At 42.1% G+C, this 144179-nt stretch overlaps 3 protein-coding genes across 6 annotated transcripts in view; 2 read left to right on the top strand and 1 right to left on the bottom strand.

Annotated features, from left to right (window-relative positions):
• map9 (microtubule-associated protein 9) overlaps nt 1–21267 on the bottom strand; it is a 24357-nt gene extending 3090 nt beyond the window's left edge. Inside the window, exons 1-11 of one of the 4 annotated variants that reach the window (XM_082974357.1) lie at nt 20829–21267; nt 20619–20695; nt 10027–10111; nt 9283–9840; nt 8852–9078; nt 7404–7515; nt 5706–5773; nt 5215–5285; nt 2682–2844; nt 739–828; nt 246–407 (exon numbers count right to left, since the gene is read on the bottom strand). In XM_082974357.1, the coding sequence (XP_082830483.1) occupies nt 246–407; nt 739–828; nt 2682–2844; nt 5215–5285; nt 5706–5773; nt 7404–7515; nt 8852–9078; nt 9283–9840; nt 10027–10111; nt 20619–20693 (1611 nt within the window). In that variant the 5' untranslated portion in view covers nt 20694–20695; nt 20829–21267. Of the gene's footprint in view, nt 1–245; nt 408–738; nt 829–2681; nt 2845–5214; nt 5286–5705; nt 5774–7403; nt 7516–8851; nt 9079–9282; nt 9841–10026; nt 10112–20618; nt 20696–20828 lie in introns of those variants that run through there. The other 3 variants (XM_082974358.1, XM_045716784.2, XM_082974359.1) reach the window with 3 other exon arrangements.
• Nucleotides 21268–71745: 50478 nt separating this feature from the next.
• On the top strand, nt 71746–85504 carry LOC106602731 (guanylate cyclase soluble subunit alpha-1). The gene is made up of 8 exons (XM_014195552.3): nt 71746–72309; nt 72578–72639; nt 73021–73115; nt 73383–74167; nt 77883–78368; nt 80273–80416; nt 83177–83331; nt 84554–85504. The coding sequence occupies exons 1-8, from the start codon at nt 72067–72069 to the stop codon at nt 84747–84749; spliced, it is 2166 nt and encodes a 721-aa protein (XP_014051027.1). The 5' UTR covers nt 71746–72066; the 3' UTR covers nt 84750–85504.
• Nucleotides 85505–92003: 6499 nt separating this feature from the next.
• gucy1b1 (guanylate cyclase 1 soluble subunit beta 1) lies at nt 92004–134371 on the top strand. Its single transcript, XM_014195554.3, has 13 exons — nt 92004–92186; nt 92546–92619; nt 94373–94473; nt 94668–94786; nt 97375–97572; nt 98792–99022; nt 99261–99377; nt 99609–99742; nt 101750–101947; nt 112988–113225; nt 125534–125674; nt 132387–132541; nt 132786–134371. Exons 1-13 carry the CDS (start codon nt 92184–92186, stop codon nt 132916–132918), a joined length of 1842 nt encoding a protein of 613 aa, XP_014051029.1. The 5' UTR covers nt 92004–92183; the 3' UTR covers nt 132919–134371.
• The last annotated feature ends 9808 nt before the right edge of the window (nt 134372–144179 follow it).

Below are 144179 nucleotides of genomic sequence, written 5' to 3'. Positions count from 1 at the left end.
CAATAAGAAAGAGTTCCAAACCTCTATGCCAATAACACCTAGTTTTCAGCTTTCCTCTCCCCACTCAGAATGTTGCTCTTTGCTAAGAAGCTTTCTGACCTGGGTACTTAATTGTCACCCAGAAATGATTTTATATTGAGATAAAAAGGGCTGCATTGGACCTTGGACCACAAACTGGTGCATCAGCCACCTACTAGCACACCCTACTAGCGTTCTTAAATGTTCTGTACACTCAGTGTATATACCTTTTTAGCAGATTCCTTTTTCTCTTCTTGTTCATAAATTTCTCTTTGCTTCTTTTTGATCACATCTTGCTTTTCTTTGACTTTTGCTTTGATGACTTCGGTTTTCTTTTCTTTCCAAGCCTCATAAGAGGCCTTGGCGTCGTCTATCTTAGCTTGCTCATCCTGTGGACAGAGGTAATAATGTGTTATTTGATGATTAGCTGTTTTCTTCTTGTATCGTTTACTATTAATACATGAGGTGCTCTTAAGACCTACAGGACCTAAAACAGCTGCATTTGTAGTTTAAGTTATTTATAATACATACTTTGGGCGGAAAGGTCATTCTTAAAATAAAGAATCTCAATAGTGTCCATTCAACTATCTGAATCATTTTTTACAAATCTATAAATTGATTATAGAAATATTATTCTGTAAATAAATGTACACAATTGTTAATTTTAAAATAGAGAATCTTTAAACTTTTAATATGCAGTGCCACCATTTTCACCTTTACCTTTCTCCTCTTCTCTTCCTTTAATGTTTGTTCCTCTTTCTTTGTTTGCGTTGTCTCTTGCAACTTCTTCCTTTTTTTTTTCAGCCATTCCTGTTATTTTCAGAAAATGGTTATGGTACACCTCAAACTAAGACAAACAGTCACATTTAACAAGTTTTTAGATGTAGATATATATATATATATAATTATCTAAATGTTTGTTTGTATATATATATATATATATATATATATATATATATATAGTGATGAGGTAAGGTAGATACAGTGCATTTGGAAAGTATTCCGACACCTTTACTTTTTAAAGATTTTGTTATGTTACAGCCTTATTCTAAAATGGATTTAATAAAGAATGTTCCTCATCAATCTATAGACAATTACCCCATAAAGAAAGCGAACACAGGTTGTTGTTTTTTTGCAAATGTATTGAAAATAAAAGACAGGTACCTTATTTACATAAGTATTCAGACCCTTTGATATGAGACTCGAAATTGAGCTCAGGTGCATCTAGTTTCCATTGATCATCCTTGAGTTGGATGTTTTCACAACTTGGAGTCACCGGTGGTAAATTTAATTGATTGAACATTATTTGGAAAGGCACACACCTGTCTATAGAAGATCCCACAGTTGACAATGCATGTCAGAGCAAAAACCAAGCCATGAGGTCGAAGGAATTGTCCGTAAAGCTCTGAGACAGGATTGTGTCGAGGCACAGATCTGGGGAAGGGTACCAAAAAAATGTCTGCAGCATTGAAGGTCCCCAAGAACACAGTGGCCTCCATCATTCTTAAATGGAAGAAGTTTGGGACCACCAAGACTCTTCCTAGAGCTGGCCACCCGGCCAAACTGAGCAATCACGGGAGAAGGGCCTTTGTCAGGGAGGTGACCAAGAACCCGATGGTCACTCTGACAGAGCTTCAGAGTTCCTCTGTGGAGATGGGAGAACTTTCCAGAAGGACAACCATCTCTGCAGCACTCCACCAATCAAGCCTTTATGATAGAGTGGCCAGACAGAAACCACTTTGCTTGGAGTTTGCCAAAAGGCACCTAAAGGACTCTAACCATGAGAAACAAGATTCTCTGGTCTGATGAAACCAAGATTGAACTCTTTGGCCTGAATGCCAAGCGCCACGTCTGGAAAAAACCTGTCACCATCCCTACGGTGAAGCATAGTGGTGGCAGCATCATGCTGTGGGGATGTTTTTCAGCGGCAGGGACTGGGAGACTAGTCAGGATCAAGGGAAAGATGAACAGAGCAAAGTACTGAGAGATACTTGATGAAAACCTGCTCAAAAGCACTCAGGACTTCAGACTGGGGCAACGGTTCACCTTCCAACAGGAAAATGCAGGAGTGGCTTCAGGACAAGTCTCCCAAGGACATCTCTGGAGAGACCTGAAAATAGCTGTGCAACCTGACAGAGCTTGAGAGGATCTGCAGAGAAGAATGGGAGAAACTCCCCAAATACAGGTGTGCCAAGCTTGTAGCGTCATACCCATGAAGACTCCAGGCTGCAATCGCTGCCAAAGGTGCTTCAACAAAGTACTGAGTAAAAGGTCTGAATACTTATGTAAATGTTATATTTCCGTTTGTATTTCATTTTTATACATTTGCAAAAACATTTTTTTCTGCTTTGTCATTATGGGGTATTGTGTGTAGAATGATGAGGGGGTAAAACTATTTAATCCATTTTAGAATAAGGTTGTAATGTAACAAAATGTGGAAAAAGTCAAGGGATCTGAATACTTTCCGAATGGACTGTATCGTAAATTAATAATCACAACGGAGACACAAAAGATAGCATTTCATCTTTCTCATATATTCTGCATAGGGCCCAAAGGTTTTCTGCTCAGGACACATGGTCAGGGAAAACTCCTGCCCCTTATCACAATTATGCATATCTACAAAGTCATCCAATCAAAGTCATCCAACCAAATCCTGCCCATACCTGGTATATGGCCGCTCTGAGAGAATCTGCAGATCCGGGCTCTGCTTCCTTTAGCTGCACTTTACGATCCAGAACTTTCAGCGACCCCAAGTATTTGGACTCTGCTGTGTACGAACACACACTCTGCGACTTTCGGGAGCTTTTTGTCAGAGAACTTGAGGGCCTAAGGAAATAAAAAGAAAATAGGAATGACCAAGGTTTACCAGAAATGAAAATGATCCCCATGCATTTCTTGTAGTTATCAAATCTAATTGTATTGGTCACATACACATGGTTACCAGATGTTAATGCGAGTGTAGCGAAATGCTTGTGCTTCTAGTTCCAACCATGCAGTAATATCTAACAAGTAATCTAACAAGTAATCTAACAATTTCACAACAACTACCTTATACACAGTGTAAAGGAATGAATAAGAATATATATAAATATATGGATGAGTGATGGCCGAACAGCATAGGCAAGATGCAGTAGATGGTATAGAGTACAGTATATACATATGAGATGAGTAATGTAGGGTATGTAAACATTATATGAAGTGGCGTTGTTTAAAGTGACTAGTGATACATTTATTACATCCAATTTGTAATTATTAAAGTGGCTAGAGATTTGAGTCTGTATGTTGACAGCAGCCACTCAATGTTAGTGACGGTTGTTTAACAGTCTGATGGCCTTGAGATAGAAGCTGTTTTTCAGTCTCTCGGCCCCAGCTTTGATGCACCTGTACTGACCTCGCCTTCTGGATGATAGCGGGGTGAACAGGCAGTGGCTCGGGTGGTTGTTGTGCTTGATGATCTTTTTGGCCTTCCTGTGACATCGGGTGGTGTAGGTGTCCTGGAGGACAGGTAGTTTGCCCCCGGTGATGCGTTGTGCAGACCTCACTACCCTCCGGAGAGCCTTGCGGTTGTGGGTGGAGCAGTTTCCCTACCAGGCGGTGATACAGCCCGACAGGATGCTCTCGATTGTGCATCTGTAGAAGTTTGTGAGTGTTTTACGTGACAAATTTCTTCAGCCTCCTGAGGTTGAAGAGGCGCTGCTGCGCCTTCTTCACCACGCTGTCTGTGTGGGTGGACCATTTCAGTTTGTCTGTGATGTGTACGCCGAGGAACTTAAAACTTTCCACCTTCTCCACTACTGTCCCGTCGATGTGGATAGGGGGGTGCTCCCTCTGCTGTTTCCTGAAGTCCACAATCATCTCCTTTGTTTTGACGTTGAGTGTGACGTTATTTCCCTGACACCACACTCCGAGGGCCCTCACCTCCTCCCTGTAGGCCATCTCGTCGTTGTTGATAATCAAGCCTACCACTGTAGTGTCGTCTGCAAACTTGATTGAGTTGGAGGCGTGCATGGCCACGCAGTCATGGGTGAACAGGGAGTACAGGAGAGGGCTGAGAATGCACCCTTGTGGGGCCACAGTGTTGAGGATCAGCGGGGTGGAGATGTTGTTTCCTACCCTCACCACCTGGGGGCGGCCCATCAGAAAGTCCAGGACCCAGTTGCACAGGGCGGGGTCGAGACCCAGGGTCTCGAGCTTAATGACGAGTTTGGAGGGTACTATGGTGTTAAAGGCTGAGCTGTAGTCGATGAACAGCATTCTTACATAGCTATTCCTCTTGTCCAGATGGGTTAGGGCAGTGTGTAGTGTGATTGCGTCGTCTGTGGACCTATTGGGGCGGTAAGCAAATTGGAGTGGGTCTAGGGTGTTAGGTAGGGTGGAGGTGATATGATCCTTGACTAGTCTCAAAGCACTTCATGATGACGGAAGTGAGTGCTACTGATAGTCATTTAGCTCAGTTACCTTAGCTTTCTTGGGAACAGGAACAATGGTGGCCCTCTTGAAGCATGTGGGAACAGCAGACTGGGATAGATTGAATATGTCCGTAAACACACCAGCCAGCTGGTCTGTGCATGCTCTGAGGATGCGGCTAGGGATGCCGTCTGGGCCGGCAGCCTTGCGAGGGTTAACACATTTAAATGTTTTACTCACGTTGGCTGCGGTGAAGGAGAGTCCGCAGGTTTTGGTAGCGAGCCGTGTCGGTGGCACTGCATTGTCCTCAGAGCGAGCAAAGAAGTTGTTTAATTTGTCTGGGAGCAAGACATTGTGGTCCGCAACGGGGCTGGTTTTCTTTTTGTAGTGCGTGATTGACTGTAGACCCTGCCACATACCTCTTGCGTCTGAGGCGTTGAATTGCGACTCTACTTTGTCTCTATACTGACGCTTAAGCTTGTTTGATTGCCTTGCGGAGGGAATAGCTACACTGTTTGTATTCGGTCATGTTTCCAGTCGCCTTGCCCTGATTAAAAGCAGTAGTTACGTTTCAAACAATGTCATAGTATTTGAAAATAGAATAGAATATCATGTTGCAGTACTAGAGAGTAGTTATTAACCTACCAATAATGGAAGATTTTTTTGCATGAAGCATGCTACTATCCTATAGTTTGCAAAGTATAATATAGTTTGAGGCCATGGGTAAATAGAAAAGGAAGGATTTCCCTGCAAGATTTAGATAAATGTAGAGAGAAATATGGTGTTTACCTGGTGTCGATAGAGTTCTCAGTCACATGGCTGAGTCTGCTTATATGATCTGGGTGATCCTCTGAATCGTCCTGAGAAGAAGCAGCATGAATCACCTACATGAAAACTCCTGGACCTTATCACAATCATGCACTCTCAATAAGTTTTCTAATCTTTACATTTTCTGTAAATCCCACTCGCTAAAACAGTGTGGTGAGAAGTTTTAGGAAAGAGAAAGTTATAGCTCAGTTTAGTTTTAGGTCAAAATGTCCCTCAATGCAGTCTATAAAAATAACATGATTTTTACTGGATGGAGCCTTTAATGAAACCTGCAACTCTGTTTGGATGTAATTTTATACTGGTGAGTATGGTTTAGTTTCCAAAATTATTAGAAAGTGGGGTGAAGCTAATACTTTAGGTATACGATAGGCAATACAAAAATATCAGATTTCTTAGTCAAATCAGATGGCATCTCAATAACAAAGCAAATTAAAAAACTGTAGATTACTTACTTGATATTCTTCAAATGATGTGGAGTATTTTCCATCCTTTGCCTTGCTGTCTTCTGAAGTATGTCCATCTGTAAAAAGAGATGGAGTTTTTAGAATGTGTTGGATGTTGTCCTTCTTGAAACAACTTACACAACTAAACCCACTATAGCAATGTTTACGCAGTGTCTTTGTTAATAACCTTCTGCCTGGGCACACACATTACCTATCTGAAAAATGTATACCTATGAGATGGGTAGTAGTACTGGACCAAGTAGTACTGTTGTTAGGTTTTTACAGGGAAAGAACTGCTGTGTGAATATCGCAATGCAGGTTCTATTGAATCAAGTCCAAATTCATATTTTCAAATTCGTTTTTGAATACTGCAGCTCACAAATGCATAGCGTGCATCAGGTAAACACGAGTCATATACAGTAGAAAACAGACTGACCAGGTGAATCCAGGTGAAAGCTATGAGCCCTTATTGATATCACTTGTTAAATTCACTTCAAATCAGTGTAGATGAAGGGGAGGAGGCAGGTTAAAGAAGGATTTTTAAGCCTTGAGACAATTGAGACATGGATTGTGTATGTGTGCCATGGGCAAGACAAAATATTGAAATGCATTTTGAACGGGGTGTGCTAGTAGGTGGCTGATGCACCAGTTTGTAGTCCAAGGTCCAATGCAGAAAAAAAAAGTACCTTTGAATGGGGTATGGTACTAGGTGCCATGCGCACCGGTTAGTGTGACATGAACTGTAATGTTGCTGGGTTTTTCACACTCAACAGTATCATGTGTGTATCAAGAATGGTCCACCACCCAAAGGACATCCAGCCAACTTGACACAACTGTGGGAAATATTGGGAGTCAACATGGGCCAGCATCCCTGTGGAAGCTTTTGACACCTTGTAGAGTCCATGCCCTGACAAATTTAGGCTGTTCTGAGGCCAAAAGGGGTTGCAACTCAATATTAGGAAAGTGTTCCTAATGTTTTGTACACTCAATGTAAATAGAGTGTTAGGCCAATGTGGCTGAACGTGTCAAGTGCCACATTTCCTCCATAGCCCTTGCTAAGTGATAATTAATGCTTCTGCGCTGTGCTGTTTATTTCTAATAGTTTTCAAAACCTATGAAGATGTCCAGTGAAAGCAGATATGCTTTCACTGTTGACACTACAACACAGTACAGACTTGGATACACATTATGCTGAATGCTAATCAATAAAAATGAAAAAATCTTAAACTCGTTGCTCTGTTTTCCTTGTTTACAGCGGGTCATTTCATAGAGAACTGTCGGAGGCGCTCTTGTATTGCATCACCAATATTACAAGAATAAAGTTCTCAAGGTTATATGGGCGCTAGCATGGCGGCCGTTCTAAAACCTGGCCTAACGCTCTCTATATATGGCTCTGAGGTAAACACTAAGGGGAAGTTTCCAACCAGACCCAGAATAAATCTATGCCTGGACTAAAAAGCATGCTTATGAAAGAATCTCCCTTGATCGTGCTTTTTAGTACAGTGGACTAGGTTTGGGCCTGGGAAACCAACCTAAACTTGCTTTTAAGTCTAGGACTAGGATTAATCTGTGCCCGGGAAACCGCCCCAAATGTTTATTTCTGCTTAAATTACAGATAGCTAACAATACTTGCAGCTGGATGTAGGCCTATCGGTTGTTTTACTTTGCACACTTAAGTGCAGAAAATGTCACCCATGCTCTTCTTACCTCTACTCCAGGTGCCGTCAGTAGATTTGTACAGCGAGTTTGACTGCCGACCTACAGTTGAAGAGGACGATTTGCGGAGTTTAGATGAGATGTTGTGGTCTCCTACGGGGCCCTGTGGTGAAATACAAAAATACAATGACTTTATTGTCCAATGTGAATCCGAAATGTGCATTTTTTGTCGTATCGTCATTATCCAAAGGTTGTGATAAGGGCCAGCTAATCGATGGTGCCATTGTTTTTGACTACCATTACAACATTGTCTGCATTATCTAACTGATCTATATGCCGCAGATTATTATGACCTCTCCTCAAATGTGTTACAATAGCGACAGATGTGATAAGTAGAAATCGGAGTTGAAAAAAGAACGGCCATTCCTCGCACCCCGACCCTTAGGAACTTCTGACAATCTGAAAGGACTGAGACAGGTATAAGCAACATGGTGAAAATCCCACTGTACATCTGCAGCAAAGGTAGAGCTACTTTCAAAATCCATATTGTTTATACCTATCCCAAGGCACTAGAAGCTGGGTCATAGAAATTGACCACTAGTATAGATAGTCTACATCTTTATTATCCCTACTCTTGGATAATCTACAGGTAAATGCCAAATTAAAGGAAACAAACAGTGTCTTAATTAGGTCGTTGGGCCACCATAAGCCGCCATAACAGCTTCAATGCGCCTTGGCATAGATTCTACAAGTGTCTGGAACCATTCTTCCACAAGAAATTTCATCACTTGGTGTTTTGTTGACGGTGATGCATAAGTGTTCGATTGGGTTGATCTCTGGTGACTGAGACGGCCATGGCATATCATGAAACAGTCTGTCACTGTAGCTCCTGCCAAACGTGCCCAAACAATCACCCCTCTTTCAAAGTCACTGAGATCTCTCCTTCCCACCATGGTAGAAAAGATAGTGGACAATTTTTATACATTCATTGTATTCATTTTTTATTTTACCTTTATTTAAATAGGCAAGTCAGTTAAGAACATTCTTATTTTCAATGACGGCCTAGGAACAGTGGGTTAACTGCCCTGTTCAGGGAACAGATTTTTACCTTGTCAGCTCGGGGATTCTATCTTGCAACCTTTCGGTTACTAGTCCAACTCTCTAACCACTAGGCTACCTGCCGCCCCATACATGACCCTAAGCATGATGGAATGTCAATTCCACACCTGTGTTGAAGCACCTGCTTTCAATATACTTTGTATCCCTCATTTAATAAAATTGTTTCTTTAATTTTGACAGTTACCTGTATATCTCTTTACAATTCTATGTCTTAGCCTGGCCCCAGGTCTGCTGTCTTGCCAACTCCTACTGTATGGTCATAGTCAAGCCAAGCAACAATGCCCATCTGACAAAAACAATAGGAGTTGGCAAGATGGCACAAACAAAACTGGCACCAAGTTACCCGTTTCTGGTCCAGGTCAAAGTATCACGTTACTCACTTGTCGACTATGACTCCTGGCAGATGTTTTGCTAGAGGATGAAGTAGTGGGGGTGCTTGCCATTTCACCCTGGTCAATAGAGGAAAGGGAGATAGACACAGAGGAGGTGGGGGGTCTGCTAGGAGTTTCCTTGTCCACGGCGACAGGCTCCGCCTCGGTTTGACTGCTCACCCTCACGGTCCTCTGCCTGGGTTTGGGTCTGGGCGGCTCATTCTCGACAACGCTGTCTGAATGGGGAAGGGATTAGGCAATAATACCTAATAATTCCTAAGACTATAGCTACAAACAGATATGATAGCTGACACGAATAAGATAACAATGAATCAATGTCGCCCACAAATTGTGTCATGACCATATCAAATACATCATACATAACATTGTGCATATTAATGACAGGAACAAGCAATGAATTGAAGGGGATTTAGAGAAACCTGTCAAGGATGCACATCTGATGAGTGGCAGTGGAGTAGCTAGTTTTCCTTTTCCTCCAGTCCCCGATTCTTTGCTCTCCACACTATTTTCAGACGGCAAGGGCAATGGGGTTTCCAACAGACCACCATTAGATGTCAGGGGCAAGGGAGAATCCCAATGGCTGTTGTTCTCCGAAGTTGATTGCAATGGGGATTCTTTTTGACTTGGTTGCGAGGGTAGGGAAAGAGATTTCAACTGACTGTTCTGTGATGCCGAGGATTCTGTGTAGTCTTGGTGAGGGTTTTTAAAGTGCAGTGAGTGTAAGGAGTCCGAATCCTTCTGGTCGCTGCTACCTCCAATAAAGCCGTCTGTTTGTTCATTTTTATGTGGGTCAGGTGTCGCCAAATCTTGTAAGGGGGAAGTGGCCTTTCGCGTCTTCATGAACGACACTCTCGTCGGCCTTTCGCTTTCCTCCTCGTCATCCGACAGGTTGAAGTCGTTGATCTTGGCTTTCTTCTTTCCCGCCTTGAAGGTATCGATTCTCTTTTTTCTTGAATTGAGAAGTTCTTTCAACACATCTAGGAAAATATTACAAACACATCCGTCAGTAATTTGGTGGTCAACTTATAACAGTGTTGCCTAATGTAAAATGTAGCTGGCCAATATGAACTGATATTGTGTATTAGGGGGGATTTAAGATCACTGAAGTTCAGATTTCGAGTGATCGATGTATGTGCCACTCATTAGTATGACTAACGTCTTACCATCTTCGTCAAAGTCATCTGAGTAGGAGTATTGGTCAGTCTTTTTTTTACTTGCTCTAGCAGAAACAGCTGCCTCCAGCTCATCCTAAGAAAGGGGGGGGGGGGGTGCAACTCAATATTAGGAAGGTGTCCTTAATGTTTTGTACACTCAGTGTATTTCAAAGCACTCTCAGTAGACCATTTTAAAACCCTTTTGTTCATAGGCTACTTCTGTCTAATGGCCAGGATAAAAAAGGCGCACCTATGCGATACTGCTAAATCAGCCTTGATTAAGGGGAGGATAGGCTATGCTTGGTTTTTAATCAAATTAAAGAAAAATGGGGGGAAACCAATTGTTTTGTTATGTTTCTAAATACGAGATTCACCGGCACAAAAGGCACATCTCTCCATCCATGGGCACTGTGCGCCATGGCTGGATAGGCTGCGCTTCCGCTCTCAAAATCCATGCCATTATCAACTGCGCTACGTTAAGACCTGCTTTTTGTGGGTCTTAACTTCTCATTAGCGCTGCTTGAAATTGTCCCTTTTGCTTCATTGTAAGGACACCTCAAATATTACCACCCCTCCCACCTCAGCGCAAGCGTGCTGATGTTAGACAGGTAAATTACCATACTTGGCGTTGGGGCTGGAAAATGACAAAATTGCAAAACCAACGTGCATTTGACACTTGCGTCTACTTAGCGCCAGCTGAAAATAGAGGCCTAGATATACAGCACACTACCTCTTTGTTTTCCTTTTTGTATATATATGATTTTGTCACCAACCATTTGAACTCTAACCTTTTTGGGCTGGCCAACTAGAGAGTCGAGACTGAGCTGGCCCTTGAAGAGCGCCAAGACACTGGGATTTTGAGTCCGAGAATTTTGGATGGAGACAACGCTTTTTAAGTAGGAGTCATCTGTTGCCATATGATTGACAACGGATCATGACTGACCGACCCAAAAATATAAAAAATAAAAATATACACAAACGGTCCCTCTTTCAACTCGTCCGATAATAGTTGATTTGAATTGTACTTTTGATGGACAAAAGCGGACAATGATGTACGTCATACAATTTTATCCATGTTAATGTGTCTCAGTGGGGCCGAAACCTAACCCAGTAAGTTTGCTGTCTCCAAGGTACACATAAAAGTATCAAGTTAATGCAAACATTCTGACAGATTACAGATAATTTAGCCAGGCCTTGCCTTTGTCATGACTCTTTTGGAGTCATTTCATGTTCAGTTTAAATAACCGAAGCTCTTTCTAAACCCAAATACTCCTCGCATTTGATACAGTTTGGAAACATATGGAACTTAACTTTCAAATCAGCGATAAATAATTTAAAAACAAACTACTATACACCTTTATAGGGTTATGGTTTGTGTTCCCACATGGCCATATCTCCATGTTACAGCCTGTGTTTATGGAAGACAGGCGGAAGACAGAGGAACCACTAGTGCTAATTAGCTATCTAGCATGCTCCGAACACCTTTGTGTAATGGAAGAAGGCCGCCAGAAACGTGTTGTACCACTCAATACTTCTATAAATATCATTTTTTTTAATGCTTACTGTGTACCTGTGCTTATCCTGATTGTTTCAGAGTTGTCAGAATTCATAGTTTTTGTGTAAAATGCAACTTTTATTTCAGCACCCCAAGAAAAGCTTAAAGTTACACAGGACAAACATAGGTACAACGTAAGCATTAAATAATGGACATTTTTTGAAGTATTGACTGATAGCAGTACACTCCACAGACACTCATTGCAACTCCATTGAGATGTGGGCCTATAATGGAGTTGCGTTTACTAAGCTAAGCCTATACCTAGACCTATACCTTCAAGCCATAGACGAAAGGTAGGCTCTCTTTGTTCTAGCCTATGACTTAACCTCATGAAAAAAATACTACAGTTTACCATAGAATACTACAGTACTTACTACAATTCTGTAGTAAAGTGGAGTATACTGTAGAATACTACAGTAAATACTACAGTATTATCCACTCAAAAAACACTGTAGTAAAACTACAGTAATGTCCGCAAAAACACTACAGTCCGGTCAAAAACACTACACTTGTATTGTAAATACTATGGTATCCAATTTGCATAAAGGCCTACCCTGTCCATTCCCCTCCCGCATATCCCAATTTGTGCCACCCATAAGTGAGAAATTTACATACATGCCAAGTGTAGACCATATATTGTGTTCCCTACAGGTCATCGAAAAGAGCAGAAGCTCTTAACTATCTGTTTAGATCCCAGTCCTTCCCACCTACAACAATAAATAATACACATACAAACGACAACATCATACAAACATCAACTACATCACCCCTGCCCAGACCCACGAGCACCCCCCCCCCCCCCCCCCCCATCTCCAGCGCACACATCACTTTCTGCCACATGGCCTGAAACTGCACCATTTTGTTTCTCTCCATAGCACAAGTACTTTCAATATTTAAATAATAATTAATTTGATTTTTCCATTGTGTTAATGATGGCGGATTGTTTTCCATGTTTTGAGTATACATTTTTTTCAAGATGAGTTATGAGAAGAGAATCGTCCAACCCATCGTGTATCTCACTACACCCCCATATGGCATTTCTTGAAATGTGCAGACAAATGGATGAAAAGTAAATTTACATAGTGATATTTATATATACCAGGAGGTGTAAAAGGTAAGATCCACGTTTCATTACTTCATCAATTGTAGTTTCCCCGACCACTATGGCGTTTTGGATTCATGACTGCTTCAAAGGCCGCTGTGGTACAGTTCACAACCATTTAGTTCACAACCATTTAGTTCGCAACCATTCAGTTCACAACCATTCAGTTCGCAACCATTCAGTTTGCAACCATTCAGTTTGCAACCATTCAGTTCACAACCATTTAGTTCACAACCATTTAGTTCACAACCGCTGTGGTACAGTTCACAACCATATAGTTCGCAACCATTTAGTTCGCAACCATTCAGTTCACAACCATTCAGTTCACAACCATTTAGTTCACAACCATTTAGTTCACAACCATTCAGTTCACAACCATTCAGTTCACAACCATTTAGTTCACAACCATTTAGTTCACAACCGCTGTGGTACAGTTCACAACCATTTAGTTCACAACCATTTAGTTCACAACCATTTAGTCCACAACAGCTGAGATTCAGTTCACAACCATTTAGTTCACAACAGCTGAGATTCAGTTCACAACCATTTAGTTCACAACAGCTGAGATTCAGTTCACAACCATTTAGTTCACAACAGCTGAGATTCAGTTCACAACCATTTAGTTCACAACAGCTGAGATTCAGTTCACAACCATTTAGTTCACAACAGCTGAGATTCAGTTCACAACCATTTAGTTCACAACAGCTGAGATTCAGTTCACAACTCCACAATAATTTACAACACCACATATTGACAGTTGATGTCGTGGATATCGCCTTAAACCTTTACCGTTACACCAATCACATCTTCAAAACAACACTATAGATACAGCTGACGGTAAGACCTCATCAAGGTTCGACCTAAATCAAAGTTTAATGGTCAAATTTAAACATCAAACAGTGAAATGCGTGCTTTGCTAACTCTCGTCTCAACGATGTGTGCGGTCGGACGTTATATACAGGACGTCTGTAGTTTCACGCAGAAGTTCAAAGTTCTGGATGATTAGAATAACTTGATCAAATCAGCCTGAATAAGTTAGTCCCCGTTTAACGTAGCAGAAGAACATGATAGAACAGGTGAAGACTGACAGAACAACACGTGTCAGGGTGGTGTGTGTGTGTGTGTGTGTGTGTGTGTGTGTGTGTGTGTGTGTGTGTGTGTGTGTGTGTGTGTGTTCGTGTGTGTTAATACACTCCTATCTCCTTCTATCTGAAACACCAGTCAGCTCTGAACCCGTGTGATCCATTGTCCTACTTAACATTTGTCTGGCTGAATAAAATACCCATCTTGATATTTTCCTTTTGTGTCTCCCTGGGTATATAGCGACTGCATTGAACAGCGTATAATCTGTCAGTTGTTTTGTCCTGGGAAACGCTCGACAAGGCTGACGCCTGAGTAGATCAATGCAGTGTCAGTCAAATGAAAAACTAGTCTTGTCATAAGGAAGCATACTATATACAGGAAATATTAAGTCACTTCCAATATATATACAGGAAATAACAAGTCACTTCCAATATCACATTTACATGTGCAGGGATACTAGAGTGATGGAGGTAGATACAGTTTGTATACGGGTAAAGGGAACTAGGCTGCAGGATATGAGATAAACTGTCTCTGTGTGTGATCAGATTATCATATTACACATCTCTTCTAGATCAGATTATTTTACTACACATCTCTTCTAGATCGGATTATTTTACTACACATCTCTTCTAGATCGGATTATTTTACTACACATCTCTTCTACATCAGGTTATTTTACTACACATCTCTTCTAGATCGGATTATTTTACTACACATCTCTTCTAGATCGGATTATTTTACTACACATCTCTTCTAGATCGGATTATTTTACTACACATCTCTTCTAGATCAGATTATTTTACTACACATCTCTTCTACATCGGATTATTTTACTACACATCTCTTCTAGATCAGATTATTTTACTACACATCTCTTCTAGATCAGATTATTTTACTACACATCTCTTCTAGATCGGATTATTTTACTACACATCTCTTCTAGATCAGATTATTTTACTACACATCTCTTCTAGATCAGATTATTTTACTACACATCTCTTCTAGATCAGAATATCGTACTCTCTTATTATTTTAGGGTGTCTGGCTCTTCTCTCCACCCCCCCACCTCTACCCCCTGGTGCTTGTCCTGAGTGACAGGGTAGTGATCATGGAGGTTAGGATGTCTGGCTCTTCTCTCCACCCCCCCCCCCCCACCACCTCTACCCCCTGGTGCTTGTCCTGAGTGACAGGGTAGTAATCATGGAGGTTAGGGTGTCTGGCTCTTCTCTCCACCCCCCACCTCACCTCTACCCCCTGGTGCTTGTCCTGAGTGACAGGGTAGTAATCATGGAGGTTAGGGTGTCTGGCTCTTCTCTCCACCCCCCACCTCTACCCCCTGGTGCTTGTCCTGAGTGACAGGGTAGTAATCATGGAGGTTAGGGTCTCTGGCTCTTCTCCTCTATGATAATTACACAGTGGTTAATCTGACAGGGTCTTGTTCTCATGTCTGACGTCAGATGAAGGGAGGGGAAATTAGAAAGGCTGTCTCCTCTCACATCCATTTGCGTTTGGTAATTAATTGGTCCGAGGGGCTGAATTCTCCTCCAAGCTTGTGTTCTTTACCAACCCTTGACAGTCATTGTTGGATAACTCTGGGTGCTGCCGTGTTACTGCCTGGTTTCCTGCCTAATGAATTTCACCAGGGACCTCTAGGGCAGGTCTTTAAAAAAATGCAATTAGAGGCGCCAAAGGGCCCCGACGCAACCTCACGTTCAACCTCGCGTTGAGATGTTTACAGTTAATTACTACTGCTTTTAAACCAACGGCTTGTGTCAACCGGATTGTCTTGTACAATTCTACTGTCTTGTACAATTCTGTCAGACACATTTTATCTCTAATTTAACATAACACACCTGAAACCCCACCTCTTTAAGGAATACCTGGGATAGGATAAAGTAATCCTTCTAACCCCCCCCCCCCCCAAAAAAGATATAGATGTACTATTGTAAAGTGGTTGTTCCACTGGATATCATAAGGTGAATGCACCAATTTGTAAGTCGCTTTGGATAAGAGCGTCTGCTAAATGCCGTAAATGTAAATGTAATATTTCTGACAGACAACTTTCTAGCTCCGCCCACACAACTTCTGGAATATATACCATTCCCAGAAAGCATGGATTATTAATTTACACTTAAGACGTGACTGCCAATGTGCTGTAGAATTTGTGAATTTCAAATCAAATTTTATTTGTCACATGCGCCGAATACAACAGTTGCAGACCTTACAGTGAAATGCTTACTTACAAGCTCTTAACCAACAATGCAGTTAAGAAAAATACCTAAAAAAATGTAACAAATAGAAGTAACAAATAATTAAAGAGCAGCAGTAAAATAACAATAGCGAGGCTATATACAGGGGGTACCGATACAGAGTCAATCTACAGGGGCATCGGTTAGTCGAGGTAATTGGGGTATATGTACATGTAGGTAGAGTTAGTGACTATGCATAGATAATAACAGAGAATAGCAGCAGCGTAAAAAAAAGAGGGGGCGGAGGGGCAATGCAAATAGTCTGGGTAGCCATTTGATTAGCTGTTCAGGAGTCTTAAGGCTTGGGGGTAGAAGCTGTTTTGAAGCCTCTTGGACCGAGACTTGGTGCTCCGGTACCGATTGCCGTGCGGTAGCAGAGAGAACAGTCTATGACTAGGGTGGCTGGAGTCTTTGACAATTTATAGGGCCTTCCTCTGACAACGCCTGGTATAGAGGTCCTGCATGGCAGGAAGCTTGGCCGCAGTGATGTACTGGGCCGTACGCACAACCCTCTGTAGTGCCTTGCAGTCGAGGGCCGAGCAGTTGCCATACCAGGCAGTGATGCAACCCATCAGGATGCTCTCAATGGTGCAGCTGTTGAATCTTTTCAGTCTCCTGAGGGGGAATAGGTTTTGTCGTGCCCTCTTCACAACTGTCTTGGTGTGCTTGGACCATGTTAGTTTGTCGGTGATGTGGACACCAAGGAACTTGAAGCTCTCAACCTGCTCCACTACAGCCCGTCGATGAGAATATGGGCGTGCTCGGTCTTTCTTTTACTGTAGTCCACAATATTCTCCTTTGTCCAGATGGGAAAGGGCAATGTTGAGTGCAATAGAGATTGCATCTGTGGATCTGTTGGGGCGGTATGCAAATTGGAGTGGGTCTAGGGTTTCTGGGATAATGGCGTGAGCCATGACCAGCCTTTCAAAGTACTTCATGGCTACAGACGTGAGTGCTACAGGTCGGTAGTCATTTAGGCAGGTTACCTTAGTGTTCTTGGGAAAAGGGACAATGGTACTCTGTTGAAACATGTTGGTATTACAGACTCAGTCAGGGACAGGTGAAGAAACTTGTCAGTTGGTCAGTGCATGCTCGGAGTACACATCTTGGTAATCTGTCTGGCCTTGTGAATGTTGACCTGTTTTAAGGTCTTACTCACATCGGCTACAGAGAGCGTGATCACACAGTCGTCCAGAAGAGCTGGTGCTCTCATGCATGTTTCAGTGTTACTTGCCTCGAAGCGAGCATAGAAGCAATTTAGCTTGTCTGGTAGGTTTGTGTTACTGGGCAGCTCGTGGTTGTGCTTCCCTTTGTAGTCTGTAATTGTTTGCAAGCCCTGCCACATCCGACGAGTGACAGAGCCGGTGTAGTACGGTTCAATCTTAGTCCTGTATTGACGCTTTGCCTGTTTGATGGTTTGTCAGAGGGCATAGCGGGATTTCTTATAAGCTTCCGGGTTAGAGTCCCACTCCTTGAAAGCGGCAACTCTACCCTTTAGCTCAGTGTGGATGTTGCCTGTAATCCATGGCTTTTGGTTGGGGTATGTACATAAAGTCACTGTGGGGAATACGTCATTGATGCACTTATTGGGGCGGCAGATAGCCTAGTGGTTAGAGCATTGAACTTGTAACCGAAAGGTTGCAAGATCGAATCCCCGAACTGACAAGGTAAAAATCTGTCGTGCCGCCCCTGAACAAGGCAGTTAACCCACTGTTCCTAGGCGGTCATTGAAAATAAGAATGTGTTCTTAACTGACTTGCCTAGTTAAATAAAGGTAAAATAAAATAAAAACAAATTGGGGGGGGATGAAGCCAGTGATTGATATGGTGTACTCCTCAATGCCATCGGAAGAATCCCGGAACATATTCCAGTCTGTGCTAGCAAAACAGTCCTGTAGCTTAGCATTTGCTTCATCTGACCACTTTCTTATTGACCGAGTGCTTCCTGCTTTAGTTTTTGCTTGTAAGCAGGAATCAGGAGGATAAAAATGGTCAGATTTGCCAAATGGAGGGTGAGTGAGAGCTTTGTACGTTTCTCTGAGTGTGGAGTAAAGGTGGTCTAGAGTTTTTTTCCCCTCTGGTTGCACATTTAACTTGCTGATAGAAATGAGGTAAAACTGATTTGAGTTTCCCTGCAGCATTAAAGTCCCCGGCCACTAGGAGCGCCACCTCTGGATGAGCGTTTTCCTCTTTGCTTATGGCCGTATACAGCTCAATGAGTGTGGTCTTAGTACCAGCATCGGTCTATGGTGGTATGTAGACATACGAAAAATACAGATGAAAACTCTAGTTAGATAGTGTGGTCTACAGCTTATCATGAGATACTCTACCTCAGGCGAGCAAAACCTCGAGACTTCCTTAGAGTTTGTGCACCAGCTGTTGTTGACAAGTATGCATAGGCTGCCCCTTGTCTTACCAGAGGCCGCTGTTCTATCCTGCCGAAAAAGCTTACAACCCGCCAGCTGTATGTTAATCATGTTGTCATTCAGCCACGACTCGGTGAAACATAAGATATTACAGTTAATAATGTCCCGTTGTTAGGATATACATGCTCGTAGTTTGTCTATTTTATTATCGATTAATGGTACGTTGGCTAATAGGACCGATGGTAAAGGTAGATTACCCTCTTGGCGACCTTACAAAGCACCCGGACCGTCGTCCACGATATCTCCTTCTTTTCCTCCTGCGAATGACGGGGATGAGGGCCTTGTCGGGTGTCTCGAGTAAATCCACCTCATCCGACTCATTAAAGAAAAATTATTTGTCCAGTTCAAGGTGAGTAATCGCTGTTCTGATGTCCAGAAGCTCTTTTCAGTCATAAGAGACGGTAGCAGCAACATTATGTACATGCAAAAAAACAAACAAGGTTCACTAATGTGAGTGGGCCATTGCCAGAGGAGAGAGAGTGCGACATTTCAGCAGCAGGTATGAAATAATGACAGACAACAGACAAACTAGATAGCCAATTCAAAACATAACTTGTAGCAATTTTTTGTATTGGTGTCGTTGTCGCCTTTCCACCGGCACTGTAGATAGCCTAAATAATATAAACGCAACAATTTCAAAGATTTTTCTGAGTTACAGTTCATGTAAGTAGATCAGTCAATTGAAATAGATTCATTAGGCCCTAATCTATGGATTTCACATGACTGGGCAGGGGCACAGCCATGGGAGGGCGTAGGCCCACCCACTAGGGAGCCAGGCCCAGCCAATCAGAATGACTTATTCCCCACAAAAGGGCTTTATTTAAGACAGAAATACTTCTCATCGGATGGGATCAGGCACAACAGCCTTCCAGTGTCAATAATGCTTACTTGTTCATTAGACTATAATAATAGTCATTAAAATTTGGTTAAAAGTCATGGAAAATGTGTATAAATCCTTAACAGTGAATAATCAGAAGTCTCTATTGCATAATGTCATTTGTGAATTTTGGTGAACATTTTCTAATGGATCGACATGGAAAAAGACAGCTTCTGGACATATTTCATCCCAAGTCAAGCACTGTCTCTTTTGTATAATACATTTGCTTATACTGGATTAACTGTACATTTTCGTTAACTGTAATTTTGTTATGTTCCAACATTCTTGTGCCAACATCAGTTCTTGGTTACAAAAGTTTATATTTTTTTCAAGGAGACTGTCAGTTGGATATCTTCCCTATCATATAAAAAAAATCATTTTCTGACTCAAATAAGATTCCCTTAAGATAGTTCTGATGTCCAAAAGATTTCAAATCGAAATTTTAAGATATGTAACTTTTAAGTTGCATGTATTTGAAACTATCGACATTGGTTAGTCCATAATTACTTTTTAATTGTGTCATGGAAATACATGTATTTCCTGTTAACAACTCATTTAGGGTTTCTATGCCTTTAGTTTTCCATGTGGACAAATTTATCGGTGAATTCTGAAAAGCTATCCAAGGATTGTTCCTTAAGGTTGTGTTTTTAGGAACTGAAATTGCTTGTTTTTTTATTTTTATAATGATGGCCTACCCCGGCCAAACCCTAACGACGCTGGGCCAATTGTGTGCCGCCTTATGGGACTCCCAATCACGGCCGGTTGTGAAACAGCCTGGAATCGAACCAGGGTCTGTAGTGACGCATCTAGCACTGAGATGCAGTGCCTTAGACCGCTGCACCACTCGGGAGCCCGTATTCTTGTAGAATACGTTTCATTTTCTGCCATATTGTTATAGTGTTCTTATCTATGAAGTTGTTAATATTTAAAAACTTAACAACTCCAGTAGGTTTCCTCAAGGAGAATGCCACCACTTCTATGTCAAAGATAATAAAACAAAAACACTATAGTAAATACTACAGTAACATCAGCAAAAACACTACAGTAAACTACAATCTGCAAAAACATTACATTATTTACTATACTAGTTATTTTACTACAGTCTTTATACTATAGTTAACTGTAAATACTACAGTATACAGTAAATACAGCAAAAATACTACAGTGAATACTGTAGTATTTATATCATAGTATACTATAGTATTTTTTCATGTGGGTATAGGCAGTTAGGCATATAACGACTACGTTAGGCATGGGTGCTGAGCAGAGACAGTAAAAAAACAGGTGTTGAATAAGCAGTTTATAGCTACCTGAAAAGTTGTTCTCCTCGACGTCTTCGGGCTCTTGGTGTAAGCCAGTGTTGTGCTGAAGTCTTTATCTGCCATTCCTGGAAATGAAAAAGTTATTTTGAGATGCCAGCCATGTGAATAGCTTAGTTAGATAGCCAAGCTAGTTTAATTTGCAAGCTACTGTAGCTATTTGTCTTAGACAAAACGCCTTGCCATACAAATCAATGTTACCTTGGTTATCTCTGGTTTTGAATAAGCTAACGTCAGCTAGCTCACCCAGCCCACTTGATCTTTCTGGGGAAAACGTGATTTAGCTAAAGCTGCAAGAAATATCCTGCTATCTCATGAAAAACAACTAGCTAGCTGTATGCTAACGTTAGCTATTTAATCTTTATACCTCAGTTGGTTTGATCTTGTTTGTCAAGAAGGTAGTTTGTTGCTAAACAACATGTTTCACTGAATGAGGGGATTCTCTTAAACTGGCCTGGGCGCCCGGGTTTTCGTAGTTTGCAGCGGGTAAAAAACGATAGCATTCGTTTTGGAACCAGACTGCCCCACACCCCCCGTGTCACGATAGGCCGGTTCAACGCTGGCCAGGGTATTTAACAGAACTGCAATTGTTGGGTCGTCACTAGTTACCACAAACACAAAGTCATACACAGTAACTAAGGAACTGTTTCTGGATCACTTCCGTGTCACGTTTTTCCTCAAGGTGGGAATTTCACAATAAAGGTTCCCTATACATAAGTGTAAAACAAAAAAAAAAAAACAATTTAAAGGAATACACGTACACTTAATGAAGCCCTTTGATCTATTTTACCTCCCCAGAGTCCGATGAACTTGTGGATACCATTGCATGTCTCTGCGTCCAGAATAAAGGAAGTTAGAGGTAGTTTCGTGAGCCAATGACTAGAAGTCTACACGAACAGCTAGCATGCTATCTGTCCCCATTGATTCCAGTCATTGCGCTGGTTACTTAATTAATTAATTCGTTAGTTAATTGCTAGTTAGAAATTGCTCTAACGCTACTTAGCAACTTCCTAAAAATGGTATGCGAGTTCATCCAACTCTGGGGAAGTTTCATGAAAAAATTCCGAAGTATATCCCAAGCACAACACATGGACTTTATGATAAATCTGAAATCAGTATAAAATGCATGATATTGAATGAAAAAAATAATAATCTAGAAGTATTGACAACAATAGCGAAGTCCCCTTAAACCGCAGGTTTAATGTACAGTAGATTGTTATTGTTGTGATTGTCTCTTATCACTTTCAAAAAGTACTTTCAGGGAAAATGTGTGGGACATCACTGATCTATACAAAATACTACATAATGTCAAGTGGTGGCCACTTTTCTGCCAATCAATCAATATAATTTGGGATAAACAGGGAAGTGTTATTATTATTCCATTTGGGATACTCAGAATATTGCAAGCGTACTGTCATTGTTACATGTATCTGCCTTGATTTTAAGACTTGACTGTTCATCATGTAACTTTACTGCTTATTCCAAGTCAGGGAATTTGTATTTGTTTTTATTAGGGATCACCATTAGCTGTTGCCACTCTTCCTGGGGTCCAAACACACCATGGCCCTACCATTACATATAAAACAAAAGATAAAACAGTACATCATATAACATTACCACACCACTACATATCCACAATACAAAATGTATAATACCAGTACACAACAATATTACAATGTGCGTGTGCTAGCACCTATGTGCGTATGCGTGTGTCTGCACCTTTGTGTGTTTCTCTTCACAGTCCCCGCTTGCATCAATTACCTGATGTGGAATAGAGTTCCATGTAGTCATGGATCTATGTAGTACTGTGCACCTCCCATAGTCTGTTCTAGACATGGGGATTGTGAAGAGACCTCTGGTGGCATGTCTTGTGGGATATGCATGGGTGTACAAGCTGTGTGCTAGCAGATTAAATAGACAGGTCAGTACACTTAGTCTGTCAACTCGTCTTACAAAAACAAGTAGTGATGAAGTCAAGCTCTTTCCACTTTGAGCCATAAGAGATTGACATAAAAATCATATATATTTTGGGACACTGCAAAGTCCATGGAGAATAAGAGCACCTCCCCCATCGATAATTTCAATAAGCATTTTTCTACGGCTGGCCATGTTTTCCACCTGGCTACCCCTACCCCGGTCAACAGCTCTGCACCCCCTGCAGCAACTTGCCCAAGCCCCAGCCCCCCCGCTTCTCCTTCACCCAAATCCAAATCCAGACAGCTGATGTTCTGAAAGAGCTGCAAAATCTGGATCCCTACAAATCAGCTGGGCTAGACAATCTGGAACCTCTCTAAAATTATCCACCGATATTGTTGCAACCCCTATTACTAGCCTGTTCAACCTCTCTTTCGTATCATCTGAGATCCCCAAAGATTGGAAAGCTGCCACGGTCATCCCCCTCTTCAAAGGGGGAGACACTCTAGACCCAAACTGTTAATGACCTATATCCATCCTGCCCTGCCTTTCTAAAATCTTCGAAAGCCAAGTTAACAAACAGATAACCAACCATTTCGAATCCCACCGTAACTTCTCCACTATGCAATCTGGTTTCCGAGCTGGTCATGTGTGCACCTCAGTCACACTCAAGGTTCTAAACGATATCTTAACTGCCATCGATAAAAGACAATATTGTGCAGCCGTCTTCATCAATCCTGGCCAAGGCTTTCGACTCTGTCAATCACCACATTCTTATTGGCAGACTCAATAGCCTGGGTCTCTCAAATGACTGCCTCACCTGGTTCACCAACTACTTCTCTGATAGAGTTCAGTGTGTCAAATCGGAGGGCCTGTTGTCCGGACCTCTGGCAGTCTCTATGGAGGTGCTACAGGGATCAATTCTCGGGCCAACTCTTTTCTCTGTATATATCAATGATGTCGCTCTTGCTGCTGGTGATTCTCTGATCGGTCTCTACGCAGACGACACCATTCTGTATACATCTGGCCCTTCTTTGGACACTGTGTTAACAAACCTCAAACGAGCTTCAATGCCATACAGCACTCCTTCCGTGGCCTCCAACTGATTTTAAATGCTAGTAAAACTAAATGCATGCACTTCAACCGATTGCTATCCGCACCTGCCCGCCCGACTAGCATCACTACTCTGGACGGTTCTGACTTAGAATATGTGGACAACTACAAATACCTAGGTGTCTGGTTAGACTGTAAACTCTCCTTCCAGACTCACATTAAGCATCTCCAATCCAAAATTAAATCTAGAATCGGCTTCCTATTTCACAACAAAACCTCCTTCACTCATGCTGTCAAACATACCCTCGTAAAACTGACTATCCTACCGATCCTTGACTTCGGCGATGTAATTTACAAAATAGCCTCCAACACTCTACTCAACAAACTGGATTAAATACACTGCTCAAAAAAATAAAGGGAACACTAAAATAACACATCCTAGATCTGAATGAATGAAATAATCTTATTAAATACTTTTTTCTTTACATAGTTGAATGTGCTGACAACAAAATCACACAAAAATAATCAATGGAAATCCAATTTATCAACCCATGGCGGTCTGGATTTGGAGTCACACTCAAAATTAAAGTGGAAAAACACACTAGAGGCTGATCCAACTTTGATGTAATGTCCTTAAAACAAGTCAAAATGAGGCTCAGTAGTGTGTGTGGCCTCCACGTGCCTGTATGACCTCCCTACAACGCCTGGGCATGCTCCCGATGAGGTGGCGGATGGTCTCCTGAGGGATCTCCTCCCAGACCTGGACTAAAGCATCCGCCAACTCCTGGACAGTCTGTGGTGCAACGTGGCGTTGGTGGATGGAGCGAGACATGATGTCCCAGATGTGCTCAATTGGATTCAGGTGTGGGGAACGGGCGGGCCAGTCCATAGCATCAATGCCTTCCTCTTGCAGGAACTGCTGACACACTCCAGCCACATGAGGTCTAGCATTGTCTTGCATTAGGAGGAACCCAGGGCCAACCGCACCAGCATATGGTCTCACAAGGGGTCTGAGGATCTCATCTCGGTACCTAATGGCAGTCAGGCTACCTCTGGCGAGCACATGGAGGGCTGTGTGGCCCCCCAAAGAAATGCCACCCCACACCATGACTGACCCACCGCCAAACCGGTCATGCTGGAGGATGTTGCAGGCAGCAGAACATTCTCCACGGCGTCTCCAGACTCTGTCACGTCTGTCACGTGCTCAGTGTGAACCTGCTTTCATCTGTGAAGAGCACTGGGCGCCAGTGGCGAATTTGCCAATCTTGGTGTTCTCTGGCAAATGCCAAACGTCCTGCACAGTGTTGGGCTGTAAGCACAACCCCCACCTGTGGACGTCGGGCCCTCATACCACCCTCATGGAGTCTGTTTCTGACCGTTTGAGCAGACACATGCACATTTGTGGCCTGCTGGAGGTCATTTTGCAGGGCTCTGGCAGTGCTCCTCCTGCTCCTCCTTGCACAAAGGTGGAGGTAGCGGTCCAGCTGCTGGGTTGTTGCCCTCCTACGGCCTCCTCCACGTCTCCTGATGTACTGGCCTGTCTCCTGGTAGCGCCTCCATGCTCTGGACACTACGCTGACAGACACAGCAAACCTTCTTGCCACAGCTCACATTGATGTGCCATCCTGGATGAGCTGCACTTCCTGAGCCACTTGTGTGGGTTGTAGACTCCGTCTCATGCTACCACTAGAGTGAAAGCACCGCCAGCATTCAAAAGTGACCAAAACATCAGCCAGGAAGCATAGGAACTGAGAAGTGGTCTGTGGTCACCACCTGCAGAACCACTCCTTTATTGGGGGTGTCTTGCTAATTGCCTATCATTTCCACCTGTTGTCTATTCCATTTGCACAACAGCATGTGAAATTTATTGTCAATCAGTGTTGCTTCCTAAGTGGACAGTTTGATTTCACAGAAGTGTGATTGACTTGGAGTTACATTGTGTTGTTTAAGTGTTCCCTTTATTTTTTTGAGCAGTGTACATTTTATTTTATTTTTATATTTTTTATACATCAGCTGATATCTCAAAGTGCTGTACAGAAACCCAGCCTAAAACCCCAAACAGCAAGCAATGCAGGTGTAGAAGCACGGTGGCTAGGAAAAACTCCCTAGAAAGGATGTACTCTATCACAGTGCCATCCGTTTTTGTCACCAAAACCCCATATACTACCCACCACTGCGACCTGTATGCTCTCGTTGGCTGGCCCTCACTACATATTCGTCGCCAAACCCACTGGCTCCAGGTCATCTGTAAGTCTTTGATAGGTAATGCTCCGCCTTATCTCAGCTCACTGGTCACCATAGCAACACCCACCCATAGCACGCGCTCCAGCAGGTATATTTCACTGGTCATCCCCAATGCCAACACTTTCTTTGGCCGCCTTTCCTTCCAGTTCTCTGCTGCCAATGACTGGAACGAATTGCAAAACTCACTGAAGCTGGAGACTTATATCTCCCTCTCTAACTTTAAGCATTAGCTGTCAGAGCAGCTTACCGATCACTGTACCTGTACACAGCCAATCTGTAAATAGCACACCCAACGACCTCATCCCCATATTGTTATTTATCTTCTTGCTCTTTTGCACCACAGTATCTCTACTTGCACATCATCATCTGTACGTCTATCACTCCAGTGTTAATGCTAAATTGTAATTATTTTGCCTCTATGGCCTATTTATTGCCTTACCTACCTAATCTTCTACATTTGCACACACTGTACATAGATTTTTGTAGATTGTGTCAATAGACTGTATGTTTGTTTATGTGTAACTCTGTTGTTGTTTTTGTCGTCACAGCTTTGCTTTATCTTGGCCAGGTCGCAGTTATAAATGAGAACTTGTTCTCAACTGGCCTACCTGGTTAAATAAAGGTCAAATAAATAAATAAAATATATCACAGTTCTGTGATATATGTAGCGCACACTATGAGTAATTAGATAGTTATTATAGAATTAAAGTTATTATTAGAGACATGAGTTCCATGTTGTTAAGTGGGAGATTTAGATTTTATATAAAGTGTGTTTTAAAGTTGTTAATAAGAAACTTGGGTTTATAGTATAAAATCATACAATTTCAAGTGCCATCACACAGGAAATTCAAGTTACAATTGTTTTACTTGAAAGGGTTGTACCTGAGAAGAGAGCACTGTGAAGTGTTCATTGATTGATTTTATTTGCCAGTAAAACAAATTCACATATAAGCCTATTATACGCAGTAGATACATTTTAAAAGTGTGACAGGGATATCACAAAAAAGTTAGAGATTATTTCCATTGTGGTCTCTAAAGTGCATGGTAAAAAAACATGACAACATTACATACTGTAGATAAGTTATATTACATAGATACAGACACATTACATACAGTACCAGTCAAAAGTTTAGACACACCTACTCATTCCAGTGTTTTTATTTATTTTTTACTATTTTCTATATTGTAGAATAACAGTGAGGACATCAAAACTATGAAATAACATATGGAATCATGTATTGTAGTAACCAAAAAAGTGTTAAACAAATCAGAGAGACCATATGCTGGTGCGGTTGGCCCTGGGTTCCTCCTAATGCAAGACAATGCTAGACCTCATGTGGCTGGAGTGTGTCAGCAGTTCCTGCAAGAGGAAGGCATTGATGCTATGGACTGGCCCACCTGTTCCCCAGACCTGAATCTAATTGAGCACATCTGGGACATCATGTCTCGCTCCATCCACCAACGCCACGTTGCACCACAGACTGTCCAGGAGTTGGCGGATGCTTTAGTCCAGGTCTGGGAGGAGATCCCTCAGGAGACCATCCGCCACCTCATCAGGAGCATGCCCAGGCATTGTAGGGATGTCATACAGGCATGTGGAGGCCACACACACTACTGAGCCTCATTTTGACTTGTTTTAAGGACATTACATCAAAGTTGGATCAGCATGTCGTGTGGTTTTCCACTTTAATTTTGAGTGTGACTCCAAATCCAGACCTCCATGGGTTGATAAATTGGATTTCCATTGATTATTTTTGTGTGATTTTGTTGTCAGCACATTTAACTATGTAAAGAAAAAAGTATTTAATAAGATTATTTCATTCATTCAGATCTAGGATGTGTTATTTTAGTGTTCACTTTATTTTTTTGAGCAGTATATTTTATATTTGAGATTCTTCAAAGTAGCCACCCTTTGCCTTGATGACAGCTTTGCACACGCTTGGCATTCTCTCAACCAGCTTCATAAGGTTGGAAATACCTGGAATGTATTTAAATTAACAGGTGTGCCTTGTTAAAAGTTAATTTGCGGAATTTCTTTCCTTCTTAATGCGTATGAGCCAATCAGTTGTGTTGTAACAAGATAGGTTTGGTATACAGAAAATAGCCCTATTTGGTAAAATACCAAGTCCACATTATTTCAAGAACAGCTCAAATAAGCAAAGAGAAATGAAAGTCCATCATTACTTTAAGACATGAAGGTCAGTCAATCCGGAAAATTTCAAGAACTTTGAAAGTTTCTTCAAGTGCAGTCGCAAAAACCACCAAGCGCTATGATGAAACTGGCTCTCATGAGGACTTCCACAGGAAAGGAAGACCCAGAGTTACATCTGCTGCAGAGGATAAGTTCATTAGCGTTAACTGCACCTCAGATTGGAGCCCAAATAAATGTAGATTTATTTAGAATTCAAAGCACACTTAACCAGCATGGCTACCACAGCGTTCTGTAGTGATACGCCATCCCATCTGGTTTGCGCTTAGTGGGACTATCATTTGTTTTTCAACAGGACAATGACCAAACACACCTCCAGGCTGTGTAAGGGCTATTTGACCAAGAAGATGTCACGTTCGTCATGAAAATGATCGGACCAAGGCGCAGCGTGAGTAGCGTTCCACATAATTTATTATAAAGTGAAACGTAATGCAAGTACAAAACAAATAAAAAATAGACTAACCGTGACTAACAATGCAACAATACATAAACAATATCCCATAACCCCCCAGTGAACAACAAGCTACTTAAGTATGGTCCCCAATTAGAGACAACGATTACCAGCTCCCTCTAATTGGGAATCACACCAATCACCTAAACATAGAAAAACTAAACTAGAACCCCACATAGAAAACAACAACTAGAAAAAAAACCTGTCACGCCCTGACCTACTCTACCATAGAAAATAAAAGCTTTCTATGGTCAGGACGTGACAGAAGAACAGTGCTGGTGTGACATTCATTGTTAAAGGTAGACCAAGGCACAGCATGATTTGGGTTCATCATATTTTATTTTAAAGGTGAACCAGCAAAAAAACAATAAACCACACAACAAACGAAAAGCATCGTAGTGCAAAAATACATGCAACCAAACAAAGACAAGATCCCACAACTGACTGTGGGAAAAAGGGCTGCCTAATTATGATTCCCAATCAGAGACAACGATAGACAGCTGCCTCTGATTGGAAACGATACTAGGCCAATCAAAGGAAAAACCAACATAGAATTACAACACATAGAATGCCGACCCAATGTCACACCCTGACCTAACCAAACAGAGAAAAACGTCTCTCTCAGGTCAGGGTGTGACAGATGGAGTGCTGCATCAGATGACCTGGCCTCCACAATCACCTGACCTCAACCCAATTGAGATGGTTTGGGATGAGTTGGACCGCAGAGTGAAGGAAAAGCAGCCAACAAGTGCTCAGCATATGTGGGAACTCCTTCAAGACAGTTGGAAAAGCATTCCAGGTGAAGCTGGTTGAGTGAATGCCAAGAGTGTGCAAAGTTGTCTTCATGGCAAAGGGTGGCTACTTTGAATAATCTTGGTTACTATATGATTCTATATGTATTATTTTACAGTTTTGATGTCTTCAGTATTATTCTATAATGTAGAAAATAGTAAAAATATAGAAAAACACTTGAGTAGGTGTGTCCAAACTTTTGACTAGATACAGTCATACATTTTTTATATTGTTTGATCATTAGACATCATTTGACATTCTTTTAAAATTAAGTTATGGTCAGCATGGTAGTTTGTTCCGCTCAACAGCGCTGGTATACTGTATAAAAAGGTGTTCTTACCAGATAGACTATTACATTTAACACAGGCAATATCAGAATCTCTGGCTCTGGTGTTATATTGGTGGACATCTCCAATAAAAGTAAAATAATTTGATTGGTTAGGTACCTGGGGGCTGAGTCAGTCACAGGAGGTGGGTGGAACCTTAATTGAGGAGGATGGGCTTATGGCAATGGCCGGAGCGGAATAAGTGGAATTGTATCAAATATTTCGCTCCATTCCAGCCATTATTATGAGCCGTCCTCCCCTCAGGAGCCTCCACAGGAGTCAGTAATAATAAAGAACAAGTGTAACTTATATTAGCCTTTACTCTACAGAAAGCCAGCTCAGCTGATTAAAATGCTCGACCTCCAGATAAACTACCTAGGTTATACTAAATATACTAACTTTACATAGGGAACCACTGAGAGACAGTGGACAGAACAAGCAAGGAGGTGTGCAAACTATGGTGAGCACGAGTTAATGAGATCCTATTGGTATATTTTAGCATGTATTTGCATATTTCCATCAAGGAACTTGAACAATGCAATTTTTTTAACTTTAGCAAAGGGGCAAGTGTATTAACTTACTGCACTCTATTCACAACTGATTTTAGTTCTGGGAACAGAAAACTGTATTGAGATTGGATGTTTCATCTAAGAGAAAATGTGCAGAATGTCGGCCCAGTTTCATCTTGCCTCATCTTCTCCCTTTGCCTGCCACTGGACTTTCTCTGTGGAAGCCTCCACCGGATGCTTCAGGTTTTTACCTCATGTGACACATCTGGATTTCCCCCTTCATCTGTGGTTATACCCTGTCACCTTCGTAGAGGGTTCTTCATGAAAGGATTCTGAATGGCTGTAAGGTCTGTCGTCAGGACTGGACCAAGGCGCAGCGGGAATGTGGATACTCATATTTTTAATAAACACGAGTAAAGCATCCACAGGAAAAAAAACAATAAACACGACAGGAACAGTTTTGCAGGCACACAATACGCAGTGCAAAAACAACTACCCACAACCACAAGGAAAAACACACACTACTATATAGGACTCCCAATCAAAGGCAACTCAACACACCTGCCTTCAATTGGGAGTCCAACAACCAACTCACACGTAACACAAAATCTCTGCCACGTCCTGACCAAAACTAATACAATTGCTCCCTCTGCTGGTCAGGAGGTGACAGTACCCCCCCCCCCCCCTAAAGGTGCAGACCCCGGAATGCACCTTAATAAAGAAAACACAAAAAATCCCCAATACCCCAACAAAACCAATAAACAATACCCCCTAAACAATAAGGGAGGGAAGGGAAGGTGGCTGCCGTCAATTACGGCACTGTGCTACACCCTCCCTCCCCAACCCACCTATCCTGGAGGTGGCTCAGGTGCGGGACGTGAACCTCGCTCCACCTTCGGCGTCGCCCACTTCGGTGGCGCCGATAGCTGCGCCGGACAGACGGGCCACTCGGGCTGACCCTGCCAGACGGACCACTCGGGCTGGGCCGGAGGACAGGCGGACCACTCGGGCTGGTCCGGAGGACAGGTGGGCCACTCGGGCTGGGCCGGAGGACAGGCGGGCCACTCGGGCTGGGCCGGAGGACAGGCGCGCCACTCGGGCTGGGCCAGAGGACAGGCGGGACACTCGGGCTGGGCCGGAGGACAGGCGGGCCACTCGGGCTGGACCGGAGGACAGGCGGGCCACTCGGGCTGGGCCGGAGTACAGGCGGGCCACTCGGGCTGGGCCGGAGGGCAGTCGGGCCGCTCTGGCAGCTCTGGGCAGTCGGGCCGTTCTGGCAGCTCCGGGCAGTCGGGCCGCTCTGGCAGCTCCGGGCAGTCGGGCCGCTCTGGCTGATCCGGGCAGACGGGCCGCTCTGGCATCTCCTGACTGGCGGGCAGGTCTGGCGACTCCTGACTGGCGGGCAGCTCTGGCGACTCCTGACTGGCGGGCAGCTCTGGCGACTCCTGACTGGCGGGCAGCTCTGGCGACTCTTGACTGGCGGGCAGCTCTGGCGACTCTTGACTGGCGGGCAGCTCTGGCGACTCTTGACTGGCGGGCAGCTCTGGCGACTCTTGACTGGCGGGCAGCTCTGGCGACTCTTGACTGGCGGGCAGCTCTGGCAGCTCCTGACTGGCGAGGCTGGGCTGACGCACTAGACGCCTGATGCGTGGGGCTGGTACTGGACGTGCCAGCCTGGAGACACGCACCTCCATGCTAGTGCGTATAGCGGGAAACACCGGACCGTAGAGGCGCACTGGTGGTCTTGAGCGCAGGGTTGTCATCACCCCTTCAGGCTCGATGCTCACTTCGCCCTGGCACATGCGGGGCGCTGGTACTGTGCCTACCGGCCTGAAAATCCCAGGCCTCACCACAGCCCCTACCCCAAAGCACGGGACCTGTCCAGTCTGTCTCTGCCCTACAAGGGTACGGGGAGCTGGCCTGGGGCTCCAATCTCGCCCCGCCAAACAGCCCTTGTGCCCCCCCCAAAAAAAATCTTGGGGCTGCCTCTCGGGTTCCCTTAGCTCCCTTAGTTTGTCCTCCCAGAATCGTTGTTCATTCTGCCAAGTCCATTCATCAACCCGATGCTCCTTCCTCCTCCGCTGCTTGGTCCCTTTGTGGTGGGTAATTCTGTAAGGTCTGTCGTCAGGAATGGACCAAGGCGCAGCGGGAATGTGGATACTCATATTTTTAATAAACACGAGTAAAGCATCCACAGGAAAAAAAACAATAAACACGACAGGAACAGTTTTGCAGGCACACAAAATGCAGTGCAAAAACAACTACCCACAACCACAAGGAAAAACACACACTACTATATAGGACTCCCAATCAAAGGCAACTCAACACACCTGCCTTCAATTGGGAGTCCAACAACCAACTCACACGTAACACAAAATCTCTGCCGCGTCCTGACCAAAACTAATACAATTGCTCCCTCTGCTGGTCAGGACGTGACAATGGCCTAAAAGAATTCTGCAGTTCTGACATCACAAACTGTCAATATAATGTGTCACTCAATGCCTATAATATACTGTACATAAGGAAAACCACACAACATATTATATCAAGAGAGATGGCAATACAGTCTACTACTAATATACTAACCCTAAGTGCCTTTGGAAAGAATTCACACCCCTTCACTTTTTCTACATTTTGTTGTGTTACAACCTGAATCAATAAGTATTCAACCCCTTTGTTATGGCAAGCCCAATTATGTTCAGGAGTAAAAATGTGCTTAACAAGTCACATACTAAGTTGAATGGTCTCACTGTGTGCAATATTAGTGTTTAACATGATTTTTGAATGACTACCTAATCTCTGTACTCCACACATACAATTATCTGCAAGGTCCCTTAGTTGAGCAATGAATTTCAAACACAGACTCAACCACAAAGACCAGAGGTTTTCCAATGCCTCGCAAAGAAGGGCAGACATTGAATATCCATTTGAGCATGGTGAAGTTATTAATTACACTTTGGATGGCGTATCAATACACCCTGTCACTACAAAGATACAGGTGTCCTTCCTAGCTCAGTTGCTGGAGAGGAGGGAAACCGCTCAAGGATTTCAACTGGAGGCCAATGGTGACTTTAAAACAGTTTAATGGCTGTGATAGGAGAAAACTGAGGATGGATCAACAACATTTTAGTTACTCCACAATACTAACCTAAATGAAAAGAAGGAAGGCTGTACAGAATAAAAATATTCCAAAACATGCATCCTGTTTGCAATAAGGCACTAAAGTAAAACTGCAAAAAAATTGGAAAGAAATTACAAATCCAACAGAACACATCACAGTGTACCACTCATCATATTTTCAAGCATGGTGGTAGCTGCATTATGTTATGGTTGTGCTTGCCACTGACAAGGACTAAGGAGTTTTTTAGGATAAAAAGAAATGGAATAGAGCTAAGCACAGACAAAATCCTAGAGGAAAACCTGGTTCTGTCTGCTTTCCAACAGAGACAAATTCACCTTTCAGCAGGATAATAACCTTCAACACAAGGCCAAATATACAAATATACATTGCTTACCAAGATGATATTGAATGTTCCTGAGTGGCCTAATTACAGTTTTGACTTAAATCCACTTGAAAATCTATGGCAAGACTTGAAAATGGCTGTCTAGCAATGATCAAAAAACAACTTGACAGAGCTTGAAGAATTTTAAAAAGAATAATGTTCAATCCAGATGTGCAAAACTCTTCAAGACTTACCCAGAAAGACTCACTGTAAACGCTGCCAAAGGTGATTCTAAAATGTATTGACTCAGGGGGTTGAAGACATAATATATTTTTTATAAATGTTAGAAATGTTCTTCCACTTTGACATTACAGAGTATTTTGAATAGATTATAGACAAAAAATGACACTTTAAATCCATATTAACCCCACTTTGTCACACAACAAAATGTGGAAAAGTCAACGGGTGTGAATACTTTCTGAAGGCACTTGTATGATGTCATGTATTGGCATTGTTAATTACACACACAAATCTCAAATTAGGATTTGGCCTATATTGCACACACATTGTATAATATGGTCCATGAAACTTATGTGAGTTGTTAAGCAAATGTTTACTCTTTAACTTTTTGAATACTTATTGACGCAAGACATTTCAGCTTTTCATTTTTAATTAATCTAAAAACATATCTAAAAACATAATTCCACTTTGATGTTATGGCGTTATGGGGTATTATGTGTAGGCCAGTGACACTAAATTACAATTTAATACATTTTAAATTCAGGCTGTAACACATAAAAATGTGGAAAAAGTCCAGGGGTGTGTATACTTTCTGAAGGCACTGTACATCACTGTACTGAGAGAGTGTCAGATTCTAAAATAACGTATCTTTGTGTTTATTTTACATTTCGTTCATGTCCTTTGCGTGCCCTTATAATGCACAACAAGCAATGAGGAAGTGAATCCCAGCTGGGGTAAGTTTTTAAAAACAAGCCAAATCACAAAAAACATATCTGGATCCTTCTATAACATGCCATTTACATCAAACATATATACACTGCTCAAAAAAATAAAGGGAACACTTAAACAACACAATGTAATTCCAAGTCAATCACACTTCTGTGAAATCAAACTGTCCACTTAGGAAGCAACACTGATTGACAATAAATTTCACATGCTGTTGTGCAAATGGAATAGACAACGGGTGGAAATGATAGGCAATTAGCAAGACACCCCCAATAAAGGAGTGGTTCTGCAGGTGGGGACCACAGACCACTTCTCAGTTCCTATGCTTCCTGGCTGATGTTTTGGTCACTTTTGAATGCTGGCGGTGCTTTCACTCTAGTGAGACAGAGTCTACAACCCACACAAGTGGCTCAGGTAGTGCAGCTCATCCAGGATGGCACATCAATGCGAGCTGTGGCAAGAAGGTTTGCTGTGTCTGTCAGCGTAGTGTCCAGAGCATGGAGGCGCTACCAGGAGACAGGCCAGTACATCAGGAGACGTGGAGGAGGCCGTAGGAGGGCAACAACCCAGCAGCAGGACCGCTACCTCCGCCTTTGTGCAAGGAGGAGCAGGAGGAACACTGCCAGAGCCCTGCAAAATGACCTCCAGCAGGCCACAAATGTGCATGTGTCTGCTCAAACGGTCAGAAACAGACTCCATGAGGGTGGTATGAGGGCCCGACGTCCACAGGTGGGGGTTGTGCTTACAGCCCAACACCGTGCAGGACGTTTGGCATTTGCCAGAGAACACCAAGATTGGCAAATTCGCCACTGGCGCCCTGTGTTCTTCACAGATGAAAGCAGGTTCACACTGAGCACGTGACAGACGTGACAGAGTCTGGAGACGCCGTGGAGAATGTTCTGCTGCCTGCAACATCCTCCAGCATGACCGGTTTGGCGGTGGGTCAGTCATGGTGTGGGGTGGCATTTCTTTGGGGGGGCCGCACAGCCCTCCATGTGCTCGCCAGAGGTAGCCTGACTGCCATTAGGTACCGAGATGAGATCCTCAGACCCCTTGTGAGACCATATGCTGGTGCGGTTGGCCCTGGGTTCCTCCTAATGCAAGACAATGCTAGACCTCATGTGGCTGGAGTGTGTCAGCAGTTCCTGCAAGAGGAAGGCATTGATGCTATGGACTGGCCCGCCCGTTCCCCAGACATGAATCCAATTGAGCACATCTGGGACATCATGTCTCGCTCCATCCACCAACGCCACGTTGCACCACAGACTGTCCAGGAGTTGGCGGATGCTTTAGTCCAGGTCTGGGAGGAGATCCCTCAGGAGACCATCCACCACCTCATCAGGAGCATGCCCAGGCATTGTAGGGAGGTCGTACAGGCACGTGGAGGCCACACACACTACTGAGCCTCATTTTGACTTGTTTTAAGGGCATTACATCAAAGTTGGATCAGCCTGTAGTGTGGTTTTCCACTTTCATTTTGAGTGTGACTCCAAATCCAGACCTCCATGGTTGATAAATTGGATTTCCATTGATTATTTTTGTGTGATTTTGTTGTCAGCACATTCAACTATGTAAAGAAAAAAGTATTTAATAAGATTTTTTCATTCATTCAGATCTAGGATGTGTTATTTTAGTGTTCCCTTAATTTTTTTGAGCAGTGTATTTAATTCAGAAATAGGAAAATTGTCCTTTAATATGATAACACGTTTTAGGTAAGTTCTGTTTGACATTAAGGGAATGGTCTCTTGTAAACAGTCCTTTCACATCACTGGAACATTCCTATGAAAATGAATGAGCCTCGTAAGGGAACATTCTCTAAAGTTGTTGGAACATTTGTTGTTAGCTGGGGAGCAGCTTATTAGTTGAATCATGCATGTTAGAGTAAGACTGGTACAAAATCATGTAGTTTCTAGGAAAGATGGTGGCCATACCTGAGGCCACCTTCTGTGATAAGATGATTTGTAAAAGGAGATACCTAGTCAGTTGTACAACTGAATGCATCTTCCACATTTAACCCAACCACTCTAAATCAGAGAGGTGCAGGGGGCTGCCATAATCAACATTCATGTCTTCTGTGAACAGTGGGTTAAACTGCCTTGCTCAGGGGAAGAACGACAGATTTTTACCTTGTCAGCTCAGGGATTCAATCCAGCAACCTTTCGGTTACTGGCCCAACGCTCTAACCACTAGGCTACCTGCCTGTGATGGTGTATGATGATATGCATACCTCCTATACAGTGTCCTTTCACAACCTTGTTGACCAAGTGCGACCTGTTTTTTGTCAGTGCACCATGTAGACGAAAGATCAGAATGTATGTAGATCATGAAAGTATGTACGTGGACTTTACCATAACCATTCTTTAGCTTTCATTAGAGTTATATGATAATTTTTGTGTCAACCAGGGAAGTACAAAAGGTAAGATTTAAGCTCATTTTGAAATTGCAACCCTAAAATATGCATACAGTATAGTATGTTCAAGTTTTGGTCTGATCTCACTCTTACAGTATACAGTATAAGGATTAATAGCCTTACGAACAAGATTTTTTCTTTGTGAATATCAGTGAATTTTCAGCGTATGTCAAATAAAGTACTATACTTTTCCAGTTGTTCAATTATCATTTTGATTAATGATATACTATTGAAAAAGTATAGTATACTCCTTGTTCTAGGTGAAAAGAACTCTAGTACACTGGTGAGCATCCAAGAGGCATCCAAGATCGCCCATGTGGTGGAATTAATAATATACACACATTGAATCTTTACGGTAAGAATATAAATACCTCATGAGCTTAGTAAAACTGTTTACCCATCATAAACCAAGATATAAGGTTGAGTCTTTGAACGCATGTTTAAACTAACATTTCGATCTCAGACTCAGACCCTGCATCCATTGCTCCCTCTTTGAATTTGAGAGTACATTGCCCCAGTCTCATCTATAAAAAAAAGTTTGCCCATTTTGAACTGCACTGATTAAAGATGCACTCCGGGATCTTAAGCTCAAGAAATGTGCAACATATTGCACGAATTGGATTCGTAACATATCACACGAATTTCAAAATTCATATGATATCATACGAATCGCAAAATTTGTAACATATCACATGAAATGGATGACATAGTACACAATTGTATGACATAGTACACCAAAAATGAGGATGCGTTTTGGCTCATGAGCACCATTTTCAAAACTACTGACAATTGTGGCTGCTTTGCGTGATGTATTGTTGTCTCTACCTTCTTGCCCCTTGTGCTGCTATCTGTGCCCAATAATGTTTGTACCCTGTTTTGTGCTGCTACCATGTTGTGCTGCTGCCATGTTGTGTTGCTACCATGTTGTTGTCATGTTGTGTTGCTACCATGCTGTGTTGTCATGTGTTGCTGCCATGCTATGTTGTTGTCTTAGGTCTCTCTTTATGTAGTATTGTGTTGTCTCTCTTGTCGTGATGTGTGTTTTGTCCTATATTTTTATTAATTTTATTTTTAATCCCAGCCCCTGTCCCCGCAGGACGCCTTTTGCCTTTTGGTAGGCCGTTATTGTAAATAAGAATTTGTTCTTAACTGACTTGCCTAGTTAAATACAGAATCTTTCCAGATCCTTGATTACCTTCGCCTGCTCTAATGTAATGCCCTCTTCAATTCAAACGTCTAGGTTACTCTCGTTTCCCTGGCTCTCTGAAGGAGAGAATGAGACGTCACCCTAGTATGGGATGCGCCTTCTTGGGGCGTCATTTTATAAGCCATTGTAAACCACACCAGAATGGCTGCTTCCGCTGTCAATTACTCCCTAGTGATTACTTCATACCAGCCTATATTTGGTGTGATTGGTATGATGATTTCCTCCTTTTAATGGAGTAATTGTAGTCTAATTGGGTGATAAAAGATGGGACACACTCTTTTCATGCCATTTCGCCCTGTGGGCGGTGCTATACGTCATGATAGGCGTGGGTTTCGAAGTGTAAGGACTGTCCGATGCGCGTCCACGTCCTCCTCATTCATACTTTTTTCACCGACATCACTATGGTGGGTTTATACTTTTAGATTACGAATCACCTAAGTTACCACAGAAGGGGTCCATTTTCAGAGCTCTCTGCCCCATTCCCAGCTAAGTTACAAGGGGTTTTGTCGCCATAACCTATGACTGGCCGATAGGGTAGTCCTATTTTTTCCCCCCCTGGTTCTAATTTTAATGCGTGGGGTTCAATGTCACATTACTATTTTTACTGGAGCTGTTCGATAAAGGCTGATCGTCATCCACTATTAAGGTAGATCTTGCGGCCATATCGGAAAGTCATGTTGTTATTGATGGGTTATCCCCCAGTAGCCATGCACCGGCATAGGTTCTGTCACTCAACACTACTCTGTTACTGGCTTTGGCATTGGACATGTGCATAGGGAATCTAATGGCTTTATTCATGAATCGATCATGCCTGCTTTGGAATCTAAGGTAATATTGAGGCCTAACCCTATCAGCCTATGATTATTACATCCCATTATAGGACTAGAGTTATAGAGGTTGTGGTGTTTTACCCTCCTCCTTTTTCATCGGTAAGAGAGCATGAGAGAGAGGGCACAGACTTCACACACTGTGCCTAGCTAGAGCATTACTATAAGGTCCATATATCCAGCTTTCAAGTGAGACATCACCCCAGTTAAGGTTTTATCATAGTCCAAAACGTGTACGCTTACGCACAGCAGTGTTCTAGAATTGGACTGTTGGCTTTCATACTTTTCAAATTCTCAGCACAGCTCAAGCTATTTGTCCAACTGTCAGCACAAATAAATAAAGGACATGTTCGTTAGGAATTTTGGGGAGGTGCGCATTCGGGCTGGGCATCCCCCTCAGATGGTGGTCTCAGATCTGTGTAGCTATGTCATAAAGGGACACAGGACAATCATGTCCTAGTGTCTGTGGACTATGATTTGCGCTTTAGCCTCACCCAGTCCGGTTGCACTGTAATGTTTCAGCAAAAGAAAGGTGAATGAGGTTATTTCCACTGTCACTGTCTATATGGAACACACTCTTTTTACACCATTTCGCTGGATGGTTGGTGCTATACCTCATGGTGGGCGTAGCTTTCAGCACCCATACAGGTGCACACAGCATCGAGCCGAGCATTTGCTCAAGTCAGGATCGTGGAATATATTTTCAACTCACTGCCTAACTACTGTAGGTCTAATGGATGTTACTGTTTCATCAGGTAGCCACAAAGATGAAGTAATTTTGTAATTTTGTTTGCTATTTCATGCAGCCACAGAATAGAAATAAGCTAAACAATTATTTTGTATAAGAATATTGCATTGTTTAAAGTTCAGATATATCATTCATGCATAGTAATGAGACTGGGTGTGTAAGTATGGCTCCAGGATAATACGGTAAAGTTGTATGTAAAGGCCATCGAACAAATTAATAAAGCCAAGGTCAAGGACATCCGAGGAAAGGTAAGGCTAGGCTCAGTCTAAACTGGAGAAAGACAGATCATTTTGGGGTTCATATAAACCACAGAGACTGTGTGTGGGATAATAGCATGGTCATGTCCAACCCTGCTTGTTCCCTCGACCTTGCTACCAACCACCAATCGCCTAAAGAGCCCATAAAATGTATCACTAGACAACCCACAGGCAGGAATCAGCAATGCATCCCAGTAATGAGCCATCTATGGCGGAGGGGTGCCCCCTTGTGGACAATGAGTGAATCGCCCAATTTATTACTCCCACCCTGGATACACAGGGTACCAGAAGGGCACATAACATGGACAAACTTCCAACACATGTTGTGTTTCCGTGAGACTGTATAGCCTGCATGAAGCCCGGCCCCCTTATGGGCACATAGGGCACTGTCGTCACAACAATCTTTTTGTGGAGTGGCGCAGCTACTCAGTGTCTATTTCCTCATCAGCGGAGCACGCAAGCCCTGCTTTCTCTACTCCCTCCAACTACAGGAATTTAAAATAGGAATGGGGTTGCGATAGTGGAGGGGGAACGCTAGTAAGCTTCATTCACCGGAAGTTATGCATGCTAGCCGGCGTTAGCCAGGAGGCTCTTTAGTCTAAGCTAGACTAGCTAGCCTCATAGACTGTAGCACTGTCCGTTTTAGAATAACCAAGCGACTTAACGCCATGTGTACTAAATAAGAGAGCTACTCAAGAAACTAAATTGTGGGGAGGCAGGAATAGCTACTAGTATCTATCTCACCCCGGCGTGTTAGCTAACCTGGCTAGCACACTATGATGTGTTTGTTAGCAAGTCAGGTCTTGAAAGTCTACGTAGGACCGGAGCACCAAGGTAGGACCCAGACACGTCTGGGAAGAGAGGCAAGCTGTGCTTAACCAAGGCAGACACAGGCGGGGGGGATACCCACATAACCTGTTCACCCTCTCTCTTTGAGTAGCCCCCCGTAACCAGTGACAGAGAGCACAGGAGACATTTGACCATACCAACAACCCAAACCATCTCCTCGTCCTGCAACTCAGACTCAGCCGAGGTACGGCTGAAGTCACTATCGGAAACACCAAGCCCCCTAAAGAATGCTACATGATTGTCAAGAGAACCTGCACCGTGGACTAGTAGGAGAACAATGCAATCAGTCCCCTAGTCTCACACATGAACTGATTCGAGCGAGGGCAGCCTGCGCCTGAACCGAGACTTACAAGACAACCAACATGTGTATCTTTTAATTCATTGGAACATGGTCATGAACCAAAACCGGGCTTGTTAGCCTTTATCGTTTTGGTCGCATTAGCCATCTTACTTATTGCTATAGCCAGGCCAAGCAATTAAAAAAATAACTAATTGTCTGTGATTAGGAAACTTATGAGTACCATACAAACTTCAGCACACAACGTCCTGTGGGTGAGCACGCTCTACCACTAAAGGACAGTTTAGTTGGTGCAACGTAAGACAGTTTCAACTGAAGTCACGAGAATGCGACTTCCCATAGTATGTTGTACCGAAGTTGACTGACTGAAAGAGAACAGCCTTGAGTTCCAGCACATGTATGAGAAGATGTGCCTGTGTACCCTTCCACATGCAAATTGCCATCCGGCCCTCGCACAATGCACCCCGTCCATTGTTATCACATGACGACACAGAATGGGACCTAACAGCACCCCCTCTGCTAGGTGTGCCATCCATGGAGAGACAGCTGACCAGCTTTTGGCAAAATGTTACCTTATCTTTGAAAACAAACCTTAAAATGTTCTGTGTCACGTTGCTATTGGAATATGGAAGTATGCGTTTGCAGATCTACTGACACATCAATTGCCCTGACGTATACTCTGGACTAACTGTTTGTAGTATGTAAGCATGCGAAAGGGTAGCTTCTTTAGGCATCCGTTTAGGCGGTGGAGGTCTAGGATCTGTCTGAGACCCCCACCCTTCTTTGGAATCAGGAAATATTGACCGTAATGTCCTTCACCTGTTTTTGAGGGAGGGATCATATGAATAGCTCAATTGGCCAATAGGGAATCTACTTCCTGTTGCAATATCTTTGCGGTCTGCTGTGTTACCGTGGAGACCATGACACCACTGAACCCTGCTGGCCTTTTTGCGAATTGGAGCATGTAGCCCTCTGTAATCATACATAGCACCCAGAGTGCTCTGCACGTGCTCTGCACGTGCTATGCTACTCTCCCCACCAGAGTAGGAGGAGACGACAGAGTTATTTGATCTACCATTCTCCCAGGCTCAACAATGGGTTGTGTAGGGCTCATTATAATTTTCTTCTGCGTGCATTTGCGAGGCAGAGAAGGAATATTTGTGTGAATGTGCGTGCTTGTGATAAACGGGAGAACTTTGCTTATGGTCATATCTTCTAATATACACTTTTCTGCCTGTCTAGTGGGGCCAACCAACTGTACAGGGTGCCCTAATTCACATTTAACACTTGGGGTATGGTACATACTGAACTCACTACCTGTGGTAAGGGAGAAGGAATTACTGATTCTAGAGAGTGAGGGGATACTGACTGGCTGCCTAACCATGCTTTCTTTAGCTGTGGAGAAAACTATTTTATTGGCCCAGTTGCCCTTTCCCTTGAAGTTCTCAAAGTGGGATGGCACTGCAGAGAAACCTTCCCTGGATACACTCTCTTCTTGGCTGCACAGCCCTCAGGCTCTTGGCCTCTTACTCGGCTGGTAGGCGCATCCCCTCTGGTTCTTGGGTCTGAACCTCTCTCGGGACCATCTTCACCCTGTCACCTGCTGGGGTGCGGCCAGCTCCTTGCTTTCCGGGCAGCGGTACTTGTGTGCTGAGCTGGATCTCTAGCGGGAACAATGGTGGCTGCAAAGCTGGGAGAAACTCTGTTGTTGTGAGGGAGGACGCTGCCACTCAAGGCAACCCAGGTGTTCTTTTAAAAAAAATCTATTTTCATGTCATCTGACCATAGCACCGGTTCCAATCTGTGCCAATGCCGTTTATCAAACTCCAGGCGGTGCTATGGTCAGATGACATGAAAATATAACTATTTGGCCACGCACATCAATGGTGGGTTTGGCGTAAAAAACACAGAAGCATATGCAGAAAAGTAGCTCATACCTACGGTAAAATATGGTGGTGCATCTTTATGTTAGGCAGCTATTTTGCTTCCACTGGTCCTGTTTCAGTACAATTTTATAAATGCCGACAGATCAATTGTTCGTTTGACATGGTGGGATCTTTTCGCGTCAGTAAAATTCATTATGCGAGAAATGGTGGTGGAAAAGCCTTTATGCAAATATTGATATAAGCTTGTGGAAGGCTACCTGAAACGTTTGACCCAAGTTAAACAATTTAAAGGCAATTCTACCAAATAATAATTGAGTGTTTGTAAACTTCTGACCCACTGGGAATGTGATGAAAGAAATAAAAGCTGAAATAAATCATGCAGTCTACTATTATTCTGACATTTCATATTCTTAAAATAAAGTGGTGATTCTAATTGACCAAAGACAGGGGAATGTTTACTAGGATTAAATGTCAGGAATTGTGAAAAACTGAGTTTAAATGTATTTGGCTAAGGTGTATGTAAACTTCCGACTTCAGCTGTATGTCAATTTGTCAATCCATGTTACTGAACTGAAACTTGTGGTTTATAATCTTTACATCCAACACCACCGCTGACCCCACAACAGGACTGACCACAGGAACCAGTAAGTGTCATCAAATGAGTATTATGTTGTTTTTCTAGGTAATCCATATTCATGTAAATTAGAAACAAAGCGTTACTGCAATATACCTATTAGCAACCACTGTAAATTACAGTTTTAGAAAAAAAGGTGCGATCTGGAACCTAAGGGTTCTTCGGCTGTCCCAATGGGAGATCCCTTTGAAGAAACCTTTTTGGTTCCACGTAGAGCTCTTTGGGATTCCATGTAGAACCCTTTCCACAGAGGGTTCTACTTGGAACCCAAAAGGGTTCTTCTATGGGGACAGCTGAAGAACCCTTTTGGAATCCTTTTTTCTAAGAGTGTACCACCTTAACAATAGAATAGTGAACAATACTTGTTTTGAGTTTATTCTGTGTGAAAGTGAATCTATTTATGTTTACTGTCTAGTACTCCAAAGACCTAACAATCTTTCACTACTGTTTATTACCTCTCTCCCTGCTGTAGATTCTTCAATACCTTCACCTACAACACAATTCACCACTGGTATGAACATCCTGTTTTCCTTCCCAATCACATTAAAAAGAAAATGACTTGCTTAAAGAAGAATTGTTCCCATTTTGAAAAAAATGGGTGCGATTACTTGACTGACATTTGCCATGCTTCAACTGGAAAATAAGTGGCTATCGCTTTTTTTTGCGTTTAATAAGTGTCCCCGCTTGATATTGTCCTTATACACACATTTTTTATGGATTCAACGACACCTGTGCCATCACCTAATTTTCTGCCAACAGTTACTCTTTTGACAAATATCACATTTGTACCAACTATGGAACAAACCACAATAGGAAGTGAGTTCAGTTGTTTTTTCCTGCATCGTGGGGGACACGTTTAAAGTCACTTATGTTTGTAACAATGTGTCAAGATGCAATTAAGATGTTGGCTACAGCATTTAGGAGTAACAAAACATGTTCAGAGCCATTTAATATAAGTAAGACAAGAAAATACCTCTTTGGCTGCATTTAGACAGGCAACCCAATTCTGACATTATTTTCACTAATTGGTATTTTGACCAATCAGATCTGAAAATGATGTGATTGGTTAAAAGACCAATTAGTGAAAAATATCAGAATTGGACTGACTGTCTAAACATAGCCTTAGTTACACACATGAAGCATCTATGCAAAATAATGTAGCCTACAATTACCAATATATGTACATATTAAAGGGACGTTTACATTTTCATACCAGTGAGGGGATTCTATTAACCTGTCCAGGGCACCCAGGTAGCCGAAGTTTGCACCGGGTGAAAAGGGATTGCATTTGTTTTGGAACTGGACTGCCTCCCGGGCATGAGCCGGCAGCCCCATTCTAGCCGATGGCGAAGTCGGCTCAAAAGAAAAGTGTCTTAGGTTAGCACGTGGACTAATGAGTAGGATTCTGTGTTTTCACATGCAAAAGTGATTGCTTTTTAATAAAAAACGCTTAATCTGCCTTCCCAATGACAATTAAACCATATATTTTATGGAAAAGAAATGCATGTTTCTGAACGATGGATCATGCTGCTTTGTTGACAACACAACCAAGTGGCGCAGATTGCTGTTTGATTTGAGCAAGCCGCTTCGCCCGGTCACATGACAGGCCACTCAACCCAGGCTAGTTTATTAGAACTCTGCCATTGTCTACATACAGTACCAGTCAAAAGTTTGGACACACCTACTCATTCCAGGGTTTTTCTTTGTTTGGACTATTTTCTACATTGTGGAATAATAGTGAAGACATCAAAAAAGTAACCAAAAAAGTGTTAAACAATATTTGAGATTCTTCAAAGTAGCCACCCTTTGCCTTTACAACTTTGCACACTTTTGGCATTCTCTCAACCAGCTTCATGAGGTAGTCACCTGGATTGCATTTCAATTAGCAGGTGTGCCTTGTTAAGTCAATTTATGGAATTTATTTCCTTCTTAATGCGTTTGAGTCCATCAGTTGTGTTGTAGGGTTGGTATACACAAGATATCCCTATTTGGTAAAAGACCAAGTCCATATTATGTCAAGACCAGCTCAAAAAAGTAAAGAGAAATGACAGTCCGTCATTACTTTAAGACATGAAGGTCAGTCAATCCGGATAATGTCAAGAACTTGGAAGTTTCTTCAAGTGCAGTCGCAAAAACCATCAAGCACTATGATGAAACTGGCTCTCATGAGGACCGCCACAGGAAAGGAAGACCCAGAATTACCTCTGCTGCAGAGGATAAGTTCATTAGAGTTAACAGCCTCAGAAATTGGCAATTCACTGTACCTCAGATTGCAGCCCAAAATAAATGCTTCACAGAGTTCAAGTAACCGACACATCTCGACATCAACTATTCAGAGGAGTCTGCGTGAATCAGGCCTTCATGGTCGAATTGCTGCAAAGAAACTGCTACTAAAGGACACCAATAAGAAGAAGAGACTTGCTTGGGCCAAGAAACATGAGCAATTAGACCAGTGGAAATCTGTCCTTTTGCTCCGAGTCCAAATTTGAGATTTTTGGTTCCAACTGCCGTGTTTTTGTGAGACGCAGAGTAGGTGAATGGATGATATCCGCATGTGTGGTTCCCACCGTGAAGCATGGAGGAGGAGGTGTGATGGTGTGGGGGTGCTTTGCTGGTGACACTGACGGTTATTTATTTAGAATTCAATGCACACTTAACCAGCATGGCTACCACAGCATTCTGCAGCGATACGCCATCCCATCTGGATTACGCTTATTGAGAGTGCATCAGATGACCTGGCCTCCACAATCACCCGACCTCAACCCAATTGAGATGGTTTGGGATGAGTTGGACCAGACTGAAGGAAAAGCAGCCAACAAGTGCTCAGCATATGCAGGAAGCTGGTTGACAGAATGCCAAGAGTGTGCAAAGCTGTCATCAAGGCAAAGGGTGGCTACTTTGAAGAATCAAAAATATATTTCGATTTGTTCAACACTTTTTATGGTTACTACATGATTCCGTGTGTTATTTCATAGTTTTGATGTTTTCACGATTAATATACAATGTATAATATAGTCAGAATAAAGAAAAACCCTTGAATGAGTAGGTACTGTATGTGCGTGCCTTTGTTTGTGTGCCTATGTGTGTGTGCACGGGCCTGTGTTTGTGTCATTACCCATGCATGAAGATTACATCTCCCCCCTCCATATGCAGACTGCTGCCATGTATACTCAGTGTGCTTGTGGCTCCGGGCACTGAGAGAAACACTGATGGATTGAGGCATAGATTATCTAATTATTCCAGCATCAGTGCCCATCCTCTGTCACCCAGATAAAATGCCAAAGCTTTATGCAGTACCTGAAACCATGCTTCAGTTGTCTCCCCCACTTTCTGTGTTCCTACGCTCAGCTAATACATTGTCAATCTTCACTCATGTTCTATCTTTTAATCATTTTTGGGGGGCACAAAATGAAAGGGTTGGTGGAGTAACAGATGGAGAGAGGGGAAATAGAAAATATATACAGTGAGCTCCAAAAGTATTGGGTGAGTGACACATTTTTGTTGTTTTGGCTCTGTACTCCAGCACTTTGGATATTAAATGATACAATGATGTTAAAATGAAGACTGTCAGCTGTAATTGAGGGTATTATCATCTATATCGGGTGAACAGTTTAAAAATTACAGACACACAAATATCTTACCCCCTTAAAAATGCTTACCTTTCCTGTTATTGTAATGGTGAGAGGTTAGCATGTCCTGGGGGTATGATATTTGTGCGTCTAACTTTCTCACTCATCATTATTCACGATTCATTTAGGACTATACGTACTGTAATCATGGTGGCATTCACTTTAATGTAGAAGTGTTTGGAAACCTATTATATTCTTATTACAATAAAAGTTAAACCAAAGTGACACAATACATTATTTACCATCCATTTCCAAAGCAAATGCATCAAACAAGTTTGTAGAGTCACAAGCTTGATGTAGTCATTGCGTGCTAGGAATATAGGACCAAATACTAAACGTTTGACTACTTTAACACACATATAACTGAATTTGTCCCAATCAATTTGGTCCCCTAAAATGCAGGGTCTATGTACAAAAAATGCTGTAACTTATTTTGGGCCAGAACTGTTGCAAAGTAATATCCAAACATTCTGTTGTGCTGTCCTCACAGTTTTGCTTCAGGCCTATCCATGGCAGCCATGCAGACTAAATGGACCCAGGGTTTCAGATATGTTCTGCTACAGTAAAGCAGCTAAGGAGCTTTCTAGTGATGAAGATATGGCCAGCCGATAACAATATTAGATTTACTCTACATATCTACGGTATTTGTAGTTATGCTGCAGATGTGAAAAAAACATGACACTATCTAAGATTTGATATTTCAGCATCATCTTTCATTGTAGTTTACAGTGACAATAATATTTTCTGTATTTGATAGACCGATACAATACAAACATTGCTGATCTCAACATTCTAAATTCTTTCGATTTTTATACATCACATTTTATGACTCCTGATATTTTAATCTTCAAGTCAACACTATCAAGCACGTAGAGACAACATTTAATGATATGTTTTACCATTATTTCCAATGGGAATTCAATGTTTTAATAATTCCTAATGAAATGTATAGGTTATTACACATATATAATTACCATTTTATCATGTCATTGTGTTAATTAATATCTGGTCATTTATGTACAGTAAAATAAAGTGCTACCGGTTTTCCTGGCAAGTCAGGCAGGCTCAAGAAAATACTATTTCAACACAGGTCTGATCAGCAGAGGGCAGCTTTGTTGTGCTAATAGAACACAAGTCCATTTATGGCTGGGACAAACTCGAGACAGTGTTTCATAGTATGGTGCAGCACATTCAACCCAATTAATGATTTATGCTTGGTGAAATAAATGGAAAACTGAAAGCCCTGGATGTCCTTAAAATGCTTTGATACGAACTAGCTTTAGTGTTTAGGTGACCAATGCTGATGGTTTGCAGGGCTTAGAAACTATGCAGGAGCCTGCAGTGTAACAATTTTAGACTCTCACACAGAGAGGAAATGGATCATTTTAAATACTGTGTTTTTTTTTAGTTGTGTGGCTCTGCTAGCATTGTCACTGGTTTATATCATAGCCAGAGCTGACTTTCCAGCTGTTAGACTTGTGCTAGTAACAGAGCCTCAATGGTCTTCGTCATCACAATATTAGACGATGGTCCAAATTCTATCATAGCAGTGAGTGGATTTTCTGCTCTGTGTTTTATGAAAGTACCATTTGCACAGCAGTGTGTGCAGAGTAAAGGAAGTTGATACTTGATTTAGAAATTGGCTAACTTGTGGCTTGACCCGTTCAGTGCTGAGGGTTAACCTGGCCGAGAAGTCGTTTGGTGCACAGAAGAGGGCTGTCGATTCCTAAATGTGAGTGTGAACTTCCTCCGTCTGGAAAATGCTGCAGTGCAAATCAAAGGCAGTTATGAAAGCACAGTGCAGGAGAGTCAGTACTGTGCATAGTGTTAGTAATGCACACTGACAAAAAACTCTAATAGAGCAATAAGAGAACCGTTTTCATCTCTCAGATGGTTAACAATAAAATAAAAGTTGCTTAACCATACCAAAATTACTTTTTGTCATTTAACATTGTGCCACCCCTCCCACCAAGCATCTACCCAGCCTAACTCACAATGAGAGAGATGGAGGCAGAATGGAGTGGATTGACCAGAATAGCAATATTCATCTCCTCTCCATGAGCCAGCTGGCTTGTGCCAATAACATCCTCACACATCATCACATCATTTCCCCAAACAATCCAGCTTGATTGCCACGTCACTGACTATAGTCTCTGTAGTGCATCACAAACAGGCGCTCAAGTGGCCCATGAGACCGGAGTTGGACCGCGATTGAACGTTTGACCCTGAAATGCTGTTGTGATTCAGTCAAGCACTTTCCCTCATTGAAAGCCAATTATAGGACGAATTGCATGAGAGCTAAGATCATTTTCTGGCACCACTACAATCATGTCTGTTTTGTGTATGTATACAATGATCAGTAGCTCGTGAACTGGTTGGTTGTCAAAAAGGTGCATAACCGATGTCGGGGCTTTCTCACTTATATTTGTTTCATAGTGTCCTGTGGTGTAAAGTACTTGAGTAAAAATACTTGAAAGTACTACTTATGTTGTTTTTTGGGGTATCTGTACTTGACTTTGCTATTTATATTTCTGACAACTTTTACTTTTACTTCACTACATTCCTAAAGAAAATTATGTACTTTTTACTCCATACATTTTCCCTGACACCCAAAAGTACTTGTTACATTTTGAATGCTCAGCAGGACAGGAAAACTGCCTAATTAACACACTTATCAAGAGAACATCCCTGGTCATCCCTACAGCCCCTGATCTGGCAGACTCACTAAACACATGCTTTGTTCGTAAATTATGTTTTGATGTGTTGGAGCATGCCCCTGGCTATCCGTAAATAAAAAAAAACAAGAAAATGATGCCGTCTGGTTTGCTTTACATAAGGAATTTGACATTTTTATACTTTTACTTTTGATACTTAAGTATATTTTAGCAATTACATTTACTTTTGATACTTAAGTATATTTTAAACCAAATACTTGTAGACTTTTACTTAAGTAGTATTTTACTGTGTGACTTTTACTTGAGTAATTTTTGATTAAGGTATATTTACTTTTACTCATGTGTGACAATTGGGTACTTTTCCCACCACTGATAGCGTCTTTCTCAAGACGCATTGGAGGAGAAGATTCTAGGTTCCACCCCTTGGATCTTTTCCTCAAATGTGTTTTGAGGAAGAAGCAATTAATCAAGGATGCAAGGAATCATGGAACGTTTGAGATTCATCCCATTTTAGTTTCCTCTCGATCGACTTATCCTCCCCTATTGTACTAAGAAAACATGAAAACCGTATGTCAATTCATAACATGGAACTTGATGTACTATAAAAACGTGCTATACATTCCCATACAGAGGCCGGGTGAATTGGAATTCTCCTGAGATAGGACTTCCCTCAGGGGTAATGAAAGATTATGTCTGTGAACAGTGCACATCTCAACAAACATTCCTTGTACTTGTGTGGCTGTGGACAGCTGTGTCCACACATGAATGTAGCCTTTTTTTCCCTTCAAATTTCTTTCAGTATTGGATCCCAGTTGCTATTTAAGGAGTCTTCGTAGTCCTGTGTTTGTGCCATCTTAGGGTTCAGTATAAACAAAGGATAGGTGGACTACTTGAAGCTGTCTGGGCATGTGGCACACACCGTGGGAACCGCCTTGTTTATCAGACCTACCTTTAAAGACCACATGCTGAGTTTTGCAACCCTGTCAATGTAAACAAGGTAGGGTTTTACATGATGACAAATGGAAGACAGACATTTTTGTACCCGAATTACATTACAAGGCATGGTGGCAAAATGGTTCTCTCTTCACGTGTTAAGAAAATAAAAGAGATTACAGTTATAAGGTCGATGTAATTGTTCACTTATGATCATAATTTAAGCCATTGAAGTGAAGTCCATTTGTTGTGCCTTCACATTACATCACATGAATAGTCTACTGTAGCCAATGACATTAACACCACAGAAGCCACAAAAAAGCCTTTTGAGAACAGTCAGGAATTTGCTCTAATCTTCCCACTAGGTGGCTAACATTAGCAAGATGGCTAATGTTAGCTAGACTAGGGGTTAGGGTTAGGAGTTAGGGCTAAGGTTAGGGTTAAGTTTACGAGTTAGGTTAAAGGGTTAAGGTTAGGGGAAGGGTTAGCTAACATCCTAAATAGTTGCAACTTAGCTAAAAAGTAGCTAGTTAAAGTTGCTAATTAGCTACAATGCTAAAGTTGTCAATTATGAGATTTGAACTCACAACCTTTGGGTTCTAAACGTTCGTGTTATACACCTACCCAACCACCCTACATTCATTGTTGCTTTAAGTAAGCATCTGTCTTATGTAACCATACAAAATGTTACATATCATGCTACCCAACCACCCTAGATTCATTTTTGCTTTAAGTAACCATCTGTCTTATGTAACCATACAAAATGTAACATATCATGCAAATTTTGTATCCTGGATTTACATTTACTATGTTACGTCTAGTCTACGAGACCAGGCTGCCTAAACAACAGCCAAACTATGACCCACAGTTTCCATTTGACACCATATGAAAACTTTTTAACCTACTGATAACCTCCTCAAAACATTATAGTGACTTATCCTTTTTCCTTTATCGTCTAGATCTTGTTTCATCTGGGAACGAATCCTCAAGGCGAAAGAAAACAGATGGCGATGAATTGCTTTCCAAAAGTTTTGTTGACAATTAATTAGGCATACAGATGATGCTTTTAGTCCACAGACTCTCTTAATAAAAATATTGCCTTGCATTTGATTAGGACAAGAAAGATAAGAGCATAGGATAGTGTTTCACAATGTAATTTAGGCTCTTTTATTATCTTAATTAGTTGTGCTTTGAAGTCGTGGACTTGTTCTGTTTATGTACTTCAGGAAAGCTATCTGGTTTATAAGTGCAGATAGTTAGCCTGCGCCACCAGATTGTGTTAGGCCCCTGAGCTAAAGCCTATAGGGTATTAGCTCGGGGAGCTGATGCGAGTCTTTAGATCTCAGACAAGGTTTCTCATCATCATTTACCTAACCACCTCCGCTACACATACATGAGCACACCTAACAGGCTGATTTCTTAAGTGCTCTACATATTAGGATTTGGAAACGAAGAAAAGCAAAAGTGGTTTAATGAAATAGATGTCAGTCTTTGTTTATCACCACGTTAGCCAAAATACCCAGGTGGCCTTCTTTAATCTAAAGTCCCATTGTTTCCAAAATAGAGTGCACACCGTCAGTCAACGGATGCTTCAATAATTAAAATGGATAGGCTGGCTTATTTGGAGGGTTTGCGAGTGAAATTGAAGTTGAAATAGAAAAAAAGAGAACTCCCAAAACAGTTTCCCTGGCTTCTGTATCTGTTATGAGGAGTAACAAAGGATGCCGTCCAAATGCTTCCTTTCCCAAGGATGGGAAAGCTTTCAAGTGCTGGCCCAACCTTCCCTGCTTGTTTATTATTTAAACTCTGAAATGTGTTTTATGTCAAATTTTAAAATGGCTGCTCCAATGGAATTGTTTCTAGGCCATTTCACGCCAAGCTTCCACAGTGACTCATGAGCAAACTGATGACAAGTATTTGCTAGAATTGTGAAGATTTGACACATACTGTATAAGAAGAGCAGGTCATTTTCATTTTAAAGAAAGAAGTCATCCTCCTTGTGTCACCAAATGACATATTGACCACACATTGACCTCACTGTGATTCTCTGGTCCAAATCATCGATGGACCCTAAGGTTCTGCAAAACGAAAGCATGACTACATTTAGTAATGTCTATTCACCGCTTAGCATTATCAATTAGTGCAAAATAATGACAGCTGTATAGGACCCCTGTCATCAAAATATTGTGGGCTGTAACTTGTTGCTTTCTTCGATAGAATTCAGTTCAATTCTATTCTTATATATTTTTTGCCAAGATAGTCAACCCAGCAAAAAATGTCACAGTTATTCTGGGAGTCCTAGGATCCATTGGTGACTTCTTGCAAACTGAATGGTTTGCATTCATCAACATAATTTCAATAACACATTTCAATATTACTACTGAGGCCTGAGGTATATCTGGAAAAGATGTGGTAAAGATCCACATTGTAGGATTCTAGTGCCATGCACAAGAGCCCCCACACACACACAAAAAAACACACACCTGTCTGATAAAAATGAATCTTTCTGGGGAAGTAAGATTAACTGTGAAAGACTGGAGCAGTTAATCACAGATTCTAACCACATCTCCAATCATTGTTTTTATGCGAGAAAAGTCATAATGTATAAAAAGTAATGACAGTTGTGGTGATGGAAACAGGAAGTTTCGGGAACAGTTTTTATAAATGCCGACAGATCATTTGTTCATTTGACATGGTGGGATCTTTTAGCGTTTGTCAAATGTATTATGCAATAAATCGCAGCGTAAACACATTCATGCACAAATATTGATATAAAAACCATATCAAAGTAAACTTGGAGTCACACGATGACATGATGTGTGGTCCTCCCACTACGACTCCGGAAACGATGCAATTTATTAATCTACGGATAATGACATAAATTATGATGAACTTCACGGGTGGTGGGAGTGCACGGTGATCTTGATGCTCCTTTCCAATAAATATCATAGAGGGTCTTATTCTGTTGACATGATGATCGATGCTTGACTGCCATTTTGACAAATACAATTATTCTCGCTCTTCTCTATAATAATCCCATTATGTAGACTAGCCTACCCGCATCAATCTCAGATAAAGCATCCGAGCGAGTGAAACAGCGCCCCTCTGTCTCCGTATATAGACCATGAATCTGATACTGTCTGGACAAAAGGAGTATTGCATGTCATACTTTTTCGGGCCAAACAGCATCAGATACATAGGCTTTCGCCTTATGCCCTTGGGGGAATCCCCGTCACCATCTTGGAGGGTGGTCCAAATGATTAGCCAAGCAAGGGAAGTTTGCAACGTAAGCCCCTCAAACCTTGTTTTTTGTTGAGTTTGCGAGTGTACAATTATGTTCACTTCGGGGCCTGAAACTCCCCATAATTCAATTTGCGACGATTGTACATCCACTAAGAAAAGTCAGCCAAAAATTAAAACCTCAAAGTCAATATGGAGTCAACATACAAGTTTAAGTAAAAACGAATATAAATAAGTTAGAAATTGTGCTACTATCGCACATGACGGCACAAACACGTCGCGCAAAAGTAATTGTTTTGTTTGGTTATCTTTTGGAAATGGTAGAAATAAAACATTTTCCTTCTTCAGAAGTTCCAGCTAGGCAGGCTAACGTTATTTAGATAATTGATTTTCTAGCTATTGTACAGTAGACGTATATTAATAATTAGATATTTAATGTAAGTAAACATAGCATCATAATTGACTTAGCGCACATAAAGCACCCACATGGTCTCTCCTATCATTGCTACGTAGACGACACACAATTAATCTTCTCCTTTCCCCCTTCTGATAACCAGGTGGCAAATCGCATCTCTGCATGTCTGGCAGACATATCAGTGTGGATGACGGATCACCACCTCAAGCTGAACCTCGGCAAGACGGAGCTGCTCTTCCTCCCGGGGAAGGACTGCCCTTTCCATGATCTCACCATCACGGTGGACAACTCCATTGTGTCCTCCTCCCAGAGTGCTAAGAGCCTCGGCGTGACCCTGGACAACACCCTGTCGTTCTCCGCTAACATCAAGGCGGTGACCCGATCCTGTAGGTTCATGCTATACAACATTCGCAGAGTACGACCCTGCCTTACACAGGAAGCGGCGCAGGTCCTAATCCAGGCATTTGTCATCTCCCGTCTGGATTACTGCAACTCCCTGTTGGCAGGGCTCCCTGCCTGTGCCATTAAACCCCTACAACTCATCCAGAACGCCGCAGCCCGCCTGGTGTTCTACCTTCCCAAGTTCTCTCACGTCACCCCGCTCCTCCGCACACTCCACTGGCTTCCAGTTGAAGCTCGCATCTGCTACAAGACCATGGTGCTTGCCTACGGAGCTGTGAGGGGAGCGGCACCTCCGTACCTTCAGGCTCTGATCAGGCCCTACACCCAAACAAGGGCACTGTGTTCATCCACCTCTGGCCTGCTGGCCCCCCTACCTCTGCGGAAGCACAGTTCCCGCTCAGCCCAGTCAAAACTGTTCGCTGCTCTGGCACCCCAATGGTGGAACAAGCTCCCTCACGACGCCAGGACAGCGGAGTCAATCACCACCTTCCGGAGACACCTGAAACCCCAACTCTTTAAGGAATACCTGGGATAGGATATAGTAATCCTTCTAACCCCCCCCCCCCCAAAAAAGATATAGATGTACTCTTGTAAAGTGGTTGTTCCACTGGATATCATAAGGTGAATGCACCAATTTGTAAGTTGCTCTGGATAAGAGCGTCTGCTAAATGACGTAAATGTAAATGTAAAGCTACCGGTTGCTGAAAACATAATAATCTCGGGATGAACAAGCGATGAATTTCCGGGCAAGGGTATGCAAGAACTCCTCGGACGTCATGACACGTCATCAGAAGTGTCCACTTAATTTGAGGGCTAAGGGTGTGTCTTTTAAGTGTTTGGACTGCGTCCATAGTCTAGTAAAATAGAGCAGCTCTTTTTCGCTCGCTAGTTTCCGCAGAGAGGAAGAAGCGAAGCGAGAGGGCTCACTCTCACCAAAATCTGTCCTGAATGAACTCAATGCATTTCTATGGGCATAATACGCAGACCATTCCTGGCTTTGGGATAACGACTCGCGTTGTTAGGGCGGAAACATGGGCATCTCGTCATTATATAGACATCGCTGGTTTCAACCACTTTCGAACTAGAAAGGAAAGGTGACGCCTGCAGTGTTCGGATGCAGGCTTCCCCTAAAGTAAATTTATGTTTTGTCAAAATTTTATAATTACTCCTGTGTAAATGAAATCATTCAAACTACTTTACCAAAGATCTTGACTTACCCAAAGAGTATCGTTAGCTTCTTTAAAAAAAACGGTGGATTGTTTCAAATCACAAGTGCATAGGCCTATGCCAATTTGAAAAGCCAGCAATTTGGCAGCGCGTGTGTCAATAGGCCTAGCTGATTATTGAGTTGCGGCTGTCAGTGAAAAGCATCTAAAATGTGTGGAAGTAATGTGTCTTGAGTATAAACTAAAATGTTGTTAAAAGAAGGGGAGGGGTGTGTGGCGAAGATTTAGGTGTCTCTCCAGAATGCATGTCTCCCACCAATTCTTGCACATTCATTATTTCATTGTGTGATTTGTTTTCCTTTTTTTTGTAAATTAAAAAAAAAAAATCAATTCCCCATCACATATGTAACTGGTAGGCCTAGTAATTGTACCGTTAATCCCTGTCATTTGGTTACATTAATTTCTGCATGTATTAGTAATTTACCGTTCTCATTCTCGGAGTGGAAACGTTGTTTCAATCAATCAATATATAACATTTATTTATAAAGCCCTTTTTACATCAGCCGATGTCACAAAGTGCAATACAGAAACCCAGCCTAAAACATTTACAACAGATTTCACAACACATTAAGTCTGTGCCCTCAGGCCACTACTCTGCTACCACAAATCTTCAACACAAAATCAATTTGTACGAGTGTATATAGTGCGTATGTTATCATGTGTGTATGCACGTCTTTGTGCCTGTGTTGTGTCTCTTCACAGTCCCCGCTGTTCCATAAGATGTATTTTTATCTGTTTTTTTTATATCGAATTTTACTGCTTGCATGAGTTACATTGATGTGGAATAGAGTTCCATGTTGTCATGGCTCCATGTAGTACTGTGCGCCTTCCAAAGTCTGTTCTGGACTTGGGGACTGTGAAGAGACCTCTGGCGGCATGTCTTGTGGGGTATGCATTGGTGTCCGAGCTGTGTGCCAGTAGTTCAAACAGACAGCTCGGTGCATTCAACATGTCAATCTCTCCTCCACTTTGAGCCAGGATATATTGACATGCATATTATTAATGTTAGCTCTCTGTGTACATCCAAGGGCCAGTCGTGCTGCCCTGTTCTGAGCCAATTGCAATTGTCCTAAGTCCCTCCTTGTGGCACCTGACCACACGACTGACCAGTAGTCCATGTGAAACAAAACTAGGGCCTGTAGAACCTGCCCTGTTGATAGTGTTGCTAAGAAGGCAGAGAAGCGCTTTATTATGGACAGACTTCTCCCCATCTTAGCTACTGTTGTATCAATACGTTTTAACCATGATAGTTTACAATCCAGGGTTACTCCAAGCAGTTTAGTCACCTCAACCTGCTAAATTTCCACATTATTCATTTCAAGATTTAGAGTTTAGGGTTTAGTGAATGATTTGTTTAGGGTTTAGTGAATGATTTGTTTCTGAAATATTTAGGAGTCACTTATTCCTTGACACCCATTCTGAAACTAACTGCAGCTCTTCAAATCCAATTTTATTTGTCACATACACATGGCTAGCAGATATTAATCCGAGTGTAGCGAATTGCTTGTGCTTCTAGTTCCGACCATGCAGTAATATCTAACAAGTAATCTAACCTAACAATTTCACAACAACTACCTTATACACACGAGTGTAAAGGAATTAATAAGAATATGTACATACAAATATATGAATGAGCGATGGCCAAACGGCATAGGCAAGATGCAGTAGATGGTATAGAGTACAGTATATACATATGAGATGAGTAATGTAGGGTATGTAAACATTATATAAAGTGGCATTGTTTAAAGTGACTAGTGATACATTTATTACATCCAATTTTTCATTATTAAAGTGGCTAGAGATGAGTCAGTATGTTGGCAGCAGCCACTCAATGTTAGTGATGGTTGTCTCTCGGTCCCCGCTTTGATGCACCTGTACTGACCTTGCCTTCTGGATGATAGCGGGTTGAACAGGCAGTGGCTCGGGTGGTTGTTGTCCTTGATGATATTTTTGGCCTTCCTGTGACGTCGGGTGGTGTAGGTGTCCTGGAGGGCAGGTAGTTTGCCCCCGGTGATGCATTGTGCAGACCTCACTACCCTCTGGAGAGCCTTACGGTTGTGGGCGGAGCAGTTGCCGTACCAGGCGGTGATACAGCCCGACAGGATGCTCTCGATTGTGCATCTGTAAAAGTTTGTGAGTGTTTTCGGTGACAAGCCAAATTTCTTCAGCCTCCTGAGGTTGTTGTGCCTGTTGCGCCTTCTTCACCACACTGTCTGTGTGGGTGGACCATTCCAGTTTGTCCGTGATGTGTACGCAGAGGAACTTAAAACTTTCCACCTTTTCCACTACTGTCCCGTCGACGTGGATAGGGGGGTGCTCCCTTTGCTGTTTCATCTCCTTTGTTTTGTTGACATTGAGTGTGAGGTTATTTTTCTGACACCACACTCCGAGGGCCCTCACCTCCTCCCTGTAGGCCGTCTTGTCGTTGTTGGTAATCAAGCCTACCACTTTAGTGTCGTCTGCAAACTTGATGATTGAGTTGAAGGCGTGCATGGCCACGCAGTCATGGGTGAACAGGGAGTACAGGAGAGGGCTGAGAACGCACCCTTGTGGGGCCCCAGTGTTGAGGATCAGCGGGGTGGAGATGTTGTTACCTACCCTCCCCACCCCACCTGGGGGTGGCCCATCAGGAAGTCCAGAACCCAGTTGCACAGGGTGGGGTCGAGACCCAGGGTCTCGAGCTTAATGACGAGTTTGGAGGGTACTATGGTGTTAAAGGCTGAGCTGTAGTCGATGAACAGCATTCTTACATAGCTATTCCTCTTGTCCAGATGGGTTAGGGCAGTGTGCAGTGTGATTGCGATTGCATCGTCTGTGGACCTATTGGGGCGGTAAGCAAATTGGAGTGGGTCTAGGGTGTCAGGTAGGGTGGAAGTGATATGGTCCTTGACTAGTCTCTCAAAGCACTTCATGATGACGGAAGTGAGTGCTACGGGGCGATAGTCATTTAGCTCAGTTACCTTAGCTTTCTTTGGAACAGGAACAATGGTGGCCCTCTTGAAGCATGTGGGAACAGCAGACTGGGATAAGGATTGATTGAATATGTCCGTAACCACATCAGCCAGCTGGTCTATGCATGCTCCGAGGACGCGGCTGGGGAGGCCGTCTGGGCCGGCAGCCTTGCGAGGGTTAACATGTTTAAATGTTTTACTCACGTTGGCTGCAGTGAAGGAGAGCCCACAGGTTTTGGTAGCGGACCGTGTCAGTGGCACTGTGTTGTCCTCAGAGCGAGCAAAGAAGCTGTTTAGTTTGTCTGGGAGCAAGACATCGTGGTCCGCGACGGGGCTGGTTTTCCTTTTGTTGTCCGTGATTGACTGTAGAACCTGCCACATACCTCTCGTGTCTGAGCCGTTGAATTGCGACTCTACTTTGTCTCTATACTGACGCTTAGCTTGTTTGATTGCCTTGCGGAGGGAATAGCTACACTGTTTGTATTCGGTCATGTTTCCGGTCGCCTTGCCCTGATTAAAAGCAGTGGTTCGCGCTTTCAGTTTGCGCGAATGCTGCCATCAATCCACGGTTTCTGGTTGGGGAATGTTTTAATAGACGCTGTGGGTACAACATCAACGATGCACTTGCTAATAAATTTGCTCACCGAATCAGCGTATTCATCAATGTTATTGTCCGACGCTATGCGGAACATATCCCACTCCGCGTGATCGAAGCAATCTTGAAGCGTGGAATCTGATTGGTCGGACCAGCGTTGAACAGACCTGAGCACGGGCGCTTCCTGTTTTAGTTTCTGTCTATAGGCTGGGAGCAACAAAATGGAGTCGTGATCAGATTTTCCGAAAGGAGTGCAGGGGAGGGCTTTATATGCGTCGCGTAAGTTAGAATAACAATGATCCAGGGTTTTGCCAACTCGGGTCGCGCCTTCGATATGCTAATAAAATTTAGGGAGCCTTGTTTTCAGATTAGCCTTGTTAAAATCCCCAGCCACAATAAATGCAGCCTCAGGATATGTAGTTTCCAGTTTGCATAGAGTCAAATGAAGTTCTTTCAGGGCCGTCGATGTGTCTGATTGGGGCGGGATATACACGACTGTGATTATGATTGAAGAGAATTCTCTTGGTAGATAATGCGGTCGGCATTTGATTGTAAGGAATTCTAGGTCAGGTGAACAAAAGGACTTGAGTTCCTGTATGTTGTTATGATCACACCATGTCTCGTTAATTATAAGGCATACACCCCCGCCCTTCTTCTTACCAGAGAGATGTTTGTTTCTGTCGGCGCGATGCGTAAAGAAGCCAGGTGGCTGTACTGATGACGTATCCCGAGTGAGCCATGTTTCCGTGAAACAAAGAACGTTACAATCTTTGATGTCTCTCTGGAAGGCAACCCTTGCTCGTATTTCGTCTTCCTTGTTGTCAAGAGACTGGACATTGGCGAGTAGTATCCTCGGGAGCGATGCGTGATGTGCCCGTCTACGGAGCCTGACGAGAAGACCGCTCTGTCTGCCCCTTCTGCGGCGCCGTTGTTTTGGGTCGCGGGCTGGGATCCGATCCATTGTCCTGGGTGGTGGACCAAACAGAGGATCCGCTTCGGGAAAGTCGTATTCCTGGTCGTAATGTTGGTGAGTTGACGTTGCTCTTATATCCAATAGTTCCTCCCGACTGTAAGTAATAAAATCTAATATTTCCTGGGGTAACAATGTAAGAAATAACACATAAAAAAACTAAATACTGCATAGTTTCCTAGGAACGCGAAGCGAGGCGGCCATCTCTGTCGGCGCCGGAAGTAGTGTTGCAGTCATTTCAGTCACTGTAGCAGATGACGTGTATAGTGTTGAGTCATCTGCATACATACAGTGGACATACTGGCTTTACTCAAATCAAATCTTATTTCACATGCGCAAAATACAACAGGTACAACCTTACAGTGAAATGCTTACTTACAAGCCCTTAACCAACAATGCAGTTTTAAGAAAACTACGTTAAGTAAAAAATAGATAAATAAAAAAATACGAAATAAAAGTAACAAATAATTAAAGAGCAGCAGTAAAATAACAATAGCGAGGCTATATACAGGGGGTACTGGTACAGAGTCAATGTGCGGGGGCACCGGTTAGTCAACGTAATTGAGGTAATATGTACATGTAGGTAGAGTTAAAGTGACTACGCATAGATAATAAACAGAAAATAGCAGCAGCGTCAAAGAGGGGGGCAGGGGGGCAATGCAAATAGTCTGGGTAGCCATTTGATTAGCTGTTCAGGAGTCTTATGGCTTGGGGTAGAAGCTGTTGAGATGCCTCATGGACCTAGACTTGGAGATCCGGTACCGCTTGCCGTGCGGTAGTAGAGAGAACAGTCTATGACTATGGTGGCGGGAATCTTTGACATTCTTTAGGGCCTTCCTCTGACACCGCCCGGTATAGAGGTCCCGGATGGCAGGAAGCTAGGCCCCAGCAATGTACTGGGCCGTATGCACTACCCTCTGTAGTGCCTTGCGTTCGGAGGCCGAGCAGTTGCCATACCAGGCAGTGATGCAACCAGTTAAGATGCTCTCGATGGTGCAGTTTTAGAACTTTTTGAGGGTCTGAGGTCCCATGCCAAATCTTTTCAGTCTCCTGAGGGGGAATAGGTTTTGTCGTGCCCTCTTCACGACTGTCTTGGTGTACTTGGACCATGCTAGTTTGTTGGTGATGTGGACACCAAGGAACTTGAAGCTCTCAACCTGCTCCACTACAGCCCCGTCGATTTGAATGGGGGTGTGCTCGGTCCTCCTGTCCTGTAGTCCACAATCATCTCTTTTGTCTTGATAACATTGAGGGAGAGGTTGTTATCCTGGCACCACACGGCCAGGTCTGTGACCTCCTCCCTATAGGCTGTCTCATCGTTGTTGGTGATCAGGCCTACCACTGTTGTATCATCAGCAAACTTAATGATGGTGTTGGAGTCGTGCCTGCAGTCATGAGTGAACAGGGAGTACAGGAGGGGACTGAGCACGCACCCCTGAGGGGCCCCGTGTTGAAGATCAGCGTGGCGGATGTGTTGTTACCTACCCTTACCACCTGGGAGCGGCCGTCAGGAAGTCCAGGATCCAGTTGCAGAGGGAGGTGTTTAGTCCCAGGGTCCTTAGCTTAGTGATGAGCTTTGAGGGCACTATAGTGTTGAACGCTGAGCTGTAGGCAATTAATAGCATGCTCACATAGGTGTTCCTTATGTCCAGTTGGGAAAGGGAAGTTTGGAGTGCAACAGAGATTGCATCATCTGTGGATCTTTGGGGGCGGTATGCAAATTGGAGTCGGTCTAGGGTTTCTGGGATAAAGGTGCTGTGGTCCATGACCAGCCTTTCAAAGCACTTCATAGCTACAGACGTGAGTGCTACATGTTGGTAGTCATTTAGGGAGGTTACCTTAGTGTTCTAGGGCACAGGGACTATAGCGGTCTGCTTGAAACATGTTGGTATTACAGAGTCAGACAGGGAGAGGTTGAAAATGACAATGAAGACTCTTTCCAGTTGGTCAGCGCATGCTCGGAGTACACGTCCTGGTAATTTGTCTGGCCCTGCGGCCTTGTGAATGTTGACCTGTTTAAAGGTCAGCTAGAGAGAGCGTGATCACACAGTTGTCCGGAACAGCTGATGCTCTCATACATGTTTCAGTGTTACTTGTCTCGAAGCGAGCATAGAAGTAATTTAGCTTGCATGGTAGGCTCGTGTCACTGGGCAGCTCGCGGCTGTGCTTCCAGCTTAGAGTCCCGCTCCTTGAAAGCGGCAGCTCTACCCTTTAGCTCAGTGTGGATGTTTCCTGGAATCCATGGCTTCTGGTTGGGGCATGTACGTACAGTCACTGTGGGGACTACGTCATCGATGCAGTTATTGATGAAGCCAGTGACTGATGTGGGGTACTCCTCAATGCCATCGGAAGAGTCCCGGAACATATTCCAATCTGTGCTAGCAAAACAGTTCGGTAGTTTACGATCTGCTTCATCTGCCCACTTCTTTATTGACCAGGTGTCACTGGTGCTTCCTGCTTTAGTTTTTTCTTGTGAGCAGGAATCAGGAGGATAGAATTATGGTCAGGTTTGCCAAATGGAGGGCGAGTGAGAGCTTTGTATGCATTTCTGTGTGTGGAGTAAAGGAGTTTTTTCCCTCTGGTTGCACATTTAACATGCTGGTAGAAATTAGGTAAAACCAGTGGCATGTCATTAGTAAGATTGAAAAAAGTAATGGGTCGAGACAGCTCCCCTGGGAATTCTTGATTCTACCTGGATTATGTTGGAGTGGCTTCCATTAAATAACATCCTCTCCACAATATAGCAGGGGGTGTAAAGCCATAACACATACATTTTTCCAGCAGCAGACTATGATTGATAATGTCAAAAGCCGCACTGAAGTCTAACAAAACAGCCCCACAGTCTTTTTATCATCAATTTCTCTCAGCCAATCATCAGTCATTTGTGTAAGTGCTGTGCTTGTTGTATGTCCTTCCCTATAAGCGTGCTGAAAGTCTTGTCAATTTGTTTACTGTAAAATAACGTTGTATCTGGACAAACACAATTTTTTCCTAAGGTTTACTAAGGGTTGGTAACAGGCTGATTGGTCTGCTATTTGAGCCAGTAAAGAGGGCTTTACTATTCTTAGGTAGCGGAATGATTTTTGCTTCCCTCCAGGGCTGAGGACGCACACTTCCTAGTAGGCTTAGATTAAAGATATGACAAATAGGAGTGTCAATATCGTGCACTATGGAGTGGAGTGCTCCATGTGAGCAATGAGCATGTGCGTGGTTTCTCTGTCCTGATAATGTTGAGGGAGCATGCATGCCTGAACATTCCAACCTGCTGAGTTGATACAATGTTGCACTTCACTAGTGATAAATCAAGTCAAGACAGATATAAAGTGAGGCAGACAGGCGGAGTAGAGAGATGATTGAAAGAAATTGCATTTTCATCAGGATATATTCTACTGATTTTATTTGTCAGCTGTAGGCCTATGTATTTTATTTACTTGACGATGGAAGTTATAGGCTGCTGCATTAGACTATAGGCTATTTCTGAGTTCCATGCACTAATTTCTTTAGCCACCAATGGATCACAGTGTAGGCTATCAAATTATTATTCTTTTTTTTTTTTATAAATGTAACCTTTATTTAAATTAGGCAAGTCAGTTAAGAACAAATTCTTATTTTAAATGACGGCCTACCCTGGCCAAACCCTCCCCTAACCCAGACCAATTGTGCGCCGCCGTATGGAATCCCGATCATGGCCGGTTGCGATTTTTTTTCTCACCTTTATTTAACCAGGTAGGCCAGTTGAGAACAAGTTCTCATTTGCAACTGCGACCTGGCCAAGATAAAGCAAAGCAGTTCGACATATACAACAACATAGAGTTATACAGCATGTGCAAATGAGGTAGGATAAGAGAGGTAAGGCAATAAATAGGCCATGGTGGCGAAGTAATTACAATATAGCAATTAAACACTGGAATGGTAGAATGTGCAGAAGATGAATGTGCAAGTAGAGATACTGAGGTGCAAAGGAGCAAGATAAAGGACGACGGGGTACAGCCCAGGATTGAACCAGGGTCTGCAGTGATACCTCTAGCACTGAGATGCAGGGGCTTAGACCGCTGCACCACTCAGGAGCCTTTAAATGTTTCCATATGGCAAAGGCTGGTGCTCTTGCATTAGTTGAATTTTAACTTTCAGATTTTTTATAATTTTAATTCATATTTTTATGCCACGTGACAATCATTTTGAGAAACCAAAAACATTATTATTGAAGTGAAGCTGTTCCACAAAAATGCACATATGAAAATAGTCATAACTGGCACATAGGTCATAATGGTAGGATAAGTTGTGAGCTTATGTCACGTGTGCTCCCTCTCCGGCCTCTAGGTCACCAGGCTGCTCGTTTAAGGCGCACACCTGTCACTAGCGTTACGCGCATTTGCACATAATGACACTCACCTGGACTCCTTCACCTCCTTGATTACCTGCCCTTTATATGTCACTCCCTTTGGTTTCTTCCCCCGTTGTCATTGTTTCTGTTTCATGTCGGTGCGCTGTTTGTTTCTTGTTTAGTTCATTTATTTATTAAATGTATTCACTCCCTGAACTTGCTTCCTGACTCTCAGTGTACATCGTTACAGCTTCCCCAAATGTTAAACCCCCTAGCTGCCTATGGTCTATATTATAACACCAATTGACACCCACGGGAGGACCCGTGAAAAAACAGGCCCGCCTATAGATCAAATCAAATGCCCATCCAAGTGATTCGTTCTGGCGCCAGCCCTGGTTTCACCATTGATTTTATATCATGAAAATTGTATAAAAACATTCAGAAGCATAGTACAGTATACTGAAAAAATTATATTAACCTAGTACTTTCCACTATACTGACCCTGATCTTTTTTCAGTTTTAGCATTAAATATGTTAGCCTAAAGGAATAGACTGGCACATCACAACAAAAAAATAAGGTTTTCGTCATTTCAAAATTGAGATGCAGAGCCAAAGCTGGACGGACATCCGTAAATGGCATTCCCTATGGATGGTTTGTAGCTATGGTGTTCAGCTGTGAATAATTATGGACACACACACACCAAATACCTAGCTGCAGTGCACAGAATCATATCCCTAAAATGTAGGGCCTAAATGAAGCAGGAAAAAAGGCTGGAGATACAGGGGAATGAGATTCTGCCTTGGTGGTGTTCAGCACAAAATCTCCTACTTAGGGAGTTGGCTGGCTCTTTCAGTCTAGGTCAAGGACTCTGAGAAATTGGACCCCACACCGCATGCATTTTCTCTGACATCATCATCCATATACTAAGTGGGTCCATTCACCTGGAAGCGAAAGCAATTAACTTCTGTCACCTCCTTCTTAAATCTGGGCAATAAGAAGGTATTCTTCGATTGTTTCCGCTTGGGCTTAATCTTTCAAGTTCAATTTGGAAGCTGGAACGAGGCGTGACAGTGGCACATAGAGTGCAGGGGCCTCGGTACAGAACGGAAAAGGTTACGGTCCTTTGTTTGATCACAGGCCCAGTACACAACTTTGATATGCTCAGAATAAACCCTGGCGTAGACAAGCACAGAATGGCAGAACACCGGCCATCTTGGCCAGCTGCTTTGATGAAATGTAAAGGTCAAGATAGCTGTGTGGTTTTCAGAGTGACTAGGTTATTGTGTCACAAGTTTAGAGCTAATGGGTTTCCATAGTTTTCTAATGGTTGTTCACCATTGATACCACTGAATGACCTTCACTGTAAAATCAAAGTCATTATGCACATAGGGAAAGTCATTATGCACACAGATTATTTGCTGAGGGAAACAGACATGCAAACTCTTATTCAAGCACAGACAGACAGACAGACAGACAGTCAGAATACTCTCTCACACTCTCCCTCATATTGCTGGAGTGTTAGGGGAAAAACTATTTCCGAGTAAGTGAGAGTGCTTTTTAAACGACAACGCCAGGCTATTTCATTTTCCATTACATATAGCAATACCTCTGTGTTTTCTCAACACCAGCTTACTTCAGGGAGTCACCAGCAAAATCTAATCAGAGTTGGAAAGCACAATTTTGAGGCCATATACTTTCCTCAATCAATTCCATCTTTTTCTTGTAAAGGAGAGGAGAGATTTGACCCTACTCAACTCAAAAATCGATTCCAACTAATTGTGAATTATATACACCTTCATGTGGCAGACTGAGTGCAGCAGCACACATACATTTTCAAATTAAAGCTGGGATTGGTGAATTTCAACGAATATGTGCCACACAAACTTTGAGAACTTTTCACACTGGCTTTATGTAAACACAAGTTTGTGAGTCAAGTAGCTGCTGTTTGGTTTTATTTGGACTATTGAACACTGCGGATATGTTTGTTTATCATCTTGACCATGTGCTAGCGTGGTAAGCTAGTCAACACATTGCTTGTTTTTGAGTGACTGATGATTTTGACTTTGTAATAGAGAAAGATGGTTATGGGATCCCACAACATCCCACTGGTCAGTGTCCATTTTAGGAAGATATGATGTAAATACAGATTTAAGTTATGAAATACATGAAAAGGTGGTCCGACAGTAAAGCAGAGATGTAGTTTGACATTTTAAACTGTGAGAACTCATTTAGGATTAATATTAGGCAGAGGCTGCAGTTCCGAAGATAACCCCACTTTTGCCCTTGTCCCACCCCCATGAAAGCCTCTTCCCCAAAGCAAAACATCTGTATCACATTCTGTGCATGCATTTCTTTACGCCTTGATCACACCGACAGCGTCATTGCATTTTAGTGGCGTTACCTCTACTTTACTTACATATTTTTGTGGCCACCTTCCCTTCATATTTCTCAGTCTGTAAAGTAGGGAATACCATACATTTTTAGCTATAGAGAAGAGGCTTCCAGAGAATTCAGAACCGCAGCCCCTCCGTTATTATCATTCAACCTTTATTTGACCAGTTTGGACTCTCAAATGTTACACAGGATAAGCATAATGTCAAGAAGATAAACATTTAGTTTGACATCAGGTATTTTAAAAGTATGAGCTTGTGACAGCATTGGTAAGGTAACCGTGTTATACAGTATATCTGCCAAAAGTAAAATTGCAACAAAATTATTTAAGTTAAACTCTATTTTCGGGACCCCACAGCCACTTATGTCTGCTGGAGTGTTTGAGTCTGGTAACGGTTGAAACAGATGGACATTGCCTACTGTGTAAACACACTGGACTGTGGTGTGGGCTACATTACATTTCGGATTCCTTAGCAACCTTCACATGCAGTACTATGATATAAAAAGTATAATGACCAGTCCAGTTGTGAATAGGCCCAAGCATGGGCAAGACGTATCAGTATTATCTCTGGAAACAGATAAAGCCTAGTCCTGGATTAGAAAACACTTTCAATGGAGATTCTCTATTGAACATACTTCTTAGTCCAAGAGTAATCTGGTCCAGGAAATCAGCCTATAGTGTGTGGGAGTGTGTCGGCTATACCTGTGGGATTCTCAGACAGATTTTGGGCATGGAAGTGGGCATGCAAGAAGGGCAGATGATGAGGGGGAGAGGGCAGGCTTGGCTAGGGAGTCGACGTTTGTGCGCGTGTGACTTGGCAGTCTTGGCAGTGAAGATAAGAAGTGTGATTAAGAGAGGGGGAGATGGTGGGAGGGGCTTTCCATTAGCTAATGGGGGTTGTTACTGCGGTGCCAATACAAGTTGGCGGCATACACATGCAGAACGCTAATGGTGATGCTCACAGTAACACTTCATTATAGCCTACATAGCTAGGCATTAACCCAGGGGAGATACATTATTATTTATGTAATTATGTAAATAAATTTGAACGTGTAATATGTGGCTCAGTTGGCAAAGCATGGCGCTTGCAGTGTCAGGATTGTGGGTTCGAATCTGGCTGGGCCACCTGTATGAAAATGTATGCACACACTACTGTAAATCGCATAAGATTAATGCGTCTGCCCTAATTTGTCTCCAGGTGTGTCTTGTTATGAGAGTTGGGATGCACTTTGAAACAATAATTAAGACATGATGCACTATGTCACTGTACTGTTAGTGCAGACAGGTACATTGCATTCAGAAAGTATTCAGACCCATTTACTTTTTCCACATTTTGTTACGTTACAGCCTTATTCGAAAATGTATTAAGTCTTTTTTCCCCTCATCAATCTACACACAATACCCCGTAATGACAAAGTGAAAACAGTTTTATAGAAATTTTTGCAAATTTATTAAAAACAAAAAATAGAAATACCTGTAAGTATTCAGACCTTTTGCTGTGAGACTCGAAAATTTAGCTCAGGTGCATCCTATTTCCATTGATCATCCTTGACATGTTTCTACAACTTGATTGGAGTCCACCCATGGTAAATTCAATTGATTGGACATGATTTGGAAAGGCACACACCTGTCTAGATAAGGTCTCATAGCTGACAGTGCATGTCAGAGCAAACACCAAGCCATGAGGTTGAAGGAATTGTCCGTAGAGGTCCGAGACAGGATTGTGTCTAGGCACAGATCTCGTGGAAGGGTACCAAAAAATGTCTGCAGCATTGAAGGTCCCCAAGAACACAGTGGCCTCCATCACTATCTTAATGGAAGACGTTTGGAACCACCAAGACTCTTCCTAGAGCTGACCGCCCGGCCAAACTGAGCAACCGGGGGAGAAGGGCCTTGGTCAGGGAGGTGACCAAGAACCTGATAGTCACTGTGACAGAGCTCTAGTGTTCCTCTGTGGAGAGGACTCCACCAATCAGGCCTTTATGGTAGTGGCCAGAAGAAAGCCACTCAGAAAAAGGCACATGACAGCCTGCTTGGAGTTCGCCAAAGGCACCTAAAGACTCTCAAACAAGATTCTCTGGCCTGATAAAACCAATATTGAACTCTTTGGCCAGAATGCCAAGCGTCACGTCTGGAGGAAACCTGGAACCATCCCTATCGTGAAGCATGGTGGTGGCAGAATAATGCTGTGGGGATGTTTTTCACCGGCAGGGACTGGGAGACTAATCAGGATTGAGGCGAAGATGAACAGAGCAACGTACCGAGAGATCCTTAATTAAAACCTGCTCCAGAGGTTCACCTTCCAACAGGACGACCCTAAGAACACAGCCAAGACAATGCAGGAGTGGCTTCGAAACAAGTCTCTGGATGTGCTTGAGTGGTCCAGCCAGAGCTCGGACTTGAACCCAATCTAACATCTCTGGAGAGACCTGAAAATAGCTGTGCAGAGACACTCTCCATCCAACCTAACAGAGCTTGAGAGGATCTGCAGAGAAGAATGGGAGAAACTCTCCAAATACTGGTCTGCCAAAGCTTGTGGCGTCATACCCAAGAAGACGAGAGGCTGTAATCACTGCCAAATGTGCTTCAACAAGTACTGAGTAATAGGTCTGAATACTTATGTAAATGTCATACTTCATTTATTTATTTTTGCAAACATTTCTAAAAACCTGTTTTTGCTTTGTCATTATGAATCCTGTGAAGATTGATGAGGGGAAAAAAACAATTAAATCAATTTCAGAATAAGGCTGTAACGTAACAATGTGGAAAAAGTCAAGGGTTCTGAATACTTTCCGAATGCATATAGCGTACTTCTTATCCTTGGTAATTCTGTTTTCCAAGAGAAGACCTAAGGAAAGCCTGTGGTGTAATAGACATGGATAAAAATAAGGGATGTTGAATGGGGCTTGTAAAAAGAAAGAGTAAGCATCTTGTGCCCAATTTGGAAGACTCACTTCTCTCTAGTCCTGCCTCATCTTCTCTCATTCCGTCTAAACCCCATAAAATGTACTCTGGGTTTTGCTGGCGTTTCCACAGCAACCAGGGTCACTGATGTAATTCAAAGCTGACATAGCAAAGAGTTACGGGGAAATAAGTAAAACAGTCCAAATGGTTTGCCATTGCTACAGCTTACATGTTGGTGATTCATTGATAGATATGGGTTATTGTGTGTTATATATTACCATATTATTTACAATAGGAATGTTATTTTGTAAACTGTAATAAATTCCAATTTAAATAGACCTTAAAAGGAATCTTGAAAGAGATTAAAGAGTCTTAATTTGATTACTGTCTGTCTACTGTCTTGAGTCCCCATACAGTTCTCCTTGAATCACAAGATGCCTACACCATTGGATAACTGTCATTGCTGAATGTGAACATTTTAGAACCAAAATCTTATGAGGCAATTTACTGATAAGGCTCTCCCCTGTAGGCTTCTAGATGTAGTGATATTTGTTGGGTACAACAGATTCCCTGTTGCTAAACGTTAGTGAGGGTGATATAATAGCAAAATAAATATTATTTTTGTAAACGTTAGTGAGGGTGATATAATAGCAAAATAAATATTATTTTTGTGAGATATAAATATAGGCCTATAGGCTACTTCAAATTGTGTTCAACTCTTGCAATGTAATTGTATGTTATTGTTCTATAAGATCAAGTCTGACCACACAATATATATTTAGGCCTACCAGCAAATAGCAATTCAATTAAAGTAGCCTATGTATTATTACAGGTACAATATTATAAGCACATTAAATGAGAATTAGAGTTAAGTAAACCATGGCTGGGCAGTATTAGTGAATTTGGTTATTACACTTTGGCAGTAATGGGAAATCTTATGCAACATGCTTCTGTCATGTCTAACCTACTATACGCAGTTTTGGGATGGATGTTTAGCCTGCTATGGGAAATAGGAATTCTGTTAAAAATGGTGTAAAATGAATAGTATATAGGACTACCATCATTTGTAAAATGGATTTACAAATATGTGCTGGAAGAACAAAACGTTAATCGTATCTCCAACCCGATTTTCCCCTTGACATCAACATGGAATTTCGCCGTGTAGGCCTAGAATATGCGTTTAAACGCACGCCTGTAAAAACAAAAAACATAATACCGTCCGTCATGATAAATACCTTTACTAAAATAATTAAAAGCCTGAATTAAAAGCCTGTATTTCGGGGTGTCACAACAAAATACCATTGACAAGTCACAGTTAGTCATTCGTGCCTAACGGTATTGCGCACAAATCATCAACCAACTCTAACCGTCCACTGCACGGGCGGAGTAGTCTACAAGGCATTTCATACTGATATATATTTTAAGAGCCCAACCTACTCGCGCATCGATTGGCCAGGTCGACTCTTCTGTCGGTTTTCATTGGTTTGTGATAATGGTATTTCACTCATCTTTTGCCCATGTAATTTACTATTAATATTGTATGTGGTTGCTGGCGTAGGTGCGGATCATTTATAACATACGAAAGGGAGAAAGACAGGTGTCCACAAGAGAGGATGCGCATAAAATAATACATTTTTTTTTCTCCTCGCTCCCTTGCGAATGCCATGACGTGGGAATGGAGTTTCCAACTGAGACAGGAGTTGCGTGTCCAAAATGTAGACATTTGCATGTAACCAAGAGATGAGGATAAGCACTAAGAATGTTTTGCGCAAAATTGAAAGACCTGAAAATCTCTGGAGAATGCCCGTTCTCCGGTATCGGTCGTATGGACGAACCCGGAGACTTTGAGGAATGTACAAGTGACCATACCGGGGATGTACTGGCAATTTCCAAGGATGTGCATGGAAATGTATCGGAGGTGCTACCTCAAAGGAAGACAAGCAAGACTAGAGTCAATCTTCATTCATTAGGGGAGAGCATCCGCAAATTGGCATGTCCGGAGGTAAATTGAGATTGTACTACAATAAAGCAATTTCTCAAAACATTCATCAGAATTGATTTGTGCACTGTTGTTGAGTGTAGTCTCAGAAGAGAGCAGTTTACACCGTGGAACATGTACAGTTCGGAACAAAAAAAACGTCTGTTTTGCTGGTTTTATCTCGAACCAAATGATTGGTTTGCTGTTGTGTTGATGTGATTGCAATGGGCCAAACTATAAGATTTCTTATACAAATATCTTGTCAATAAACTTCTCGACTTGTTGTTTACAGTTTCAAAGACTGCATACTGCCTTTCTGCAAATGATGAAACAGCATACGTTAGACAAGAAATGGTAAGAAATAAGTCCAATAAATGTTGGCGAAATTAATGATTTTTTACTATGCTGCCCTGATATTTAATTATTGTCAAAGGTCATGATTATAATAAATGACAATGTTCAGTTCAATTGAATGCGTTCCGATATTATTCTTGTTGAAGACCTATTGACTATATTCCATGCATGGATGCACCATGTATCACGACCTGTATATGGTCAATCAGCAAGATGGCTTTGAAGGCAACACAAGGAATAGGAAAAATAGCCAAACCGTAGGTTAGAAACTTTTTTTCATAACATGCATGGGATTTCAAGGAATACGATATCTAGACCCATTTATTAATATGGGGAGTGCAGTGCTTACTAATATAATACTAATATAATTTCTGTCCACAGCCCTTCCGTGTGTTACGCAGACATCTGTCAAGATAGGAGCTTTGATCGACCAGAGAATTTAATGGAGATCATGAAGAATTATTCTCTAAAAACAGGTATTGTAAAGCTGATTGAATTCAAACAACACTGAACATGAGTTGCTTTTATTCCATTTTGGATGTTTTTAACATCTGTTATATTCATGCCTCTGTGAAACAAAAAGCAATTTTTTTTTACCTTGTGTGGAAAATAAAAATGTTATATTCTATTCGTTTGTATTATTTTCTATTCTAATATACAGTATTGTATTTCATTTTTTATTTACATAGTGTAATTCTATTCTATTACATTGAATAAGTGTTTTGCCCTCCTTTTACGACCAGGTATTCACATGGACGCTTTGAAAGTCTCCCTTGGCGAGGAGCTGTTCCAAACGTGCTTCGACGAGGACGGCCATATTCTGCGGGTAGTGGGGGGAGCCCTCAGCGACTTCCTGAACAGCTTCAACGTCCTGTTGAAACAGAGCTGCAGCCCAAACCCGCTAGCACCAGCCGCTCTGCAAGCCGAACCAGACAGGAGAACAGATTATGTAAACAATGAAGAAGCGTCGGTGCTGTGCCTGGACAAGGATCTGGGTCTGCTCACCGTTTACTACTTCAACCCCAGGCAGACCACGGAGCTCTTCTTCCCTGGGGTCATCAAGGCGGCCGCCCGCCTGCTCTACGACACCACCGTGGAGGTGTTGATGGACATGGAGATGGACCTTCAAGGAGGCACCAAGGAGAGCATAGGCCCCTTGCAGTTTCAGGCTGGGCCCCGGCAGCCCAGCCTGCTCTACTCGGTGGTGGTGAAGAACGCCAAGAGCCTGAGCCCCAGTCCCATGAGGGCCACGTCAGTTGGGACCATGCCCACCTCGCTCTTCTCCTCCACATTCCCCTTCCACCTCTTTCTGGATCAGGACCTGGGTCTGTTGCAAATCGGGGATGGCCTCCGGAAGAGACTTAGCCGGAAGGACGGCCTGAGGCGGCCCACTGCCTTCCTGGAGCACTTTGCCATCGTCACGCCCCAGATCAGGTGCACCTTCCGAGGCATCTTGACTATGCTGAACACACAGTTCATCATTCGGATAAAGCACCAAGGTGGCTCCATGGCCGATGACACAGGGAGGGTATGACCCTATTTCGACTGAATATCAGACCTGTGTTCAAATAGTATTTGAAGTCTTGAGTGATGCTTCATTGAGCTCGCCTGGTTCAATGGAACCAATGGAATAGTCCCAAAGATGCAAACCCGCCCATTCGGCAGTCCAGTCAGGTTTAAGCTAACCTAACGTAGCAGTCGTAGAAAGACGCCTGAGCGGAGTTCCCACTATCGTTTTTCAGTGGAAAGTTAGGTGGAAAATACTATATCCCTTGAAACATCCACTTTCTGTTGATTCCGCAGGAAGTGGGCTCAAGCAAAGACTCAGTCTTTGATTTCCAAAACCATTTGAACTCAGGTCTGCTAGATATGACCCTTTGGAGTTGAGACGAATGACTCACAAGGAATCGAAGGTTGTCTAAATGCAGATTTGATGTTAGAAATAGCCCTTCAGAAAGGCAAAATGCTGCATTGTTAATTATTATGTGCTAATTAGCGGAATGCTCCCCCTGAGGTAGAGAACAACATAAGCCCAGGATGGAATTGGACAGCCGGGTCTCATAGACTAGATGTAATATAGTAAATGTAAATCCGGGACACTCAAATTAGTATGATATGGTTACATAAGACAGATGGTTACTTAAGGCAAAAAACAAAAGTAGGGTGCTTGTCAGGGTGGATGGGCAGGCATATAAAGCGAACGTCTAGCAACCCAAAGGTTGCAAGTTCGTATTTCATTACAGACAACGTTAGCTAATTAGCAACTTTTCAACTAGTTACTACTTTGCAACTACTTAGAATGTTAGATAACACCTCCCTTAACCCTAACCTTAACCCTTTTCGCTAACCATAGTCCTTTTAGCTAACCTTAATCTTAACCATTTAACCTAACTTCTAAACTTAACTTAACTCTAACCTTAACCCCTAACCCCTAGCCTAGTTAATGTTAGCCAGCTAGCAAATGTTAGCCAGCTCGCTGGAATTCGAAAAATATCATACGTTTTGAAAATTTGTAACATATCGTACATTTTGCAAATTTGTAACATATTGTACATTTACAAATTCGTAACATAACATGAATTGTAATTCGTAACATATCATACAAAATGGGTGATGGACATCCAGAAATGAATACATACCATACAAAACGTAATATATCATATTAAATCATCTTGAATTTACATACAGAATAATACAAAATGCTCTGAGACCAGGTTTAATTGAAGGCAATATGTCAAATCAGTTCACCCATCAAAGTCTCTCATGAGGATGCTGATATAATCATGTTACAACCTCTATTTATGGCCAACTATTTAGAGCAGTAAAAAGAAAGTCAGGTCAGGTCAAAACATATACAAAGTTAACTATTCACCGGGTGAGTTTCCCTGAAAGCTTCATAGTTATTGTGACACTTTATTTCTCTCAGTGAGTCAGACCATTCATAGAACTACGAAGTACTTCAATTGGAGAATTTTGTTCACTTCGCGCTATCTAGCTACATTAGCTACAATGCTTTTGGCAAACTCACCCTTGATTAGTAATTTGGGCAATTATATGCCATTCAATGACAGATGATTTAATCAGATCTGTTCCTTTGTGTACCTTGAAGTAGTGTCCAGAGCCTGAACAACTAAAGACAATACTTACAGTCATGTCCAAAATGACTGGCACCCTGGACAAAGATGAGCAAAATTGTATCAAGTAAATACACTGAACAAAATAATTATTGCAACATGCAACAATTTCAAAGATTTTACTGAGTTTATCATTTTTTTTTTACCATTATTGTACCAGGTAAGTTGACTGAGAACACATTCTCATTTACAGCAATGACCTGGGGAATAGTTACGGGGATGAATGAGCCAATTGTAAGCTAGGGATGATTAGGTGACCGTGATGGTATGAGGGACAGCTTGGGAAGTTAGAGTTCATATAAGAAAATCAGTCAATTGAAATAAATTCATTAGGTGTGACCATTTGCCTCATGCAGCGCAAAACATCTCCTTCACATAGAGTTGATCAGGCTGTTGATTGTGGCCTGTGGAATGTTGTCCCACTCCTCTTCAATGGCTGTGCGAAGCTGCAGGGTATTACCGGGAACTAACACCCTGTTGTACATGTCGACCCAGAGCATCCCAAATATGCTCAATGGGTGACATGTCTGAGTATGCAGGCTATGGAAGAACTGGGACATTTTCAGCTTCCAGGAATTGTGTACAGATTCTTGCGACATGGGGCTGTGCATTATCATGCTGAAACATGAGGTGATGGTGGTGGATGAATGGCAGGACAATGGGCCTCAGGATCTCATCACGGCTCAACGTTGTTTGGGTTAGGGAGGGTTTGGCTGGCCGGATGTAGCGCATGGGCGCATGCACACTGACACGGTCGCCAGTACAGTGTTTTCTCCGACACATTGGTGTGGCTGGCTTCTGGGTTACGTGTGCATTGGGTCAAGAAGCAGTGTGGCTTGGCGGGGTTGTGTTTGGGAGGACACATGGCTCTTGACCTTCGCCTCTCCTGAGTCCGTACGGGAGTTGCAGCGATGTAACTACCAAATGGATATGATGAAATTGGGGATAAAAAAAGATGAGCATGCAAATCAGTATCCCTGCCACTGTTTCTTAAAGTTTGTGCAGAAATTCTTCGGTTGTGCAAACCCACAGTTTCATCAGCTGTCTGGGTGGCTAGTCTCAGACGATCACGCAGGTGAAGAAGCCGGTTGTGGAGGTCCTGGGCTGGTGTGGTTACACGAGGTCTGTGGTTGTGAGGCCGGTTGGACGTACTGCCAAATTCTCTAAAACGACGTTGGAGGTGGCTTATGGTAGAAAAATTAACATTAAATGATCTGGCAACAGCTCTGGTGGATATTCCTGCAGTCAGCATGCCAATTGCACACTCCCTCAAAACTTGAGAAACTTGAGACATTGTTGTGTGATAAAACTGCATATTTTAGAGTGGCCTTTTATTGTCCCCCAGCACAAGGTGATGATCATGCAGTTTAATCAGCTTCTTCCCACCCCTGTCAAGTGGATGGATTATGTTGGCAAAGAGAAATGCTCACTAACAGGGATGGAAATATATTTCTACACAAAACCTGAGAAATAATACTTAGCTATATTGTATGCACATTTTTTTGTGCAAATTATATTATTTTATACTAATACAATTGCTCAGAGAAATACATTTTGTTTAACAAGTAATACAAACAAATCATAAAAAGATAGGGGTCCAAATTATTGGCACCACTGTTTTCCATACTCCGCCACCCTCCCCTTGCGAGGATAACGGCTACTGAGACTTTTTCTTACATGTTTTATGAGATTGAACACATTGGGAGGGACCTCAGACCATTCCTCCATATAGAATATTTCTAGACCCTTGATATCCTTTGTCTGCGCTTATGGACTGCCCTCTTCCATTCATGCCACAGGTTTTCAATGGGGTTAATGTCCTGAGATGGCCATTGCAAAAGACTGAGATGGCTATTGCAACATTTTAATTTTGTGGCCAATCAACCTTTTTTTTGTGGATTTTGATGTGTGCTAGGGGTTATTGTCTTGCTGGAAGATCCACTTGAGGCCAAGTTTCAGCCTCCTGGCAGAGGCAACCAGGTTTTTGGCTAAAATGTCCTGGTACTTGGTAGTTCATGATGCCGTTGACCTTGACAATGGCCCCAGGACCAGTGGAAGCAAAATATCCAGACAGACATTTATCTCATGTCTTATTTTCCTCTCTTCTAGCTCATGGACCTGAAAGGCCAGATGATCTACATCTCAGAGTCCAATGTCATCCTCTTCCTGGGATCGCCATGCGTAGACAAGCTGGAGGAGCTGACTGGCCGGGGCCTCTACCTGTCTGACATCCCTATTCACAATGCCCTGCGCGACGTAGTCCTGGTGGGCGAGCAGGCCAAGGCCCAGGACGGCTTGAAGAAGCGCCTAGGCAAGGCCAAGGCGGCCCTGGAGCATGCTCACCTCGCCCTGGAGGAAGAGAAAAAGAGGACGGTGGATCTGCTTTTCACCATTTTCCCAGGGACGGTGGCCCAGGAACTTTGGCAAGGCCACACAGTGGATGCCAGGGAGTTTGAGCATGTCACCATGCTGTTCTCTGACATCGTGGGCTTCACGGCCGTGTGCTCACGCTGCACACCTATGCAGGTGGTCACCATGCTCAACGAGCTGTACACACGCTTTGACCACCACTGTGGGGAGCTGGATGTATACAAGGTGTGTGTTACAGCAAGGCCCAAGGAAACTCAGGGAACTTCTCAATCAAAACTGGATTTACCAGATAAAACTAAACATTGTATAGTGGTTTATTTTACAAAGTGCCTGGTAATTACTTGGACTGATAAAGGTGAAACTAAATTCAGAATAATAACCACAGAATATATTTGTTTATGGGGATCGCTTGAATTAATTGAAATACTACGCAACATTTGGTACAATGCAGTTATCAATTGTGTGGAATTAAGTACCAGAAAATACCAGGATATAATATAATTTCTCAGTAAAACAGCAGTTAAACAGCAGTTGAAATGGAACAGCAAAAAGTGCCTTACAGTGTAACAGCTAAAATGAACATTATTGGGAAAATGGACTCCAAATGTGCCCAAAATGTTTCTTTAGTCTTATTCCACAACCCGTTACGGGATTGGATTGAATAGGTAAGGCCCTCTATATAATATTATGTTTATATCAACAGATTATTTTTAGAACAACAATTTATGTTGTTGATTGCAGACCCTTGCTGGCATTTCCATATTATGTTCATCCCATCATGAATACGGCTTCATTTGAATTAATTTAGCCATGGAGGTAATAAGGTTAGATATGCCTTATGTTGCTCTTCGATAGCGTTTTATAAGAATGTGTTAACTGATATGAATCATTTGAGAGTGGAGGCTTGTTTACTTCTTTCTTTTGCATAATTTAGCAATAATTTGTTAATGTATTAATATAGACAATACTTAACAGTTATGTCTTGACCAAAGCAATTTAGAGAGAATAATAGTTGTGTATTCTTAACAGTCCATCAATAATAAAAATGTCTACTCCAAAATAAGAGTCTGCAATATAAAAGAGATGCACAGGCTCCAAAAAGGGGAAAGACCATGGTTGTTTTTGACCTTGTCAGGATGAGACTGTTATGTGATTTAGGGACAAAAGTACTTTAAGTTCATGGTAGAAAAGTTATTTTCGTTGCGTTCTCTCATAGATTACACAAGTCTTGGATAAAAAATGACACAATTCCACCATTTTATCTAGGTTTAATATTTCTTAAAGAACAGACTGTACTTGTCTCATGGCCAAACTTGCTTGCTCTCAGCCAACTGTCCTGTAATCTGCGGGGAGTTTGGCTAATGTAATCAGTGTGTCACTGAAGTATAACAGAGGAGAGCAGCATGTCTGACGGATCATTCGTAAAGTACTGGGAAGTCAGAGGTTTCTTTAGGACCTGTTTCCATTCCCGGTCCAAAAATAGATTTTGTCTGCTTTCCAAATGGCACTCTATTCCCTTAATTGTGCACTACAATTCACTATATGGAGTGCCATTTGGAACATCAACTTTTACCGCACATTGCTAACCACCACCACACTGTCGAGTGCTCTCCTGCTCCGGAGTAAAACATAAACACCTCTCAGAATAACTATTTTGATTCTAATTCACACTGATTAAATTGGCCCTGATGATTGTTTTAATGTGTTTGTGTTCGAATGTGTCAACATCTACCCGTGGGGGAAGACTGTGTGACAAATTAAAATAGGTACAGTAGTTTTTGCTCACTTGACGTGTTTTTCATTACTTGTGCTTTTCATTAGGAGTATATGAATTGGAAAGGTCTAACACACAAATCAAGGAATTAAGAGGGCTAGAAAAACAATCATTCAACTTAAAGTCCTATGCATACATCATACAACTATACAACTATTCTCTCTCTGTACAGTCAATGTAGAAATTAAGATCAGAGGGTCTGTAGACAATGGGGGCACATCTTAAAAAAAAAAAAAGTTGAACGGTTCCCTCTGATCTATGCTATCTGATATTATACAAGTCTTGTGAGGAAGTTAACTGTATGCCATGTAGTTTGTCTATGGGATATTAAACTATTCTATTCGACTGTATCTAGGTGGAGACTATTGGTGATGCGTACTGTGTGGCCGGTGGCTTGCACAAGGAGAGCGAGACTCATGCAGTGCAGATTGCCCTCATGGCGCTGAAGATGATGGAGCTGTCCGATGAGGTCAGGACGCCCACTGGTGAGCCAATCAAGGTGAGTGTTACGGCTTACCTTCTTCACAGTGTGAAACCATCATTGGAAAGCCCTTTTCAGAATGGCACTGAGTTGCACAAGAAGTTGCCTGGACAAGAGAGTTTTGTACACAAAACTGATTTTCAGGCTTTTCTACTGTTACACCATTTACTCAAGATGTAGACAAAGTTGTTCCCTGGTAGCTGTTTTTTGTTTATATCTAGAATGACAATATTGTTCATCTGAAAGAGAGTGACTCTCCGTTTGTGCTGATCTATGACACGCTAGCACCTCCCCCGTTAAGAGGGGGGATGAGGCAACCTCAGAGTTACACACAAGGAATTTTATTCACACACACACAGACGGAGATGTACATGGGGATGAAGAATGGTAATGGTTCTGAAACAGGAGAAACAGAGGTAATGAATACACTGTACACAATGCAATAAGGGTTCCCAACATTTTTCCCCAGGGCCCCCCTTTTCACATTTGATTAATTCATGTTTATTGAGATAGCCTATATTAAATACAGCTTTTATAATTGATTTTGTTTAACTTGACGGACCTAGGACAATGTTGTTGTTTTGAAGCTCATTCCCTGCAATTCTACGTAGTTTAACAAAACTCATTACATCTTTTAGGTAGGCTAAATAATAATAATAATAATACTAATACTACTAATAATAATAATGGATATGGAACTCTAGACCCGATTTACCCAAATGTTCTTCCGCTACCAAATGTTTTATTATGATCATTTATATAAACCCTCAATTTAATTGTACATGTTCTCTTTTTCAGAAAGTGAATAGATTAATTGATAGCGACAGTCACACATCGTATAAGATTACTTCCCAAGCAAAGTCCAATTTCTTTGACTCCTCGACTTTAGAAGGTTGTAGCTCAACTTCTGAATATCATAGAGACAAACAAAATATATTCCCATTGGCATCAAAGTTGTGTCTTCCTCTGGCATTTTACCGCTTGTTTCTTGCCAAAAGCATCGCAGATTTACGCATAATTTTAGATCAGTATAAACAATCGTGAATTGTAAATGATTAGCTATTTTATTATTATTACTAATTGTAGTAATTTTTTACCCCCAGTGAAACGTTGGTGCCCCACCAGGTTGGGAACCCCTGCGATAAGTGATAGCACAAGTAGAGTAACAAGGTTATTAACAAGGGAAGGACTGTATGAATGTATATGATACCTGCACATATTACAATACAGCTATACACAAAGGCAGCATATAACAACTATAAGAACAACAAGCAGGAATTACAGTATATACACAGTCACACTATATACAGTATATACAGTATATACATGTCACACTCACTTTGGTCATGCACACCAACCCACAAGTCCAGAGATATAGCATGAATGAGTCCAGTTGTTGATGGGCAGAGACAGAGATGTTGTGGGAGACTGTGTATTGTGTGACCTGCAGAGTCAAGAGGATGGGCAGATGTCAGACCGGCTAGTAACCTCCCTAACAACCTGACAGTGGCTCATCAACATCTCCAATTTGGAGATTATAATGAGAAAACTGCAGCTGTTCCTGTCTTTTGATATATTATTTGACATTTTACATTATATTGAAAGCTTAGAGGTAGTTGACCCCATCTTATGAATACCTAGAACACAGATTATTGACCCAAACCATGATTTGGATTCGTTCACTTTGCCACAGTTTAGCATTAGCATCATTGAACACAAAACAAGGGGTATACTACAAAGCAGGATCAAGGAGTTAGCCAGCTCTTTAGGAAGATAAGCTTTAAATGTGCATTGTCTTATATACTAAACAACCAAAAACACATCTAAGTTTAGCTTTCCTCTAATGAACTAGAAAATCTATAGTTATTTCTGGGTGATTTTCCAAAGTAGCTGGCTAACGCATAGATCCTGCTTTGTATACCCCTCTGGTTAACATGCTCCAAAAAGTAGGCCTAAATCACATTCAAGTAACTTCTAAAGTACAACTTTGTGGTCTGGGTGGTCAAGCGGTCTAAGCTGCTACCTCTAGAATACACAGAGAACACACATAACTGCTGTCAGTTATGGGACTGCCCTACTCCTTCGGATAGGACGTTAAACGGATATCTTGACTCTGTGGTCATTACAATTTCATGGCACTTATCATAAGAGTAGGGGTGTCCTGGCCTCATTTCCATCATGGCCACCTAATCATCCCTATCATTCCTAATTGGCATATATCACTCCTCACCTCTACACCATGCTACCTGATGGTTGCCTTGCATGACCAAAGTGGGTGCCACACATTGATGGTGGTGGATGAGGTGAGTTTCCTCCCTACTATGAAAGCGCTTTGAGCATCTGGAAATTGCTATATAAATTCAATCAATAAATCAAAGTAATAATTTGGCAAAATAATCCATTCAGAAGTAGAACGTGGATAAGGTTATATCACATAAAGCATCACAGCCGATAGCATGGGAAATGTTCTTGAATTATTATCATCAAATTACATTTAAATTATATTTACTAGTCAAAATGTGATTTCCCCAAAAGATAGGAGTTGCAATGACTTGATTGTGATTTCCAAGACAGTCTTTGAAGAACAATCACAATTTGTTGTTCCTTGAAATCACCTTGGTGAACTTTACTTTTCGAATACAGAAACATTTATATTGGATTTTAGTTGATTTCACTTTATAGCTGTCACTTCAAAGGAAAACTTAATATAATCAACGAAGCTTTGATTTAATGTTGCAGTTTTTTCCCTCAACACAAGTTATCTTTTTTTATTTACAGATGAGAATTGGCCTGCACACTGGCTCAGTTCTGGCCGGTGTTGTTGGCGTGATGATGCCGCGCTATTGTCTGTTTGGCAACAACGTCACATTGGCAAATAAGTTTGAGTCCTGTAGCGTACCTAGAAGAATCAACGTTAGCCCCACAACCCACAGGTGACTTAACACTTCTGCACTAGCAAAATATTTTATAGTTAATTTCACTGCCAGATCTCCCTATGCTCAGCCACTAGCTAATGTTTTATATAAAAAAATATGTTTTGAAGAGTCTTGTGTTTACACTTTGCATTGATGATCACATGTATCATTATGATGTGGTTATAATGTATCGTTGGTCATTAGCATGTATGTATTTATAATGTCTTAATTTTAATGTCTCATTAATTTGGATCACACTGTTTATCACAAAAGTCACACAGTAAATGATATTTTGTGTGGTGTTCTTCAAATGACACGCTACCTATAACTCACCGTGATAATGAAAGATGCACTGGCATTCATCAGAAGATAGACCATTAAACCCTATGGTGTCAACAGGTCTTGCCTGGATCTGTACTATTTACTCTTCGTACTTACACTACGTCCACTGTTGGGCATAGAATTAGAACCCTGATTTGGCTACCCAACATTTGTCATAGTCAATAAAGCTAAGGTCTTTACTACACACATTCTAGGATGTTCAGTGTGGTCTCTTTAGGGGCACAGTTGAAAACAGTTTCACAAAACACTTGATTGGCCATAAAGTTCACCCACCTTGTTTCCCAAGTCTAAATCTGTCCCTGATTGGAAGGAAAGAATGAAAACCAGATTGGCTATGGTTGTTCTCTCGGACTGTAATAATAAGATAGCCCTGGTGTAGGGCCTCTGAAATGTGTGTCCAAAAGATTACCTGGGTATTTGGTAGCACTTTCAATAAAGTCCTTTTTGCACCTGTGTAATAACACTGTAATTATTACATTAACAACATTGTTACAAATTTCTGCGTTGCTCTTATTATTAAAATGCAGTTACCAAAGAAAGATGTAAAAATATGTTAATACATTGTTATTACTAGTGTAATTACAGTGTACTGGTTGATTATGTTACTGTATATTTTTTGTAAGGAAGGCAAAACAACATTGTTTGTGTGTTTCAAGAGAACGTGTTTAACTTTCTATCCAGTTGTTGCTTTTTGGTTTCAGACAGTAACTGTGTTATACAATAAATTCATACACACATTCTCACAGTACAAGATAAATTGTTTATGTGGTCTTGCACAGGAAACAGGATCCAATGTTGATTGAATAGAGAGCCCCGTAGCCTCCATTTCTATCTGCAGCACATACTAAAACGTTGTATTTATATTCAAGATGGTTCATTTGTCCTTTTGGGTTTCCAGATTGCTGAAAGATTGTCCAGAGTTCGTCTTCATTCCCCGGACCAGACAGGATCTTCCGCCAAACTTCCCACCGGATATTCCTGGTGTTTGTTACTTCTTGGAGGCTTTTGATCAATGGTCGGGCAAAACCACAAGTGACTGTGAGACCGATGAACCATGCTACAGCAATACAAACTTCATGGCTGAGCAAACATAGATGGTATGATGAGACACAGCCAAACCTGGGTTCAATTAATATTTTAAATCTTTGAGCGTTTGATTGAGCCTGCCTGGAGCACCAAATGGGCAGAGTTTGCACTTTTAGCAATATTCCATTGGATTCATTGCGCAATTCAAGCTCAATTGAGCAGAGCTAAAGTATTTGAAAGAAAACTAATATTTGTTCCCAGGTCTAAATACAGCTAGCACCCGTTGCTGTAGATTTCTTTAGGTGATGTAGAAATGTTGATTATTCTCTTACAAAATCGCTAGATGTACATTTTGTATGCTTTCACTGATTTATTCACCTCACCAGATTCACATAATTTCTTACACTGTAATTACACTACAACTGCCTATGTAACTACCATGTAAATACATAGGTATTAATCACACATTGGGACTTAAAGGGATAGTCACCCAAATTACATATCGGTTTCCTTACCCTGTATGCAGTCTGTGGACAAGGTAAGAAAGCAATCCATGCTTTAATTTGGATTAACTGCTCTCCAAATGCAAGTCAATATCCCTGCATTTTCCGCCTCTCACCTTGTCCTTAGACTGCATACAGGCTAAGTGCCAAGCATATGTAATTTTGTAATTTGGTTAAACTATCCCTTTAAAGAGAATTACACAATAACTAATGACACGGCATGGCTAGAACACAATGAACGTGCTTCCATTACAATTAGCATTTATTACTGTGATTATTTTTGTATTGTCCAAGCGACAATAAATATTGTGATTAACAGGTTTGTGTGTCTACACTTCTACTACTCTGATGTTTGGAAAATATTTTCAGTTTTCCTGCGAGCATAGTCATAGTACATGTAACTGCCAAAATAAAGGAAACACCAACATAAAATGCCTTAATAGGGCATTGGGCCACCACGAGCCAGATGCACCTTGGCATAGAATCTACAAGTGTCTGGAAACTATCCAATGCAACACCTTTCTTTCACGATACATTTGATCATTTTACGTTTTGTTGATGGTGGTGGAAAATGTTGTCTCAGGTGCCGCTCCAGAATCTCCCGTAAGTGTTCAATTGGGTTGATATGTGGTGACTGATCATATGGTTCACATAGTTTTCATGCTCATCAAACCATTCAGTGACCAGTCCTACCTTGTGGATGGAGGTATTGTCATGCTATGGGGCATAGCCATGGTAGCCAAAATATACATGACCTTTTATACATGACCTTAAGCGTGATGGGATGTTAATTGCCTAGTGGTTAGAGTGTTGGGCAAGTAACTGAAAGGTTTCAAGTTCAAATGCCCAAGGCACAAATCTGTCGTTCTGCCCCTGAACAAGGCAGTTAACCCACTGTTCCTAGGCCATCATTGAAAATAAGAATTTGTTCTTAACTGACTTGCCTAGTAAAATAAATAAAATTAAATTGCTTATTTAACTCCGGAACCACACTTGTATGGAAGCACCTGCTATCAATATACTTTGTATCCCTTATTTACTCAAGTGTTTCCATTATTTTGGAAGTTACCTGTAGATTGTGTCGTGGAAAATGTAATCAATAATGAGGAGAGACAAGGTCAATCACCAATCAGGATATTTCTTTATTCAAAACATATTAATAACATCGATTAATTATTGCAATAATGAAGCTGGTCGACGAACCACCCTAAGATGATTCATTGAGAGCCCAACGAGCTGATTTGAGCCACAGCATTTTATAGCAAAGTACATCCTCCTGAATGTTCATGACAACCAACAGCTGTGTGGAATGGGTCACAAGGTTAGGATTTATATGAAAGAAATTAATAATTCACAGCAAATATCTGCTATAAAGACTGTTCTCATTGTGTGGAAACCAGGGTCTGGCCCCCAAAACAAGGTTCCTCTCATCATTATCCATACCCTAGCCATCTCCACCCTGGTACCTCCCAGCATACAAACACTAACTATGGAATGCGGTCTTTAGGTTTTATCATCAAAGGCATCGTAAATCCACTGTCAGCATTAAGCTCCCAGAGGCCCAACTCAGAAGACTATGCACAGATGAGGGTGTTCTAAGAACCCTATTCTTTTCTATCAAACAACCATTTGATGCAATAACAGTATTATAACATAATCTTGCAATTTCACTCTCACAATTGATATTACACTGCAACAATGTGAGGATCAAACATTTGCTCAAGTTTGTTTCACACGAAGGAAATTGTGTCCAAAATGGCACTATTCCATCTCTGGATCTCAAAGCCAGTTTTTTTCATTCTAACCCTCTAATCAGGGACTGATTTAGACCTGGGACACCAGGTGGGTGTAATTAATTATCTGCCTTATTTGACGATGACCAGTTGTTGTTGGGGGTCAACTGCCTTCCTCAAAGGCAGAACAGCAGATTTTTCCACCTTGCCAGATCAGGGATTCGAACCAGAGACCTTACTATACAAACGCTCTGAACCGCTAGGCTACCTGCCACTAGTGGCCCTGGTCAAAAGAGGTGCACTACAGGACACAGAGAATAGGATGCCATTTCAGACACAGACTTGGTTGTAACAGCTGTGATGGTAGGCCTAGAGGAGATCAGATGCAATTCGGCCTATGTTAATATAGTGGATGGGGGTCGAGAAAAAGGTAAGGAAGAAAACATTTATTTTGTTATTTTCTATTATTACAATCATGTAGCCCTTGGTCATTATAGGCTGAACAACTCGAAACATGGATCAATAAACAGGAGGTAAAACTTGTCTACCCCTCCACATAAAAAAAAGCTACAAAAACACTGATTGCGTCCCAAACAGCACCCCATTACCTATATAGTGCTCTAGTTTTGTGCACTGTCCTGAAACTGCAAGGCCCATCCAAGTTGACCTGTGAGTCAAAACCAGTGAAACAGCACAGCAGCTTTGACTAAACGAAGGGGATTATGTGTTCTTTGTCCTTTTTGGAACATCATAGAGTTTCACAAGCTATCTCAAAACAGTAATAAAAGCTTTTATTAGTGGACATTTGATCAAATGTTTGATTCAAAAAGGACATGTGGCATGATACGTATGGGCTTATATCTAAAAATTATACAAATATATATATATACAGTGGGGGAAAAAAGCATTTGATCCCCTGCTGATTTTGTACGTTTGCCCACTGACAAAGAAAGGATCAGTCTATAATTTTAATGGTAGGTTTATTTGAACAGTGAGAGACAGAATAACAACAAAAATATCCAGAAAAAAACGCATGTCAAAAATGTTATAAATTGATTAGCATTTTAATGAGGGAAATAAGTATTTGACCCCCTCTCAATCAGAAAGATTTCTGGCTCCCAGGTGTCTTTTATACAGGTAACGAGCTGAGATTAGGAGCACACTCTTAAAGGGAGTGCTCCTAACCGCAGCTTGTTACCTGTAAAAAAGACAGCTGTCTACAGAAGCAATCAATCAATCAGATTCCAAACTCTCCACCATGGCCAAGATCAAAAAGCTCTCCAAGGGTGTCAGGGACAAGATTGTAGACCTACATAAGGCTGGAATGGGCTACAAGACCATCGCCAAGCAGCTTGGTGAGAAGGTGACAACATTTGGTGCGATTATTCGCAAATGGAAGAAACAAAAAAGAACTGTCACTATCCCTCGGTCTGGGGCTCCATGCAAGATCTCACCTCGTGGAGTTGCAATGATCATGAGAACGGTGAGGAATCAGCCCAGAACTACACGGGAGGATCTTGTCAATGATCTCAAGGCAGCTGGGACCATAGTCACCAAGAAAACAATTGGTAACACACTACGCCGTGAAGGACTGAAATCCTGCAGCGCCTGCAAGGTCCCCCTGCTCAAGAATACATATACAGGCCTGTCTGAAGTCTGCCAATGAACATCTGAATGACTCAGAGGACAACTGGTGAAAGTGTTGTGGTCAGATGAGACCAAAATGGAGCTCTTTGACATCAACTCAACTCGCCGTGTTTGGAGGGGGAGGAATGCTTGCTCGCACACGCTTATTCATCTCAAGACATCAGTCAGGAAGTTAAAGCTTGGTCGCAAATGGGTCTTCCAAATGGACAATGACCCCAAGCATACTTCCAAAGTTATGGCAAAATGGCTTAAGGACAACAAAGTCAAGGTATTGGAGTGGCCATCACAAAGCCCTGACCTCAATCCCATAGAAGATTTGTGGGCAGAACTGAAAAAGCGTGTGTGAGCAAGGAGGCCTACAAACCTGACTCAGTTACACCAGCTCTGTCAGGAGGAATGGGCCAAAATTTACCCAAATTATTGTGGGAAGCTTGTGGAAGGCTACCCGAAACGTTTGACCCAAGTTAAACAATTTAAAGGCAATGCTACCAAATACTAATTGAGTGTAAGTAAACTTCTGACCCACTGGGAATGTGATGAAATAAATAAATGCTGAAATAAATCATTCTCTCTACTATTATTCTGACATTTCACATTCTTAAAATAAAGCGGTGATCCTAACTGACCTAAGACAGGGAATCTTTACTAGGATTAAATATCAGGAATTGGGAAAAACTGAGTTTAAATGTATTTGGCTAAAGTGTATGTAAACTTCCGACTTCAACTGTATATACACATACTAATCAGGGGGAATGGGAACCAGGTGTGCGTAATGAGACAAGACAGTCTGGGGTTGGTAGTAATGATCCAGTTCAGTGACACCTAGAAGGCCGGTGACGTAGACCTCCGGAGCTGGTGAACGGAATGAACAGCAGTACCGGGGAAATACGTGACAGCAACACTCCATCACTCTCCTTCTTGATCAAATAGCCCTTACACAGCCTGGAGGTGTGTTTTGGGTCATTGTCCTGTTGAAAAACAAATGATAGTCCCACTAAGCGCAAACCAGATGGGACGGCGTATGGCTGCAGAATGCTGTGGTAGCCATGCTGGTTAAGTGTGCCTTGAAATCTAAATAAATCACAGACAGTGTCACCAGCAAAGCACCCCCACACCATCACACCTCCTCCTCCATGCTTCACGGTGGTAACCACACGTGCGGAGATCATCCATTCACCTACTCTGCGTCTCACAAAGACACAACGGTTGGAACCAAAAATCTCACATTTGGAATCATCAGACCAAATTACAGATTTCCACCGGTCTAATGTCCATTGCTCGTGTTTCTTTATCCAATTAAGTCTCTTCTTCTTATTGGTGTCCTTTAATAGTGGTTTCTTCGCAGCAATTCGACCATGAAAGCCTGATTCACGCAGTCTCCTCTGAACAGTTGATGCTGATAAGTGTAATTTACGCTGCAATATCTGAGGCTGGTAACTCTAATGAACTTATCCTCTGCAGCAGAGCTAACTCTGGGTCTTCCTTTCTTGTGACGGTCCTCATGACAGCCAGTTTCATCATAGCGCTTGATGGTTTTTGCGACTCCACTTGAAGAAACTTTCAAAGTTCTTTAAAATTTCCAGAGTGACTGACCTTCATGTCTTAAAGTAATGATGGACTGTCATTTCTCTTTGCTTATTTGAGCTGTTATTGCCATAATATGGACTTGATCTTTTACCATATAGGGATATCTTCTGTATACCACCCCTACCTTGTCACAACACAGCTGATTGGCTCAAAAGCATTAAGAACTTTTAACAACGCACACCTGTTATTTGAAATGTATTCCAGGTGATGACCTCATGAAGCTGGTTAAGAGAATGCCAAGAGTGAGCAAAGCTGTCAAGGAAAAGGGTGGTTACTTTGAAGAATCTCAAATATAAAATATATTTTGATTGTTTAACCCTTTTTTATTTTTTTATATTACATGATTCCATGTGTATGCACTCTACTGTAAGTCGCTCTGGATAAGAGCGTCTGCTAAATGACTAAAATGTAATGTAAATGTTATTTCATAGTTTTAACGTCTTCACTATTATTCTACAATGTAGAAAATAGTAAAAAATAAAGAAAAAACATTGAATGAGCAGGTGTGACCAAACTTTTGACTAACGTAGTTTTTAATTGAGGGGGGGGGGGGGGGGGGGGGGGGGGGGGGATCTGTACTTTACTTTATTATTTATATTTTTGACTACTTTTACTTCATTTCATTCCTAAATAAAATAATGTACTTTTTACTCCAAACATTTTCCTTGACAACCAAAAGTACTAGTTATATTTTGAATGCTTAGCGGGGCAGGAAAATGCTCCAGTTCACGCACTTGTCACGAGAACATCCCTGGCCATCTCTTAGAGCCTCTTATCTGATGGACTCTCTTAACAAAAAATGCTTCGTTTGTAAATTATGTCTGAGTGTTGGAGTATACCCCTGGCTATCTGTAAATAAAAAAATAAAATGGTGCCGGTTTGCTTAATATAAGGAATTCAAAATAATTTATACTTTTACTTTTGATACATAAGTATATTATAGCAATCACATTTACTTACAATACTTAAGTACTCAAGCAGTATTTTACTGAGTGACTTTCAATTTTACTTGAGTAATTTTCTATTAAGGTATCTTAACCTTTTGTTAAGTATGAGAATAGGTTACTTTTTCCACCACTGCCCATTTCATGATGGAGCTAGAAGCCACGTGAGTAAGTGTTAGCTAGCAACTGACCAGAACGTTGATCTAGCCAAAACCAACAACACAAACAAATGGACTATACAGCTTCAAGTAGTGAGTGGAGTTACAAACGGATTATACTAAACAAGTTAAATGTCTTACCTGTGATTAAATGTTTCCACACACATAGCCACTCTCCCACGCCGAATAGCCTGAAGCCACAGGGCTCTTCTTGCAATCTCTATTCCCCTACTTGGGAGCATTGTGAACCATAGATCGGGATTTCTGACCTGGTTACATGTACATTGAACATCACAGTAGCTTTCTGCCATGTTTTGTTATTTCTGTATAACTAAAAATCATTGTCAAATAGTAGGCTATGACACACGACGCAATGCGGAGTGCCTGGATTCAGCACTTAGCCGTGGTATATTGGTAATATACCACAAACCCTTTAAGGTGCCTTATTGCTATTATAAACTGGTTACCAACGTAATTAGAGCAGTAGCATTTTTTGTTGTTATCATACCTATAGTAAACGGTCTGATGTACCATGGCTTTCAGCCAATCAGCATTCAGTGCTCGAACCACTCAGTTTATAATCTATTCTACCAAATATTTGTTTCTATCATTTGATTGTGGAATTTAAATAGGTTGGTTTCGTTCTGTAGTCTTTATTTTGCAGTGGATAAATAAAACGTTTGATGGGACTGTTTTCATAAACAACGCTGTCTTCAACGGGCAACCCTCACTTCTTCCTCAGTGGTCGGTTGCCGAGTGAGTATTTTTTTCCTTGAGCTCTCATTGGACATAATCGACGTCAATTTGATGGGGAATGTTTTCAGGAATGGAGACGCAACGTAACATCTGCAAACTGTGAAGGTGCCGTGATAATTTAGACATAATAGTTTACTTACATTGATAGGGAATCGGGAAGAACTGGTCGTAAAAATGGTATGTAAACATCGACATATTAAATTCCTGGCTATTTTGATGTGTAGTGTTGTGTTTTCCCGTATGAGAACGAGCTATCAGCCTATGGCTACAGTATTCGTTCACCATGCTAACGTTACTTGCTGTAAATTACCACTGAAATTCGTTATTCGACTGCGATTTTATTGTTCTAATAATCATGCTGCATCAATTAAAACATTATTTGCTGTTGTACAATTTAAGCATCCTTTCCTTGAAATTACAATGGAATCATAATACTATCATCACTCTAAGGCATTTATTTACATACTTGTTATTCCCAGTATTTTCAGATTTATGTTTCTCTATTCTTTCTGTATTCTGTTTTATTTCCGTTTTAGTATGGTTTTGTCAACCACGCCTTGGAACTACTTGTATTAAGAAATTATGGCGAAGAAGTGTGGGAAGACATCAAGTAAGTTTAAAGATTTATTTTGTATTTGTGAATGGCACAGGGCATTTGTATATCATAATTGAAAGCAGAAAATTAGAATAAAAACTCAATGTGGCCATGTTGCAAAAGCAAAACAAAGAATTGGCAGATATGGTCATTACATAGATATGTTATTAACGCTTCACATTAAGTTGCTCCTATAACTGTGAAGTAACACTGTAGTAACACACTTTACACAGAACACATGGATTGTGTATTGAAGATATGCGGTAGGAGAGTAGTGGCCTGAGGGCAGATACTTAATGTGTTGTGAAAAGTGTTATGAAATGTAATGTCATGTAATATTTGAAATTGTATATAACTGCCTTAATGTTGCTCAATAAATACAAAAATACAAAAAACAAATTACGCTACTGCCTATGTAATTACCATGTAATAACAATTGCTGTTACTTTACATTGTTATTACACTTTCATTTTGTTTACTACATTGTCTTGACCACAATTTTATGTAACCTACTAATATGACATGGATAATAATACAAAAATATGTCCATTAACCATATTATAATTTTGAAATCAGTAATCTCCCCCTATTGCTAAACAGAGTGGATAACGAATGACCATGTCATGATATTCCACTGATGATACATGACCAGCAGATATAGTGGTAGTTGGCCTATCTGTAACATAAAACATGTGACCATAAATCACCAGCAAACATAAAAGAAAACAATATATAATGAATCAATTCATTCTTAAATTACATCACTCTTATGAGAAGGCGAGCCATATTTTTACTCAATCATTAATTTTCATTAGCCTTCTGATAGTGGTGATAAAGAGAGGTTGTGAATGTTGTTGCATTATGATAACAATCCCCTCTTTTCAAAGTGCTCAAATATTTGGCAAGATCCACGTTTATTTTTCTTCCTCAGTCTTCGCTTTCCAGGACCCAGACTTTCATCCCATCCTATAAGAACAGATGCACAGCTGCCTCTCCGAAAAATGTGTTTTGAGGAATCTGGTCATTTTTATCTCCCAAGAAATATTGCAGCACAATGTTATCTTAATGTTATCTCAACCTTATCTTGGCTGACGTAATTCAACATTATTACATGCCTAATTATTCAAGCTAGAGCAATTGAAAAATGAAATCTTATTTTCACTACATTTTTACGTTGCTTGGTGTGTTTGTTCAGCTGATCACATGCTCAGAAAAAGTGGTTGCTAGCCAGCACAGCAAATCAGTATTGTTTTCTCAGATCAACTCAGTAATCAGGTCAAATAGACCTCATTAGGATATATAACAGTCTTATTTATTAGCATGCCAAATACATTTTCTCATTGTAACTTCTAAATATAGATAATCCGACAATGCACTTAATGCTCAAAGGTAGTTTAATGGTACTGCAACATTCATGAAGGTGTCATGACTGGTTTCATAACGGTGTTATGAATGGCTTATGTATACCCCCCTAAAGTAAAGTGTTACTGATTGTTTTTGTTTGGACCCAATAAGTGTAGGTATCACTTTACTAAAGGCCCTTTATGTATGCATTCATTAAGCCTTAATAACAACTATATAAGACACTATACTGTCAGTCACAGGCAGAAACAACAGCATACAATGTTATGAAGCTAGTTTTAATGGATACTATAGAGGACAATAAATATGTTGTCATATGCTCTTGTCAACAGCCTCTTTATTACATAGGTAATAATCACGTTAATATGATATCTAATAATTATATTTTCTTCTTACTTGTTATCAGGAGGGAGGCGCAACTCGATGTAGAGGGTCAGTTCCTTGTCAGAATCATATATGAAGATGCCAAAACATACGACCTTGTTGCAGCTGCAAGCAAAGTTCTCAGTACGTTTTTTTTTAATAATGTTTTGAGATACAAGATACATTATTTGAACCAGTTTATTCATAACATAATTGTACGGCAACACATTTCAAATATGGTACCCTTTATAAAGGGTAACTTATTGTAAAGTGTTACCAATGGGACTGAGATGGTGTATGCAACAAGTGGATACCTTTTTTTTTTTTTTATCTTGCAGAGATTGATGCAGGGTGTATCCTACAGATGTTTGGGAAGATGTTTTTTGAGTTTTGCCAAGAATCAGGGTATGACACCATCCTGCGTGTTTTAGGCTCCAATGTCCGTGAATTCTTGCAGGTAAGCACTCCAGTTTCCTTCTTAATCTTTCTTCAGTTAACAAACTAATGTAAAACAATGTACTCTTCAAAGTCATGAATGCTTCAACATAAGTTAAATATGACCTGTATTTTAATTGTACAGTGCCAAAACAATTCTGTGACCGCCCTCTCATCTTTGGATTTGGGGAAGGTGACCTTGTAATTCAAATGTATTTATTTATTTTATTTAACTTTTATTTAACTAGGCAAGTCAGTTAAGAACACATTGTTATTTACAATGACGGCCTACCAAAAGGCAAAAGACCTGCAGCGGGGACTGGGGCTTGGGAGAAATAAATAAAAAAAATATATAAATATAGGACAAAACACACATCACAACAAGAGAGACAACACAACACTACATAAAGAGAGACCTAAGACAACAACATAGCAAGGAAGCAACACATAACAACACAGCATGGTAGCAACACAACATAACAACAACATGGTAGCAACACAAAACATGGTACAAACATTATTGGGCACAGACACAGCACAAAGGGCAAGAAGGTAGAGACAAAAATACATCACACAAGCAGCCACAACTGTCAGTAAGAGTGTCCATGATTGAGTCCTTGAATGAAGAGATTGAGATAAAACTGTCCAGTTTGATTGTTTGTTGCAGCTTGTTCCAGTCGCTAGCTGCAGTGAACTGAAAAGAGGAGCGACCCAGGGATGTGTGTGCTTTGGGGACCTTTAAAAGAATTTGACTGGCAGAACGGGTGTAGTATGTGGAGGATGAGGGCTGCAGTAGATATCTCAGATAGGGGGAGTGAGGCCTAAGAGGGTTTTGTAAATAATCATCAACCAGTGGGTCTTGCGACAGGTATACAGAAATGACCAGTTTACAGAGGAGTATAGAGTGCAGTGATGTGTCCTATAAGGAGCATTGGTGGCAAATCTGATGGATGAATGGTAAAGAACATCTAGCCGCTCGAGAGCACCCTTACCTGCCGATCTATGAATTATGTCTCCGTAATCTGGCATGGGTAGGATGGTCATCTGAATCAGGGTTAGTTTGGCAGCTGGGGTGAAAGAGGAGCGATAGACAATAGAGGAAACCAAGTCTAGATTTAATTTTATCCTGCAGTTTTGATATGTGCTGAGAGAAGGACAGTGCACCGTATAGCCATACTCCCAAGTACTTGTATGAGGTGACTACCTCAAGCTCTAAACCCTCAGTGGTAGTAATAACAGTTGTGGGAAGAAGGGGCATTCTTCTTACCAAACCACATGACCTTTGATTTGGAGGTGTTCAGAACAAGGTTCAATTCTTGAGGTGGAGTAAGTCCGCAAGATCACTGTCGAACCAGGGGCTGAACCTGTTTTTAATTCTCATTTTCTTTATGGGGGCGTATTTGTGAACAATACCATTGAAAATATCAAAAAAGAAGGTCCAAGCGTCTTCGACAGAGGGGATCAAGCTGATTCTATACCATTTTACAGAGGCCAGTTCATGAAGGAAGGCTTGCTCATTAAAGTTTTTTAGCAAGTGTCTATGACAAATCCGGACAGGTAATTTCACTGAGCAGCCATTACGAACACAGGCTGTAAAACAGTGATCACTAAGGTCATTACAGAAAACACCAGACTGGCTTCTAAACAGCTTTTACCCCCAAGCCATAAGACTTCTGAACATCTAGTCAAATGGCTACCCAGACTATTTGCATTGCCCCCCACCCCCCTCTCCACACCACTGCCACTCTCTGTTGTCATCTATGCATAGTCACTTTAATAACTCTACCTACATGTACATACTACCTCAACTTACCAGTGCCCCCGCACATTGACTCTGTCCCGGCACCCCCCTGTAAATATTGTTATTTTTTACTGCTGCTCATTAATTACTTGTTACTTTTATCTCTTATTCTTATCCATATTTTTGAAACTGCACTGTTGGTTAGGGGCTCGTAAGTAAGCATTTCACTGTAAGGTCTACCTACACCTGTTGTATTCGGCGCATGTGAATAATACAATTTTATTTGATATCTATCATGATTATTTGTGAGGATAACATCGAGGAGAGTAGCCTTTTCTGGGTGTTTGGAGTCATACCTTGTTGGATTGGTCATAATCTGAGAAATAGTTAGGGAATTCCATTGCTTTAGGACCTGGTCAGGTGGTTTAAGCATGTCCCAGTTTAGGTCATCTAGCAGGACAAATTCAGATTTAGTGTATGAGGCTAGGAGAGAGCTTAGGGCAGGTAGGGTACAGGCTGGTGCGGATGGAGGACGATAGCACCCAGCAACAGTCAACAAAGAGCTATTTGAACGTTTAATGCTTAGATTTGCCAAGACCAAACCCTCTGTTTACAAACACAAAATGTAGGGCTTCGCTTTGGGTTGAAACTGAGATAAAGGAGTGAGGACTGGAGTTATGCAACCTTATTCTAAAGGAACCTTTCCTGCTCCTAGATCTGTTTATGCTTTGTAGCCAACTCCTATGGTGTTTGGCATGACAATGACCACAGGAGTTGGCTCTACATCACAAACCGATATGGGACCAGTCTAAGTGGAATCTTAATGGAGAGAAACTCCCGTTTAAATCATTTATGCAACCCCCATACAGAATCTGGATGCCCTCCACGACCACCTAGGTACCATCTACCCTGGGATGAGGGCTCCGTCCTTCCGCTGCACGGACGCGGAGAAGGGAAACAATCTGATCCTGCACTACTACTCGGAGAGGGAGGGGCTCCAGGACATCGTGATCGGCATCATCAAGACGGTGGCCCAACAGATCCACGGCACAGAAATAGAAATGAAGGTATGCTGTTTCAAAGAAAATAAGTATATTATTACTTAAAGGGATAGTTCAGGATTTTGGCAATGAGGCCCTTTATGTACTTCCCCAGAGTCAGATGAACTCGTGGATACCATTTCTATGTCTCTGTGTTCAGTATAAATGAAGTTAAGAGGTAGTTTTGCGAGCCAATGCTAACTACACCAAGACCTAACTCTGGCACTGTTGTTTTGGGTGCCTTGGTAGCTATTCGGATTCTGTGCCGCTTGGGGATCTTGCCTTCAGTCCAAAATGGGACAGTGGTTGACTTTTAAAATTCAGGAGTTGTTTGGGTCTTAGCAACTGCTAGGTGTTTGTCACCCACAGTGGGCATTTTTTGAGATGCTGGTGGGTCTCTGTTGACTTGGGTCAGATGTCTATGGAAGGGGCAGAATGTTAGTACACCCAGAAGGTGACATAATGCAATTAACAAATAGCTAACAGTTATAGTGTAAGATAGTGTATTTTAAAGTGTCTAACCATTATTAGACTGATATGTGTGATGATAGCTTTAAGGCTAGGAGTATGTGAATAAGTTATTGATATCTGTCATTCTAATTTTAAAGCTAGGGATATGTGAATAAGTTATGCACATTCTTAATAGCAAAGTAGTCCATGCAGCAAACACTAGGTGGAATTAGTATACACCATTGGTATAGACTTGGATAGTCCTTTCAAAAATCTTGTCTCTGAGCACTTAAGATACCTCCTCATTTTCAGAGAAAGCCAACTCTACTATCAAACCTAATCATATCGCAGAGATAGAGATGTCAGTATGTATTTCTCTCCCAAAATTAAATGGGGGAGCTGAATTGACAGACCCTTCAAATGTGACACCAGCTTTTCTGGAAATGTTATCCGCCGTTGGCATGGCAACCGTGTGCGTCACTCTGACGTCAGTGTATAGACTAAAAAGGACTTGTTGTGGCCAGGCAGTAACCCTCACAAGAACATCACTGTGTTTAAAACCATCACACCAAACCGTAGATATTTATATAAAGACAGTATTTCGATGTCTATGCGTTTACCAACCACCCACCGGTATCTCTTACATTATCTCTTGCCATAATGGGTGGACTGGCGGCCATTTTGAGTGTCCCCATAAAGTAAAGCAGGATATAAACACAGGAAGCATAGCATGCACTCATTCTAATTTTATGGAAGTACCTTCCTCCCTTTATGAAGTCCATTCTTCCTTCACCAGGTGATCCAGCACAAGAGTGAGGAGTGTGACCACATTAAGTTCCTGATCGAGGAAAAGGACTCGGAGGAGGAGGCCTTCTATGAGGATCTGGACGGCTTCGAGGAGAACGGCACGCAGGAGACCCGGATCAGCCCCTACACCTTCTGCAAGGCCTTCCCCTTCCACCTCATGTTCGACAGGGACCTGATGCTCACTCAGTGCGGCAATGCCATCTTCCGTGTGCTGCCGCAGGTTTATGTCTATTTAGTTATAGGATGTTATGAGATTTTATGTGTGTAAATAACTACTCTTATACTGCATTATGACTACATTATAACTCAGTATGAGTGTGTTTATAATGCATTGCAGATATGGGCTTCACAGGTAGCCTGCAATTATAATGCATTATGATGTGGTTGTAATGTATTGTAAGACTTGTCATTAGCATGTATGACCCCCTTATGAAGTGTTTTGCTGTTGTATTCCTTAGCTCCAGCCGGGCATCTGTAACCTGCCCTCCGTGTTCTCTCTGGTGCGTCCACACATAGACTTCAGCTTCCAAGGCATGCTCTCCCACATCAACACTGTCTTCGTTCTGCGAAGCAAGGTACGCCAAGAATATTCACTACTTAAACTTTTAATTTAACGTTAAAATTACGCCAGAAAAATAATAATAAAAAATAAAATAGAAAAACTGGATTGAAAGCTGCATTTATGTTTTCTGTGTGTCCTGGCTGCTTGTGTGTTCATGTGTGTTTGTGCTTGCATGTGCATGCATACATACATGTGCGTGCGATTTCTGTCTGTTTGTGTGTGCATGTGTATTACGTCCTTCCAGGAGGGCCTCTTGAACGTGGAGACTTCGGAGAACGAGGACGAGCTGACTGGTGCTGAGATCAGCTGCCTGAGGCTGAAGGGACAGATGATCTACCTGCCCGAGGCGGAGAACATCCTCTTCCTCTGTTCTCCCAGGTTCTGCCACTGTGGCATTAGAAAACTATCTGCTGTCCAAAGGTTGTGTCCCAATCACAAATGGCACCCTTTTCCTTACATAGCTTAAAAGCTTAAAGATCATGTCGGTTTTCTGAGAGTGCGAGACGTAATTGGTTCCAGATTTTTTGGTCTGTTTCAGTCTGTCTCTGCCTTCCTGCTGCAGTGGCGTTAGACAAAGACAATGTGCTGTTCTGGGCTGTGTCCAAAAGGGCACATGGAGCTCTTGTCAAAAGTAGTGCACTATGTAGGGAATAGGGTGCCATTTGGGATTTAGTCTTAGCCTTCGGGTGGATGGCTGTGCTGGATGGATGCCGTGGGGTGGATGTCTCTTGGTTTGTGTGTGAAACCTAATTGGATTCAAAACCACAGCTACTGTAGTGCAGCAGATGGTCTGGCCTTAAAGGGCCAATCTACAGTTGAAACAATAACAAAGTGACACCCCGCCTTTGTTTTGGTAAAAAGCTGAGGGATGGGTCTGGAAAAATTTAACTACTCTCAGATTCATAGACAGAGCTATGGATGCAGTAACTGACCATCCATTATATCAAAATTATAGTTTTAACCATGTTTTTAGGCTATACAGTGTTTGTTTACATTTGCAATGTTTACTAACATTGGAGTAAAACAAGATTCTATTTGGGTTCTGACAGGGTGTCACAGCTGAACTAAGCTCATTAGGAATTTATAAGTGATATTCTTCAAGAATCAATGTGTATATATCATTAATTGGATGTAGCAACAACAGATTGTCCCTTTTATAAAATCTTTGGTAACACTTTACTTAAAGCATCCGTTTATATATTGTCTTATAACAAGGTTTATAATATGTCTCAAACAAGCTGTTACTGTATTTAGTCCACATCATTATGAGCATCTTATAAGACAGGCTGATGAAGAGTCTAACAATGCAGTACATTTTGTAAAAAAAAATCATTTTCTGGTTGAAAACGGCCTGTTGGTAATAGTCACATACACCATTTCTAGTCCGAGAAGTAACAAAAAATTGCAAATAGGATAACTTAAGTAATAAAGTCAGTATTTTCCCCAAAAAAATGTCAGAGGGTTGGGTTGGATTTTAAGTTATGCCCACAAACTGACCATGTTGGATATCTCTATGGGGCTAGTTACAGACCGTCAATAAATTACATAATGTATATGGGACAATATGTTCACATTTAAATAGATCCACATTTTAGTGACGTAAAAACCTCAAACCAACTATAAATTGTACAAATTCAAGTAAAATATTGAAAGCATTTAATAAGAAAACTAAAAGGTGTGCAACATGAAAATATTGTCCCATGCCAACCAGAAGCATTGGTTGGCATGGGCTAGATGTCCTTTCAAATCAATGAAGGGAAGTGAACAAGTTCACACTTGAAGATAATTGCAACGCACCCCATGTACCTGGTAAAACCTTATTTCTATCAAGTGATCATCTAGAGAAAGTAGTGTCCCTGCATGGTGCCAGCAGGTGGTGAAACAACATTGGTGTTGTTGTTTACAGAAGGAAAGAGACTTGACTTTTTCATCAGCGACTGTATCAGTTTGGCCCTGTTCAGTCAGTCTTGCAAGTCATTACAGCTGAATATTATGTCTAGATCAGAGACCGTGGCAGCTAGAGTGCATTGTGTCTGTTAGACCTTTCGTTGAAGTGCGTTTGATTGAAGTTTATTGAAAGTGATTATGATGAGAGAATTGAGCTCTTGATACTGGGCAAAGGGATAGAAAATAAAGTAACTAGCCCTCCTGCATTCATAAGAGGACAAGTTTTTATGATGTGTCTTTATGTATAACATTTTCAACTTACCCAAGTAACTTATTTAGTCAATCATTATAAGATTATAGTTATTATAAGTGGGGCATACATGCTAATCATAATGCATTATATGTTGTGCCCTGCTGAACACGGCCCCTGTTGAGTTGTGTTCAGCCACTGTTTAGTGTTCAGCCTCTGATGATGCGTCACCAACTTTGTGTGTTCAGTGTGATGAACCTGGACGACCTGACGCGGAGAGGCCTGTACCTGAGCGACATCCCGTTGCACGATGCCACACGTGACCTGGTGCTGCTGGGAGAACAGTTCCGTGAGGAGTACAAGCTGACCCAGGAACTGGAGATCCTGACTGACCGTCTGCAGCACACCCTCCGGGCCCTGGAGGATGAGAAGAAGAAGACGGACAGGTTCGTAGATAGACTCCCGACCCATCGCCCTCACCCTCATAGTTTGATAGAATCCTTCACCCATGTCCATTTTTTTTACGTAAAGGGATGGTTCACTCCAAATAGAATTTCAGCTGTGTTGGAGTCTTTGGTGTAGTGGTCTAAACTCCCGACTCCCATCACATACGCCCCCCCCCCCCCGGCAACTGGGGTTCGAGCCGTGTTGTGGACACTTTTCTCTGTGTCTATCTCCCTTTTTAACTTCTTACTGTTAAAAATGATAAAATACTTACACATTTAGTTAAATGTACAGAATGCCTTTCGTAAATAATGTGAAACCTAATTAACCACAAATTGTTTGAACTTTGTGCGCAGTAGCGCCATTCTGCTTAGTAGTGCGGATTGCCTCAGAAGGAACTTCTGAACCCCTCCTCCATTGAAAATCAGAAAAGGGGTGGCTTCCCTTTGGCTTTGACTTTTCATGATGAACATGAACATATTTTTATAAAATATACTACACTATATACCTACATTAACTCAGTCTTTCTGTTTTATTGCAATATGCCAATGAATGTGTGAGGTGCAACACTCTCATCATATACAGTACCAGTCAAAGGTTTGGACACACCTACTCATTCAAGGTTTTTTCTTTATTTTTACTATTTTCTACATCATAGAATAATAGTGAAGACATCAAAACTATGAAATAACACATATGGAATCATGTAGTAACCAAAAAAGTTAAACAAATCAAAATATATTTTATATTAGAGATTCTTCAAATTAGCCACCCTTTGCCTTGATGACAGCTTTGCACACTCTTGGCATTCACTCAACCAGTGTTATTTTATAGTTTTGACGTCTTTACTATTATTCTACAATGTAGAACATAGTACAAATAAAGAAAAACACTGGAATGAGTAGGTGTGTCCAAACTTTTGACTGGTACTGTATGTCAAATCCAAAGTCCAATTTTATTAAGCATTTAGGTAAAAAATGTTTTGGTCAAGTACCCTCATTAAAATGTTATTGCCATAATAATGTCAAACTAGAGCTCTTCTCGGATCCTGAAATTGAGGTCCGAACTGAATTGGATCCATGAAATTCTAAACTGACACCAACAGAACCCGGCCATAAAAAAAAAAATCAATTCCCGATCCAATACGGATCCGAGGTGGACCAGATCCGACCCAAAATATGTCCGAAATGAGGGAGTTTTTTACATCCATTGCGAATGACAGTAGTTCATCACTGTATTTGTAACATTTTTCCAAAATCTTCCTGATAGGCCAAAGTAACCACTGCACCTCGGTGGGCTATAGCAACATTTTGCTGTGTCTGTTCCGAGCTACTTGGCGTGGGAAACAGTGAGCGCCCAGTTGAAACAATGTTGCAAGTTTACAATAGGGAGAGCTCAAACCAGACCGAGAGAAGCAGACAGGCAGAGCATTAAGAGATTAATGTTATTGACTGAACCAACTGCCATGTGTAGCAAATGTTATTTATAGAGGATATTTATTTTCCTCAGGATACTTTCTTCTTCAAATATAATTTAGGAACTGGTGAGTATATTACATATTTTCAGGCAGATCCGAGGTCGGTAGCCACCTAGCTTGATCCAATCCGGCTTCCAAGGGTCAACTACTGAATTTTGGATCCGACATGTTCGGATACCGGATCGGATCTCAGGTTATCGGGTTCGTGTATATCGGTGAAGACCTCTATGTCAAACCACAAACAAATGTCATATTTGTACCTACTAGGCTACTTCTCCGCAGTGGACGTTCTGTCTGGTAGTTCCCCTTTTGTATGATTTGCCTCTGTCTACTCGGTGGCTCAACAACCTTTCACTGTAACCCAAACACAGCTTCCTCGGTGGCAGCTGTTTACAAAGGGCCCATATATTATTGTTCACCCATCCCCCACACCACTATATCTCCCAGAGAGAGAGAGAAAATGCCTCCAGCAGCTCTGACTGCATTTTAAAGTGCTTTGTGAGGGGGTGAAAGGTCAAAAGAACAGAGGTCAGGAACGTCAACCACAGTCAGACAGACAACCGCGCGTCCGTACAGTAAACACTGGCAGCTGTTTGTGCTAGCGAACCGAACCGTACTTAAAGTTCCCTCGGTTGGAGTGAGGTTTCACACAGGCGCACGTGCGCATTGATGCACACATACGGTCACGTCCTCTAACACACATATACACATGTGCTTACACACACACACACACAGCTTTATTTTAGTGACATTTTTGGAGTTTTTGTAGATTATGAATTTTGACCGTTCAAAATCCTATTTTCCCTAACCATAACCTTAAACCTAACCCTAACCCTTAGCCTAACCCTAACCTTAACTCCAAAAACCCTAACACTAAACATTAACCATAACCATAACCTTAACCCCAAAACCATATACCTAACCCTTAAGCTTAACTATACTGTACAAACACACACATACACACACTGTTAAGCCTGCTGTAGATGTAGGGCCGGACTATGGCATTTGGGGTCTGGGGTCCCCCTCCCAAGAGAAAATGTTGCAGTTTTAAAGCAAATTTCCTGCAATTCTATACTTTTTGCCATGGGGCATTGAAAATAATTGCTGTTTTATAGCTCATCTCATGCTTTTGTTCACATTTTGCCATGAGGCTCAGAGAACATTTTGCAGTTTTCAAGCTAATGTCCTGTTATTCTACACATTTTGCTATCATATGCTTTCTGGAGGTCGGGGGGCACGTGCTCTGCGTGCCAGTTCGGTAATCCGGCCCTGTGTAGCACCCTATCTTCTTATTGGGAAATGCTTTCTCTCTTGGCCGTGGTGGAGTTTCATTAATATTCTTCATGTAGTTCTGAGGTCTGAGTGTGCCTCAGCAGAGGACTCAGGTCCACTATGTTTGATTGGAATTCAAAGCTCTCTCATTTTGGTAGACTGTATTGTAATGTACACTTATCGCTTTCTCAAAGCACATTTTAGAGGTATGCAATTGGGTGGTGATGAAAGTATAAGACGTGTAAATTGGCCTTTGAAATATGTTGCAAACAATGTCTTATTAGACTACTGTATATAATAGAAAGACGATTTAATTATGGCCCACCATTTTGTCTAGGTAAAATAAAAAAATAAAAATACTTAACTAAAAATAAAAAATGATGGAAGGAGATTTTGCAAATTTTGACAGCATCAGGAAGATATCAGATATAGCAAAACGTGAAAAAATGATAGATTAATACATTTTTCCCTCTCTACTTTTCATGGCACGGCACAGCAGTGGGTCAGCAACTTGGTGAAGACCAAATGTGGCTCCAGGGCTAAATTAGTTTGACACCCCTGCTTTAGACATATCCCTGGGTTGTGTTACTTTTTTTGTGGTGTTTCAGAGAATACTTTTAGAGTGCCAGTGTAGAGAGGTATTTGTATGCACCATGTGCCCTGCCATGCTGATACATCATTTATGACATTTCCCATTGGTAGACACAGATGGTAATGCTTTAGTCAGTTACCATGGCTACCACACACTGCCTGTTCGAGACCAGCTTGTGTAAAGACTTGAGTGAAAAGGGTGAAGTTACCAAAGGCTGTATGAGGTGATGTGTAATGGGAGACCATTAAAACATCAATGGGGTACTCATAACCTGTATATTATATACAATTATGCAGTATATTTATGTTTTTCATATACATACTGTTTATTTAATTTGTTAATTCATTAGTTACTTCATTATAAACAGTTACAGACCTAAACCAAGAGAATATAGGCCTACTAAACTGATACAATTGTTTATATTTTCTTGCTCAACTACCAATGACCTAAAACACAATACAAGAAGCCAAAGACAGTTCTCTTGTCATTTAAAAGCATAATAATATACACTGAGTGTACAAAACATTAAGAACACCTTCCTAATATTTGCACCACCCCCTTTTGCCCTCAGAACAGCCTTCAATCAAATCAAATTGTATTGGTGCAGTAATATCTAACAATACACAACAAAACACACATATCTAAAAGTAAAAGAATGGAATTAATAAATATAGAAATATTATGTGTATGTGTGTGTGTGTGCGTGTGTGTGCGTGTGTGTGTGTGTGTGTGTGTGTGTGTGTGTGTGTGTGTGTGTGTGTGTGTGTGTGTGTGTGTGTGTGTGTGTGAGATGGGATGTATAGACATTGTGGACAGTATATGGATAGGATTTGTAGTATATCTGAAGAATACAATCTGGACCCTCTCTTTCTAAAATTATCCACCGAAATTGTTGCAACCCCTATCACTAGCCTGTTCAACCTCTCTTTCGTATCGTCTGAGATCCCCAAAGATTGGAAAGCTGCCACGGTCAGGGGGAGACACCAGGGGGAGACACTAGACCCAAACTGTTATAGACCTATATTCATCCTGCCCTGCCTTCCTAAAATCTTTGAAAGCCAAGTTAACAAACAGATCACCAACCATTTCGAATCTCACCGTACCTTCTCCACTATGCAATCTGGTTTCCGAGCTAGTTATGGATGCACCTCAGCCACGCTCAAGGTCCTAAACAATATCATAACCGCCATCGATAAAAGACAATACTGTGCAGCCGTCTTCATCGAACTGGCCAAGGCTTTTGACTCTGTCAATCACCGCATTCTTATCGGCAGACTCAATAGCCTTGGCTTCTCAAATGACTGCCTCGCCTGTTGTCCGGACCTCTGGCAGTCTCTATGGGGGTGCCACAGGGTTCAATTCTCGGGCCGACTATTTTCTCTGTATATATCAATGATGTCGCTCTTGCTGCTGGGGATTCTCTGATCCACCTCTACGCAGACGACACCATTCTGTATACATCTGGCCCTTCTTTGGACACTGTGCTAACAAACCTCCAAACGAGCTTCAATGCCATACAACACTCCTTCCGTGGCCTCCAACTGCTTTTAAATTCTAGTAAAACTAAATGCATGCTCTTCAACCGATTGCTGCCCGCACCTGCCCACCCGTCCAGCATTACTACTCTGGACGGTTTTGAGTTAGAATATGTGGACAACTACAAATACCTAGGTGTCTGGTTAGACTGTAAACTCTCCTTCCAGACTCACATTAAGCATCTCCAATCCAAAATGAAATCTAGAATCTGCTTCCTATTTTGCACAAAGCCTCCTTCACTCATGCTGCCAAACATACTCTCGTAAAACTGACTATCCTGCCGATCCTTGACTTCGGCGATGTCATTTACAAAATTGCCTCCAACACTCTACTCAGCAAACTGGATTTAGTCTATCACAGTGCCATCCGTTTTGTCACCAAAGCCCCATATGCTACCCACCTCTGCGACCTGTATGTTCTCGTTGGCTGGCCGTCACTACATATCTGTCGCCAAACCCACTGGCTCCAGGTTATCTATAAGTCTTTGCTAGGTAAAGCCCTGCCTTATCTCAGCTCACTGGTTACCATAGCAACACCCACCCGTAGCACACGCTCCAGTAGGTGCAGTATATTTCACTGGTCATCCCCAAAGCCAACACTTCCTTTGGCCGCCTTTCCTTCCAGTTCTCTGCTGCCAATGACTGGAACGAATTGCAAAAATCACTGAAGCTGGAGTCTTATATCTCCCTCTAACTTTAAGCATTAGCTATCAGAGCAGCTTACCGATCACTGTACCTGTACACAGCCAGTCTGTAAATAGCACACCCAACTACCTCATTCCCATATTGTTACTTATCCTTTTGCTCTTTTGCACCCCAGTATCTCTACTTGCACATCCTCATCTGCACATCTATCACTCCAGTGTTAATTGCTGAATTGTAATTATTTCGCCTCTATGGCCTATTTATTGCCTTACCTCCCTACTCTTCTACATTTGCACACACTGTACATAGATTTTCTATTGTGTTATTGACTGTACGTTTGTTTATGTGTAACTCTGTGTTGTTGTTTTTGTCGCACTGCTTTGCTTTATCTTGGCCAGGTCGCAGTTGTAAATGAGAACTTGTTCTCAACTGTCCTACCTGGTTAAATAAAGGTGAAATACATTTTAAAAAAGGATATAATGGTATATGTACAGCAATAGTTGAATAGGATGGCCTGAATAGAGTAGAATACAGTATATACAGTTGAAGTCGGAAGTTTACATACACTTTAGCCAAATACGTTTAAACTCAGTTTTTCACAATTCCTGAAATTTAATCCTAGTAAAATTCCCTGTTTTAGGTCAGTTACAATCACCACTTTATTTTAAGAATGTGAAATGTCAGAATAATAGTAGAGATAATGATTTATTTCAGCTTTTATTTCTTTCATCACATTCCCAGTGGGTCAGAAGTTTACATACACTCAATTAGTATTTGGTAGCATTGCCTTTAAATTGTTTAACTTGGCTCAAACGTTTCGGGTAGCCTTCCACAAGCTTCCCACAATAAGTTGTGTGAATTTTGGCCCATTCCTCCTGACAGAGCTGGTGTAACTGAGTCAGGTTTGTAGGCCTCCTTGCTCACACACACTTTTTCAGTTCTGCTCACACATTTTCTATGGGATTGAGGTCAGAGCTTTGTGATGGCCACTCCAATTCCTTGACTTTGTTGTCCTTAAGCCATTTTGCCACAACTTTGGAAGTATGCTTGGGGTCATTGTCCATTTGGAAGACCCATTTGCGACCAAGCTTTAACTTCCTGACTGATGTCTTGAGATGTTGCTTCAATATATCCACATCATTTTCCTCCCTCATGATGCCATCTATTTTGTGAAGTGCACCAGTCCCTCCTGCAGCAAAGCACCTCCACAACATGATGCTGCTACCCCTGTTCTTCACGGTTGGGATTGTGTTCTTTGGCTTGCTGCGGTCATTATGGCCAAACAGTTCTACTTTTGTTTCATCAGACCAGAGGACATTTCTCCAAAAAGTACGATCTTTGTCCCCATGTGCAGTTGCAAACCATAGTCTGGCTTTTTTATGGCGGTTTTGGAGTAGTGGCTTCTTCCTTTCTGAGCGGCCTTTCAGGTTATGTTGATGTAGGACTCGTTTTACTGAGGATGTAGATACTTTTGTACCTATTTCCTCCAGCATCTTCACAAGGTCCTTTGCTGTTGTCTCCTTCCTGAGCTGTATGATGGCTGCGTGGTCCCATGGTGTTTATACTTGCGTACTATTGTTTGTACAGATGAACGTGGTACCTTCAGGCATTTGGAAATTGCTCCCAAGGATGAACCAGACCTGTGGTGGTCAACAATTTCTTTAGATTTTCCCATGATGTCAAGCAAAGAGGCACTGAGTTTGAAGGTAGGCCTTGAAATACATCCACAGGTACACCTCCAATTGACTCCAATGATGTCAATTAGCCTATCAGATGATTCTAAAGCCATGACATCATTTTCTGGAATTTTCCAAACTGTTTAAAGGCACAGTCAACTTAGCGTATGTACACTTCTGACCCACTGGAATTGTGATACAGTGAATTATAAGTGAAATAATCTGTCTGTAAACAATTGTTGGAAGAATTACTTGTGTCATGCACAAAGTAGATGTCCTAACCGACTTGGCAAAGCTATAGTTTGCTAACAAGAAATTTGTGGAGTGGTTGAAAAACGAGTTTTAATGACACCAACCTAAGTGTATGTAAACTTCCGACTTCAACTGTACATATGAAATGGGTAAAACAGTATGTGAACATCATTCAAGTGACCAGTGTTCCATGTCTATGAACATAGGGCAGCAGCCTCTAAGGGGAAGGGTTGAGTAACCTGGTGGTAGCCGGCTAGTGACAGCGACGAAGTTCAGGGCAGGGTACTGGGTGGAGGCCGACTAATGATGGCTATTTAACAGTCTGATGGCCTTGAGATAGAAGCTGTTTTTCAGTCTTCAATCCCAGTACCCTGATGCACCTGTACTGACCTCGCCTTCTGTATAATAGCAGGGTGAACAGGCCGTGGCTCAGGTGGCTGAGGTCCTTGATGATCTTCTTGGCCTTCTTGTGTCACCGTTTGCTGTAGATGTCCTGGAGGGTAGGTATCGTGCCTCGGGTAATGCGTTGGGCAGACCTCACTATCCTCTGGATTGCTCTGCGGTTGCGGATGGTGCAGTTGCCGTACCAGGCAGTGATACAGCACGACAGGATGCATCTGTAAAAGTTTGTGAGGGTCTTAGGGGCCAAGACAAATTTCTTCAGCTTCCTGAGGTTGAAGAGGCTCTGTTGCACCTTCTTCACCGCAGTCTGTGTGGGTGGACCATTTCAGATTGTCAGTGATGTGTATGCCGAGGAACTTTAAGCCTTTCATCTTCTCCGCTGCGGCCCTGTCTATGTGGATGGGGACGTGCTCCTTCTGCTGTCTCCTGAAGTCTACAATCAGCTCCTTTATTTTGTTGACGTTGAGGGAGAGGTTATTTTCCTGGCACCGCTCCGCCAGGGCCCTCACCTCCTCCCTGTAGGGTGTCTCATTGTTGTTGGTAATCAGGCCTACCACTGTTGTGTCATCTACAAACTTGATGATTGAGTTGGAGGCGTGCGTGGCCACTCAGTCTTGGGTCAACAGGGAGTACAGGAGGGGGCTGAGCACACACCATTGTGGGGCCCCTATGTTGAGGATCAGCATAGTGGAGGTGTTGTTGCCTACCTTCACCACCTGGGAGCAGTACATCAGGACGTCCAGGACCCAGTTGCACAGGGCAGGGTTCAGACCCAGGGCCCCTAGCTTAATGATGAGCTTGGAGGGTACTATGGCGTTGAAGGCTGAGCTGTAGTCAATGAACAGCATTCTTACATAGGTATTCCTCTTGTCCAGATGGGATAGGTTAGTGTGCAGCGTGATGGCGATTGCATCATCCTTGGATTTATTGGGGCTTTATGCAAATTGCAGTGGGTCTAGGGTGTCGGGTAGGGTGGAGGTGACATGATCCTTAAAACTTCTTTGGGATAAGGGGGCAGTATTTTCACGTCAGGTTGAAAAGTGTGCCCAGACTAAACTGCCTGCTACTCAGGCCCAGAAGCTAGGATATGCATATTATTAGTAGATTTGGATAGAAAACACTCTGAAGTTTCTAAAACTGTTTGAATGATGTCTGTGAGTATAACATAACTCATATGGCAGGCGAAAACCTGAGAAAAATCCAACCAGGAAGTGGGAAATATGAGGTTTGTAGTTTTTCAAGTGATTGCCTATGCAATATACAGTGTAAATTTGGTCAGATTGCACTTCCTAAGGCTTCCACTAGATGTCAACAGTCTTTAGAACGTTGTTTCAGGCTTCTATTGTGAAATGGGAGTGAATAAGACTAGTCACAGTAACTGCCTCAGCTGAAAGCGTTTAGTTGTTGATCGCGCGCAGCCGTGAGTACGAGCTCCGTTCCCTTTCATTTCTAAAGACAAAGGAATTGTCCGGTTGGAATATTATTGAAGATTTATGATAAAAACATCCTAAAGATTGATTATATACATCGTTTGACATGTTTCTACAAACTGTAATGGAACTTTTTAGACTTTTCGTCTGGACTTAGTGCCCGTGCCTTGTGCATTTGTAATAGTGAACTAAACGCGCAAACAAAAAGGAGGTATTTGGACATAAAGATTAACTTTATCGAACAAAATGAACATTTATTGTGGAACTGGGATTCCTGGGAGTGCATTCTGATGAAGATGAAAGGTAGTGAATATTTATAACACTATTTCTGACTTCTGTTGACTCCACAACATGGCGGGCTGTATGGCTTGTTTTGGTGGCTGAGCGCTGTACTCAGATTATCGCAGGGTGTGCTTTCACCATAAAGCTTTTTTGAAATCTGACACAGCGGTTGCATTAAGGAGAAGTTTATCTATAATCCTATGCATAACAGTTGTATCTTTCATCAATGTTTATGATGAGTGTTTCTGTAAATTGATGTGGCTCTCTGCAAAATCACCGTTTGTTTTGTAGGCAAAACATTACTGAACATAACGCGCCAATGTAAACTGAGATTTTTGGATATAAATATGAACTTTATCGAACAAAACATACATGTATTGTGTAACATGAAGTCCTATGAGTGCCATCTGATGAAGATCATCAAAGGTTAGTGATTCATTTTATCTCTATTTCTGCTTTTTGTGACTCCTCTCTTTGGCTGGATAATGACTATGTTTTTTTGTCACTAGGCGCTGACCTAACATAATCGTATGGTATGCTTTCGCCGTAAAGCCTTTTTGAAATCAGACACTGTGGCTGGATTAACAAGAAGTTTATCTTTAAAATGGTGTATAATACTTGTATGTTTGAGGAATTTTAATTATGAGATTTCTGTTGTTTTGAATTTGGCGCCCTGCAATTTCACTGGCTGTTGTCGAGGTGGGATGCTAGCGTCCCACATATCCCAGAGGTTTTAACTAGGCTCTCAAAGCACTTCATGATTACAGAAGGGAGTTCTACGGGGTGATAGTAATTTAATTCAGTTACCTTTGCTTTCTTGGGTACAGGAACAATGGTGGACATATTGAAGCAAGTGGGGACAGCAGACTGGGACAGGGAGAGATTGAATATGTCAGTAAACACTACAGCCAGCTGGTCTGTCCATGTTGACTCCAATGCTTCCCATAGTTGTCAAGTTGGCTGGATGTCCTTTGGGTGGTGGACCATTCTTGATACACACAGGAAACTGTTGAGCGTGAACAACCCAGTAGCGTTGCTGTTCTTGACACAAACCAGTGCGCCTACCATACCCCGTTCAAAGGCACTCTTTTGTCTTTCCCATTCTGAATGTCACAAATACAAGGATCCTTCTTTAACCTGTATCCTCCCCCACTGATTGAAGTGGATTTACAGTTGACATCAATAAGGGATCATAGCTTTCACCTGGTCAGTCTATGTCATGGAAATGCAGGTGCTCATAATGTTTTGTACACTCAGTGTATATGCCATTTAGCAGACACTATTATCCAAACGACTTACAGTCCTTTATACATTTACCTATGGGAGCCCCCTGGAATCAAACCCACAATCCCAGCATTGCAAGCACCATGCTCTACCAACTGAGCCATACAGGACCACAATCAGTATTATGGGGGATTTTTTGGGGGGGGAATAAAAACAATAATCTATACGAGATGTTTTCTTTTCACTTTTCTTTAGATTGCTCTACTCAGTCCTGCCACCATCGGTGGCCAATGAGTTGCGCCACAAGCGTCCAGTCCCTGCCAAACGTTATGACAATGTGACCATCCTCTTCAGCGGCATTGTGGGATTCAACACCTTTTGCAGCAAACACGCATCAGCCGAGGGTGCCATAAAGATAGTCAACCTGCTCAACGACGTCTACACCCGATTTGACATCCTGACCGACTCGAGAAAGAACCCCTACGTGTACAAGGTTTGAAGGGATATTTTCTTATTTTTCTCTTTTATTTACAGATAAAATTGAAACATTGAAACAGTCAGATGCATTGCACCATTATCACACCTTATACCATGGCATTGTTTGTTGAATACTCCTTTCTGATTGGCTTGAAGGGCATTCTAGAGCATTATTTCCCTATAACGCACAATATATTTGCACGGTAGAATTCAATGGCTATAGTTGAATTCGATTTTCATAATAGCAAGCTAGGACGGATGGTTTGGTTAGCTAAACTAGCAACTATGTTTGGTTACCCTGGCAACTAGTGTAGCTATATGGTAAACTTGCTAGCTACTTCAGATTTCAATTCTACCGCCACTGAACATATTGAACACACATGTGTTAAATTATAGACATAATCAACTCGGGGCTCTATGCATTCTCTGGATAATATTGCAACTCCGTGGAAGGTCAGTTCCACTCCGCTAGTGCGTCGTGGAACACACCTTCCATGTCGTTCATTATTTTCCATAGAACACATAGCCCCTCGTTGTTTATCCCTTACTTAGCTTAGGCAAATTTTGTCACTAGGTGCTTGACCTTTCGCTACCCTCACAGAAATTAATTGGACAACACACTACTGAAAGCCAACAGGTATAAGACATTATGAGGGCTTATAACATGCTTATGTAAAACATTTATAAAGCATTATACAAATTGGCTTTATGTAAACATATCTGCTGATATGTACTGCACATCAAAATCTCGTAACCCTCTAGTCTAAGCCGGGGGGGTAATGCATTTTGCATTACTTCTAATAGCCAATAGAAACATTTTGAATAACAGATTCACTACATGGAACAATAGATTTTCCCCCAAAAAAGCAAAAGGAAGTTTGTTCTGAAGTGTCCGTCCTATATTTGAAAGATCAGGAAACGATATCAAATTAAATTACATGTATTTATCCCCTTATTTTAGGCACTAAACTGTCTCCATATACAGTGAGCACCATAATTCATTGGACAGTGACCATTTTTTTGTTATTTTGGTTCTGTACTCTAGAACTTTGAGTTGAAAGGATACAATGAGGGTGAAGTGCACACTGTCCGCTTTAATTTGAGGGCATTGTCATACATATCGGATGAACCTTTTGTACATAGTCCTCCCCATTTTCAGGCATCAAAAAACATTGGACAGTAACATAATGTAGAATAAAGTAATTATTGTTAATATTTGGTCGCATATCCTTTGCAAGCAATGACTGCTTGAAGTCTGCGATGCATCGACATCACCAGATGCTGGGTATCTTCCCTGGTGATGCTCTGCCAGGCCTGTACTGCAGCCATCTTCAGTTCCTGCTTGTTTCGGGACTTATTGCCTTCAGTCTCCTCTTCAGCATGTAAAATGCATGTTCAATTGGATTCAGATCCGGTGATTGACTCGGCCAGTCAAGGATTTTCCAAGGCCATCAAAAACCCCTTCGTTGCTCTAGCAGTATGTTTAGGGTCATTGTCTTGTTGCATGATGAAGTGCCATCCAATGAGTTTGGAGGCATTTGGTTTTATCTGAGCAGATAAAATATTTCTGTAGACTTCAGAATTCATTGTTCTACTTCTATCTGCAGTCACATCATCAATGAAGGCAAGTGAGCCTGTTCCACTGGCAGCCATACAGGCCCAAGCCATAACACCCCCTCCACCATGTTTCACGGATGAGGTGTTATGCTTTGGATCATGGGCATGTCTTTTTTTTCTCCACAATTTCCTCTTTCCATCACTCTGGTACATATTCATCTTTGTCTCATCTGTCCACAATACTTTTTTCCAGAACTCTTGGGGCTGTTTTAGGTGCTTTTTAGCAAACTGTAATCTCGCCTTTCTGTTCTTCAGGCTTATCAGTGGTTTGCATCTTGTAGTGTACCCTCTGTAGTCCTGCTGGTGTAGTCTTCTACGTATGGTAGACTTTGACACATCCACACCTGCATCCAGGAGAGTGTTTTTGATCTGTTGGGCTGTTGTCAGGGGGGTTTTCTTCACCATAGGGAGTATTCTCCGGCCATCCACTACAGTGGTCTTCCTCAGTCTACCGGGTCTTTTGACATAATTGAGTTCACCGGTTGTTTTTTTCTTGTTAATGATGAACCAAACTGTTGACTTGGGCATGCCTAGGGTTTTTGCAATGTTCCTGATTGATTGATTTTCATTTCTGAGCCTTATGACAGCTAGCTTCATTTGCATTGACACCGCTGTCTTCCTCATGTTGTCACACCCCAACAACAACCTCCAAAATGCAATAGCAAAGTCTAGAATCAATACTATTCATCAACAGCTCTCCTGCATTCACTAACGACACAAATGAATACACCTGCCTAACGACACACATCTGTGAAGCCAATTCAACAAATACTTGTAGTACCTTAAAATGGGGCGACCATGTACAAAAGGTGCTGTCATTTCTAAACGGTTCATCCGATATGTATGAAAATACCCTCAAATTAAAGCTGACAGTCTGCACTTCACCATCATTGTCATTGTATCCTTTCAAACTCAAAGTGCTAGAGTACAGAACCAAAATAATAACAAATGGTCACTGTCCAATGAATTATGGTGCTCACTGTATACTTCCATAATTTGTTTCAACGGTTACCGGGGACCTTCAGACGAGTCTTGTGTGCGTCCTAGAGAACAACATCATGTTCGTGAGAGTCTCGTCTTTCATATTAGTGTGTAGCCCAAACCATTCTAACACTACATATGTTTTCGTGAGAAAACTGATTTTTGGGATGTCTCATGGCCTTATAAACACCGTCTAGCCCTTCCACCTTTCACCGCAGATGCAGAAGAGTGATATTAGCGGATGCAGTGGATTGAGGCGCAGCCCATGAAAAAAACAGGATTTTGATGGAGATTGTTTTATGTTAATTCAATTTCCATGGCGGCGTGGAAATTGTAGGCTAAGGGTTAAATTACTTTTAGATACTAATCAATGTACACTATAAAAGCCAGGCTGTATGAAAAATAGAATGTTCTATAAATATTTACATTAAAGATATGCTTTCATTATGTAAATCAAGTCCATTTTAAGCTTCAGTTTATGTTGCAGAATGGTTGGTTGAGATTAATTGGAATCTGTGGTATACAGTATTATATCAACTAAACAGGGCAATCTGCAGTTGCTGCATCCATTTTTAGACTTTTATATTAATGGTATATACCCATTGATTCTTGAAGAATTTTACTTACAGATTCCTAAGGAGCTTAGTTCAACTGTTATACCCCATCAGAATCCAAAATATAAGCTTGTTTTAGCTCCTTTGTTTGTAAACAATGTTAATGTGAAAAAATACTCTATAGCCTTAAAACATGGTTAAAACTATAATGTTGCTATAATGGATAGTCAGTCCTTGTATCCATAGCTCTGTCCATGAGTTTGAGAGTGGTTACATTTCTCCAGCCCCATCCCTCAGCTGTTTACCAAATCAGTGGCGGTGTGTTTTTGTTCAAACTGCAGATTGCTCCTTTAGTAGTAGCACCAATTCAATTTTTTTCGAATGTCGTATTGTCACACAAGTGTGATGTACTGTAGAATTGATTCATTTGGATGTTTCTCTATTCAAAAGCCTCACTGGGTAAACTTCACTTTAAAACCCCATTTTGTTTTTGAGCAAAATGTTATAGTCGTCGTCGCTGGGCACTTTAGGCTTTCAGACAAGAATGCACTTTAAGAAGTCAAACAAACCTTACTACATCCAAGGGAAGGACTTCAGCACTGGGTCACCAAAATAAGTAATATTTATGCTACCATCCTAAATGACTAGGTGGTCCAAGTTGTTATCTGGCTCCGAAGAGCCTTGAATGTCTATAAGCTGACGTAAGTGTTTAAGTGTTTGTGTCGAGATGTTTCAACTGCAAGGCATTTGCCTGAAGTTAAAAGAACTGCCATTATCACGGTCTGCTCCTGAAGGGGTCTGAGTTGGGCTAGATGAGTCCAAAAGGGTAGTGTCTTAAAGAAATACTACTGCAAATTGCACTATCATGACAGTTTTTGCTCTGTACTGTGCTTTATCTTGAAAACTTGACTATTGACATGCACACTTGAGGATTGTATTAACAGTGGACTTACTAAAAGATTACAATAATCAGTGTAGTATTATTTTAAACACCTCACATCCTTTTAACACAAATACCCACTAACATACAGGTAACTGCCAAAATAAGGAAACACCAACATAAAGTGTCTTAATAGGGCGTTGAGCCGCCACTAGTCACCAGAACAGCTTCAATACGCTTTGGCATAGATTCTACAAGTGTCTGGAACTCTATTGGAGGGATGCGACACCAGTCTTCCATGAGAAATTCCATCATTTAATGGTGGTGGAAAATGCTGTCTCAGGCGCCACTCCAGAATCTCCCATAAGTGTTCAATTGGTTTGAGATATATACAGTGCCTTTAGAAATTATTCACACCCCTTGACTTTTTCCACATTTTGTTGTGTCACAGCCTGAATTTAAAATGGATTAAAGTAAGGGTTTTTTGTCACTGGCCTATACCCTATCATTTAAAAGTGTAAGGTTTTTTTCAAATTTTTGACAAATTAATAAAAAATGAAAAGCTGAAATATCTTGAGTCAATAACTCTTTTGCTATGGCAAGCCTAAATAAGTTCAGGAGTAAAAATGTTCTTATGTTGCATGGACTCACTCTTTGTGAATAATAGTGTTTAACATGATTTGTGAATAACTGCCTCATCTCTGTACCCCACACATACAATTATCTGTAAGGTCCCACAGTCGAGCAGTGAATTTCAGACACAGATTCAACCACAAAGACCAGGGAGGTTTTCCAATGCCTCGCAAATAAGGGCACCTATTGGTAGACGGGTAAAAAAAAAAGTAGACATTGAATATCCCTTTGAGCATGGTGAAGTTTTTAATTATACATTGGATGGTGTATTAATACACCCAGTCACTACAAAAATACAGGCATCCTTCTTAACCTCTCCAGGATTTCACCATGAGGCCAACGGGGATTTTAAAACAGTTACAGAGTTTAATGGTTGGGATATGAGAAAACTGAGGATGGATCAACAACATTGTAGTTACTCCACAATACTACACAATAAATGACAGAGTGAAAAGAAGGAAGCCTGTACCGAATAAAACATATTCCAAAACATGCATCCTGTTTGCAACAAGGCACTTAAGTATTGATCACCTGGCGCTGACAGAGATGATGGCCTCGCGACTAGCTCTTAGGAAACTTTGCGGTATTTCGATTTTTATGTATTCTTTTTTACATTATTAGCTCAGGAAATGTTTTGTGTCATTACATACAGCTGGGAAGAACTATTGGATATCAGAGCGCGGTAACTTACCAGAACTACCAGCATTACGACCAGGAATAGGACTTCCCCGAAGCAGATCTTTTGTTCGCTCTCCCCAGAGCAATTGAACTCATTCCAGAGGCCGACCCAGAACATCGCCAGCGGAGGAGAGGCACTTGGAGCGGCCTGCTTGTTTGACTTGGAAGCGGTGGGTGGTGAGCGGGCCTCCTGAGTATATTACTCGCTAATGTTCAGTTTTTGGATAACAAAGTTGATGAGCTCAGGGCAAGGATTTCTTTCCAAAGAGACATCAGGGCCTGTAACATACTTTGTTTCACGGAAACATGTCTCTCTTGGGATATTCTGTCGAAATCGGTCCAGCCAGAGGGATTCTCAGTTCATCGTGCAGACAGGAATAAATATCTCTCCGGGAAACAGAAGTGCGGAGGTGTGTGTTTCCTGATTAACGACTCATGGTGTAATTGTAGTAACATACAGAAACTCAAGTCCTTTTGTTCACCCGACCTAGAATACCTCACAATCAAATGCCGACCGTATTATCTCCCAAGAGAATTATCCTCGGTCATAGCCACGGCCGTTTATATCCCCCCTCAAGTCGATACCACGACAGCCCTTAAAAGAACTTCACTGGACTTTATGCAAACTGGAAAGCACATATCCTGAGGCTGCATTTATTGTAGCTGGGAATTTTAACAAAGCAAATTTGAGGACTAGGCTCCCAAAGTTCTGTCAACATATCGACTGGAGGGCAGGTAAAACACTCAACCACTGCTATTAAAACTTCCGGGATGCTTACAAGGCCCTCCCCCGCCCTCCTTTCGGCAAATCTGACCATGACTCCATGAGACGTATGTGGCAGGCTCTACAGACAATCACGCACTACAAAAGGAAAACCAGCCACCGCCGATACCGACATCTTGCTTCCGGATGAGCTAAACACCTTCTTCACCCGCTTTGAGGATAACACAGTGCCACTGACACGGCCCGTTACCAAGGACTGTGGGTTTCCCTTGTCCGTGGCTGACGCGAGTTTAACATGTTAACCCTCGGATAACACAGTGCCACTGACGAGGCCTGTTACCAAGGACTGTGGGCTTTCCTTCTCCGAGGCCGACGTGAGTTAAACATGTTAACCCTAGCAAGGCTGCCGAGATGGCATCCCTAGCCGCGTCCTCAGAACATGCGCAGACCATCTAGCTGGTGTGTTTACGGGCATATTCAATCTCTCCCTATCCCAGTATGCTGTCCCCACATGCTTCAAGATGGCCATCATTTTTCCTGTACCCAAGAAAGCAAAGGTAACTGAACTAAATGACTATTGCCCCCTAGTACTCACCTCTGTCATCATGAAGTGCTATGAGAGACTAGTCAAGGATCATATCACCTCTACCTTACCTGCCACCCTAGACCCACTTCAATTTGCTTGCCGCCCCAATAGATGCACAGACGATGCAATCGCCATCACTCTGCACACTGCCCTATCCCATCTGGACAAGAGGAATACCTTGGTGTTGGTGTTTTGCGACGTGTACTATTTAATGAAGCTGCCATTTGAGGACTTGTGAGGCGTCTGTTTCTCAAACTAGACACTCTAATGTACTTGTCCTCTTGCTCAGTTGTGAACCGGGGCCTCCCACTTAGAGCTGGACAATATGGACAAAAAATATCATATCATGGTATTTTTTAACATTTTTTTTTTACATTTACGTCATTTAGCAGACGCTCTTATCCAGAGCGACTTACAAATTGGAGCATTCACATTTTTGACAGTATTTGACGGTATTTTATGTTTTTGATTAAAAAGAAGTTTGTGAGTAGTGCGTGACCCTAGGGTGGCAACGCATATATTCTAAATTATTTCAATGGGTCTTTCTCCATTCGGATTGTTTTATACTGTTCAATTCAACTTCAATCTAAAATAATTTCCTGCATTTCCATGAATTTCTGCATTTCCTGCACTCATTTGAGATTATTTCCACACTGCCACGATGGGCAAAATACTTATTTCCCTCATTAAAATGCAAATCAATTTCTAACATTTTTGACATGCGTTTTTCTGGATTTTTTTGTTGTTATTCTGTCTCTCACTGTTCAAATAAACCTACCATTAAAATTAGAGACTGATCATTTCTTTGTCAGTGGGCAAACATACAAAATCAGCAGGGGATGAAATACTTTTTTCCCTCATTGTATATATATATATATATATATATATATATATATATATATATATATATATATATATACTGCTCAAAAAAATAAAGGGAACACTTAAACAACACATCCTAGATCTGAATGAAAGAAATCATCTTATTAAATACTTTTTTCTTTACATAGTTGAATGTGCTGACCACTAAATCACACAAAAATAATCAATGGAAATCCAATTTATCAACCCATGGAGGTCTGGATTTGGAGTCACACTCAAAATTAAAGTGGAAAACCACACTACAGGCTGATCCAACTTTGATGTAATGTCCTTAAAACAAGTCAAAATGAGGCTCAGTAGTGTGTGTGGCCTCCGCATGCCTGTATGACCTCCCTACAATGCCTGGGCATGCTCCTGATGAGGTGGTGGATGGTCTCCTGAGGGATCTCCTCCCAGACCTGGACTAAAGCATCCGCCAACTCCTGGACAGTCTGTGGTGCAACGTGGCGTTGGTGGATGGAGCGAGACATGATGACCCAGATGTGCTCAATTGGATTCAGGTCTGGGAAACGGGCCAAGGAATGTACCTCACCCACTCCCCTGGCCGGTCCTGGCAATACGACCGCAGAAACCTGCCCACGTCCTGGTTCACCCTCTCCGCCTGCCCATTACTCTCGGGGTGATAACCGGAGGTCAAACTGACCGAGACCCCCAGACGGTCCATAAACTCCTTCCAGACCCTGGATGTGAACTGGGAACCCCGATCAGAGACAATGTCCTCCGGCACCCCGTAGTGCCGGAAGACGTGGGTAAATAGGGCCTCCGCAGTCTGCAGGGCGGTAGGGAGACCGGGCAACGGGAGGAGACGGCTACCAGGATCGATCCACAACTACCAGGATCGTAGTGCTCCCCTGAGACGGGGGTAGATCTGTCAGGAAGTCTACAGACAGGTTCGCACCCATGGCCGTTGTGGAACGGGGAGGGGCTGTAACTTCCCTCTCGGGAGATGCCTAGGAGCCTTACTCTGGGCGCACACCGAACAGGAAGAGACATAGAACCTCACGTCCTTAGCCAAGGTGGGCCACCAGTACTTCCCCCTGAGACTACACACTGTCCTCGCCACACCAGGATGACCCGAACAAGGTAGAGTGTGCGCCCACCGAATCAATTGATAACGGACACCGAGCGGCACGTACATGCGACCCACGGGACACTGTGAAGTCGCAGGTTCCAATACTAATGCCCGCTCGATGTCCGCGTCCACCTCCCATACCACCGGTGCCACCAGCCTAGACGCTGGAATGATGGGAGTTGGATCGATGGGCCGGTCCGCAGTGTCATAGAGACGGGAGAGCGCGTCAGCCCTCGTGTTCAGGGAGCCTGGTTTATAGGAGATCGTGAACCGAAACCGGGTGAAGAACATGGCCCACCTTGCCTGACGCGGATTCAGTCTCCTAGCTGCCCGGATATACTCCAGATTCCGATGGTCGGTCCAGATGAGAAAGGGGTGCTTAGCCCCCTCAAGTCAGTGTCGCCACACCCTCAAGGCTTTTACCACCGCTAGCAACTCCCTGTCCCCCACATCATAGTTACGCTCCTCCGAACTGAGCTTCTTCGAAAAGAAAGCGCAGGGGCGGAGTTTCAGTGGCGTACCCGAGAGCTGTGATAGCACGGCACCCACCCCAGCCTCGGATGCGTCCACCGCCACTATGAATGCTAGAGACGGGTCCGGATGCGCCAACACGGGTGCTTCGGTGAACAGCACCTTCAACCTCTTGAAGGCTCCGTCCACCTCCGTCGACCACCGCAAACGCACCGGCCCCCCCTTCAGCAGTGAGGTAATGGGAGCCGCTACCTGGCCAAAACCCCAGATAAACCTCCGGTAGTAATTAGAAAACCCTAAGAACCGCTGCACCTCCTTCACCGTGGTTGGAGTCGGCCAATTACGCACGGCCTTAACACGGTCACACTCCATCACCACCCCTGTGGTGGAAATGCGATAACCCATGAAGGAGACGGCTCGTTTGGAGAACACACACTTCTCAGCCTTGACGTATAGGTCATGCTCCAGCAGTCTCCCAAGCACCTTGCGTACCAGGGACACATGCGCGGCGCGGGTGGCGGAATATATCAGAATATCATCGATGTAGACAACCACGCCTTGCCCGTGCAGGTCCCTGAGAATCTCGTCTACAAAGGATTGAAAGACGGCTGGAGCATTCTTTAACCCATACGGCATGACGAGGTACTCATAATGGCCCGATGTGGTACTAAATGCGGTTTTCCACTCGTCTCCATCCTTAATACGCACCAGGTTATACGCGCTCCTGAGATCCAGTTTTGTGAAGAATTTTGCTCCGTGAAAAGATTCCACCGCCGTCGCGATGAGAGGTAGCAGGTAACTAAACCCCACCGTGATAGAATTTAGACCTCTGTAATCAATGCACGGACGCAGACCTCCCTCCTTTTTCTTCACAAAAAAGAAACTCGAGGAGACGGGTGAGATGGAGGGCCGAATGTACCCCTGTCCCAGAGATTCCGTGACATATGTCTACATAGCCACCTTCTCATCCTGGGACAAGGGGTACACGTGACTCTTGGGAAGCGCAGAGTTAACCTGCAGATCTATCGCACAATCCCCCTGTCGATGAGGTGGTAATTTGGTCGCTCTCTTTTTACAAAAAGCGATCGCCAAATCGGCGTATTCAGGGTGAATGCGCACGGTGGACACCTGGTCTGGACTCTCCACCGACGTGGCACCTATGGAAACTCCTTGACACTTCCCTGAACACTCCTTGGACCACTCCTGGAGAACCCCCTGTTTCCACGAAATCCGGGGATTGTGATCAGCCAGCCAGGGGACCCCCAGCACCACCGGAAACGCAGGTGAATCGATAAGAAAGAAACTAATCCGTTCCTTATGATTCCCCTGAGTTACCATGTCCAGTGGAATCGTAGACTCCCTGACCAGCCCTGACCCTAATGGCCGGCTATCTAGGGAGTGCACGGGGAAGGGGGAATCTATTGGCACTCGCGGAATGCCCAGCTTAATGGTGAGTCCGCGATCCATAAAGTTCCCAGTTGCGCCTGAATCGACTAGCGCCCTATGCTGGGAAGAGGGAGAAAAATCTGAAAAAAAATTAATAAGAACACGTGACCAACAGGGGGTTCTGGGTGAGTTTGGTGCTGACTCACCTGGGGTGACCGAGAAGTGTTCTGCCTACCCTCTCGACTCCCAGACTGACTCCTCCAGCACCGGTCGGCCGTGTGTCCTCTCTGACCACAATTGGTGCAGGAGGAGCCACCTCCTCCGGTGCCCCTCGGCACGGCCCCCCCCAACTCCATAGGAGTAGGGGCGGGGGTGCACGGAGGTGTAACGGACAGGACCCTTTCCGAACGCCCGCGGGCAGCCAGCAGATCGTCCAGTCGTATCGACATGTCGATGAGCTCATCTAGAGAAAGAGCGGTGTCCCGACAGGCTAGCTCCCTGCGGACGTCCGCCCGGAGACTACACCGGTAATGGTATATCAGGGCCCTGTCGTTCCACCCCGCCCCAGCAGCCAAGGTCCTGAACTCCAGTGCGAAGTCCTGTGTGCTCCTCGTCTCCTGCCTGAGGTGGAACAGCTGCTCACACCGAGTGGTCCCTCGCCGAGTCCGGACCATTCCAGACTGCGTTGGCCCACTCCAGAGCTTGCCACATCAGGCAGGAAACGAGGGCACTCACGCTCTCCTCTCCCGAGGGAGCAGGTCTGACGGTGGCCAGGTACAGCTCGAGCTGGAGCAGAAATCCCTGGCACCCAGCCGCCGCTCCATCATACTCCCTCGGGAGCGCCAGACAAAGTGCGCCGGAGCCAGACGCAGTGGGAGGCGGAGGTGGCTGCGTCGGAGGAGCCAGAGGTGGAGAGAGGAGACCACTCCTCTCCCAACGATCCATCCTCTCCATCATCTGGTCCATCGCGGATCCAATTTGGTGGAGGACGGACGTATGATGGAGTACGCGTTCCTCCATCGAGGGAAGGGGGTTAGCAGCTGCTCCTGCTGACTCCATTGGTAGTGGCGGGATTCTGTAGGGCTCGGGCGTAGTGGAGGAGGAAACAGAGGCAGAAAGCAGCGAGAAGAGTTATAGCTTTTAATGCTCGAAAAACAAAACACCTGCCTACCCAACATGCGAACTTAGCGCACACAAAATGAAAGTGCCCCAAACACAGGGGACAAAATACAGTGAGCGCAACACGATGCACTAGCGCAAAATACAGACAGCGCTTACCCAAGCAACACACAGAGGAAACAATCCCGCACAAAGAGCAGGCGGGCCAACTAGCTAATATAGCCCCGCTAATCAACCCAACTACGGACAGGTGCAAACAATAACAGAAAGTGGAAAACAAAAAGGAATCAGTGGCAGCTAGTAGGCCGGTGACGACGACCGCCGAGCGCCACCCGAGCAGGAGGGGGCGCCACCTTCGGTGGGAGTCGTAACAGGTTTCTTTATTTTGGCAGTTACCTGTATATCCCAATGTATTGGTTAGAGATTTATTTGATGGTTTGTGACCTCAAGTGGCACTTAATAGTTTGATGAACCATTGAAGTCCAAAGATCCTTTTCATCATAAAGATTTACATTAAGGGGAAAAAATATTGTGTGATATAAAATTCTGTATAGTAACAGAAATAGCTCTCTCTACCTATAGGTGGAAACAGTGAGTGATATAAAAGTGTCAAAAAGAATAGTGTAAAAAATGACAGTGTTTTCTAGACTTCATGTCCTTTTCACATATAACCACTTACATCACACAGCATTTTCTGATATAACTTTCTGCCTGGTAACCAAAATGTCTCTCTTTCTATAGGTGGAGACAGTGGGTGATAAGTACATGACGGTCAGTGGGCTGCCAGAACCATGTACCCACCACGCTCAATCTATCTGCCACCTGGCCCTGGACATGATGGAGATTGCTGGACAGGTCAAAGTGGATGAAGATCCAGTACAGGTGAGGATGGGATATGTTTCCTTTTTCCAACATTTAGACAAACATTTATTGAGAAATGTAGCAAACGTGAAATGCTGGTGCTGGCTGAACCATATCAGCAGCCTTGTCCAGAAACAACAAAGTGCTAGATGGGGGTGGGCAATAATTTTGGCTCGAGGGCCACATGGGGATTTCGAAATTCAACTGAGGGACACATTTTTTGGGGGAGCAATTTGTTCAAATCTATTGAGGTGTCTGAAAAATTGCAGTTATTTCAGTATACAGTGCCTTCGGAAAGTATTCAGACCACTTGACTTGACTTTCCAAATTTTGTTAGGTTACAGCCTTGTTCTAAAGTTGATTAAAAACAGGTTTTTAGAATTGTTTGCTAATTTATAAAAAAATATCACATTTACTTAAGTATTCAGACCTTTTACTCAGTACTTTGTTGAAGCACCTTTGGCAGCGATTACAGCCTCGAGTCTTCTTGGGTATGACGGTACAAGCTTGGCACACCTGTATTTGAGGAGTTTTTCCCATTCTTCTCTGCAGATCCTCTCAAGCTCTGTCAGGTTGGATGGGGAGCGTTGCTGCACAGCTATTTTCAGGTCTCTCCAGAGATGTTCGTGCGGTCTCTGGCTGGGCCACTCAAGGACATTCAGACACTTGTCACAAAGCCACTCCTGCATTGTCTTGGCTGTGTGCTTAGGGTTGATGTCCTGTTGGAAGGTGAACCTTCGTCCCAATCTGAGCACCTGAGCGCTCTGGAGAAGGTTTTCATCAAGGATCTCTCTTCACTTTGCTCTGTTCATCTTTGCCTTGATCCTGACTCCCAGTCCCTGCTGCTGAAAAACATCCCCACAGCATGATGCTGCCACCACCATGCTTCACCTATAGGGATGGTGCCAGGTTTCCTCCAGACTTGACGCTTGACATTTAGGCCAAAGAGTTTCATCAGACCAGAGAATCTTGTTTCTCATTGTCTGAGAGTCTTTAGGTGCCTTTTGTCAAACTCCAAGCGGGCTGTCATGTGCCTTTTACTGAGGAGTGGCTTCCGTCTGGCCACTCTACCATAAAGGCTGATTTGTGGATTGCTGCAGAGATGTTTGTCCTTCTGGAAGTTTCTCCCATCTCCACAGAGGAACTCTAGAGCTCTGTTAGAGTGACCATTAGGTTCTTGGTCACCTCCGTGACCAAGGCCCTTCTCCCCCGATTGCTCAGTTTGGCTGGGCGGCCAGCTCTAGGAGAAGTCTTAGTGGTTCCAAACTTCTTCCATTTAAGAATGATGGCGGCCACTGTGTTCTTGGGGACCTTCAATGCTGCAGACATTTTTTGGTAACCTTGCCCAGACGTGTGCCTTGACACAATCCTGTCTCAGAGCTCTACAGACAATTCCTTCGACCTCATGGCTTGGTTTTTGCTCTGTCATGCACTGTCAACTGTGGGACCCAATGTAGACAGGTGTGTGCCTTTCCAAATAATGTCCAATCAATTGAATTTACCACAGGTGGACTCAAATGAAAATGTTTGTAAACATTTGTAAAAACCTGTTTTTGCTTTGTCCTGTATTGTGTGTAGATTGCTGAGTTTTTTTTTTCTTTCATCCATTTTAGATTAAGGGAGTAACGTAACAAAATGTGGAAAAAGTCAAGGGGTCTGAATACTTTCCGAAGGCACTGTATGTTAGAATTTTTATAATTCTACTTGGGAAGGCAGATCATGTGAACACTGAATCCTAAATTATTACTCCACATTCTTGACATGTCACTTTATTTTGAGTCTACTTCGCAGTGGGCTTTGAACGGGGCACCCAGCTCACGGGGCACCCAGCTCAGTTACAGGAATAGGCGTATAGGTGGTTGAGAGAGCACATGAGGGCCACATCCCAATTCTCTTATGGTGTGCACTTGCCAACTCCTCATCTTGGGAGTATGCAAGTGCATGCTTCGGGCGAAGGGAGGAGATTCGGGACACAACTCAGCAACATGACAGCAACAAGTCCAACTCATTTGAGTACTGCCTATGAGAAGAAAGGGTGCTCCACACACAGTCTGTTCACAGTGTGTGACACAATGTGTCTTTGGGTGGCACAATCACTGCCAAGTAATGACTTGTAATGACTTGCAAACATACAGTACGCAGTATCTACCTCTGTTTGCAACATCTGCCTCCTATCTATCCAAGTAGTTGTACCTAATATGGGATACTTACTTGTACATATCCTACATTACCCCTTGTTCCACGTTGTTCATCTGTTCCATTACACATAAGAGTAATTGGACTCTGGCGTCTTCTGTACGGGGGAGTTTTGTTAAGATGCTTGGTCTGAACATTAACATGGATCACTTGCGGTACGGTTTTGGAAGCATAAGGACCTCATCTTTCATATCAGCGAGAGATAATATAAAAAATAAATAAAGGTTAAATTGATACACACCTTGCCAGGGCTAGTGTTCCCACATGGCCACATCTCCATGTTACAGCGCGTGTTTACGGAAGAAGGAAGACATAGGGACCACCTGTGTTAATTAGCTATCTAGCATGCTCTGAACACCTGTGTGTAATGGAAGAAGGCCACCAGAAACGTGTTGTCACTGAAAAATACTGTTGACTGTACCTGTGATGAAGCCAGTTAAATCAGCGTACAGTAACTGTACATTTTGCATTTGTGAAATTATTTTGATGTGATATGAAAGTAAAGGGCCTTGTGTTTCTAGAACCATATCGCAATTGATAATCAATTTGTTCAGATGGAGTATTTGGCTGTTTTGGCTGCCAAAGCCAGTATACAGTACTTCGGAAAATAATAATAACATAAAGTATTGGGACAGTGAATTTTTTTTAAATTTAAATTGGCTCTGTACTCCAGCGCTTTGGATTTAAAATGATACAATGACTATGAGGTTAAAGTGCAGACTGTAAGCTTTAATGTGAGGGTAATTTCATCCATAATGGGATAACCGTTTAGAAATTACTGCACTTTTTGTACATATTGCCTCCATTTTAGGGGACCAAAGTATTGGGATAAGTTCACTTATGTGTATTAAAATAGTTACAAGTTTTCTTTTTGGTCTCTACAAACTTGTTGGATGCATTTGCTGTTTGTTTTGGTTGTGTTTCAGATTATTTTGTGCTCCATAGAAATTAATGGTAAATAATGTAGTGTCATTTTGGAGTCACTTTTATTGTAAATAAGAATAGAATAGGTTTTTAAACACTTTGCATTAATATGGATGCTACCATGACTACGGATAGTCCTGGATGAATCGTGAATATGTAACGCTGGGACATCGTGGGTGTGGAGTCAGGCGCAGGAAACAGAAGCGTTTAGTACAGTGCTTTTTATTACGCACCACCAAAAGAGTATTCGCCCAACACAACAGGGCGTATCAAAATACAAAGTCCCAAAAAACACGATCCACTACACAACACACAGGGTAAATGAATGAAACAAGCCCGCACACAGAACAGGTGGGGAGACGGGCTTAAATAGCTCAGCTAATGACCTAATTGAAACAGGTGCAACAAATAAAGGCATAACCAACAGAAAAGGAAAAAGGGATCGGTGGCAGCTAGTAGGCCAGTGACGACGACCGTCGAGCGCCACCCGAACAGGGAGAGGAGTCACCCTCGGCAGGAGTCGTGACAGAATAATGATGAGTGAGAAAGTTACAGATGCACAAATATCATACCCCCAAAACATGTTAACCTCTTACCATTACAATAACAGGGGAGGTTAGCATTTTTGGGGTATGGTATGGTATGATATTTGTGCTGTACAACAAAAATATATTTAAAATGGTATTAAATATCATCTTATCTTATAAATACATTTTCATCATGTAATTCTCAACATATTCATAACAACAGCAAAATACAATGTTTCCCTTTGTTTACACTCTGTTTTGAACATTTGTTGTCGCCATGACTACGACAGGCTATCTTGACTGGCACTAACTTTAGCTGACATTAGCTTCTATGCTAATGGTCTTTTATACATTAATTAAACTAACATTATAAAAAATAACAATTATATCATTACACTCCGCTTAACTTGGTGTTTCATATCCTATGCTTTATAACTCACTCACCGTGATGATAACGTTAATCATTTGTTTATCTGGTGCTTTTCTCTTCAGTTTTCAGTTCAACTCATTCAACTGACTCACTGACTAGGCAGGCTAGCACGAGAGTGTGTGAAGCAACCACTAGAGCAGGCCGAAACAAGCTACAGTTCTCAGGGCTACAGTTGTAATGTGGAGATGTGCAAGTTTGTATATGTATATCTATGTTTAGTTTTGTTAGTCCTATTCATAAGAAAGTGAGAAAAGTAAATAGTAAGGATATGATGCAAGATACTTGATATCACAAATCATAAACCCAGGAAATTATAATCATAAGCATATTTCATTCATGAAGTATGTATCATATTACATTAAACAAATGATAAGAATATTGCGATATACAGTACTGACTCTTATTTAATAATCTCTTTTTTATTGTCCCGTCTCAGACATTAGTGAATGATTTGTTTTCGTCGCTTTACCCCCTAGTATTTTTTAGCATCAAGTATTTATAAACTCTTCTTTAAAAAAGCCACTGTCCACATAAGACATTGTAAGAGCTGTAACTTGGATGTTAAACAGCAGACTTTTTGTTTAACTGACGGATTGAGTTTGTTATTGTATCAGTGACTCTTGGAGACTTGGCATTGGAAAATCACATCTGGCTAACAAAACATTGTTTATCAGACACATGGCATGGGGTGGAGAGGATCCCAGTTTGGCAGTAGAAACAACCTCCAATCATCTCACTGCTCAAGGTAAAAAAAAAAATAGGTCCCCATTCCACTTCATCCTAAACATTTAGTGTTCAGCTTGTGTTCTGTTCTCACTGTTCGAGCACTGAAGGTCCTGAACCCGTAAGAGACACAAATAGAGGGTCTGCTACGTTCAATGGAATGTTTATGGATTTGTTATTTCATTTAGAGTCTAAATATTTCATTTCGTTTTAGGTGCCCTTTCTTTCACCTTAGACATAGTTTTAAATGACAAATACCATCATTACATTATTACATTTACATTACATTTAAGTCATTTAGCAGACCCTCTTATCCAGAGCGACTTACAAATTGGTGCATTCACCTTATGATATCCAGTGGAACAACCACTTTACAATAGTGCATCTAAATCTTTTAAGGGGGGGGGGGTTAGAAGGATTACTTTATCCTATCCTAGGTATTCCTTAAAGAGGTGGGGTTTCAGGTGTCTCCGGAAGGTGGTGATTGACTCCGCTGTCCTGGCGTCGTGAGGGAGCTTGTTCCACCATTGGGGTGCCAGAGCAGCGAACAGTTTTGACTGGGCATACATTATGTAGGCATATGTAAACAAATTACCTGTATTTACGCTAGTATAACAATTCCAGTCATGGCACCAGTTATTGAAGGTATGTCTACTATAAACAGGAAATTGAGAGTCCAAAAATGACTGCATATTGCAAAACACTGCTCGCCCGTAGCAATTTCCCCAAAAACAAACAGTTATAACAGCCTTCATCTATCATGTTCTCTCTTTTCATGAGCTCATCTAGCTCGGCACACAGAGCCAGTGCCACATTTAAACAGTGTAAAGACTTCTTATTTGTCAAATGAAATGGATCCTCATGCAATAAGGGGTGGAAGGGGCTGGCACAGTCATATAAATATACTAACATACTCAGACCATGGCAATTTGACTGGTACACTAAATTCCTAATTCTATTGGCACAGTCCCATCAGGGCCGGATTACCTAATGGGCACACAGGGTTGGGGGCCCCCTAGATAGTATTTGAAAACGTAGGTTGTGAGCCCCCAGGAGGACGGGGCCACTGCAGACAGAATATTATGAACACGTCGGTTGTGAACCCCCCCCCCCCCCCCCCCCAGATAGCATATGACCTCATCAGTTGAGGGCCCCCTGGAGGTCGGGCAAACGCAGCCCTGAGTCCCATAGAGCTGTAAAGAACTGCAGAGATCCTGAGAAACCTTGACCTTGTAACGCCTCCAAACTAATGTTCCAAAAACATGTTCGCAGTTGTTTCAACCGTGTTCACATTTAGACACATTGCAGAGATGTTAAAAACAACAACACTGCAGCAGATACATTGTTAAACATTCCATGACCAACGACTAGTTATCTTGTCTCTGGTGTTTATCCATGTCTTTGTGGAACACAAATCATCAACCGTGTCTATTGTTTAACGTTGGCTTAACATTTGGTTACAAAGATGTAAACGTCATGGTGGGTGTTATGTAAACAGTACATTTACTATAGACAGTCGGTTCCAAAATGGTTAGCTATATGGAAGTTATGACGGTAGGAATGTTGTGTGAATTATCTGATATATACTGGGTTATTACATGGCAGGTGATCAGCCACTGAAAAGTCCAAACAGCTTGATGAAGTCAATAGATTCATGCACACTGTTCAGCATGTGCCAATATTGTGAGAATCCAGGGATTAAAGAAAAGTTTTTTTTAAACAGTGTAATCCCGCTCTACCTTTAGTATGTTTCATGCTTTATTAGACAGACATAAAACAGGTGCTGGGACACAGGCAGGTAGAGTTGAAATGGGGATCAAACCCCGGTCTCCATTGGGGAGGCATGTACATATGCTGTCCAGGAGTGTTACTTACTCGACCGTGACTCTGTATGGGAAACCCAGTTTTCTTGACAATCCTCTTCTCTCCCTAGATAACCATTGGGATCCACACAGGAGAGGTGGTAACTGGGGTCATAGGTCAAAGGATGCCCCGCTACTGCCTGTTTGGAAATACTGTCAACCTCACCAGCCGTACAGAAACCACAGGAGAGAAGGGAAAAATCAACATTTCAGAATATACTTACAGGTAAGGATAAATATGCCGTTATTTAGATGAATGAGACGTTGCTGTGAAGTGCAGATCCATTCTTTGTAAGATCGTGCATGGCATGGTATAGTACTGTTGCTGACCCTGTCCTTCAACCCTTCTGTATGTGTGTGTCTTGGGGGTTGGGCTAAAGGGAAAAAAATGCCTTCTTCTTTTGAAGCAGCCTTTGGAAACAACATATTGTTGAATTCTGTGAAAATGTGGGAAATACCTTTGATTTCAGGTGTTTGCAGTCGGCAGAGAATGCTGACCCCCAGTTTCATTTGGAGTACCGAGGACCCATCACCATGAAAGGCAAGAAGGAGCCGATGAATGTGTACTTTCTGTCGCGCAAAAGTACTGAAAGCGATGTTTGATCACAAAAGTATTTCCCTTTCCCCAGCCGGAAAAATGCATAAAAGTGTAATTTTGGGGTTCTAATGTGGTTTTACGGGTTGAAGAGACATCAGATAACCAAATTAGAACCAAGAGAAGATGTCCTTTTCTGGCCGCTAAAAAGAGAAGTTAAAAAAAACGTTTTACAATCAGCATAAAACTGGACCATAACTCATGCCTGACCAGTTTTGCTCACTGGATCACTTGTCAGTTTCAAGAACATGCTGTATCTGAAGACAATTTTACCATCTAGAAATATACCTTGTTCTCTCCTTCACCAAAGTTATTCTTATTGTTAGTATAGTCACTTGTTTGTTACAAGTAACTATAGGTTAGATTATAGGTTTAAGTTAGTATGATATGACACAGATGAAGAACCTATTTTTATGGATATACTGTAGGTACTGGCACGTACTGTAATACAATGTCATGTATTTTGTTTCTCTATCCATTCCAGCATTTAAAGTAGTATTTTACCCTCAAGGTATTCTGTATTCTATGTATTTATTCACTAATGTTGTATCTGTGCACTGATTTTCTTTGTTATTTTTATTTGTGGTATAATATACATGTATAGGCCAAAATGTATAGGCCAAATCTTAATCTCAACTGTGAATTCCATATTCTGTAGGACACACTGAACCTTTGGTATAATGTATTAAACACATTAAATATTTCACTTAACTGTCCAAATAAATTTTAACACCAATAATCAGTGTTGTGTAGTAGTGAACTACATGTAGTTCAACTAGTAAATTAACAAAATGATGCAGTAGCTTGGTGGTAGTTGAACTACATTCAAATCTAGGTAGTGTTGTCATTAGTTAATTACTTTCTTTGCCATGTAGTGGTGTAGCTAACTACTGGAACTAAACACTACTATTTTTGCAAAAATAAAATAAAATATGGGTGACGTAGGCAATCATTTCCTTTCTTTTTCGACCTCAGACTGCCTAATTCTCACTAGAAACATCGGTTTTGTGTTTAATAGGCTAAATTACATATTCTGTTAACATATGACCCCAACTTGATCTATTCTTGCAATTTCTTGTCTATGACATTTCATATTTACATATCATAATTTTCACGATTTGGATGTCGAGAACTACTTTTTCAAAGTGACTTTAGTTAAGTAAACTATATTTTTCTTAAGGGTAGATTTAGTATAGCTTAACTTCTTCCAGTGTGAAGTAATTGGTAGCTTGATAAATTATATTGTCAGAGTAGCTTCCCTAACACTGCCAATATATTGTTCTGTAAGTGTGACATTTATTTTAAACTGCACTCACCCAAAAACTTGTTAATGTGCAAGTGCCTCACAACGTGGCATGCCTTCACCATAGTCTGAGGTAGGAGAAGACTATTGTTTTTACATAAATTATTTCACTGTTTGTTTCATTGATGATTTTTGTTGAATAAAAAGAGGCTACCAGAGCTGTGGTATTATTTATTTGTTAGTTTTTTATTACTTATTTCCATGCTGGCATGTAATGGGGATTGTTCGTAGGCTGGTGGAACCAGCAGAGATCGGGCTGCTTCCACCAGGCTAGATAGTTGAGACAATAATAGGAGAAATGTATCAAATATTTGAATAGGAGTGGGCTGTCAAGGAGTAAGTGAGGCAAGAGGTAATTCTACTATACATACACTACTGTACCAAGTGAGCAGAGGAATTACAAAACAGTTCATGCATTTTGAACAAAGTCACTGTTTGCAACTGAAATACTCAACCTTGCAGAAGCAGAGGAAATCATCCTTGGTTAATGCGCCCTCAAGTGGCCAGTTGTAGAACAGTTGATACTGACTGACAGATCAGAGCCGAGTACACAGATCAGAGCACACAAAAAAGGAAAGAAATGTTTAGCACCATGTGTCCTACCCTACCACCCGCCCTCCCTAATGATCCTCAATGATTTGATTTTCTTTCTATCCTAGTATTGAGGTACACATAATATAGATATATATCTACACACATCAATAAAAATGAAAACTCAGGTACATAATCAACCAGACAACAAAATAAATTAAAGCTTGCCATGTCCTATAAAATAAATCAAATAAAATGTTATTGTTCGCGTACACATATTCTGCAGATGTTATCGCGGGTATGGGTTTTTAGAAATGTTTGCAAATTAAAAACAGAAAGAGTACATTTATATAAGTATTCAGACCCTTTATTCAGTACATTTTTGTCATTTTGCAGATGCTCTTATCCAGAGCAACTTACAGTAGTGAATGCATACATTTCATACATCATAATTTTTTTCCTTTTACTGGTCCCCTGTGGGAATTGAACCGACAACCCTGGCGTTGTAAACACCATGCTCTACCAACTGAGCCACACAGGACCTGTACTTTGTTGGAGCACCTTTGGCAGTGATTACAGACTCAAGTCTTCTTGGGTATGATGCTACAAGCTTGGCACACCTGTATTTGGGGAGTTTTTCCCATTCTTCTCTGCAGATCCTCTCGAGCTCTGTCAGGTTGGATGGGGAGCGTCGCTGCACAGCTATTTTCAGGTCTCTCCAGGTATGTTTGATCGGGTTCAAGTCCGGGCTCTGGCTGGGCCACTCAAGGACATTTAGAGACTTGTCCGAGAGCCACTCCTGCATTGTCTTGGCTGTGCTTAGGATCGATGTCCTGTTGGAAGGTAAACCTTCACCACAGTCTGAGGTCCTGAGTGCTCTGGAGCAGGTTTTCATCAAGGATCTCTCTTCACTTTGCTCCGTTCATCTTTCCCACAAGCCTAGTCTCCCAGTCCCTGCCACTGAAAAACATCCCCACAGCATGATGCTGCCACCAATATGCTTCACCGTATGGATGGTGCCAGGTTTCCTCCAGATGTGACGCTTGGCATTCAGGCCAAATAGTTCAGTCTTGGTTTCATCAGACCAGAGAATCTTGTTTCTCATGGACTGAGAGTCCTTAAGGTGCTTTTTGTCAAACTCCAAGCGGGCTATCATGTGCCTTTCACTGAGGAATGGCTTCCGTTAGGCCACTCTACCATAAAGGCCTAATTGGTTGAGTGCTGCAGAGATGTTTGTCCTTCTGGAAGGATCTTCCATCTCCACAGAGGAACTCTGAATCTCTGTCAGAGTGTCACCTCCCTGACAAAGGCCCTTCTCCCACGATTGCTCAGTTTGGCCGGGCGGCCAGCTCTAGGAAGAGTCTTAGTGGTTTCAAACTTCTTCCATTTAAGAATGATGGCAGCCACTGTGTTCTTGGGGACCTTCAATGCTGCAGACATTTTTTGGTACCCTTCTACAGATCTGTGCCTTGACACAATCCTGTCTCGGAGCTCTACAGACAATTCCTTCGACCCCATGGCTTGGTTTTTGCTCTGACATGCACTGTCAACTGTGGGACCTTATATAGACAGGTATGTCCCTTTCCAAATCCTGTCCAATCATTTGAATTTACCACAGGTGGACTCCAATCAAGTTGTAGAAACATCTCAAGGATGATCATTGGAAACAGGATGCGCCAGAGCTCAATTTCGAGTCTCATGGCAAAGGGGTCTGAATACTTATGTAAATAAGGTATTTATTTATTTTTTTGGCACAAAAAAAACCTTCTTTGACTTTGTTATTATAGGGTATTGTGTGTAGATTGATGTGGAAAACATTTAATGTAATACATTTTAGAATAAGGCTGTAACGTTAAATTAAATTTAAAAAAATAGTAAAATGTTTTACACCAGATGTGCAGTTTTATCATCTTTACAAACATTCAGTATAATTGAAGTATAATTATTTGATGAATGTTGTTAAAAAAGCCTCGTTGAAGGTTTTCATGGGAATAATGCGATAACTTCAAAGAAAATAAAAACCAGCACACTGTTCTTGCTAGTATGGCATATTTCATTAAAGGTTAGCTTACGTGGTGAACTCTTGGCCAATCTTCTGAGCTTTTTGATGTGCCGGGCTCAAATGCAATTGGATGCTTGATATCGATATAATTTCCTTTTTACAGATATCGATATAGCCTTTCCATATTGATGCCTATCACTACTACTGAGTATAATGCTGTTAATGATTAACCTCCCACATCTACATTGTTGAGTAATGTTCCCTTGATTGATTACATCACTACAACTAAAATAGAAAGGCATCTTCCAAAGACAGCTTCTTTGAGGTGTATGTATAGGTCATGTGAAATTTGCTAATGGAAAATGCTGTCCAGAAGGATCTCTTAGGATGACAGTTGTGCCATGTCTGCACACTGCACAGTACTCATTAATTCATTAATTCATTTAGAGACTTCTGGAATAAATCCGTGTGTACCATGGTGAATATGGTACAACTCTTTAGTGAAAAAGAACCTAACATACTGTAGGTAGCATAAAAAGTTGAAATGGTGCTAGATAGGGAATAATTTTCCTATCTTTTAACCTATATTTTCATTGTAAAGAAAGCTACACAGATTTGTAGAAATAAACAGTAGAAACAAAGAAACCGAGTGCCACACAAACGCCAATCCATTCATTACAGCCAATGTTCTCCTACACGTCAGATTATTTCCCCATTGGCTCTTTCTGTGGCAGACCACCTAAACTGAGGGAATCTAAACAGAAAATATAATCTGCTATTCTCCTATAGGACAGTAAAGATGTCACAATACGTTATCTGTTAGGGCTTACACTATCCCTGTGCAATATTAACTGACAACTACGAAGGTCGTCATTTTTAGGTCAAGTAGTCGGAAGATTAAGATTAAAGTCTTCTATCAAACCAAACTTTATCAGAGATGCAGATGATTACATCCGGCCGTGATTGGGTGTCACATAGTGCGGCGGATGATTGGCCCAGGGTCATCCGGGTTTGGCCCTCATTGTAAATAATAATTTTTTCTTAACTGACTTGTCTAGTTAAATACAGGTTAAATAAAAAATTTAAAGTAAAATAAAGATAGGCAAGAGAGAGGCAATGGTTAAGATCCAAGGCCACCAATGTGAACCAGTCCCTAACACTTAACTGTCCTTATCCTGATCTTTACTGTCCTATAGGAGAATAGCAGATGCGCTTCTTATGGTGCACTCAGTTTACGTGGTCTGCCACAAAGTAATTTGATGTCCATAGACAAAATAAAAAATAGGCAGCGCTATCTATGCATGATCAAAGGGCAAGAAGTTCATGGTGAACGTTTTTTAAAATCTTTATTGTCCCATATAAGACATGTGCCAGAGGGCCACATTTCACATATTGGTCCACTCTGGGGGGGGGGGGGGGGGGGACAAAGTCTAAAAATTATTTTCATTAAGGTCAATGTCTGTGGGTTATATTTCAGTATGATAACTACTTATCGGAGGTAGCTCAATTGTGGTTATCGGTGCATTAATGTTATGACCCCAATGAGGTTATTTGTTTCAACAGGATTGAGGGTATGACATGAAATGTTCATCACCAATTGTCTCAATTGTTGTCTTACAATACAACAATGGATAGATAATACAATGGATGTCATAATACAACACAAAATAAGGTGTGAAACAATAGAAATGGTAATGAATTATCTATGGGTACGATTTTTAGGGTATTTCGAAGCTAGAATGGGTAGTATTGGGAATTTCTTTATTGTGACCTTGATGATAACTAACACCAAAAGTATTTTAGTTATATAGAGTCATCCTATATTTAATCATATTTAGTCCATGGACTAATAGGGACATTTGATCTACAGGCAGGATGACATAGCACATTACATACAATACAAACCAAAGAGACAATATAAACTATACATATTGTTAAATAAATAAATAATATATATACAGCACATTGTGCTATTGAATAAATGACACATTTTACTGCCAATTGTAGGCTCTTGATCGAATGACAACAACCACATGTGAGCACCAGGAATAAACAGGGCTTCAGTTTGTAAGTGGCCATGAATCTTATCCAACTCCAGATAGAGTTCATGTGAGTAGTGGGAAGGAATTAACTCATCAATCTTTCACCTACGTCCTTTCACCTACATTCTTGTGTTGTCCATTTCCTGAAAAGTTCCCATTGTGGAGATACAAGGTTTTCTTCCAAATAAACGAATTAAGAACAGAAGCCATCTGAGTGCATTAGTCTCTCTTTCAGATTTCTGTCTTTCAAATATCATCTGGTGGGTGATGACACGGCAGCCATTTTTGCGCCACAAATTTCACCACACAACAGCTAAACACAAAAATGCAATACACATGTTTATTACGACTCCCAAAATAAGAACTGCTTTAGTTTTCAATTTTTGTGATTGTTAGATGAGTGGTGAACTTTCTGGTGCAAAAATGGCTGCCGTGGTATCACCCACCAGATGAGATTTGAAAGAGAGAAATTTGAAAGTGGTTGCAGCAAGGTGAGATGCTGGGGATGAGTGTTTCTGTGGGGGGGATCCTAGGTTATAACTCCTACTCTGCGGTAATGTGATGTATGTTTGTCAGGAGAAAACCAAGTCTTTCGGTTGATTTGAGGTGATTTTAGTTTATCTTTCACTGCAATCTTACATTTGTGGTGTATCTTCCCTCCATTTGCTCCCATAAACCAATCCCAACCATGAATTAGTTTATCCTGGCTCCTTACAGGGTAAGGAACCATCTTACTATTACGTAAGAAATCACAACTTTATCTTAAAAGCTCTCAAAAGCAGTTGCCCTATCACTACCATGATGGCTGCTGGTAAATATTGAGAGACAACCAAACATACACTGAAAAATATATATAAATATGTAAAGTGTTGGTCCCATGTTTCATGAGCTGAAATAAAAAATCCCCAAAATGTACCATACGCAAAAAAGGCATATTTCTCTCAAATTTGGTTCACATATTTGTTTACATCCCTGTTAGTTAGCATTTCTGACAGGTGTGGCATATCAAGAAGCTGATTAAACAGCATGATCATTACACAGGTGCATCTTGTGCTGGGGACAATAAAAGGCCACTCTAAAATGTGCAGTTTATTTATTATTATTTTTTCATCTTTATTTAACCAGGTAGGCCAGTTGAGAACAAGTTCTCATTTACAACTGTGACATGGCCAAGATAAAGCAAAGCAGTGCGACAAAAAAACAACACAGAGTTACACATGGGATAAACAAACGTACAGTCAATAACACAATTACAAAATCTGAATACAGTGTGTGCAAATGAAGTAAGGCAGTAAGGCAATAAATAGGCCATGGTGGTGAAGTAATTACAATTTAGCAATTAACACTGGAGTGATAGATGTGCAGATGAGGATGTGCAAGTATAAATACTGGTATAAATACTGGTGTGCAAAAGAGCAGAAAAAAAGTCTGGAAGGAGAGTTTACAGTCTAGCCAGACACCTAGGTATTTACAGTTGTCCACATATTCTAAGTCAGAACTGTCCAGAGTAGTGATGCTAGGCGGGTGGGCGGGTGCGGGCAGCGATCGGTTGAAGAGCATGCATTTAGTTTTACTAGCATTTAAGAGCAGTTGGAGGCCACGGAAGGAATGTTGTATGGCATTGAAGCTCGTTTGGAGGTTAGTTAACACAGTGTCCAAAGAAGGGCCAGATGTATATAGAATGGTGTCATCTGCGTAGAGGTGGATCAAAGAATCACCAGCAGCAAGAGCGCCATCATTGATATATACAGAGAAAAGAGTCGGCCCGAGAATTGAACCCTGTGGCACCCCCATAAAGACTGCCAGTGGTCCGGACAACAGGCCATCCGATTTGACACACTGAACTCCCCGTGTGGCTCAGTTGGTAGAGCATGGTGTTTGCAACGCCAGGGTTGTGGGTTCGATTCCCACGGGGGACCAGTACGGGGAAAAAATGTATGAAATGTATGCATTCACTACTGTAAGTCACTCTGGATAAGAGCGTCTGCTAAACGACTAAAATGTAAATGTAAACTCTATCTGAGAAGTAGTTGATGAACCAGGTGAGGCAGTCATTAGAGAAACCAAGGCTGTTGAGTCTGCCCGATAACAATACGGTGATTGACAGAGTCGAAAGCCTTGGCCAGGTCGATGAAGACGGCTGCACAGTACTGTTTTTTATTGATGGTAGTTATGATATCATTTAGGACCTTGAGCGTGGCTGAGGTGAACCCGTGACCAGCTCGGAAACCGGATTGCATAGCGGAGAAGGTACGGTGGGATTCGAGATGGTCGATGATCTGTTTGTTCACTTCGCTTTCGAAGACCTTAGAAAGGCAGGGCTGGATGGATATAGGTCTGTAACAGTTTGGGTCTAGAGTGTCTCCCCCTTTGAAGAGGGGGATGACCACGGCCGCTTTCCAATCTTTAGGAATCTCAGACGATACGAAAGAGAGGTTGAACAGACTAGTTATAGGGGTTGCGACAATGGCGGCCGATCATTTTAGGAAGAGAGGGTCCAGATTTTCTAGCCCAGCTGATTTGTATGGATCCAGATTCTGCAGCTCTTTCAGGACATCAGATGTCTGGATTTGGGAGGAGGAGAAGTGGGGGGGGGGGCTTGGGCCAGTAGCTGCGGAGGGTGCAGAGCTGTTGGCCGGGGTAGGGGTAGCCAGGTGGAAAGCGTGGCCAGCCGTAGAGAAATGCTTATTGAAATTCTCGATTATTGTGGTTTTATTGGTGGTGACAGTGTTTCCTAGCCTCAGTGCAGTGGGCAGCTGAGAGGAGGTGCTCTTATTCTCCATGGACTTTACAGCCTCCCAAAACTTTTTGGAGTTAGTGCTGTAGGATGGAAATTTATGTTTGAAAAAGCTAGCCTTTGCTTTCCTAACTGACTGTCTATGTTGGTTCCTGACTTCCCTGAAGGATGTTTTTGTGCTGGTCAAGGGCAGTCAAGTCTGGAGTGAACTAAGGGCTATATCTCTTCTTAGTTCTACATTTTTTGAAAGGGGCACACTTATTTAAGATGGTGAGGAAGGCACTTTTGAAGAACAACCAGGCATCCTCTACTGACGGGATGAGGTCAATATCCTTCCAGGATACCCGGGTCTGGTCGATTAGAAAGGCCTGCTCGCAGAACTGTTTTAGGGAGCGTTTGACAGTAATAAGGGGTGGTTGTTTGACCGCAGACCCATAACGGACACAGGCAATGAGGCAGTGATCGCTGAGTTCCTGGTTGAAAACAGTAAAGGTGTATTTAGAGGGCAAGCTGGTCAGGATGATATCTATGAGGGTGCCCATATTTACGGATTTGGGGTTGTGCATGGTAGGTTCCTTGATCATTTTTGTGAGATTGAGGGCATCTAGCTTAGATTGTAGGACGGCCGGGGTATTAAGCATATCCCAGTTTAGGTCACCTAAGAGTTCGAACTCTGAAGAGAAGTGGGGGGCAATCAATTCACATATGGTGTCCAGGGCACAGCTTGGAGCAGAGGGGGGTCTATAACAAGCGGCAACAGTGAGAGACTTACTTCTGGAGAGATGGATTTTTAAAAGTAGTAGCTCGAACTGTTTGGGCATAGACATGGATAGTAGGACAGAACTCTGCAGGCTATCACTACAGTAGATTGCAACTCTGCCCCCTTTAGCAGTTCTATCTTGACTGAAAATGTTGTATTTGGGGATGGAAATTTCAGAATTTTTGGTGGCCTTCCTAAGCCAGGATTCAGACACGGCTAGAACATCAGGGTAGGCGGAGTGTGGTAAAGCAGTGAATAAAGCGGTAGGTAGCCTAGTGGTTAGAGTGTTGGACTTGTAACCGAAAGGTTGCAAGATTAAATCCCTGAGTTGTTGACAAGGTAAAAATCTGTCGTTCTGCCCCTGAACAAGGTAAAAGTCTGTCGTTCTGCCCCTGAACTGTTCCTAGGCTGTCATTGAAAATAAGAATTTGTTCTTAACTGACTTGCCTAGTTAAATAAAGGTAAAATATATATTTTTTAAAGCAAACTTAGGGAGGAGGCTTCTGATGTTAACATGCATGAACCCAAGGCTTTTCCGGTTACAGAAGTCAACAAATGAGAGTGCATGGGGACACACAGGACCTGGGTTAACCTCTACATCACCAGAGGAACAGAGGAGGAGTAGGATAAGGGTACGGCTAAAGGCTATAAGAACTGGTCGTCTAGTGCGTTCGGAACAGAGAGTTAAAAGAGCAGACTTCTGGGTGTGGTAGGATAGATTCAGAGCATAACGCACAGACAAGGGCCTGGTAGGGTACGAGTACAGTGGAGGTAAACCTGGGCATTGAGTGACAATGAGAGAGGCTGCGTCTCTGGAAGTGCCAGTTAAACTCGGTGCGGTCTCCGCATGTGTGGGGGGTGAGGCAAGGGAGCTACCTGAGGCATGTAGAGCGGGACTAGGGGCTCCGCAGTAAAACAAAACAATGAGAGCTACCCTAAACAACAGTATACAAGGCATATTGATATTAGAGGGAGGTATAAAGCAATCACAGGTGTTGATTGGGAGGGCTAAGGCAACAACGGGTAAACAGCTGAGACAACAACAATCGGTAAATGGCAATGAATGGGCAGAGAGGGTCAGTTAGCTACACACAGGGCCTGAGTTCGAGTCTGGGGCCGACAGATAAACAAAATGAAGTACAGTGTTAATGAACAGTCCAGTAGACATCAGCTGTGTAGCCGAGTGATCATAGGGTCCAATAAGCAGCAATGGACAAAACAGGGAGCCGCTCGGCAGTCGTCACTACGCTAGGCAAGCGGGAAACACAGCGCTCAGAGAGTTAGCGGGCCGGTGCTAGTAGCTGGGTCCACACCGATATCACCGACTCAGAGGCCGGTTGAAAGCACATCGGCTGAAATACGTCAGCAGACGAGTCGTGATAGATCGGCGGGGCTCCATGTCGACAAAGGATCCAGACCAATTGGCAAGAGAGGTATTGTAGTTGGTGTATTTTGTTTGCAAGCCGGAGGAATGGGCATATCTCGAGGCTAACTGGTGCTTGCTTCTGGAGAAGGGTGTTAGATACGATAGCCACTTGGTACCATTTAGCTAGCTGCGATGATCCGGTGTAATGGTCCAGAGCTTGCGGCAGGAATCCGGTGATGTAGTGGGGGAAAAAAGCAGTCCGATATGCTCAGGGCTGATATCGCACTGTGCAGACTGGCAGATATTATCCGGGCTATCTGGGCTAAAGCGGCAGGTGTCTGTGCTAAAGGTAAAGACTGCTAGCAGTGGCTAACAATGACTAAATAGCTAGTAGATAATTAGCTGGCTAGCTTCTGAAGGCTAGCTTCTGTTGGGTGAGGCGGGTTGCAGGAAGGTATATTTAATTCAAAAATGGAAAAAGCGATTGAAATGTGTACAGAAAAACAAAAAAAAGCTGAACATTTACAC

The sequence above is a fragment of the Salmo salar genome, chromosome 04 (assembly GCF_965601325.2).
Source record: "Salmo salar chromosome 04, fSalSal1, whole genome shotgun sequence".
Taxonomy (NCBI): domain Eukaryota; kingdom Metazoa; phylum Chordata; class Actinopteri; order Salmoniformes; family Salmonidae; genus Salmo; species Salmo salar.
The sequence above is the reverse complement of the archived record's forward strand: the minus strand, read 5'-3'. Positions and strand labels throughout refer to the sequence as shown.

Bases quoted from the DNA above. Each gene is read 5' to 3' on its own strand.
- LOC106602731 (XM_014195552.3), top strand. From the start codon at position 72,067: ATGTTTTGCGCAAAATTGAAAGACCTGAAAATCTCTGGAGAATGCCCG. The intron at 72,310-72,577 runs GTAAATTGAGAT...TGTTGTTTACAG, and splicing joins GCAAATTGGCATGTCCGGAG to TTTCAAAGACTGCATACTGC. The intron at 80,417-83,176 runs GTGAGTGTTACG...TTTTATTTACAG, and splicing joins CCACTGGTGAGCCAATCAAG to ATGAGAATTGGCCTGCACAC.
- gucy1b1 (XM_014195554.3), top strand. The intron at 92,620-94,372 runs GTAAGTTTAAAG...ACTTGTTATCAG, and splicing joins GAAGTGTGGGAAGACATCAA to GAGGGAGGCGCAACTCGATG. The intron at 94,787-97,374 runs GTAAGCACTCCA...ACCCCCATACAG, and splicing joins ATGTCCGTGAATTCTTGCAG to AATCTGGATGCCCTCCACGA.